We start from the raw sequence: 121,896 nt of genomic DNA on the forward strand, positions 1-121,896 counted from the left end.
CTTCATAGGAAAGGCTCATTGAACAAGATAATTATGATTTTTTCCCTCTTAGTTCCATTTGCCATTTATATTACTTTCTACATGAATTTCTCTCATCTTCCTGCATGTTCATTTATATTTTTTTAGGATTCCCTCTGACCTGTCCTGGCGATGTAGGGGTAGAGCAGCACCCCAATCCCATGTGTCTCCTACACTGAGTGAGCACATCACACTCCACTGATGTGCCCTTTCCGAGGCAAGCCAAACAGTGTATTCCCTGCAGGGTTTCAGCTCTGGCACTCTTGTTGCCCTTTCCCCTGTTTTCTCCCACATTGTCCGGTATCTACCAAAGATTCCTTCCTATCTCTCTCATGCCTTTTATTTTTGTCAAACTCCTCACTGTGTCTTTTAGGTAGAGAAGTTAGAAATTCAGAGGTCAGGGTCTTTTGGACACAAGTAGAGGGGTTTTTTTCCCTATTAAATTTTAATTAAATTGCTCTCTATAAGTTTTATAGCAGATTGCTTTAAAAAATGAAATAAGGGGGACGCCTGGGTGACTCAGTTGGTTGGACGACTGCCTTCGGCTCAGGTCATGATCCCGGAGTCCTGGGATCGAGTCCCGCATAGGGCTCCCAGTTCCACAGGGGGTCTGCTTCTCTCTCTGACCTTCTCCTTGCTCATGTTCTCTCTCACTCTCTCTCTCTCTCAAATAAATAAATAAAATCTTAAAAAAAAAAAATGAAATAAGGGGCGCCTGGGTGGCTCTGTCGGTTAAGCGGGTAAGCAGTTAAGTATCCAATTCTTGATTTCGGCTCAGGTCATGATCTCAGAATTGGGAGATCCAGCCCAGCAGCCCAGCAGCCCATCCTCCCTGTGCTCAGCAGGGAGGCTGCTTGAGATTCTCTTTCTCCCTCTTCCTCTGCCCCTCTCTCTCACTTCTCTTTCTCCCTCCCTTTTTTGCTCCTTAGAATAAGTAAATCTTCTTAAAAAAATTAAATACATGCAGATGCTGACACCTGAAAAGGCCACTGATGACCCTACAAGTTACTATTTGCTCATGAAAAACACTTTTCACTCATTTAGATTGCTTACTATATGTTAGAACTAGAAGAATAGCAAAATAAAGATTTAATTTGTGTGGAAGATAATAAAAATACTGTGAACCAGAAAGGAACGAAATCTGAATTAATTATTAAGTACCAGCCATGGAGATTACCTCATATAATCTTGTTAATAACCTGTACAGTAGGAGTGATTATGAAGACTTTACATATAGATGAGGAAACCTAGAGCAGTTAAGTAACCAACCTGAGAGCCAAGATGGAAGCACTTCTCTCCAGGTTCCAAAGCAGGCAGTGCTTATCTTACCTGGCCTGCCTCACTCTAGAATGGCTATTAGCCAAGCTGCAGGAAGTCCATTATTAATGTTCTTAAGAAACCTGCATTTTCATAACTCCAAAAGAATCTGGGTAGTGAGGCAGAGTAGCAGCTTGACAAACTAGAAAACAATCTTGAGCAAATTTTTTAAAGATTTATTTATTTATTTATTTATTTATTTATTTATTTTTTGGAGAGAGAAAGAGAGCGAGCATGTGTGCAAGCAGCGAGGTGAAGGAGAGAGAATCTTAAGCAGACACCCCACTGAATGAGGAGCATTCAGCAAGGAGCAAGGAGCCCAACACAGGGCTTAAACTCAAGACTCTGAGATCAAGCCCTGAGCTGAGATCAAGAGTTGGATACTTAACCAACTGAACTGTGCAGATACCCCAAGATTTTATTTTTAACTTATCTCTACACACAACATGGGGCTTGAACTCAGAACCCCATGATCAAGAGTTATATGCTCCACCAACTGGGCAGCCAGGCAACCCCTTCCAGGCATTTTAAATACTCGAAATTGGCAAATTCACAGCCCTAACATGCAAGTGACATTTATAAAACAGCTATCAATCTTTGGAGCTAAGAAGGGCTTCACTTTCTCTGAGAACCTGGCATTTTTCTCTTTTCTGATGAGAATTATACAACTAATCCTGTTTCTCTATATGCTCGAGCTGCCAGGAAGCTCAACATTAAAATTAAAGCTCTGATTAAGAAATACTTGTTGAGGGCGCCTGGGTGGCTCAGTGGGTTAAGCCGCTGCCTTCGGCTCGGGTCACGATCCCGGGGTCCTGGGATCGAGTCCCGCATCGGGCTCTCTGCTTAGCAGGGAGCCTGCTTCCTCCTCTCTCTCTGCCTGCCTCTCCGTCTACTTGTGATTTCTGCCTGTCAAATAAATAAATAAAATCTTAAAAAAAAAAAAAAAAAAAAAAAAAAAAAAAAGAAATACTTGTTGACACTGCTGGTTATCATATTTGTTTTCTCTTTTTTATTGACCCTGGTTTTTATTTCAACTTATATTTCACTATTTTATTACATATGACTCAGGTCTTTGTGAAAAGAAAAATGTTATCAATGAAAATAAATAAGGAAATAGAGCGGAATATTATTATTACTAGCTTTTCTTGGGATAGTTGAGAGAATCCATAACCATCATTAAAAATCAATGCTTGCAGCTACCAGAGAGAGTAAATGCTTATAAAATTTGGGGTGCCCTCAGAGATGTACAGATCTCTAACCCTACTCCTGGTGAATTTGATAGCTTGTTTTAATTCAAACCATTCCAGATAGCTTCCAAATTTGGTATAAAACAATTCCAGTTATTTTGCTGTGACAGGGTTACTTTATTTTTACAAACCATGTACTGATACTTCAAAGTTCACTGACTGAATAAATTTGTATTGAATACTTAGGACGATCCAGGCATTATTCTGCACATTTAGGCTTATGTGTACTGGACAGGAAAGGGGTGGGTTGTGGAGGTGTAGAGGGTGGGTGAGGAGATAATAATCCAGTCCTATTCTAGAGGAGAAAACAGCTCTACCTAAATAGTACAAAAGGTATCTTAACCATGTATAAAGAATATTTTAATGAACTAGGAAAAGCAATGACTTAGGTTAGTATTATCCTTTCTGAAATTGGTTATAAATAGATTATACAGACTATATGGCAAAGAACCAAAGACAAATATTAGCAATATAAATGATAAGCAAAGGCTTAAAATTATCATATATATTTAGTTCCTAAAAATTGATAACAGAAAAACAAACAATACCACAAGAAATTAAAGAGGCAAGGGTAGGAATAGAATATTTGCTGCAGTGGGAAATGCACATGGGCACTAAGCAAATGCAAAGAGGCTCAACCTCTCTAGCAGTCAGGTAAATTCACTCTTCACCCATTAGAGGTGTAGTCATTTACAAGGCCGGGAATAATCAGTGCTGAAGAAATTATAGGGAAATGAGTACTCACACTTACCAGGGGCATTTGTGAAATGAAATAACTTTCTGTACAATGATCTTACTGTATGTGTTTTAAATATGCATACACCTAGCGATAGCATTCCCACTGCTGGAAATATTTCTGCTAAAATGAAAATACTAACCTAAAGGACAATCTTTGCAAGTACCAGTACAAGTAAGTTTATTGCAAATTGTTTTATGGTGGGGTGAAAATAGGAAACAACTTGAGAAGTTATCAGTAGGGATATTTTTATTGGATATAATATATTCCTATCATAGAGCAGTAAGATCTATGAAAATAGTGATTTTGATTTCTGTATTTTGAACTGAAGATATGATCATTATATATTAAGATTTAAAAAAGCAAGTTTGTATATGTATATATATCTATATGTCACATCCATACATGAAATTTTACATTAAAAAACACACACTATACATATGTATAATATATGTGTGTAATATAGAAAATTCATGTAAGCCAGATAAAAGTGAGGAAGCGTTTGCCAATTTGTTATTACTGCTTAGTGTTTGGAATGGAGTTAAATGGAAAGAGGGTTTTACTCTGTGTTTGGCTTACTGCAAATAATATCTCTTAGGAATGATATTAATAATGATTATAAAAATACAGCAAACATTTAATGAGAGTTTAAGTTGCGGCAGAGACTGTCCTAAGAGCTTTTAATCTCTTAAAATGGTAATCTTCACCATTTTCTAGACAAAGGAATGAGGCTCTGAGGGGTTGGTCACCTGTCGAAGGCTGCACTTTTAGGAACAGGCAGACCAGAATTTAAATCCAAGTCATTGGGGCGCCTGGGTGGCTCAGTGGGTAAAGCCGCTGCCTTCGGCTCAGGTCATGATCTCAGGGTCCTGGGATCGAGTCCCGCATCGGGCTCTCTGCTCAGCAGGGAGCCTGCTTCCTTCTCTCTCTCTCTGCCTGCCTCTCAGTGTACTTGTAATTTCTCTCTGTCAAATAAATAAATAAAATCTTTAAAAAAAAAAATAAATAAATCCAAGTCATTTTTTTTCCAATGCTTATCTCCTTAAGCCAAAATCCAATGAAAGATTTTTTTATTAATAAAAAATATAAGAAGCACCTGACTGGCTCATGTGACTCTTGATCTTGGGGTTGTGAGTTCAAGCCCTATGTTGGATGTGGAACCTACTGAAAGTAAATAAATAAATAACAATAAAAATATAAGTTGAATATATGAAATTGGCATGCTTTGGAAAGTTACACTTGCAAACACACTGGGCATCTGTGTTTCCATGATGTTTAATCACTAAGTTTATACACAGTCTGAGGAAAATTTATCTATGTCTTAACTACCACACTTACCAAATATCTTTCATTTTGTGGCAACAATGAGCCTCATTATACTCCTTTACACATACAAATTAATATAAAAATTAGATACATGTTTATATTATACCCATTAACTACTAATAGCTATAAGGGAATTATGTTATAGCTATAGGGGAATTATACTATACCCATTAACTACTAATAGCTATAGGGGAATTAATTATGTTCTCATATAAATTAACAATAATTATAACTGGGTTAAAATCACAAATATCACACATTTAAAAATCAAGTTAAATCTGAAGTTTTACCTGAGTAATCCATGAAACAGTTATAAGTGTATATGAGGAACAGCAATGCCATCAACTCTTGCTAGAGAAAACACAATCGGTCTGAAGATCTGTCTTTATTCACTATTTGACAATGTTAGTTACAAATACTGTTATGGCTTTAAAAGGCCTACACATGTATAGTCATCTCTTCAACCCATTCCCCTATAAATGTTCTATATCCAGGTCCCAGATACACTACAATTAAAATTTCCAAAACTTTCTCTGCTTCCTGAAAACAATTATTATTGGTACTTAAGATATTATTTTAAAGGTTTTTTGGTACACTACCAGGGTTTTATTATGGTCTCCTAGATGTACTAACGAAGCTACTTGTTCTCTACAAAATATGCTCATTGCTTCTATGCCTGTTTCATAATTGGCTACCCTCTCAGTTAATACACTTTGAAGCAGAGGTGCATGTTAAACTTTGACCTTTCTCTGATTTGGGGTCTTTTCAGACTTCTGCTTTCTGCTTCCCAAAGACAAAAATGAAGTTGTTTAACAATTATTTCAGTAAGAAGCAGGACATTTGGAATTGGTCTCTTTCATTCAAGTCACCTCTTATGTCTGGCCCTTGGTTTCTTTTCTGGTAAGTATCCTCTGGAGCTGCTTCTATCACATCCATCTATAAGTATATTTATTGAAATTTTACTAAATGTATCCTCTGCGTTGTAGGGGATTAAAGCCTTGGCCTTTGCCCTCAATGAGCTAAGGGCCACACTGGGGGCAGTGAGGGAGGGGGGGAAAGAGGAGGGTGGTGGTTTCATTGTGATGGTGTGAGCATTCATTCAAGGGTTATTGATTGAATGCTCAGTTGAGAAACCCCCAGTCCTAGAAAGCGAGGACCAGGAGATATTTTGTATCTTCTTTTTGTATCTTCTTTGTACATTCTTCCAAATATAGACCAAGAGTTGATTTAGGAATTCAGAGCAATGCACAGGATAGTTACCTAGATTCTAGACTTGTTCTGCAGTATAATTGGAAATACAAACTTTCTGCTCCACAAAGGTGATAGGGAGGGGAAAAAGAAAGTCCATAGGACACTGTTCTTTCAAATTCTGAAATGTTACTAGAATTTTTTTTTAAGGGGCCAGAGTAGGAAGAACTAAGTATTCTTTTTTTCTTGAAGCTGTTTCAGTTAATGTAATTAATTGATATTCAACTAATACATATTAATATGGCTCTAAAAGCTATTGCCCCTGGACAAATGAAAAGTGTCTAAGGTGTCTAAGTCACCTCCCCATGCCCAATCTTGTTTCTCCACTCTCTGAGCACTCTACCCAGCAACTATAGGGGCAAGATCTGGCAAGGGGCCTTGAAGATACTGGTTAGATCATGGAGGCAGTGTTTTATCTCAGTAGTCAGTTCTCAGTGTTGTTAAACACTTTTTTTTTTTTTTAAGATTTTATTTATTTATTTGACAGAGAGAGATCACAAGTAGGCAGAGAGGCAGGCAGAGAGAGAGAGGAGGAAGCAGGCTCCCTGCTGAGCAGAGAGCCCGATGCGGGACTCGATCCCAGGACCCTGAGATCATGACCTGAGCCGAAGGCAGCAGTTTAACCCACTGAGCCACCCAGGCGCCCCTTGTTAAACACTTTTAATAAAAATGTTCATTTTTCTCTATGTGTGTGTGTGTGTGTACACATTGGGTCATGATAAAAAAAAAAGTGTGAAAGCCACTGTTCTCTAGGCAATATGAATGTAGAAAGCAACCTTTTTTTTTTTTTTTTTTTTTTTTTTTAAATCTTTATTTGATAGAGAGAAATCACAAGTAGACTTGGAGAGGCAGACAGAGAGAGAGAGGGGAAGCAGGCTCCCTGCTGAGCAGAGAGCCCGATGCGGGACTCGACCCCAGGACCCTGAGATCATGACCTGAGCCGAAGGCAGCGGCTTAACCCACTGAGCCACCCAGGTGCCCAGAAAGCAACCTTTTTAAACCAACTACTTTTCCAATGAAAAGATGACTCTGACCAGCCTAAGGTGGAAAATTTTGTTGAATTTATATTTATCTTACCTACATAGAGAATGATACTGGCTTTCGATCTACCACGTTGATATCAACTTCTTTAATGACATTAAGACTAAAAGTAAAATGATTTAAAAGAAAACTTAAGTATATCATAGTATAGGTGTTTCATAGCTTTAAATAGAAAGGTGGTATAAGAATAAACTGTACATCTAGCTAAATCTTCAGTTAGATAAAATGATGGTACCTGAGAAGTAATTAATTTCACTCCCTGCCCTAATGGCTTAGCCATGGTCTTATGGCTCAGCCATGGATGAGAAGCTTTGGGTTAACTATTGAAGGGTAGCAGAATATGACATATTGATTATTTTAAGCTGTATGCACTTGAAAAACAGCAAAAGCAGAGAGAGGTTCTCTCAACTCACCTTATCTGCCTAAAGACAGATCCTAAAAGGAACTCAGTTATCATAAATCTCCCAGGGAGTTTCATCAACCATGGAAGACTGACGCATAGGAGACTACAAGTTAAAGCATACCCAGAAAACTTTTTCACAAATTATCATGCCTTCCAACTAACTGGCTACTGGCCAGTTTGTTTGCCCTAAAAGTTACTTGCCTTCCTCCTAAAAGGCCTACATCCCCTTTCCCTAGTGAGATATTTAACACTGAAAAAAAAAAAAAAAAAAAAAAGATTTAACCTTGAATTTTGAATTTTAAGCCATTTTGGGGAGTTAGTCATTTTTTCCTGGGTTTCTCCCATGCATACATGAGGTATACATGTTAATAAAATTCTGGTTTTGTTGTTGTTGCTCTCAGTTGTTACTTAAGTCTCTACTAAGAAACCAGAGGGGTTTTCCTCCTCTATGGTGTGTTTCATGAATACCAGCAATACCACTAATCCATAGGGTACAGAATATTTAAAACACTTCGTAGATCTATACTAAATGGATAAGCATTCTTTTTTAAATCGGTGGTTCAGAGCCAGTGACACTGTCCCTCTGAAGGAGGTTTTGTAAGGTAAGAAAACTGCCAAGGAATGCCCCAATTCATAAGACTGCAAAATGTCTTCCTTCATTTATCATAGTGAATAGAAAAAAAAAAAAAAAGATTCAAGAATAGACGGTTTATCTGTAAACGCAAGAAGCACTTTTGAGCTTCTATTTTGCACATAGTATGGGGGGGGCAGGTTATTTAAGGATCTTAGTCTCATTTTTTAAAGAAGCGGGTAGACAATACTATGTAATTCTTTATTTGAAATGCTTTGTCTTTCTGCACTGCTGGCTTTGTCATCAGCCAATGTTGCAATTACTTTAACAAGCAAAGGAAATGCCAGTCAAGTGCAGCACCTGGGACCTCCTCACCCTTGCAACATATTAAGCCTCACGCAGGAGACAGAAACCACTCAAGGCTGTGTGTGGAGGAGCCCAGGTGAAAAAGGGAGTGGGTGACTGTGAGCCTGGGTGTGTAAGAGCGCCTTGTCCCCAGGGCCAATGTTTATATTAGCAATGCACTTCCACCTTTGGTACACTTAATCAGGCACTTATTGTATTCCATGGTATTATCCTGACTTCAGGACTTTGAAGGACAGCTTTGGAGACTCCTCAAGTGCATTTGACATGAAAATGCTTTGTGCAGCCAGATGTCAATTCCACCTGTCCAGAAGCTTATGCTGAACTGTGACCGGGGCTGACGCAGACGGAGCTGGATTTTACTTCGCCCCCAGAACCTTGTGAGAACGGTAAGAGCCAGAGGTCCGCCAACCACAGGGGCTATTGGGCAAAACACGGTGAGCCTTAGAAGGTGGGTCATTGCTCTGTTCCAGCAGCGAGCCAGAGACAACAAATAAAATGGAAGATCCTTCTCTGTGGCAAAGCAGGCCTCTTATTTGAAACGGAAGGCCTGAAGGAGGGAGGCGAGCAAAGAAAGGAAAGGCAAAGGCACTGCTCCTGGAAACCGGGTTCATTCAAACCCGGAGGACAGCAAACCCCGCCTCCCCACGCCGCCGCCCGCTCAATCGCCAAGCGCTCCGGGTGTGAGCTCGCCCCGCGGGGAGCGGCTTGGAGCCGAGGAGGCGGTGGCAGAGGTGGTTTGGGCAGCCCCGCGCGGCGGATAGGCCCAGACAAACAACACCCATTCCCCCTCCCCCTCGCTTAGTTCAACTCCCACTCGGCCCCGGCCACGCCCTGCCGCCACCGCCCCCTCGGGCAGCTTTCCGCTCCGCAGCCAGGCCTCGGTCGGGGGCGGGAGAGAAGGCGGTGCCTCGGAGGGGCCGCAGCGGCTGGCGGAAACTACAAGGGCCGAGAGGCTTTGCGGCAGCGAGCCGCCCCTTTTCTCCCACCACTCAGCGCGCGTCACCAGGGGCTCAGCCAATGGGGACCAAGCCAGGGAAAAAGGGCGCCCGGGTCCGGATGCGCCTCAGGAAAGCCATGCTCCCTGCGCAGGGGCAGCAGGTAGTTCACCCGGCACGGCGAGTCGTCGGTGGTCCGCACGCCCCCTCATCCGACCCACTCGCTTCCCTTGAGCGACAGCCCTCCTTTTTTCTTTAGTGGCAATTCCGAGGGATGTTGGAGCCGGTTTTTGAGGGGAGGGCGCTGGGAAATGAGTAGGGGGCGGGATATCCTGAGACAACAAGTTTGGCTGTATGGAAGGCCTACCGGCAGCGAGCCGGAGCTAGAACGCCGAGAGAAGGAGCACCGGAGAATCCAAGGGAGGAAAAGAAAAGCGGCTGAAAGGATAACCCCGAGAAAGGGGGTGGAGAGGAGGCGGCCCCAGCGCCCCGGCCCCCGGCAGGTCGGCGGCCAATCCGCTGGGGGAAGGGGTGGAGAGTCGGCGGCTCCGGCGGAGAGAGGCCGAGGGGGGTGGGGAGTCGGCCGGGCTCGCACCGCCCTGGCCCCGCCCCCGGCCCGCGCCGCCGCCCGCGCCGCGCGCCGCCGCTGTCAATCAAGGGCGAGTCAGCCGGGCTCGGGCGGAGAGAGGAGCTGCTACGCCACAGCCCAGCGGCGGCCATTCGCGGAAAAAGAGGCAGAGCCTGTGCCAGCTACAGCCTCCTCCGAGCCACCGCGGGCGGGCGGGACCGGCCTCTCCTCCCGCCTCGCCCCCACCCCCACCCACCTCTATCCCTGTGTCTCCGTCTGAGGGTTTGTCCTGTTAATGCGGGATGAGCGGTACGTATTCTCCACCCCCCTCGGTCTCCTTCACCGCCTCCCTCCCTCCCTCCTTCCCCAGACCCTGCTCGGTTCTCCCCCCTCCCCCGGGGCCGCTGAGATGCTTTAAGGGGAGGAGGAGAGGAAGGGAGGGTATCAGGGGGTGGGAAGGAGGGTTGTGTTTTGTCTTAATGTCTGAGAGAGAACAACCTTCTGGGTGTTGCTCTGGAGCGGATGGGTCGGGTTTCAAACCACGTTTTGTGATATCCCCCTCCTCCCTTCCCTCCTTCTCCCCCACCCCCTGCCGGTGTGCGTGGATCGCGGGTTTATGGAGATTAATGTTCAGGGGGAGGGGGAGAGGGGTGGGGGGGGAAGACGAATAATAATAATCCTAATAACCTGTTGTCGTTGGCCGCGGGGGGGGGGTTTGTTGCAGATCAGAAGAAGGAGGAGGAGGAGGAGGCGGCGGCGGCAGCGGCAGCAGCAGCGGCGATGGCTACAGAAGGAGGGAAAACCTCTGAGCCAGAGAATAACAATAAAAAACCCAAAACCTCAGGCTCTCAGGTAAAAGCAAACATATAAAAAAAATTCATCACGAAACGTTAGGGGAGAGAGGGAGTTATGTCCTTTAATTGCCCAAAACTGAAGAACAGAATACAAATGTTCATCCACTCAAAGCATCTTTCTGAGAGTGAGGAAGTTAAATTGTAAATTCATAAGATTTCACACGTTTGAGGGATAACGTTGATTAAAATTACACCAGGAACTCAGACTAGTAGAAAAGGGTGTGTATTTTCCCAAGGGCATTTTGAATTTATGAGAATATACTTGAAGAAAGTTTGTTAGAAATTTCCTTTTATTTGAACTTTATATTACAGTATCTGCGTCCTTATTCTTGTCTTACTGCTTTTGTTACTATTTCTTTTTGATTTCTGTCACTTCCTAAGTTCTAAAACATAGAGCTGTCAAAATAAATAAATAAATAAACCCCCTTCCAACTACTAGCTCCACTAAATCCGCCCACTTTTTTTTCCCCCCTCTCCTTTACCATCTCATTTTTGGGTAGGACTCTCAGCCCTCTCCTCTGGCTTTACTGGCAGCTACTTGCAGCAAAATAGGGACTCCTGGTGAAAATCAAGCAACTGGACAACAACAAATAATTATAGATCCAAGCCAAGGATTGGTGCAACTTCAAAATCAACCACAACAGCTAGAACTGGTAACAACACAACTTGCTGGAAACACTTGGCAACTTGTTGCCTCCACTCCTCCTGCTTCAAAAGAAAATAACGTTTCTCAACCAGCTTCTAGTTCATCTAGTTCTTCCAGCAGTAATAACGGGAGTGCATCTCCTACAAAAACTAAATCAGGTAATTCTTCCACCCCTGGTCAATTTCAAGTCATACAAGTACAAAATCCAAGCGGTAGTGTGCAGTACCAAGTGATTCCACAACTTCAGACTGTGGAAGGCCAGCAAATTCAAATCAATCCAACTAGTAGTTCATCTCTACAGGATTTGCAGGGTCAAATTCAGCTCATTTCTGCAGGTAATAATCAAGCTATACTCACAGCTGCTAACAGGACAGCTTCTGGGAATATTCTTGCTCAAAACTTGGCAAATCAGACCGTTCCAGTCCAAATTAGACCTGGTGTTTCAATACCACTGCAATTACAGACCCTTCCTGGTACTCAGGCTCAAGTTGTAACAACCCTACCAATTAACATTGGAGGCGTGACGTTGGCGTTGCCAGTGATAAACAACGTGACTGCCGGAGGAGGGACTGGACAGGTTGGCCAGCCTGCTACTACTACTGATAGTGGGACTTCCAATGGGAGTCAGTTAGTTTCCACACCCACCACCACCACTGCTTCTGCCAGTACTATGCCGGAATCTCCCTCCTCCTCCACTACCTGCACAACCACTGCTTCAACATCTCTGACGAGCAGTGACACGTTAGTGAGCTCAGCAGACACGGGCCAGTATGCAAGCACATCAGCCAGTAGTTCTGAACGCACTATTGAAGAATCTCAAACACCTGCTGCTACTGAGTCTGAAGCGCAGAGCTCCAGTCAGCTTCAGTCTAATGGAATACAGAATACACAGGATCAATCAAATTCTCTTCAGCAGGTGCAAATTGTAGGCCAGCCTATCTTACAGCAGATCCAGATCCAACAGCCTCAGCAGCAGATCATTCAGGCTATTCCACCGCAGTCATTTCAACTTCAGTCAGGGCAGACAATTCAGACCATCCAGCAGCAGCCTTTGCAGAATGTTCAACTTCAAGCAGTAAATCCGACTCAGGTGCTTATCAGGGCTCCAACTTTAACACCTTCAGGGCAAATCAGTTGGCAAACTGTACAGGTTCAGAATATTCAGAGTCTTTCAAATTTGCAAGTTCAGAATGCTGGGTTATCCCAACAATTAACCATCACCCCAGTGTCTTCAAGTGGTGGCACAACTCTTGCTCAGATTGCTCCTGTGGCTGTTGCTGGTGCCCCAATAACTTTGAATACTGCCCAGCTTGCATCAGTGCCTAACCTTCAGACAGTGAGTGTTGCCAACCTGGGTGCTGCAGGTGTTCAAGTGCAAGGAGTTCCAGTTACAATCACTAGTGTTGCAGGTAAGCTACTGCTCTTTTATCTATAACATTCTTTCATGCAGTTTTTAATAACAATTAGTTAAACTTTTTCTTTGCTAACTCTTAGGTTTGATATAGACCTCTGAAGTAAACATCGTAAGAAATCTAAAATCACTGGAATATTAATTGCCGTAACTTTTGCCATCAGTGTGACCCATTCACATCTGTACGTTTTAATACGAGGTTTTACGTGTGAAATTTGCTAGACACTTTTTTATAAATTTATTCTTCCATGGAGCAAAACTTCCTAATTAGAGTTATAATTATCTTGTGTAATTTAGAGATTATATTTGAATACACTTGAACTCTTCAGAAAGAACTCTAATAAAAATGACGTTTACATCTTCTTTAAAGGAAAGTAGGTTTAAAGCTGAATTAGTATACAGTTGTAAATCTGTTGAAGTTTTAATTCTACTTGGTAAAAAGGCTAACTTTTTCTTAAATTGGAAGTTCTGCTTCAGTGTCTTGTTGTTCGTGCTTTTGGGTTTTATTATACAGTGTTCTTTAAAAGTAGATGTTGATGCAGTTTTGAGATGCAATTGTTAAGTTACAAATTGATTAATTTTTATGTCTGCTTTTCTGCTAAAACCAGGATTTTCTCAGGATTTTTGAATAATTATTCACATATAAAATTATACTTAAATCTTATGGTGGTTATATTATTTATCGGTATTTTTAGTGTGAAGCTGTTGAAAAGCAATTAAAAATGAAAATAGTAGAATGTGGCTAATTCGAATTAATTGTAGTAAGGTCATTTTAAAACCAATTATAAAGGAGTTATTTGTTATGCATATGAAGTCATTTCTGAAGTATTTGGAAAATTAGTCTTACTAAGTATTTTAAATTTTCTTGATTTGTCTTATTTTACCTAATAATACCTTTTGTTTTCAGTAATTAAACATTTTTTACTGATTTTGGTTCGGTGAAAACTTAGTTGTGGTTTTAGCGCCTTTGATACTGTCAGATATGTTTAATCAAATATTTTTATTTTGATAATCTGAAATGAATAAACACATCACTTTTAATGACCTTTCTTGAAACAAGTTTCAGAAGAATTATGCAAGGGCTTTTGTTTTGTAGTTAATACCTAGAGTAGATGTATATATTTATAATTGGATGTTGCCAGATAGAGTTCTCTGATAATGAAGAACAGAGATTATGTGTTTTATTTAGATGCCCATTGCCTCTAAACTAGTTCTATCCAGTAGACTTTTCTGTGATGTTGAAGTGTTGTATATCTTATCCAGTGTGTTAGCCACTAGCCACGTGCAGCTACTGAGCATTTAAAATGTGGCTCCTGAAACTGAGGAACTGACTTTTAAATTTATTTAATTTTAATTTAAATAGCCGCATGTGATTAGTGGCTTCTGTATTGCTAAAACAGTAACCTAATCAAAGTATTTTGTGTGTGGTACTTTTCCCCCTAAAGCTATTGCAGCACAATTTTAGAAGTATTTCTCTGGATTACAATCCATAGCTTGCTTTGTTCATTCTCTTTTCCTAAAAATTGACAGTATATTAAGTATTAATGAAAAATGTCTGTTTTTGTTTGGTTGGATGACAGTTTGCATTACCAAAAGTTATTTCACTTATATTTTTGATTTGCCCTTTACGCATTTGTGAATTATGATTAAGAGAATTGAATAATTTGTAATTTAGGTTAGGAATAGTTAATTTTTCTGTACTGTAATTGGTATCAGTTACAACCCAGAGTTTCCCCCCTTAACCATTGTGAGGGTAAGTCATTGATAGGAATGTGGTTTTCTGACTACCTAACTCAGATTTACTTGAATGATGCATTGTTAGGAAGGCAGGATCCACTTTCTGGACCTTGTAACTTTTGGGGGTGTGGTCAAGGAATTTGCTTTTCATACAAACTTTCCAGGTCATTCTAAATCTCACTGAAATTTGAGAACCAAGGATCTGGACATCAGTAGTGAACTCTAAAGCAAAATATGGCAGCAGATGGGTGTTGGAGCTAGTTCATGTGTGCCTCATAGAATGGATTTTTGATGGCAAAGAGAACTTAAGAGTTATTATTTCACAAGCATATATTGACTAGCCACATGCTGCGCACTCCCAATAGGTATGTTTAGTCTTCATTTTCAGAGCTAATATTTTTTTATTTTTTTATTTAAGAAGTTTAAATTATTTGGATGTTACTGAGTATTTTAGGAGATTTAAACTTTACCTAGTTGATTTTTTTTTTCTCCTGAAACCAAAGATTTTAAATTTTGTTGATGTTAAAGAGTTTATGTTCTAATAGGTATGCTCAGTCATTTTAAGAAGATAGCCATGTTATAAAGACCAGAATTGTACTAACTTCTACAAGTCAGTGCAATTAATCTGGTCCTAGTTGCTCATAGATTTTTACCTTACTGTTTAGTATAGTAGGTGTTTGACAAATATTTGTTTGCTGAATAAGGTGTAGAAGGTGATGGAGAAGATAGCAGTTTGGAATTGGGAGCAGTGCCCTTGGAGTGGTTTTAATGAAGCTGATTAAATGGCTCTATTTTCATTAATTTCTTTTGGCTTTGAGTTTTTCAGACATTAAGAGTGGGATACCAGGTACTTTACTCTCTCTAGAAGAGGGAGAATGAGCAATAAATGTCCATATATCTCTTTTATAAATGAGCCCTGGAAGTTCTGAGCTTTTACTTTATGTCCCCACCTTTTGGTACTTTTTGATTATTTTATGTGTCTATTCCTTCCCCCAAATGATATTATTTAATTTTGTTTAATGGAAGATTTTTGCTTTAAATAGTTATGACAACCATTAACCAGACTTGAAAAAAAATTATTAATAGCTGACTTTGAGAGAATGTAATGACTAGCTCAATAACAGTGGGCTGTAAGTTATCATGCATCCTCATGTCACTCTTCAAGAGATATGGAAAGGGTCTGGATGATATGGACAGGAAAAACAATTTTATATGGTAATCAAATGAAACCAGTTCTTGAAGCTAAGGAGCTTCATACTTGATTTTATGAAATGAGAAAATGTTAGTGACAACCTAGGGGGAGTCTCTTTCCTTGATAATGAATTCCACATAATGTGTTTTTGTGATTTGGTCTCCTCTCAGAATTCTGACTTCCAGGCTGAGTATCTAGCATTTAATTAGTTGGAATTGTAGTAGGAACTAAGTACATGCTCCCCCTACATACTTAGGGTTTATTCTTTACTGCGATTATGAGTTTGACTGTGACTGAAGGAAAAGCAGAATTCCCTTTTAAAGAACAAAGGTAACATCGTACTGCTGGTTTAAGAACATCCTTTGTTTTAATTGATGAAAGATTTTTGCTCTAAAAGAACTACCTGTTTGCACAGTGTACTCGGGTAGCTAACGAGCCCTAAATAAAACGAACTTAAGGAGTTATATCTCCTTAGTTAAAGAATTAGAACATGGAGGGACCATTGATACCTAAATCTGTAATTAACTTGCACTGACTGAGGATTTGATTTGGTTTTGGCTTTAATTGTCATCTGTCGTGACAGATCATGCTTTTGGTTGATGGATGGATATTTCTTTCTTTTCTTTCTTTTTTTTTTTTTTCCCATTTCAGTGGCAGTTCACATTTTTAGGCTAATTCCTATGCAGAGGAAGTTCAAACTCAAATATGTTGCTGGCCCTTCACAAACTTGACTATCTAACCTTCATTTTGGGGGGATTTAAAGTATGAAACCTGGGGATGTAGCACAATCAGGAAAGGAAAGCCAATTCTTCATAATTAGGGAAAATGGGGGCCAAACAAAAGAAAATGGGGGCCAAAGAAAATAATTGACATTTGTATTTAATTTAGAAACCTAACACTTTAGTAGAATCAGCTTCTTACACCAGACTTTTACAGAGCTACTAAAAGTAGAAATTGGCTAGAATTTTAGTACTAATATGATTTTTCTTAGCTATATATGTTAATTTGGGTTTTCTTAGTAGGCATCTTAAAATAATGTACACGTGTTGTACATATATACAGGTACATAAACATATATGTGTGTTTGTGTTTGTAACAATACAAATACCTCCTTTGTTTGGTTGTTACTTCTGTTTTTAAAAAAAGTCAGGTGTGCTCTTAAATTTTATTTCTTTAAAATCTTATAGCACTGTTTGTTACATATGGAATTTGTTATGGAGAACTTGTATCTTGTACCCTAAGTAATTTAGATTCTGAATTAACAAGTTGGTTTTTACCCATTAGATGATGTAGGGCATGTAACATTTGTTGATGATGTAACAATATCATTACCAATTTTTAAATTTTTCACAGAAGATGAAAACATATCCATTGTAAAGCTACATTAATTTTTAGAATGGCACCTTTGAGAAGGATTTCAGGATAGAGAGAGGTGCAGAGGAAAATAAGAGTTTTAATTATGTTTTTTGAATCTGAATCAGGGAACAATATAATAAGTAATACTTAAGGATATTGGAACGCACATAAAAGCAAGTTGAAGAGGAAAAAGAAGGAAGCTTGATTAAGAAGGACGATGGGGAAAAAAAAAGAAGGAAGATGGGGGAAAGTGCTGTACATTCTTATGTGCATTCTTAAATAACATAGATTTACAGGATGACAGAATTTTAGTTTGAAAGTATCGTTGAGTTTACTGCTCATAAGTTGTAGCCTTTTGGTATCGCTGCTAAAGTCTCTTTATAAAGGAATTTTGTATTTTATTTTTCTCTTATTAAGTAAGAGCAGAAATACGGATCAGAGGTTCTACAGCACTACATGAAGTACTTGGGGATGACATAGTCATAATTGAGGGGGTATGGATGGGCTCTTCTATACTCTTAGTTTTAAGATTGGCTGTTCATAAAGCCTGTCAGTTTGCTACCTAATGAATGAGCAGATGTGGCAAAGGGAAGCCTGTTGAACCACAGATTGCTTATGTATGTATGTGGTGAGATAAGAACTTAATGAAATTGTAGTTAACTAATATAATTTAATGGTAATTGAGTGTCTCTTCCCCTCCCTCATTCCTTAATGGTATTTTAGAAATGAAGAAACTGAAGCCCAGAAAAGTTCAATTTCTTGTACTTTTTGGCAGAGTGACTAGAATCTTGACTGCTACTCCAGTTGTCTTTCTGCTATATTGCTGGCTTTGTTAACCAGTCTTTTGCTAGTAAACAAGTAAATGTAGTTGAAGTTTAGGGACCAGAGAGTATCTTGACTTTGTCTTTTCCAGGTGGACTGTGTCTGTTGTCACTGGATATTCAGCTTTAGTAATTTGGATATAGTGTTGGTAAAGGCACAATTCCCTAGATCTCCTTGTTACTGAGCTTAATGGTGGAGTCTTAGTGGTATTATTTCGTCCTTTCTTGAAAGAGCAAATTCAGAACTAATGAGATTAGTAAATTCTATATGTAGGTAAGCACATCCTCAGGCTCTCCAGATACTGAATCTTGTCCCAAACTATATTTGGAAATGGCTTTTTTTTTTTTTTTTAAACGAGACTCGTGGAGGAAGAAAGCAAACATTTATTATTTACCTTAGAGTGTGTTAGGTGCTAAGATCGGTATTTTATATTATCTCATTAAAAGCCACAATATCTTTGTAAGATGGTCTTACTGTGCCTATTTTACAGATAGCCTCATGAACTTTAATTTCTTTGAGAAAATTTGCCCTCCAGTAAGTGGTAGAACCATGATTTAAAGTCATCTGTGATCCTGAGGTTTTTGTTCAGGAGACATAAGGTAGAAGGATGAGTTCACAGGTAAAAGCTATTTTTTATCCTTTTGTGTCTGATATGTCCTTATATCCCATAAAGGTTAGAAACAGAAATGTTGACTATATGTAGTTAAAGTTTGTTCTAGTCCTAACATTCTGTGGCGCTGACAGACAATTATGACTAAAAGTAGTTAAATGGTGAATAGAAACTGTTGTGGCTGCATGGAGAGCTCTGTGTTAAACTCACATTTTAAAATACTATATGTGGAAGGTAGAAGGAAGGACATAGGATTAAGAATGAAAACAAAGAGCAGCTTGACATTTTAAGAATAATGTCAGGAAAGGGGCACCTGGGTGGCTCAGTGGGTTAAAGCCTCTGCCTTCAGCTCAGGTCATGATCCCAGGGTCCTGGGTTCGAGCCCCACATTGGGCTCCCTGCTCAGCAGGGGGCCTGCTTCCTCCTCTCTCTCTCTCTCCTCTCTGCCTGACTCTCTGCCTACTTGTGATCTCTGTCAAATAAATAAATAAAATCTAAAAAAAAATTAATAATGTCAGGAAAGCAGAAACTATAATAAAGTAGGCTTTTAAAATAAGTAAGGTTTCAGATCACAGCAAAAGACACTGCTTGAGCAAAATGGTGCAATATGAAGAAAAGACAGAGATGCTCCATTATCCTTCTGTTAACCAGTAAGGAAAATGCACTTCCAGCTGAAATGACTAGACTTGTAACTCACTGAGATTATTTGCCCAAGGTAAGTAAGGAGATAAGGGACATTTAGTTGGGTCAGAAGGAACTTTCAAATTCAGTTTCAAGCTGGTATACATAACTTAAAAGCTATGCAACATGGAAAAAATGAGCATGAATTAAATACCTCACTTTTTGAAAACAATCTCTATTGCAGACAGATGAATTTGATTACGTCTTTAACAAAGTCCCTGAGTGGATTATCCAGCAGTTGGTTTCTGAGCATTTAAAAAAGATTTCAGGGATCACTGGGAACTCTTATGGGTTCACTAAGAAAGTATGTTTATATATTCTTCCTCTAGGGTGTCCAGAGGTGTATAGAAAAGAAATAATGGCACCACAGTGTATTTTGATTCCAGCGTTGATAGTCATGATTTCTTTAAAGGCTCATTCATACCTGGTTGCTCAGTTATGTGAAAAATGACTGTCTACTTTAGTAGAAGTCATTGGTGTTACATAAGGTTCTATCATTGATACAGTCCTGTTGAATATTTTTTACAAATACTATAGTGAAAATGGCCTATTTAATGAATTTAAAGATGAGGCAAAGCTGGGAGACTTTGTTAATAATTATGATGGGGATAGACTTGAGATTTGAAGTGATTCTAATACTTTGGAATGCTGGGTCAGAATTAGCAAGATAAATACAATAGATCCTCTGTTTAAAGGGGTAGGGAAAATCATATACCCACAAGATGAAAAACCTAGGTTGGCAGCAGGACATGTGAAGGTGATTTAGGATTTATTGGCTTAATATGAACTAAGTAGAGTAAAGCTCCTCCTTTACTTTGTGTTTGTGAGACTATTTTTGCAATATTGTGTTCATTGCTAGGTGTGGCACATTTTAAGTGAGACACTGACAAACTGGCAAGCATATCAAGAGAGATTCCTGGAATGCAGAGTGTGGAAAACATTTCATTAGCAATAACTTAAGAGTGAGGGGTTTAATTGTTAAAACAAGAGAAAGTGTGACCACTGTCTGCCTTTTTTTTTTTTTTTTAATCTGTTTTGCTTGGCCTGGGAAACCAATAGAATATGTATATTACACACAAGGACTAGTGCTGAAAATAATGAAAGGGTTTGTTTCAGAGAGTAGTGCTTTTCCTGTTTTAGATGCTAGATGTCCATCTATCAGAGACACTGCAGAATATAGAAGAATTTCTTGTATAGAAAGTTTGATTAGGTAAACTGTAAGTCTCCTAATCTAAAATTGAAGATTCCGTGAATATTTGATTATATGGTCCTATTCTGGGTATTTCCATCCAGCATATGGTGAGAGGTCTCTGTCTTAGTTAAACTTACATGACTGGCCAAATATTTAGGGATTGGGGATGGTGTTAAGGGGCACATTTACAATTTTTCTTCCTATAGAGGGAGTATATTTAAGGTGAATTCTATTAAATAATAAGTATAATTTAATTCATAAGAGTAGATTTCCGTTCTTCACTGTTAGACTTAACTGCATTCTTAGATGCTATTTTTCTATGTTACTTTGCACTTTCATTTGGTCGTGCCAGAGTATTAGTATTTTTAAACATACATTTCATTGTCCAACATTGATTTAAGATATTTTATCTCAGTAGGTCTTGAACCATGTTATGTTTCTGATACTGTCAGTTTAGTATGAATGATGTGATTACTTTTTCTTTAGTGAAATTGGAGAGAGTTTGGAAAATCTAGGATCCTTAACAGTGTTCAAACTCTGGAAGCACTCATAGCTTCGAATTTGTTAATTTACCCTATGAAGTTAACAGATCCAGTATCTCTTACTTTTTGGCTCAGAATATCCAGGACGTAGGTGTTTCTTAAAAAATTATGCAGAAAATACTAAACCCATTAGGCACTGTGTGTTGAAGTATTTTCATATCAAAATAAAATCACAGCATTCTACAATCCATTGCTAAAATAAAAAGGAGAAAGGCTTAAAAACAGTCATTTGAGACTTGAGACCTGTTTAAATAGAAAACGTATTAACTGAGTATGAAGGTTCTCCTTTCCTTAGGTATGGTAATAAAGTTAGGAGTAGGGACTGTTTTATCGGAGAGGTATGGTTCAAGTAGTAGGTTTATTCCTACTGCAGGCATCTGTACTGAGAGGCTGCCTAGAAGACAGGTATTTTGTGTTCTAGGTGATAGTTAGGTGTGGCTGAAAGAGGAAACAGGAGAGGCAGAGGAAAAACAAAGTTTATTATACTCACATATGCTAGAGAGACTGTCACTGTACACTGAGAGGGGATCGCATCAGAGGGAGTGCCAAGGGAGCTGGCTCAGCTAAGCAGGTGGGGAGCAGAGAGGGAGGACCCATGGGCATATGCTTTTTTGGGCCGAGGGAGGTCAGGATGGAGTACACAAGAAAAGGCATGAAGGGATTTCATTTAAATGTTACTAGGTCACAGTCAGGGGAAGGTAAGAATGGAAACCATGTGGCAGGAGGCCCCCTTCCCATGCTGGTGCACGTGATTGCCTGGGCTGGGTGCTTACAGCTTGCTTGAGAAGATGTAAATGCTGCAGTAAAACACTTTAAAATTTATAGTACAACAGGACTAGGACTTAGAACTCCTAAATTTTTGCTCAGGTGCTGCTCCCCGTAAGCTTATCCATCCTGGGCAAACATGTTAAAATTGGAGTTTTGTCCTTTTCTCATTTGTAAGTTAGTGGTACTAATTCCCTTTTTACCTCATAGAGTTACAAAGATCATTTGACATAGTATGTACAAAAAAGGTTTGAATATTCTAAAGAAAATTGTACAGTTGACCCTTGAGCAGCGTGGAGATTAAGGGTGATGACCATCACATAGCTGAAAATTAGCATGTAACTTTTGACTCCCCCCAAACTTAACTACTAATAGCCTATTGTTGCCTGGAAGCCTTAGCTATAACATAGAGTCACTTAACACTGTTTTTTATGTCGTATGTATTATGTATACTATATTCTTAAAGTAAACAAAGAAAATTCTTAAAGTAAAAAAGAAAAAATCATAAGGAAGAGAAAATACAGTGGGAGAATGAGTAGTTTTAGATGTGGATATTAGCTTGAGTTAAATATCAGATACAAAAGAGAAGGTTGTATAAATGGACTATCAGAAACCTTTGAAGTTCAGCTAAGGATGGAGAGAAGTGTATCTATAGGTAAAAAAAAATGTGATTCATTGTAGAAGAGCTAAGTGTCTGCTGCATGCTCTGTGTTAGACTCTGAAAGTACTCACTTGTCTTAAAAAGGTGCTCATGTGGGGAGGTGAGGCTTACACGTGTGAAACAATTACAGAGCAGCTACAATTGCATGTGAAAGTTTATACTTAAATACTGGGCTTTGAGATATGGAAAACAAGTTACAAGAATTTGGAGACAGCTGAGATCAGTGGGTTGGAGTCAACAAGGAAGGTTTTCTGTGGTGAAGACTTGAAACATGCCTTGAAAATTGTTGTGGAAAGTGGACATTTGAGACTGACGACTGAGAGGTGAAGAGAGAATGTCTTGAGTTAAGCACCTGAACTTGAGATAAAAAGCATGAAGTCCTCAGGTGGAAGCACTAACCCAGCAAGTGGCGTTTTCTCATCTGTGCTCCTTAGCGTAGGTCTCAGAGAGTAGCTCAGAGTACCCCGAGTGAGCAGCCTGCCACCTCTGCTTCAGGGAAGTTGTGTGTTTATTGGACTGCTTCCTAACGTTTTGTTTGAAGAAATAAAAATAAGTTTGAAAAACAGTCTAGTGGATGGAAGGGTTTTGAATGGAAAGATTGGCAAAGCAAATGATACTATTAAAGTGTTCCTCTATAGATAAAAATGTGGAACAGTTAAAATCAGGAGGTCAGTTAAAAAAAAACACATTTTTGGAGTAATTTAGTTGTTGAATTCACAGTGGCCTTTAGAAACACTGGCAGTGAACTTGCTTAATACAGAAAACAGGTTGTCAAACTTCCCTTTAGTACTGAGAATGTTGACCTGAAATAAGTGGTAAGGGATTAGGCAAAAACATCAGGTTTGCTGGTTCTTTTTTTCTACTCCATACCAAGTATAGTAACAGGCATTCAGGAATTGAAGATGAAGTAAGACATGTTTGCTGCTCTCACAGAATATATTATCTGTTGCAGAGACATACTGTATTTTATTTCTTTGCTTCTAAGACGTACTTTTTTTTTTTTTAACATTTTAACATCTTTGAAATTGAAATGCATCTTATAGTCAAAGACATGTCATAATTTTATTAGCAGAATTTTTTTGTCCTTACAGTCACTTGCATCTAGGACTCAATGGGGTGTGATGAATATATAGTTAATTACAACATAGCATTTGGTTTATAAAGGCTATGAGTGAGGTGTTCTAGAAGACCACAGGGGAAAAAAAATGGTTCTGCTTCTAGAGTTCCAGAAATGTTTTCATGGAGAGGGTTATAACTGAGCAAGGCCTTAATGGGTTATTGAAGTTTTGCCAGGTCAGGATGAAGAAGGCCGTTTTACATGGTTATGTTGGATTTTACATGAAGTTTGGAGGTCTGTTTAAGAAGTTCTCTACAAATGTTACAAAATTCAGACTGGGATCAAGAAATATTAACACACATTAAAGGTCAATTGTAAACCGATGGCCGGGGCTGTGTCTTTTAACAGTATTTTTCAACTTGCACATTGATGAATATTGCTTGGTACCTTATAATCCTGATAATTGAACTAGGGGAAAGGACACAGGTAGAGAACTTTGATTTCCTATGAGAATGAGATCAATAGGTCCTTGAAATAGATTCAAGATACATACTTTAAAAAGGAATGAGAGGGTTTATATTCGTAAAAGGAAAATTGATTAGTAAAATGAAATAGAAGGAACTTATATCTGACTGTTTCATATGTTGTGGTAGATAGTTACAGGTAAGAATCTTAGCAGTGAAGGGAGTTTTAAGGAGAATCCAAAGGTATTTAAAATTTACAGGTTGTTTCTGTCCCTCTGAATTTATTATGTAGGTGCCTCAAAATGTAGCCAGAGAGGTTTTAGAATAGTTCTGTAAATAATGAGTCAAGTCACCATAGCTTTTTGTTCACAGAAGCGGAGCTGCTTTTGCACAGAAGTATAGGAACCAGATAGTGATCTGTGCTGTGGTAAGTGGGTACCTGTCACTGGTTTGGGGGTGGGAGAGGGGGTTGGAACATCCTTGTTTGCTTGTAGTTGAGGGTGCCTAGGCCAGGGAGCTGAGAAAGAAGAGGGAAGAAGAGTAGGTACATATGGTAACAAGTACTAACTGAATTTATATAGGAGAAATGATTATACTTAAAGTGGTTTGTAAGTCCTATACAGTTTCCCATACATTTAAATCTACATGTGAACCTATTTGAGATGTTAACATTTGACGGATATTTTTCAGAAGTGCCACAAATTATGATAATATGCTTGTTGAAGCAGTAATTTGATTATTTTAATTTTATCACAGTTGTGATTTTATTAATACAGTTTTATAAAATTAAAACACATTATATTTTTATTTCTAGAATTTCTCTCGTCCTTTGTTCTCATTGGCAGGATATCAGTACCTAAATTGATTCTTATCGTAGGGCAGATATATGGTTTTTGTAATATCTTGATAAACTTTTATCCATTTCATGAACTCTCAGCTAGGAGACTACATTCATAAATTTAGTAACTGGGTACTCAGCATCTGTATCGTGAGGCTTGATGTGTTCCTTATATGATCAAATAACATGGGGCTGAACTCCCTTTTCCATAATGTTCTAATGGGGAAAGAAATTAGTTCATTTTTCTTTTATGAATGAAACAAGTAAAAGGGTTCTTTAACTCTTACATTTGGCTCATATTTACTGCATATTTGTAGTGTGCCAGATACTGTATGCAGCACTTGATTTATTAACCCATTTACTCTTCAGAACACTGTATATAGTTAAGCATTGTGGTCATATCCAAAAACTAAGGCCTAGAATGGTAAATAACTAGATCACATAATCTAAACTCTTTTTGTCTCTTTATGCACAGTGTACTTTGTCCATTACCGCTTAAATTGTCTCTCACTATATACTCCCCATGTTCTACAGTGTGTGTTTCCTGTGATCATTTGTGGAATTAATTCATTGTTTCTTATATGTCAAACACTGTGCTTAAACATTTTATGCATATTAACCCGTTTAATTTTTGCAATTCTATGAAGAAGGTAATGATGGTGACTTTAGTTTATATAACAGGAAACCAAGGCTATCAGAGGTTAATACCTTGGCCAAGGTTATGCACCCCATATGTTAGATGGCTACTAAGTGAAAGTACTTTTGATAAGGCTGGTCTGGGTGAACAGCACCATCACCTACCTTTACAGCGAAGCAATACTGTTTTAAGTAATTTACTGTAATTCGTGTAGTATATTCAGTAAGGCATTGATTCCTGTATCTTTAGCTGAGCACTCTACTCTTTAGGGGCACAGGGCATAAATGCCACACAGGGGATTAGGGGGGGAAAAAAAGATTTTATTACTTTGTGTGTCCTATATTGATTGGGAATTTGAAGTTAGCAAGAACATTTCCTTTATTAACTATATATGTACCATAAACAATTTTGAATGAGTTTTTTTTTTTAAACATTCTAAGAATATAAACTATAGAGGAGTCTTTTTTTTTTTTTTTTTTTTTAAAGATTTTATTTATTTATTTGACAGAGAGAGATCACAAGTAGGCAGAGAGGCAGACAGAGAGAGGAGGAAGCAGGCTCCCCACTGAGCAGAGAGCCCGATGCGGGACTCGATCCCAGGACCCTGAGATCATGACCTGAGCCGAAGGCAGCGGCTCAATCCACTGAGCCACCCAGGCGCCCCTATAGAGGAGTCTTATATTTCGTTTTCACTAATACTTATGATACAGTAATACTGCAATGTATTAACAATATTTAATATGTAACATCACTATTTATATTAAGCCTTACTAAATACAATTAATATAGAGTAATTATTATATATATTAATTTTATGTTATTTTACTGATAGAAAATTTGATAAAATTATCAGCTATATAAAAAAGTGTATGCTTTATGAGGCCTATATTTTCTGACTTGCTTCCTGATCAGCATGTGACATGTCAGTAGATAGGAATTTAATTTCTGAAGGTAATATTAAGAAATGACTTTAGGAGACCCAAAGACAATAAAAATTTTATGTGTTGAATTTGTGTTCTTCACATAATTCTTTTGTCATTTTTGTGTACCATTAGTTCAATTGACAGGTGCTTTAACTTTATTATTGTTGTCTAGTGGATAAATAATAATAAATAGTTGAATATCTGCTATTGTATACCAGACATTGTTCTAGGTGCTGGGGAAGCAAAACAGACATGTTCTGTAATCATGGGTTCTATTCTTTATTTTAGGTGAATTTTGTTTTATCTCAGTGTTAAATTATTGCTGTTTTTTAATAGATGAGGAAATCACAGCTCGGAAAGGTTAAATGATTTACCCAGTGTTGGAGAATTAGTGCATGGGCATAATTGGGAAAGAACCCAGATTCCATCTGGCTTCAAAACTCTTACTCCAGTTTAATCCTAAATCTTTGCAGCTAGGAAAATTAGTTTTTAGGAAAAGTTTAAAAAAAATTTTTTTCCTCTTTTTTGAAGTAACCACCTGGATGGCTTTGTTGGTTACACTTCTGCTTTCCGCTCAGGTCATGATCCCATGGTCCTGGGATCAAGCCCCCACTCTGGGCCCCCTGCATAGTGGGGAGTCTTGCTTGTCCCTTTCCATCTGCTCCCCCCACCTCCCACTCGTGCTGCTCTCTCTGTCTCTCTTGCAAATAAACGAAATCTTGTTTAAAAACTAAAATGAAGGTGCACCTGGGTGGCTCAGTTGTTAAGCGTCTGCCTTCAGCTCAAGTCATGATCCCAGGGTCCTGGGATTGAGCCCCGCATCGGGCTCCCTGCTTGGCGGGAAGGCTGCTTCTCCCTCTCCTACTCCCCCTGCTTGTGTTCCCTCTCTCACTGTGTTGCTCTTAAATAAAGTCTTAAAAAAAAAATACTAAACTAAAAGTAACTGGCAATGAAAATTAAAGACCAGTTTACGTTTTACAAGAGCTGGATAGATTCGAGTGAACTTATAGTCAATGAGAATGGAGTAAATTTAGTTTAGTCTCTTGATTTTGAAAAGATATGATTGAGTTCATTTTGCCTATCTCTAAGTTTGTGTGTGTGTACACATTTACATATATACATTCACTCGTAAACATTTAGTAAAAACTTCAGGAGATTATATTCTATATTTGTGGGCCTATTCTTCACCTTCCTTGTTCTCCCAACACTGTCTTTTAATTAAAGATACCAACTCATTTTGGGGTAGTTCTAAAAAATTAATGTGTACTTCCTCACACTCCCACCCCTACCCCAAATCACAAAGAAAACTTGATTGTTGAGATCAAATTATTCACAGCTTTCATGTGCTTTTAAAAAGATTCTCTGGTAGTTCTCTGAACAGGTAGTGATAACTATGTATAATTTTCAAACTGGAAGACAAAGGTGTTTCATTCCACAAGCAGTTTGATGAGCAGAGGTAACCATGATATATTTAAGAAAAGAGTTCTCTTGCTGGGAAGCAGATTAACTCTGCCACTAAATAGTTGTGTCTCCTTTGAGAATGGAGGTCTTAGTTTTTTTGTTTGTTTGTTTTGTTACAATGAGATGTTTGTTTATCTATGTATTTTGTAAAATAAGATATTTGAGATATTTTTTAGTGTTAAAATTTAAAAATTTTAAGCACAAGCATGTGAAAACCAAATTGAACTTAGATTTTATTTTATTTCAGTGAGCCAAGAGGAAAAATATCATTTTACTGTGTTTCTAGTTTTTAAGTCAAGTGATTAGTTTTGGGAGTAAAACTGTTAATGAGATAGGTCTGTATTTCTAAATATGTAAGGTTTTGTTTTTGTTGTGGCAGATTTTTGAAGCCAAATGTAATATTGAGTCTAATGTTGTTGTCCTTTAAAAAAAGGTCAGTCATTTAAGTTTGAGTCATTATTAAGGATTTGCAGAATATTTAGAAAATGGTAAGCTACCATCCTTTTTTTTTTTTTTTTTTTTTGTTTTGTTTTGTTTTGTTTTTTTCTTTATTTTAGCTACCATCCTTTTAAACTAAGCACATGCCTAGCCTTCAGCAACAGCAAAAAAGAGGGCCAGGGCTCTATACCCTTGGGCATTCAGATTGCCATCTGGGAGCTCATCTGACTCCTCAAAATGCCCTTGCCAGTGGATATAGACATTAAAGATGCCTGGTCAGAGACCAGCTGCCCTTTAAGCCAGGGAGTATGCTTGCTTAGGACTGCGCTCTTCTGGCCAACAAGCAGAATAGATAGCCCTGTGAGAATAAATGTTGTAGCCACAGTTAACTTCACAGAGAGCTCCCTTGCCCAGTATTACCTCCTAACTTTTCTAAAAGCTAGATCCTTATCTTCAGACCAATGATTTTACTGCAGTCCTTGTTACCTCATGACTTAGACTTTTAGTCAGCCTGCCCCAGGGATAATAGAATCCAATCTAGAAATATAGAAGTAGAATAGTTAGGTGGATCTTTATATCTTAGTTTCAAAGGAGAAAACTTTTTACTGCCTGTTCTGGAAGGTGGAGGATATGACAGCTGATTTCTAGTCCAAAGTTGTCTCATAAGAGCAGAAGTATCTTCATCTGCTGGAACATTAAAATTTTAAGCTTAAAAGTGTTAGAGCAAGAAGAACACCATTCTCAGCCCCATTTTCAGCGCAATTGGCTTTTAATAACAGATTCCAGTTGTTACCTTGTGAAGAAAGTACTTTAAATGCTGGATCATGCTAATGTCAAAATGGATTTGTAGGATGTCTCCTGTGGAGGTTTTTTTTTTTTAAGGGTGGAGGGGCAGAGGCAGAAGGAGAGAGAATCTCAAGCAGACTCTCTGCTGAGCTCAGAGGCTGATGTGGGGCTAGATCTATCTCTTGACCCTGAGACCATGACCTGAGCTGAAATCACGAGTAGGACAGTTAACTGAGTGAGCTACCCAGTGCTTTTTTTTTTAATTAAATAGTGACAATATGGATTTTTCTTAAAAATTAGTTTCAAAGGCACTTATAATATTTGCTTGCTTTCATTTGGTAAGTTCATTTAAATTTTATGGAAACACTCAAAAGTATTTAGTTACTCCTGATTACTAAGAAATAAAAGGTACTTTGGAAATTATGTCTTAGGTTATGTGGGGTCGAGCACTCTACTATCGTACAGAAGTTTAAAACACACACACACACACACACACACACAGTACCCTCAAATACTGTTAAAAATACCCCAGTAAGTTATTTATGTTTTCTTTAGTTATTAAGAATCCTGCATGCTTTTCTGTGTTATTAGAGGCCATCGAGCAGTCAGTTCTCAATGGTTAGGTTAGCATTTTTTTCTACATGATAATACAGTAGCTTTCACTTAAAATTAAGGAGATGTTGTGAGTGCTGGTGAAAATAGCAATGGATAAGAATCAAGACCCGGCTCCGGTCCCCTGGTCTGCCAGTTACTGTCTGTGAGATGGTGATGTCCTTTAGCTCTCTTGAGCAATTAGTAAGCACCTGTAAAATGAAGACTGTGCCTATTGCACAGGGTTTTTCTGAGGATTAAATGGAATAATATGTGAAAATGTTTTTATAAATACCAAAGCACGAAATAGATGTAAAGTATTATTATTATTAAAAATTTACCCTTATTCTTTTCTTCTAAATTAATAGTGTGTGTATTCAGCATTTTGCGGTCTCATTTTCTATTACAAGGTCATTTTTATATTTGTAGCATATAGTACAGTGCTAGTATATATGAGTGTTCAATAAATACCCAAAAGAAATGAGACTTCTCTGTTACCCAGCTTAATTGGATATGTTAACTGTGGTTTTATTTTCTGTATTCTCATGTTTTGACATCTGGGGCCTTGCTGCCTCTGGAAAGGACTGCTCCTTCCAGGATTAATCATTTCATAGAGATAGTAAACAACTACCTCTTGTATGTGCTTTTCAAATACCAACCAACCAATCCCCGATTTATCCTTTTTTGGATCTCAGATTTCAGGCTACCCTCTACCTGCCCAGACCACCAGGACAGCCTCAGTGCCCCAGGGCCCTCTGAAATTATTCAAACTAGCCAATTCTAAACCTGGTTTCCCCTGTCTTATCTTGTCCTTCCTTTGTGAATCACAGTTAAGGCTCTTGTCCACTGGTCCCCCACTCCCTGTCTTGTAAATAATTCTGGTGTTTCCCTATGTGGCCCCCTGTGGCATGGCTTGCCCCCTCCTCTTGGGAATTGAACAACTGACTTTTCAAGGCCTTCTTCTCATCTACCAGCCTTACTATACCCACATTTTCTATTAACACGTTATATTTTAAAACAGTGAGCTCCTGATTTCTTTTATAATGCTTATAGCAAAGAATCTTATTAAGAAAATAGTATTGGGGGAATTGGAAGGGGAGGTGAACCATGAGAGACTATGGACTCTGAAAAACAATCTGAGGGTTTTGAAGGGGCGGGGGGTGGGAGGTTGGGGGAACCAGGTGGTGGGTATTAGGGCACGGATTGCATGGAGCATTGGGTGTGGTGCAAAAACAATGAATACTGTTACACTGAAAAGAAATTTAAAAAAGAAAGAAAGAAAAAAAAATAGTATTGGGGTTCCTGGATGGCTCAGTGGGTTAAGCGTCCGGCTCTTTAGCACAGGTCACGGGGCGCCTGGGTGGCTCAGTGGGTTAAGCCGCTGCCTTCGGCTCGGTCATGATCTCAGGGTCCCGGGATCGAGTCCCACATCGGGCTCTCTGCTCCGCGGGGAGCCTGCTTCCTCCTCTCTCTCTCTCTGCCTGCCTCTCTGCCTGCTTGTGATCTCTCTGTGTCAAATAAATAAATAAAATCTTTAAAAAAAAAAAAAAAGCGCAGGTCACAATCTCAGGATCATGAGATCTAGCCCTCTGTCAGACTTCTTACTCAGTGTGGAGCCTGCTTAAGATTCCCTCTCTCCCTCTCTCCCCTTCTCCCTGCTTAAAAAGAAAGAAAGAAAGAAATAGTATTAAAATGGAAGTTTTCTTTAAAAGTAACTTGAATATTCAGGATGATACTGAACTATATGTGCATGTAGGGAATGTGTGCCTCTGTATATATATATATACACACACACACAAATACGTATGTATGTGTATACAACTATTTTTAACCTCATTGGATGATGACAAATTCTCATTTCCAAGCTACCTTTACAGATCATCTTTGGTTCAGCTCGTATTTGTAAGTGAAAAAAAACCAAGGTCCAAAAGAGATACATAGTTTACCCAAATCATACCTTTAGTTGTTGGCAAACCCCAGGTAACTTAGATCTAACTCTTTAAGGCTTAAATAGACATACAAGTTTTTTTATTAGAAAGAAAATTACAGGCAAATTTTTCTTCCCTTTCTCAGAGGAATAACGCCTTAATTTTGTTTTTCTCTTGTCCCAAGTGGCAATGGTTTGGTTGCTAAGTAATTGTTCCTATTGATACAGTTTTTTTAATCTAGCAAAAGTAAAACTTAAGGGACGCCTGGGTGGCTCAGTTGGTTGGACGACTGCCTTCGGCTCAGTTCATGATCCTGGAGTCCCGGGATCGAGTCCCGCATCAGACTCCCAGCTCCATGGGGAGTCTGCTTCTCTCTCTGACCTTCTCCTCGTTCATGCTCTCTCTCACTGTCTCTCTCTCAAGTAAATAAATAAAATCTTTAAAAAAAAATAAAAAAAGTAAAACTTAATATATTTATTTAAATTTTATTTCATAAACTATTTTAATAGATATTTTATGTCCAGATCCATACGTTTTATGTCCAAAATTCACCGATTTTTCTATCTCTGCTCTTTTCTCCCCCCCTTAATTTTACTTTTGGTATTAGAGTCACAAACTTAGAAATTGTAATGGCCTTTACACTAGTAACTACTTTCTTTCTTTCTTTTTTTTTTTGAAGATTTTATTTATTTATTTATTTGTCAGAGAGAGAGAGAGAGAGAGCGAGCACGTGCGAGTGCACAAGCAGGCAGAGCAGCAGGCAGAGGTGGAGAGAGAAGCAGGCTTCCTGCCGAGCAAGGAGCCCGATTCTGCAGGACTTGATTCTAAGACCTTGCGATCATGATGTGAGCCGAAGACAGCGGCTTAACCAGCTGAGCCACTCAGGCGTCCCTAGTAGCTACTTTTTTGTAAATATTTTCCCATTTTCCAGTATTTGTACTTTTATGATACATTTGATTGGGTCAAATGATCATACTATGAATGAGATAATATGGGGAAGAATTGTTGAGAGTGGTGACTTTAACAAAGAATGGGTTAGGGCTTTTCATGGGTTTTTCTCTTAGCAGGGTTTTTTGTTTGTTTTCTTTCTTTTTTGCTTTTTGGTAAATATAATATTAAGAGGTAAGTCAACAAGATTTGGGATGAAATAGTTTTCTGCTGTGTTCGTTTTGCTGGATCTTTATATAAATACTGTATCAACTTTGGTTTTCCACATCAAAGAAACAGAAAGGATGGAAAGCGTGAGAGGTGACTTTAAATTGGTTCTCCATACAGATACTAGTGATAGTTCTCCATATTCTTAGAAAACTGAACAAAACGTAATGCTACTTCTGATAGCACTGTGATCATCTTGGCTTCCTCCAGTGTGCATGGATAATGCCTTGCATATAGTTGGTATTTGGTAAATATTTATAATTCTTCTAAAAAAATTGCTTTAATAATTTGATTTCATTTTCCCTAAGTATATGGGCATTCTTTAAAATTTTGTCAGTTATTTCAAGGACTGATACTTATTTTTATTTCACTTGTAATGTACAGAAACTTTGAATTTCACCTTTTGGAATGCTTTGCCTTTTTTGTTAGTTGAATAAAAGATAATTATTTGGGGGCGCCTGGGTGGCTTAGTTGTTAAGCGTCTGCCTTCAGTTTGGGTCATGGTCCCAGGGTCCTGGGAGCTAGCCCCGTATCAGGCTCCCTCCTCAGTGGGAAGTCTGCTTCTCCCTCTCCTACTCCCCCTGCTTGTGTTCCCTCTCTTGCTGTGTGTCTCTCTCTCTGTCAAATAAATAAATAAAATCTTTTAAAAAATAATTATTTTATTAATCCTTTGATAGTATTAAAAAATATCAATATTCTGTTACTGTAAAATCCTCTGAATTTATATAATACGTATCAGTTTTAAATTGACCTTGTGTTTTATAACTGCTAATAATAGTTAATGTTAAATAAGTTTTTTCTTGTGTTTTAGCATTATAGTTCCTTTTTGTACTAAGGCATTAGATCCTCAGCTGGACAGCTATACTCCAGATATTGAAATCAGTCAAAATTTACATTTTCTTATTGAGGATTTTAAAATCATTCACAGTTTTTTGTATATTAATTGAAATAAAAAATTTTAATATGGTACAATTCTGGTAGCCTTCAAAAGAACCTAACTTAAGAACTTTTTAGGCTAAGAAATAATTAAATGCTTTTTTCCCCAAGCTGTTCTCTAGAAGTTTATATGGTGTTTACTAGGTCTAGAAATGAATGTGTTCCTTTCCTTTTCAGAATCATCAAGGATTTTTTTTTTTTTTTAAGATTTTATTTATTTGATAGAGAGATAGCAAGAGAGGGAATACAGGCAGGGGGAGTCGGGGAGGGAGAAGCAGGCTTCCCGCAAAGCATGTAGCCCGATGCGGGGCTCGATCCCAGGACCCGGGGATCATGACCTGAGCCAAAGGCAGATAATTATGACTGAGCCACCCAGGCACCCCATCAAGGGTATTCTTTTATAATGGCAGAGTATTTTTTGATAATGACTAGATTATTACCTGTCCAGACTGATAGAGCACATTGAATTCTTCTGGGACAGCCAAATAGAAATATAAAATAATAAACTCCCTAATGTGATAAAGGGGAAAAGGATACAAATGTGATGCAATGTTTCTTCTTTTCAGTAGTTCTTTTATTTTATATAGTTTCTGTCTGTTGCCTTATAGCATTAAGCATTAAGTAAGCATGTATGTGGATAGAATCTTGAGATCTAATAATCTTAAATATGAGCAATTACTGAAATAAACCACTCATTGAAAAAACAGTAGTAGAGATATTATAAATTCATTGTCTTCTGAGCTTTATTGTGATGGAGAAACTGAAAGGACAAAGTAGTTAAACTGAAGAGTTCTTATAATTTTTAAAGATTTATTTATTTATTATAAGAGTGACATTGTGGGGGGTGGGGTGAAGAGCAGAGCAGGAGGAACAAGCAGAGCCTATGTGAAGCTTAGTCTCAGGTCTCTGAGACCATGACCTGAGCTACAACCAAGAGTAACTGACTGAGCGACCCAGGCACCCCTGGGTGTATAAGAGTTCTTATACCTTTTGAAGAGAAAATATAAAGAATATTTGTTAAAAGTATTAGGTTTTGACTGTAATTTTATGGGGAAGTGTATTTTTTCCTTGTCATACATCTTTATTTAAGTTAGTGTCTTCTATCAACTGCACAGTTGTCTTAACTTAAGGTTTATTTCTATAAATGAGGTTTCTTTTAAATCAGATTGTGAATTTATGTAAGTAAATAAAACTTTTTCTTTGTATTCTACCCTCCCCCCAAATGTGCCGAAATTTATACCCAAGAAAGTTAATGTAATTTTAAAAAGTCTTTTCCCTACAAAGATGAACTTCTAGTTTTCTCATCTACATGGAAAGTGAAAAGAGATGACTAGAACTGAATTCCCCCACAACCTTAGATGGGTCTGGATTGCATGGCAGACAATGTATGGTTCTTATATGGTTGGAATGATCTGTCCACGTTTTTAGAGATCTTTGGCTTGTTCATTTGCATTTGAAAGTAGAAAACTAGTATTTCCTGGTTGTTCAGTTTGCTGTTTAGAGATGTAGCTTAAAATAGACGTCTGTGGGGTTAGACTGATCCATGACAGTCTAACAGTATTGGCCCAGTCTCTGTTGGCCCTGAATTGCATAACTATTTTAAGCTGTGACCTTAAGAGCTGACAGGGCATACTATACCCTCATAGCGCTGAGGGCCAGTTCTGTATTTCCAGGGCTGGACAGATCAGCTGTAAATTTCTATGCAATTAAGGCTATCATTCTAATATTTGGGGAATTCTCATACCCACTTATATATACAAACTGCTAGCCTGCCTTGATTTATATGATTTCATTAAAATAAATACCAGTGTAGGAAGAAAAAATAAAACACAAATCCAGTGTTTTACCTATTTATTTTGAGCATTGCTTGTTTGAGTGAAGTGCCTATAAAACAGGAAAACCTGAGTCATTAGATGATGACCATTATAAGATTTTGCTATTTTTAGGTGGTTATTGCCTCATTCTTTGATTGTCTTTGCCCGTGTTCTCGGCTCTTGTGTTAGGTTACTTATTTTCCCTCTTATTTCCCATTTTAGCCATTTAGTAGTTAGTGTCCTTGGTTGCTCATTTTCTTTTTGTCTTATTACTTCAAAACCTCTCAACATCATATCTGTTTTTTGTGATTATTCCTTAATTCCTACTAAGTGTAGGCACAAGGTTAAGTTCCTAGAACAGAAAGGTGGTATAAGACACAGTATTTGCTTCCTAAAAGCTTCTGTTCTAATTGAGGAGAGACTATTCATTAAAATTAAAGATAATCGCGATTCACAGGCCTGTACTCCTGGGGATAAAAATACAATATATGTTTATAAAAAAATTTTAAAAATTTTAAAAAAATCAAAGATAGTGCATAGAAGTAATATGCAGTGGTATATGCTAAAAGCAGACTGAATGGTAAAAGGTAGCAGTGTTGAAATTAGGAGCAGGAAAAACGAGAGCCAGGGCAGAAATTAAAGACTTTGAGACGCTTAGGAGGCATGAACTGATTCTTGAGGGAAAGGAAACCACCCCACCCCCCAAAAAAACTTGAATAAAGGAGGAAGGTAGTATAGGCTCAAGAAACAACAGGTACAAAAGAGGAAGCTGGAATATGCTTTATGTATTTAAGAAAGAGTTGGTAAGCCATTTGAGTTAGTGGAGACTTTGAGGAAAATAATAGAAAATGAAGTTGGCAAGGTTGATAAAATCTGATTTTAGAATGACAGGTGACAAAGACAGGTGACAAAGCATTGAAGGTATGTGTGACTGTGTATTTGTGGAGTGTTAGGGGAAGAGAAGTTTCATGTTTAAAGTGGTATTTTTGTTTTATTACTTAGCAGACATAGGAGATACAGGAAAGCCAGTTTTGGGGCCATAGAGTTACTTCAGATATGAAGATAGGAAGTTTGAACTTGGCTGTAAAGCATGTGACTGAAGACTTCACGAAAACAGTCGACAAGATTTAATTTGTGAATATAGAGAGGAAAAACAACTTAAAGGTAATTCTTAAGAATTTGAGCCTACAGTGAGAGTGATACCACCATTATAAGAAATGACATTGAGAAAAAGAAGGTGATAAACCTGAATTTTTGTTTGTTAAGTTTGACATCCATTAGAGGTGTCCAGTTTGTTTAGAGTGTGAATCTGAGAAGAGGACCCAGACTCAGTATCTGGATTTGGAAGTCTTGTACATATGGGTGGTGTTAGAAATTATGGCAGTATATGAAATTGATGAGGGAGTTAGTTTTGGGTTTGAAGTGCAGAACGGTGTGACCTAGCTTTAGGGTTACACTCAGTCATTTAGGGACAAAAGGAAAATGTTGAGTCAAGAAAAGTGAAAATAGAGATAGGAGGAGTACAGGATGGTATGTCAACAGCTAACAGGAGTCTCCGAGAGTGTTGAATACTGGAAAAATGACTTGGAGAGTGAGCATTGGGAAAAGTTCATGGATTTTGTTTGGATCATTTGATGAGACCCGAGAATAGTGCTGTTCATTATGAAAGCGATCAGCCACGTGTGACTAAGGTAAAATTAATAATAATTAAAAATTCATTTCCTCAGTGGCATTGAGCATCTTTCTTTCTTTCTTTCAATTCTTTCAACACTTTGCTTAACTTTAAGTTAGTTAACATAGAGTGAGTATTCATTTCAGGGGTAAAATTTAGGTTTCATCGCTTGCATGTGACACCCAGTAGTCATTACAGCAAGTGTCCTCATTAATGCCCATCACCCATTTACCCCATCATGCACCCCTGACCCCTCCAGCAACCTTTAGTTTGTTTCTTATAGTTAAGGGTCTCTTACGGTTTACCTCCCTCACTGTTTTTTTTTTTTTTTTTAATCTTATTTTATTTTTCCTTCCCTTCCCCTATATTCATCTGTTTTGTTTCTTAAATTACACATATGAGGGATGCCTGAAGGGTTTGGTTGATTAGGAATCTGCCTTTGGCTCAGGTCCTGATCCCAGGATCCTGCGATTGAGTCCTGTATCAGGCTCCTTGCTCAGTAGGGAGCCTGCTTCTCCCTCTACCTGCTTCTCCCTTTCCTCCACTCATGCTCTCTTTCTCTCTCTCTGCCTCTCTCAAATGATAAAATCTTTTTTAAAAAAATTCCATGTATGAGTGAGATCATATGGTATTTGTCTTTCTCTGACTGACCTACGTATAACACATCTTGACACATTCTTCAGTTGGTGGACATTTGTGCTCTCTCCATATTTTGACTATAGTGGGTAATGCTGCTATAAACATTGGGGTGCATGTGCCCACTGTTTTTGTATCCTTTGGATAAATACCTAGTAGCATAATTACTGCTGGTTCATAGGGTAGTCTGTAGTATTTAACTTTTTTTTTTTTTTTTTTTGTATTTAACTTTTTGAGGAACCTTCATACTGTTTCCCAGAGTGGCTGCACCAGTTTGCATTTCCACCGAAAGTGTGAGAGGGTTTGCCAGCACTGACCACATTTCAATAGCTAATAGCCACATGTGGCTAGTGGCCACAATATTGGACAGTCCTGATTCAGAATATTTTCATTCTTGTAGAAAGTTTTATAGGATAGAACTACTTTATAAAATTTAGGGAATACTACAGCAAAACTGAAAGCATTTATGTGAATGAATGGTGAAAATACTAACCTGGCAAGTATAGGATACATTTGAAAAGATTGATGAAAACAGAAAAAGGATAACTATCATCTTGGGAGCAAATAAAAGCTTTTTAAGAATATGATTTATGTTTATTCATATAATAAGTATTTATTGAGGGCCTATTATTTACCAAGTACTTTGCTAGGTATAGATATCACAAGCTTAAGTTACTAAGGAGTATATGCTCATATAATTGGAACAGGAATTTGGGGGGTTAGAAATCAGATGAGTTATGATATACTGTGATAATGAGCAGGACCCATCTTCTGTGAAAATCAAGTGTTCTGTTTAATCAGATGAGGGAACTTGTGAGGAAGGTTTCCTCGAGGAGGTGATTGATACAGGTTAGCTAAGGTAAGATGACTAGAAATTAGCCTAGTTGGCAGAGAAAGGATATTCCAGACAAAAGGTCAGAGTCACGTAATAGCAAGATGTGATCAGGGAAGGGAACACAGTTTTATGTGTTCAGACCAAGACTTCATGTGTGGTAGTCATGGTGGCAAGCACCACATGGTAGGAGATTCTTCCCTTGCCATGATGAGGAATTCAGATGGTATTCTGAAAGCAATGGGAAACCTTCAAAGGACCTTAAGAAGTAGAATATCATGATCAGATCTACATTTTGGATTGCAGTTTGGACATGGGTGAGAGGAGCCTTATCTAGTTTCAAGGAGGTTGATTAGTTCAGTAGGAACACAGAAGAGAGGGAAGGACTAGAGAGAGAGTGGAGACTCAGAGAACAACTGAGTATGTTTTCTGAAGCAGCAAGTGATAGGAGATGAAATTGTATTGTTTCCTAAGGCATTTCTGAGGAGAATTGCTACTTGATACGACAAAAGTTCAGAGAGGCAAGGGATTAGCAAAGGATGTCAAATGAAGTCAGGAGGGTTGCTGGATTGAGTGTGTGTCCAGTCAAGTGACAGTGGAACGAAGTGAGGATGAAGTTCAAGAGTATTGGAAGAGAAGATGGCAGAAGGTTAAATGATAGTGGTCAGAGAAGAGGCAGTGCTGAACTTGAGTTCTTGGAGGTGGAGTCTAGCTGGTGACGAAGTTTGGTTGGGGTTCTGCTCGTTGGGAGACATTTTGAGCATAGAACCGATTTTCCTTCCCAACCTGCTTTCGCTCCTTAGTTCTTTTTCTCAGTGGAAGTGCTCATCCTCTTTCTTGTGATCCAGATCAGAATTCTTACAGAGCGATTTGATCTTCTTAACAGTGATTTTATTTTATTTTATTTTATTTTATTTTTTTAAAGATTTTATTTATTTATTTGACAGACAGAGATCACAAGCAGGCAGAGAGGCAGGCAGAGAGAGAGGAGGAAGCAGGCTCCCTGCTGAGCAGAGAGCCCGATGTGGGGCTCGATCCCAGGACTCTGAGATCATGACCTGAGCCGAAGGCAGCGGCTTAACCCACTGAGCCACTTAAATGAAATTTTTAGTTTTAGGTCTGAATCCTGCAGTTAGAGTTAGACCTTGATTCAAGTCTTGGTTTTGCCTCTTAAATCTTGATCAGGTGTTTTCTCTAGGTATGAGTGTCATCTGTAAAATGGCAATAATCAGTGTTGCTTCAGTGGGATAATGTATGTAAACACAGTGCTTAGAACAGAGAAAAGTTTATAATAATAATAATAATAACTATTATTATTATTATTTTATCTAGGTCTTTCTCTTGTCAGTGTTCTTTTTCAGGCCCCTATTATCTAGAAGGTAGAATAGCTTCTTACTGGCTTCTCAGCCTCTAGCTTTTCTGTCACATACTTGACCTCCCAGAGTTTTCCTAAAACCCAGATATGATCATGTACTCCTTTTCCCTTCCTCAGAATCTTCCTAGGTTTCCAGCTGTAGACTTTACAAGGTATTAAACTTTTACACATTTCATTTTCAAGAAGTGGAAGAGTTAATGTGGAATAGAGGTTGTGATAGAGGCTATTATATCCGTTCAGGATGATCTGTGGTAACTCAGTTTACCGCTGAAGAACTGAAAAAAGCTTCAGATCTTTAGAAACTATGAAAGTTCCATGTAGAAGTAGGCAGATTTTCCTTTGATTTTTTTTTTTTTCTTTCACTTTCTTAAGTGGGTATGGTTCAATAAAGAATGAATAGGATGCTAGGAAGTTGGATTTTTTCCTTAATTTGCAGTTTTAAAGGAGATCTTCAGATCCTTCTGGTTAATTGTTTGCCTCTTGGGAAGGGTTTCTGTAACTAAACTTTTCCCTGTGTAGACAAAGAGTTGAGAAGAGTTGACCTTTAATTTGGATTAAGACCAGAATAAATAGAAATTGAAATAGAAATAGAAATAAGTAGGAGTTGAAGACAAGTGTATGTCTTTGTTTTGATTGAGCTTTTCTCTCCAACTCCTGTGTTACTCATCTGTGTATTCCTCATCTATGGGAGGCACTCAGTAAACACTTACTGTAGTAAATTGAACTGAATACATGGAGTGCAGTTGCTTTTTATGTTGGATTATTTGTGTGTCAACCTTCTAAATTATGAAGAGGAAAAATACAAATTGAGTCCTTTTGTTTGTTTGCCAGTTATTAATTTGTAGCCCTAAGAACTGCCTAATATTCTATAATCAAGTAGTGTTAGAGGAAACTGTTTTATTTGAAAATGTGAATTTTTATTACAAAGTAACATCAGATTTTTTTTTTAAGGAAGAATTTTTTTTTAAGATTTTATTTATTTATTTATTCGACAGAGATCACAAGTAGGCAGAGAGAGAGGGTGGGGGGTGGGGTGAGGGGGTGAGCAGCTCCCTGCCAAGCAGAGAGCCCAATGCAGGGCTTGATCCTAGGACCCTGGGATCATGACCTGAGCTGAAGGCAGAGGCTTTAACCCACTGAGCCACCCAGGTGCCCCACATCAGATATTTTTATTATTAAAAAATCATTATCGGTGGTAGATCATAGGAACAGTACTGCTACAAGTTAAATATAAGAAAATACATAAGGTGTTCTGTGGAACATGAGCTTTAGGAAATGAGTGGGACACACTTAAATTTATTTAAAAACCAGTGTCATATTTTTAAAATTAGGCATTTAGGGAGGTCTTTTAACTTTCTCATGACACTAGGGTATTAGTAGTTGCTGTGGCATTAATTAGGGGGTCCCTACCATTGTTTTCCCAGAGTTCTTATATAAGTGCATTGAATCCTTATGACTCAAAATGTATTTTGTATGTTTCTGCGTAATTTGAAAACTATTTATACTTGGTCATATAAACTTTTAAAGTTGTCAGCCTGCTTTTAAACTGATTTATTATTATTGCATCATTGAAGAGTGTATGTATGTGAGTGCGTGCATACGCATGTAATTGTTGGTAGTTAAGATGATTAGGTACTTTCCCTCTTTTAGAGTATGGTTTCCTAAAGTGTTCTGTGATAGAGTCAAAATAATCTATGATTTAGTTTTTGCAGCTTTGAAATTTTAAGACTGGTTTTCAGGTTTAGATCCTAGAGAAATCATTTTATAAAATCAAGATTGACAAGAGGCTGACTTATAAAGTAGAATACTGTTTTTTCTTTCTAATATAAGCTAAGAGATAAATCTCTCCAATTACCGGAATGCTGTTAATCTAGTCCTGGTATCAAGGCACCTGAGAGACCAAGTAATAATCAGAATTAATTGGTGAGCATGGAATCAGAGCATTAGGGGGTAGATAGTCTTTTGGAGTAATAACCTGTCTCAGCAGGTTATGTGTGAAATAGTGGAAGTGCTTAACACAGTGCCTGATGTGGTTATGATTTTCCTTGGAATTGAGGCTGTATCCATCTTTCTACATCTAGTAACTAGGATACTGTTTCCTTCCAGTTAGTGTTTTTCCTTAATATGATTGTTAACAATAAATAGTGATAAATTCTTCTTGTTGGGTTTTCCCATATTCTAAACCAGACATTCAAAATGTAATTAGATTCCCTCAAGAAGAACATCTTAAAATTAAACTTTTTAGTAGGGGCGCCTGGGTGGCTCAGTGGGTTAAAGCCTCTGCCTTCGGCTCGGGTCATGATCTCAGGGTTCTGGGATTGAGCCCTACATCGTGCTCTGCTCGGCAGGGAGGCTGCTTCCCCCTCTCTCTCTGCCTACTTGTGATCTCTGTCAAATAAATAAAAATCTTTTAAAAAATTAAACTTCAGTTATAATGCTGCTTATGAAATTCTGTAGGAAAAATTATTTTCTCATTGACTATTTTAATGTTTCTTTTTGTCATAAGCAATTTTACATGCTGATTTTATTTTAGCAATGTCCTCAAATTTTGGTGTGACATCTCTGGGAAATATACAGTCTCCTGTGATGACTGGGCTGCTTTTATTACTTAGGTATTTATTCAGGTGTAGTTGACACATGTGTTATATTAGTTTCAGGTATACAACAAGGTGATTCCTACAGCTCTCTAGATAACTCTATACATTAGGGTTTATGCTCACCACAACTAAAGCTACCGTCTGTCACCATATGACGCTATTACAGCGCCATTGACCATATTCCCTATCCTCTACCTTTCATCACCGTGACTTATTCTATAACTGGAAGCCTGTACCTCCCACTCTCCTTCACCCACTTTGCCAGTGTCTCCATCCCCCTCCCTTCTGGCAGCCATCAGTTTGTTCTCCATATTCATGGATACACTTTTTTTTTTTTTTCCTTAGCATTTTAGATAGATCTCAAAATCAAATCATAACCATCTCAAACCATATCAATACAGTGGGTTTTGAGCAGCCTTAGTGTGAGATTTTAGCAGTTTCCCTGGGTAAACTTTTGCCAGTGTGTGTCTAGTTGGGTTTTATTTGTTTTTTAATACTTCTCTGTTTATATCTTATTCATGTTGTTTGGAAGGACATTGATCTCCAAAACAGGAAGTAGAAAGAAAATATTAGAGTTTATTTTTCTAATCAAATAACTGCAAATGTCTGCTTCTTGTTTTATAGTATAATGTTTGCATAGATACGCACTTACTGTATGCATGTAATTAATAAATAGATTGTAAAATTAGCATATTTTTACTGTTGGGGTTATATAGTAAAGAAAGTTTAGAGTCCACTTGGTGTCTGTTTTCTTAAAATCGGCATTCTGTGTGCTTGCTTCTTAAGTCTGCTTAGATATCCCTCGTAAGTGTATCCATTCTGTTAGGAATATGTTAGTTCTTTAAACTTTCTTGAATTTGATAAGTATCAAAGCACTCATGAAGTTTAGGCTACATTTTCAAAAATGTCCACATCTGCTCTTCATGGACCACATCTGCTCTTCATAAATAATGGCAACTTCTCTGGGACTTGAAATGGGAAGAAAAAAGCTTAAGTACCACCTACCACCCCTCATCAGGAGCAGATTCTAAGTGACTGGAATTGCCTTTCCTTCCTGGTTTGAGGCTCAACAGAGAGCAGTGTCTAAATGAGTCAGAATTGATTTAAGCAGGTTTTGCCCACGTATACCTCTGAGATATTTGCTCTAGAAATGCAGCCTACTGTGTATTAGGCATTGTTGAATTTCTGATCCTTAATTTTAAGAGGTGTTTGGCCTGTAAGTCAAGCTTGACCTAGTCACTTTTTAAATAAAAGATAATGAAAACCCCACATCTTGAATTTATGCATATTTTTGGTCAAAGCAACTTTCCTATCTAATCTAAGATCATATAAGTACACTGATTTAATCATGTCTATAATGTAATGTAGAGGATACAGTAGATCTTCTACAGGTCTTATTTAAAAATGATGAATAGAACTTCATATTCTGTTCCATTCAGAGCAGTTGGCAGTGTTGTATCTATAATGTGGATTTAAATCCATTAATTTCCTACTTAAAACCATTTATAACCCAGTTGCCTCCAAAGCCCAAATAATATCTGTGGTTCCTAGGGAGAATGGTATAGCCTATAGATGAGTAGAGGGCTTGGCTTTGCTACGAGACAGTGAAGTTTATATAATCTCTCAAAGCTTTAGGATAGAGCACTAGATAACAAAGTTAAGTGTAAACTAGTTGAGTACAGTTCTGGCCACTTAGTAAATTCAGTAAACACAAGTGATTATTATATGGCAGGTATTGTCTGAATAGTCTGAAGTGGGAGGGATGGGCATGATACCTTAATAAGAACCCACTCCTCAACTTCCCCCAAAAGTCACTGCTTTAAGAAATTGAATAAGATCCGTCTTGATCTGCCTCCAATTCTGTCTTTAGTGCCTCACTTCTTTGAACTTTAACTCTGCGGGTATGTTGTCTCAAAGTTAAGCCTCTTTTTTTTTTTTTTTTTTTTAATTTATTTATTTACTTAAAATTTATTTGTCAGAGAGAGGGGGGGAGAACACAAACAGGCAGAGCAGCAGGCAGAGGCAGAGAGAGAAGCAGACCCCCTGCTGAGCAAAGAGCCTGATGCAGGACTCGATCCCAGGACCCCGGGATCATGACCTGAGCCAAAGGCAGCGGCTTAACCAACTGAGCCACCCAGGCGTCCCAGAGTTAGGCCTTTAAATATACTCTTCCTGTGGCCTTCCTACTTGCTTTTACTCTCCATAAGTTAGTGGTTTCTTCTCTTCCTTGAAGCCTTCATGTTTCTTCTTGACAGTGAATTGTTTTCTTCTGTACTACTTAAGCATCTTGTGCTTTTTGTTGTTGTTGTACATATTACAATTATTTGCTTGTCTCCCTTACAGGCGAGAGTTTCAGGTCACATCTTATTTACCCAGCAGTGTTAAGCACACAGCAGGTACTCAGGAAATGTTTGTTGAATGAATCAATCTTACTTGTACCCTAAGTTTTCCTTCAAAGATCTAAGACTTATAAAAATCTGAATGGCTCTTATAGTTATTTGTACTTAATAAATTATGTAATTTCAAATGTATTGGAGTTCACATTTCTCTTGAGTGTTCATCTTACTGCAGGCATCGCGATAAGTGTGTTACATACATTATCTCAGTTAATTCCCACTACTCTGAGGTCCTCAAAAAAAGGAACTGTAGAGAGAATTAGAACTCAAAGACAGGCCTGCCTGACTCCAAAGTTTTGTTAAATTTATATGCTTTGCTAAACTGTCTGTTGTGCCTACTCAGAAACTTGATATTAGTTTAAAATGTTTATTTTGATATTGGTTTACATGTTCCATGATGTGTAAATAGTCTCGGAAGTCATTGGGTGATATGGTTCATCTTCATTTAAAGAATACAGACAGCACTAAGTTATTTCTTAATATTCTCAAGTTATAGTTCTTCTGTAGGAAACACTTGTTACAGCTTTTTGAATAAAGAAGTATTTTGTAACTAATGAGCATAATTTCCAAACTTAGGATATTATTTTTTGTATTGACACTGTAATATGCAATCTATCCAAGTCATTTGTCAAAGCTCTCAAAGCCCATTCCCAAATTTATATTACTCTCTTTGTAAAGGCTTTAATTCAGTCATGAAGTTTCTGGGTTTTTTAGTGGACACTCATATGGTTTTTTATAGTTTTTATGGGTATCATACAAATGTGCCATATTTTAATTTTTTGTCATTTCAATTTTGGTTATAGTTGTTTATAAAGATATTAATAATATGAGAGCCACAAACGTTAGCTCTTTGGGAGCTTAGTTTAATTAGAGTTTTTTAATCTCAGCACTATTGACATTTTAGGCCAGATATTCTTTGATTTGGGGGTTTGTCCTGTATATGGTAAAATGTTTAGCAGCATCCCTGGCCTCTACTCACTAAATACCAGTAATGATCCACCAAGTTGCAACAACCAAACATGTCTCCAGACATTCCCAGATATCCCCTAAAAGACAAAATTATCTCCCGTTGAAAACCATTATTTTGAAAAGATTCAGAACCAGAAAAAGTACTTTTTTTTCTAGTTACCCCTGTTTAGAACAATTTTCTTGAGGTTTGATTCTTATAGAGGACAGCCAGTTAAAAATTACATTCACTGGTTTTTAGTGTATTTACAGAGTTGTGCAACCATCCCCACAGTCTAATTTTAGGACATTTTCCTAGCCTCATAAAGAAACCCCAGTCATATTAGCAGTCACTTCCCATTTCTCCCGCCTGTCCTCTACCCCTAGACATACCTGGTTTTCTTTTTATGTTTAGGAATATACACTCTCCTTGTCTTATAAAGCAAACCAGCTGCTGCTGCTTTTTTTTTTTTTTTAAAGATTTTATTTATTTATTTGACAGATAGAGACCAGAAGTGGGCAGAGAGGCAGGCAGGGAAAGAGAGGGGGAAGCAGGCTCCCTGCGTGCGAGCAGAGAGCCCAATGTGGGGCTAAATCCCAGGACTCTGAGATCATGACCTGAGCGGAAGGCTGAGGATTTAACCCACTGAGCCACCAGGTGCCCCTATACAGAGACTTCTGTTTTTTCCTGTTTATAACTTTAAAGGCCCTTAGATTTGTTTAGGTAGACACCAAATTAATCTCTAGAGGAGATAAACCTAAATAGGCTGAGTTGAGAATCATTTTAGTATTATTCAGAAAAGTAAGACGTCTAGGGCACCTGGGTGGCTCAGTGGGTTAAGCCTCTGCCTTTGGCTCGGGTCATGGTCTCAGGGTCCTGGGATCGAGCCCCACATTGGGCTCTCTGCTCAGCAGAGAGCCTGCTTCCCCCTCTCTCTCTGCCTGCCTCTCCGCCTACTTGTGATCTCTGTCTGTCAAATTAAAAAAAAAGAAAGAAAGAAAAAAGTAAGAAGTCTCCCTGGCCCTCTGTGGCAAGTTTTGTTATAGAAATAAACAGTTTTGTTTTTTTCTGATTAGTTCTAGTAGATAAACATGATTTCTAGTCTATGTGTAAAAAACACAACTATGAAACACATATACCTAAAGTAGCATCATGAACCTGTTGCTTCATTATTATTAAGTAGATTATTTTCAGAATAATTTAGAATTATTAGTTGAATTGATAGTTGGCTTAATTTTTTTAAAAAAGATAGATCTTTCTGTTTTTCAAATTTGTGGGTCTATTTTACCTACACAGAAATGTTACCTGGTGCTCACTCTGAGAAAAAAATATGTAAAATGTTTTTTTTTTTTCTTATAAGAAGTAAGTGCCAGTTGGATTATTTTGAGTCTGTTTCTTATCAGTAATGTGGAAATATTAATAACTGCCCTGTTTACTTCAAAGGGTTGGTAGGAAATGCTAAAAGAATTAAATCAGTAATAGTTGAAGGAAGTGGATGGTAAGATTGTACCTTCATTTTGTTATTTCTACTTGCCCCTCATGTTTCTCTTCCTTTTAAATGTTATTATGGAGTCATAATTTCTTTAAATGTCATTTATAGCTGACTTCATAGGGATTGACCAAGCCCTCTTTCCTTTGGTTTTCATGTCTGTGGTTACAAATTATATAAAATATTTTCAACAAATAAGACAAAGTTTCCTTAATAAGTAGAGCTATTCAAAAGGAGAATCCAAGTAGACAAATGGCAAAGGACATGAACACTTAATTCAGAAAGAGTATTCAAATAGCAAGTAAACATTTCAGCTCCATTAGAAATTTTTAAAAATGCAGATAAAAGCAATAATGAAATGCCATATTGGGCTTATGAATTACTCACTTTTTTTTTCTTTTAAGATAAATCTTTAATTATGTTACTAATACATGGAAACATTGTCTTTTTAGTTTTTAAAAATGTACCTAGGGTAAGTAAAGCTAAAAAAGCTCCTGCTGATTAATTCCATTCTTCAGATACCCTTTTGGAAGTAAGCACTCTTAATCAGTTTGTCACATGTCCTTTCAAAACTTTTCCCTTTTATTTATTACGTGTGAATATCATTGTAGGATATCTGTAATGCTTGTAATGTAATCATCAGGAACTTTGATTGTTTAACTCAGTCATATGTTTTAGAGATCTCTCTTAGGTTTGTATGTAAAGATTTTTCGCATTCTTTTTAACTACTACACAACATTGCTGTAGTGTTAACTATTTTACAGTTCCTCAAGTATTCCCCAATTTATAACTATTTAGGTAGTTTCTGATTTTTTTACTGTCCTAAACACAGATACAATGTATTCATATTTTCATAGTCTTTGGAAAAAGAAAAGCTAAGCAGAACAGGATTGCTGGAGAGGGAAGGCCATAACTGTTATAAATAGAGCATTCTGGGTATAGAACACATGGAGAAGATGATACTAGAATAAGGACTTGAAAGAAGTTAGAAGGTTGAACATACATGTGCTGAGGCAAAACTGTTCTAGGCCGAAAGAACAGAGTTCAAGGGCCATAAATTGGGATTATGCCTAGTGTGTTCAAGGAATGATAAGGAGGAGCCAGAGCGTGAGATTGAAGAGGTGATGGGTGTATGTATAGTTTATGTATAGGACTTCGTAGGTGATTATAAGGCCTTTGGCATTTGCTCTGAATACAGTAGGATGCACTGTAGGATTTTAGGTAGAGAAGCAACACTGTTTTTCTGGGAACTATGTTAAGAGTGAATTTATGGAGTAGGGCAGTGGTGGCAGTTAACAATTAGAGTAGTCAAGCAGGAGAAAAGCTTGGATTAACTAGCTTAGAATAAGGTGCAAGTAGTGGAGTGGGGTGGAGAAGTGGTCGGATCCTGGATCTGTTTTGAAGGAGCACTCAACAGGGTAGGGAATAAAGTATGAGAGAAAGACAGGAATCAAGAATAAGGATTATTCAACAGGTTTTGATCTAAGCAAAGGTGAAGATACATAGGTAAAGTTGTATCTTTGTCTTAAAAATTACAGAATTCTGATAATGATCAAGTCTATCAATATTTTTCTTTGTTTTAGAATCTTGCTTAAGAAAACCCTGTAGGTTGGATGGCTCAGTTGGTTAAGTGACTGCCTTTGGCTCAGGTCATGATCCCGGAGTCCTGGAATTGAGTCCTGCATCAGGCTCCCTGCTGGACAGAGAGTCTGCTTCTCCCTCTAACCCTCCCCCTTCCCATGTGCGTGCGCGCGCTCACTCGCTCGCGCTCTCTCTCATTGTTTCTCTCTCTTACTCTCAAATAAATAAATAAAATCTTTTTTTTAAAAAAAGAAAGAAAGTAAACCCTTTAGTTCTTCTGTATTTTCTTTTAATATTTTTTGTTTGTAGTTTTATTTTGCTTCTACTTTCAGTTTTTTTTTTTAAATACCTGTTTGCAGTTTACTTTCGTGAATGGTGTCAGATTGAGATCTGAACTTTCTCACCCCACTCCCATCCGCACAGCACACCAGATAGCCAGTAGTCCCAAGCCAAAATAAATAACTTTCTTCTTTTCCCTCTGATTTAAGACATCATTTTTATCATAAATTGAAATCTCATATGGACATGAATATATTTTAGAACCTGTATTTTAGTTGCTAATTCTCTTTCTAAGCCATTATTGCTTTGTTTTTAATTACTATAGCTTTGTAATACGTTTTTATTCTACTATTTTACTTTTTGAGAATTGTCTTGCCTGATCTTTCACATGTTAAATCAGTTAGTAGTGTTTCTTGGAAAATTTATTATTTTAATTTATTATTGTGTTTGTATGAGTTGATTTTAGAAAAATTAACACATTTATAATAAGGAATCTTCCCTGTAAGAACATACATTTCTTTTATTCAGGGCTTACTTGATGTTTTTTATGTCTTCTTCCCCAAGACTTGCACATTTCTTTTTTTTTTAATTTAAATTCAGTTAATTAACATAAGGTATATTATTAGTTTCAGAGACAGAGTTCAGTGATTCATCAGTTACATATAATACCCAGTGCTCATTACATCCCATGCCCTCCTGTAATGTCCATCACCCAGTTACCTCATCCTGCTAAACCCTCCCCTCCAGCAACCCTCATTTTCTTTCATATGGCCAAGAGTCTCTTACCGTTTGCCTCTGTTATTTTCATCTTATTTTATTTTTCCTTCCTTTCCCCTATGTTCATTTGTTTTGTTTCTTAAATTCCACATGTGAGTGAAATCATATGGTATTTGTCTTTCTCTGATTTACTTCACTTAGCATAATACCCTTTAGTTCCATCCTGGTCATTGCAAGTGACAAGATTCACTCTTTTTAATGGCTGAGTAATATTCCATCTCTCTCTCTCTCTCTCTCTCTCTCTCACACACACACACACACACACACACACACATTCTTTATCCATTCATCTGTTGATGAACATCTGGACTCTATATAAATAGTTTGGCTGTTGTGGACATTGCTGCTATAAACATTGGGGTGCAGGTGCCCCTTTGGATCGCTACATTTTTATCTTTGGGGTAAATACCCAGTAGTACAGTTGCTGGGTAGTACAATTGTTGGGTCATAGGGTAGCTCATTTTTAGCTTTTTGAGGAACCTCCATTCTGTTTTCGAGAGTGGCTGCATTGGCTTGCATTCCCACCAACAGTGTAAGAATGTTCCCCTTTCTCTGCATGAGACTTGCACATTTCTAATTACATTGATTCTTGGGTATTCGTGGTTATTGTTGCTATTACAAATGGAATTTTTTTCTTTTTTTTTAATTGAAAATTGCTGTTATAGAGGAAAGCTGTTGATTTTTTATGTTTATCTTGTATTTGGCAGTCTTGCTGAAATGTCTTATTTGTTCTAATAATTTGTCAATTTTCTAGAGTTCCCTTCCTCATTTATTTATTTTATCTTATTGGATTGACTTGCACCTTCATGATATATAGAATATTAAAGGCAGGAATTGGAATCACTTCTGTTAAGCATAGTGAGATATCAATTTTTTGTCTATTAAAGGTTTTTTTTTGTTTTCATCTTACTGGAATTTCTCTTGTGCATGAGATGCAAAAGTACTCTTGTATACTTCTAGTGGAAATTCAAATGAATGCAGCTCTTTATATATGCTCCTGTGGTTTTTTAATGGGTATGTAAAGTCTTTTAAGAGTGTTTCCATATCCTTTGACCTAGTAATCTCACTTCCAGGCCTTCATCTCTTGGAAGTAATAAGAACGAATATTTTTGTTCAAGTTGCTTATTATTTATATAGCTCTGGGTTACTTGTGTGTTTCAAAATAACCTTAATGTTTAATACCAGGGTAAGGGTTTTGTATGTTCTGGTATATGTGTATGATGGACTATTATACAATCATTATACTATTTTAAAAGGATTTGTAATAACTTGGAAGCATTTACACTATTAAATAAGTAAAAAAGAACAGAATACAACAGATTGTTTATGCAGGAGTGTTGCATCATTATCAAAATGCAGAATAGATTAGACGCAGATACACCAAAATGGTAATAGTAATAATCTCTGGGTAATAAATATATGCATGATTTTATTTTCTCTTTAATATTTTTCTCTGGTAAGTATGCATTGTTAAAATCAGAAGAAAAAACTTAAAGTGTATGTATCTGTAATACTAAACAGTATTTACCCTCTTCGAAATATGTGGAAAGGAAGAAATCTGGGCCCATTTCATTAAATGTCAAGGTTGGTTATAATTATTTTTTAAAATATATTCTATTATACAGCAGGTTTTGCTGAATGTCCTAACACCTGTCACAGGCTAAAGAATGAATGTGAGAGAAAAGAAACACAGTAGTTTCAGTGGCAGGTTCTGACTTACACTTTGGGATGTACACTTAAGTGATCTGAGCTCCATATCGATGAAGCAGGAGATAATTGTGGTATATGTCCACCTAACTCTTTTTCTTACTGTCTTGCCACCCATGTTAACGGGTCTTTTGCAAGCTAGGTATCATCTAGTAGCTTTGTAACCTGCTGCTGGCCTACTTTAATAAGAAATCTTGTTGTGTTTATATGGATTTTAGATTGCCATTCACTTTATTTAAGAAACATTCATCGAGTACTTCCAGTGTGCCGCGAAGTTTGCTAGCCAAAGGACATAAAACCACACAGAGGCCCTCTGTCCTGAGCAGCTTTGGTTAGAAATAACTTGTGATTAATATTGTGATGGCATGAGAGGGTATCTAATAAGAGAAACCAGGAATACTCAGATTCTAATTCAATCCCTAAGGTCTCTTACGGAGCTAAATATACTGAAACTCAAGTCAGAGTAATACATTTATGGCTTAGGTGTAGGCTCCCTGTCTCAAAATTCAGAGAACTAGGTTACAGTTTATGGAACATGCTGTTTTTCTTTACTAGTTAGATCTACATTCCTTTCTTACTTTAAGCTTAAATTCAAGTCTCTTAGTACTGTTTTGAGGCAAAAGACCACTCTTGCTGTTGCTCAAGGAAAATGTGCACGAAACAGAGTTTCTTCTAAATACCCATTCTAGATGTTCCTGAGTATCTAGTGACCTAATATCATGTCACCTACCAAACAACTGGTGCCCGTTACCCTTGGCCCACATTTTGTACTTGGGGGGAAAAAAAAAAAAAGGAGCAGAACAAATAAGGAAAGGAATAGGAAAGATGGCCTGGTTGTTCCAAGCAGCCTTGGAATGTTTTTTTTGTTTGTTTGTTTTTACCTCTGATAGCATGTAAGGAAAAGATAAGAAGGGTCACTCTCCATTCCATCATGATGCATAGTTTGCATAGTTACAGCACCAAGAAATCTCGAGTTATATGTTAAGATTATGTGGTAACAGAAATTTTACAGACTAGAGTTTCAAAAGGGCATTAATTTATTCTTCAGACATTTTAGTAACTATGTATAGTTTGTTTCTGTAATTACTTGTCTTTCCCATTTTCATCAGCACTGTCATTGGCACAGCTTCTTTTATTTTTTAAATCTTTATTATTATTAATTTTTCCTTGACAAATTGAATGCAAAGTCATTGCAACAAACCAACTGCTTTTCCTATGTAACAGCTTTTTTGTGTGCTTACTTTTTTTTGTAGTCCTAACTTTACAGATTGCATTATAAGTAAAATAGTGGTCTTATTGATACAGATTTCATTGTCTAATTTATAAGTCATCCTGTACCCAGCTTACCCTATAAAAAAAAGTGACACTTGAGGAAAAATTTCTGTACTCATAATTTCAACTCAAAACAGTGACAACATCCACTAACACATGGACCAGTCATTTGTTCTTAAGTCTTAGCATTCTCAGGCAATCCATTTTTAGGAATGGAAAAAACGGGAGTTGTATTTTGCTCCTCAGAGACAAGAGTATACGATCTCTTGGGAAGACAAAACAAACATTTACAGTATATGTTTACCATGTAGTTTGCCCATTGATATAATGAAATTTATGCACAGGATGTTATGAAAAAAGAAAGAAGAGGTTTCTGACCTAGATTCAGAAGGACACCTGTCAGGAAGATTTCCCAAAGGGAATGACACATGAACTGAGTTCTGTAAGATGAATTGAGCTTTTGTCAGACCAACAGAGATAGAGATTTGGAATGGGAAAATATGATGGATAATGGCTACATAAGTCAAAGGCCCAGAGACAATTAAGCATGGAACATTAGAAGAAGTAGGAGTTCAGTGTAGCTGGTATTGAGATTGGGGACGGTGGAGGATTCCTGAGATGAAGCTATAAAAGTAAGCAAAAGCTAGATTATAAAGAGCTTTTTTACATCCTGTGCCAAGAAATGTTGACTTTACTGTGAATGTATTGAAGACTCATTGGGGAACTAGATTTGCATCTGCATTATGAAATTGGAAAGGGCAGAACTGGCATAATGGTGATAAGAACCTGTTCTTTTTTTTTTTTTTTTTAAGATTTTATTTATTTATTTGACAGACAGAGATCACAAGTAGGCAGAGAGGCAGGCAGAGAGAGAGGAGGAAGCAGGCTCCCTGCTGAGCAGAGAGCCCGATGTGGGGCTCGATCCCAGGACTCTGAGATCATGACCTGAGCCGAAGGCAGCGGCTTAACCCACTGAGCCACCCAGGCGTCCCAGAACCTGTTCTAATGTATAGGCAATAAGGATGGAGAAAATGGACAAATCTGAGATACCTTGAAGAGGTATACTCAACAAGGACTGCTGGTATTATAAGTAATGCATGCAGGGGAAAGAATAGCTTCTGGAGTTCTCTAGACCTGGATTCAAATCCCAGCTCTGTCACTTACCTGTTTTGTGACCTTGGGTGTTTTATGTACCTCTCGGAACTTGAGTTTTCCTTTTTCTTTTCTTTTTTGAAATTTTGTTTATTTGAGAGAGAGTAAGTGAGAGAGAAAGTACAAGTAGGGGAAGAGGGAAAGGAGAAGCAGGCTCCCCCACTAAGCAGGGAGCCTGATGTTGGGCTTGATCCCAGGACCTCGGGATCATGACCTGAGCCAAAGGCAGACACCCAACCAACTAAGCCACCCAGGTGCCCTCAGAACTTTAGTTTTCTTAACTTAAATAGGGACAGCAGTACTCAATCTACAGGGATGTGAGGAGTAGGTAAAATAACAGATAGGCATCCAGTAGCTAATTATAAAATGATAGCTCCTATTGTGGGGGTAGAAGGAGATGGAGGAGAGTTAAGAATGGCTTCAAGTTTTCAGTTTGGGCAGTGAGAAGGAGCTAGTTTACGAGAGTAGGATAATTGGTCTGATTCCTAGACACATTGCATGTGAGAAATCTGTTGGACACATTCCCTGCCAGATGACAGTAAGAGTATGACACTTGAGAGTGATTTAAGCAGAAGATACAGATTTGAGAGCCATCAGCTCACACATAGTAGTAAAATTTATGAAAGTACATGAGATAACCCAAGGAGAGAGTGAGAATGGGAAGAAAATTCAGAAAACTGGAAAAAAAAAAAATCAGTGTGGGGATGGTTAGAGAAATAGGAGGAACACCAGTGGTGAGTAGTTACCAGTGAAGGACAAAGAGAGCATTTCGAGGAGAGTGTAGCATAAACAGCTTCACATGCTCCAGAGAGCTGAAACAAGATCAAAGAGTATCTTTAGGTTTACAAATTATGAATTGTTAATTCTGATTGTCATGATTTTAGTAGAGTGATGGGTTGGCCATACAGTTTTCGTAGTTTGAGGAGAGAATGGGAAATGAGGAGTAAAGGCAACAAGTGTGGATAAATCTTTTAAATATATGACACAGGTGCCTGGCAAGCTCAGTCAGTGGAGCATGTGACTCTTGATCTGCAGGTTGTGAATTTGAGTTCCATGTTGGGTATATATAGAGGTTACTTTAAAATCTTTTAAAATATTTAAAATGTCATAAAAGCCTAGATTTAAATGCTTATAATGGCTAACAGAGAGAAAGGGGTTTCTCAGAATGTAAGGAGCTAATAGCTCATTCAGTCAAATTTTAAGGAGAACAGAATGGTTGATTATGTCAAATGCAGCAGTGAGAAAATACACATTGGATTTGACTGTTAAGGAGGAAGTCTGCGAGCCAGGAGTTAGGTCTTTGTGGTGGAGTCCTTTGAATGCCAGACTTTGTCTGATGGGAAATGACTAAAAGTTAGTGAGCATGGAAGTGATATGATCAGAATGGCATTATAAGATTTTCTGGGAACAGTTTGAAAGATGAGGTAGGAGGTGTGAGTCTCATGTAGGCTAGTAGAGGCATAAAGTAATACCAACCTGGACCAGGGTGATGGTTCTGGGGACAGAAAGATAAGATGAATGTAAGAGCTATTATTATGCTTTTATGTGCCTTTTAACTTGGCTATCATATGGATGTAATTAATGGGTAAAGGAGAACATTAGTTAAAAGTTGATGTTTTAATGTTTCAAGTATAGGTATTAAGGAGAGTGATAGTTAACATTTACCAAAACAGAATTATTAGTAGAAGCAAGTTTTTGAAGATGTATTCATTTTTAAACATTCCTTTAGTAAGCTTATGTTATTGAGTGGGTACTGTGTGTTGAGTAGTGTTCCATATGCTGGAGACAGCAGTGAACATGACAGGCAAGATCTGTGTTCTCATGGAACTTAACATTCAGAAGTGAGGTGAAGACAAAAAAGTTTAAACAAGGACAAGATAATCTAATCCAAGTAAGATGAAACTTGGTGATGATACAGAAATGGTAGTCCATTTTAGATGATGTGATCAGGAACTTAGAATATTACTAAGGAGTCAGTGGTGCAAAGATTTGGGTGCCTAGGCATTCCCACCCAGACTGGAGAGGATGTGCAGAGGCCCCAAGAAGGGAATGAGCTTGATTTGTTTGAGGGCTAGAAAAAAAGGCCAGTTTGTCAGGAGCAGAGTGAACAGGAGAGAGACTGATAATATGTGATGGGGTTTGAGGGTGTGTAGCATTAAACTTGAGTAACCTGGAAGCTTTGGTAAAGAATTTGGTGATTAGGGTCACCTAGGTGGCTCAGTCGGTTAAGTGGCTACCTTTGCCTCAGGTCATGATTTCAGGGTTCTGGGATTGAGCCCCATGTTGGGCTTCCTGCTCAGCCAAGGGCCTGCTTCTCCCTCTCTCTGCCACTCTCTCTACTTGTGCTGTATCCCTCTGTCAAATAAATAAATTCTTAAAAATAATAAAATAAAATGAAAGAATTTGGTGATTTATACTTGACTGGTAGCAGTGGAAATGAAAGAAACTAATACTGAGCTATGTTGAACTGATTAGTTCAATGTAGGACAGCTAGGTGAAGAAGTCCAGACAGTTGTCAGGCTTAAATATATAAATTCAAATATGACTGGCTTAGTACTATTCATTGGAATAACTTGCCAGGTTGTTTAGGCGTTGAACAAATAAATGCTCATAATATGAAGGGTTGAGAAATAGATCATGGAAATGGTCTAAGGAATGGGATCTAAGGGATCTAAAGATCTATGGAAGGATCTAAGAATGAACAGGCAGTGATCGGGGATTCCTAGCACTTCTTTGATGTTATGAAGGACATTTTAAATACCACTGCAGCCTGAAAGGAATGACCTAGTGTTGTATGAACAGCAGGAAAAATTAAGTATTCAGAAGATACATAGAGATATAAAAATTAAACTTTACATGTGTGTATTGTTTTAAAGTTTACAAAGTCTTTACCCTTTAGGAAATCAACTTGATCTTCATAAAGAACTCTGTGAAGTAGATGGGAGACAGAAATTTTAGAGAGGTCAGCATTATTAAGAAGTGAGGAAGCTTGAGGATATTCAAGTGCATGATCTTTGAATGGCACATGAATTTACGACATCTGACTTTACTTGTGTTGCTTTACCTATCACAGTATGTTAATTCAAAAATGATCAGAAATTTAAGTTTAGTAGAAAAACAAAAAATGTATCCTTACTAAAACAGTACAAAAGACATATATTTTTTATTTGTATTATAGTTATTGGTGCTATCCAAAGGTTTCAGAGTGTTTCGAATACACAGGAGAATGAGACTGACTTTGGCTGAGACAATGAGAGGTTTAATTTTGTTTAGAAAGTGTGTACTCTTTCCTCATGTACTAAATTTTCTTTTCCTGGTTGCTCTGTGTGTTTCAAGTATTACATATGCAGCTTTGAAATAAGCCCTTTTATTTTACACTCAATTCTCACGTGTTTATTTCTGCTACCATATTTTATTCTTGTGTTGCCACCCAATTCACTGGTAACTCAGCAGTAATGCTTAACAAATGAACAGTTCTGTGCCAGGCACTGTGGTAAGGGGTTTGTAAAAATTAACTTGTTCAATTCTTACATCAACTCTCAGAGGTGGGAGCATTAGTTTATAAATTAGGTGTTTCCGGCTATTCCAAACCTAATACAGAGAAAGAACCATGATGAAAGAAGGGATCATTATAAGGCATACTCACTTGTGCTTCAGGGTCAGTTTAAACCATAAAGTAGATGGGGCTTTTTTGGTTATATTATATTATTTATCATAGTTTGTTTTAAGTGAAAAAGCCAAGTTGGTATATGTACTAACCTGAGAAGTAAAGTCCTAAGCTACACGAGCGAATAAAGTAGTAATACCCAAAATGTCTGTTTTATGATTATAGCAATAGTATGTAATAATCATGGATGGTTTTACATTTTAAAAAACTACTTAACTCACTGTGCATAATTAAAAAAAGATTCCTAAATAAAGAGATGTTTGCTTAATTTTAAATTATTGAGGAATGAGAAATATCTATAAAACTTAATCATTTGTTTAGTTAACTTCTCATTCCTATATTTTCTTGGAGTGAATGGGTCTGTTGCTTACTGTGGAAATGGCTACAGCATCTTTCATCTGAGGATCTCAGAGTGCTTTTCAAATAATAACTCATGAATTCCCAGAGCACTTTGGTGAGGTAGGTAGGTGGCAAATATTATTATCTTCATTTTACAGATGGAGAAAGTAAAGCCATCAGGGGGTTAAATGATTTATGTATAGTCCCACCAACCTGATACAGAGGCAGCCTGAGCTACTTAAATGAGAATATTATAATTTAGGAGGATTGGCGTAGTAAAAATCAACCCCTTTGCTGTTGTATTTTACACAGATTAACTATTAGAACAAATATGTTAGCTTAAAAATGTCCACATGAATTTTTTTTTTAATCCTTTCTTTAGAAATAGAAAACATTATAATACTCTTTCCCCCTCCCCCCCAATTTTTAGGTCAGCAGCAAGGACAAGATGGAGTAAAGGTCCAACAAGCCACCATAGCTCCTGTAACTGTAGCAGTTGGAGGAATTGCTAACGCAACGATAGGTGCTGTTAGTCCTGACCAACTCACACAAGTGCATTTGCAGCAAGGCCAGCAAGCTTCTGATCAAGAGGTGCAGCCTGGCAAGAGGCTTCGAAGAGTTGCCTGTTCCTGTCCTAATTGTAGGGAAGGAGAAGGAAGGTAAATGCTCTATTACCAACTTTATCTCTCTGGAAGGCATAAAATAGTTAAAACCAAGCCATTGGCTGTGTACTTTGATCACTAGAATATCACTAATTTTGTACTATGAAGTTGAGATACAGTGTTGTTATGACAGGGATTAAATTGAGCTAGTCTAGGAGTGGAGTACCTGCCATGTACCTTGTACTTCTTAAAATGGTTTTCTTGTTTCATTTATTGTGTAAAAATTTTAATTTTATAGATATAAAATTCACATACCATACAATTCCTCAGTCTACATTTCATTAGTTTTTAGTATGTTCACATAGCTGTGCACCCATCATCACAATTTTAGAACATTTTCATTACCTCAAAAAGAAACCCCTGTATTCCTAAGACCTCACCCCCTCATCTTCCAGTCCTCCCAGCTCTAGGCAACCATTGAACAAATTTCTATCATTATACATTTGCCATTTTGGACATGCATACAAATGGAATCACATAGTATGTGATTTTTTCGTGACTGGTTTCATTTACATAACGTAATATTTTTTAAGTTTTATCCATATTATAGCATGTATTAGATATTGGTACTTCATTCTTTTAAATGAACAAATAACAAATACTCTGTATGGATACACAGTATTTTACTTATCTGTTTATCAGTTGGTAGACACTTGGAATTCTTCCACCTTTTGGCTGCTGTGCTGCTGTAAATACTACAAATTTTGGTGTGGACATAGGCTTTCATTTCTCTTGGGTATATACCTACAAATGGAATTAATGAGCCATATAGTAACTCTAAGTCTAACCATTTGAGGAACTGGCAGGTTGTTTTCCAAAGTAGCTATACTGTTTTTACATTCCCACCAGCAGTGTATGAGAGTTCCAGTTGTTCCCAACACTTGTTCTAATTTGGCTTTTTGATTACAGCTTTCCTAGCGTGTGTGAAATGGTATCTCAGTGTGGTTTTAGTTTGCATTTTTTGATGATGTCGTTTAGTCAAGTATGTTTTCATGTGCTTTGCTCATTGGCCATTTGCATATCTTTGGAGAAATGTCTCTTAAGATCTTTTGCCCATTTTAAGAAAAAAAAAGTGGGACGCCTGCATGGCTCAGTTAGTTGAGTGTCCAACTCTTGTTTCAGCTCAGATCATGATTTCAGGGTCCTGGGATTGAGCCCAGTGAGGAGCTCCACGCTCAGTGGGGAGTTTGCCTGAGGATTTCTCTCCCTCTCCCCCTCCCCCTGCTTGGGTGCTCTTTTTCACTAAAATGAATGAATGAATCTTTATTAGGTTTTTAAAATTAAATTGTAATAGCTCTTTATATATTTTAGATACAAGTCCCTTATCAGTTATATGATTTGCTGATAGTTTCTCCCGTTCTGAGAGTTGTCTTTTTACTTTCTTGATAGCGACAGAGAGAGTTGTAATTTCCCTGTGAATTTTAGAATCAGCTTGTTAGTTTCTACCAAGAAGGCAGATGGAATTCTGACAGGGGGTGGTATGGAAGCTTTAGATCAGCTTGAGGAATATTGCCAGATCAGCAGTATTGTCCTCTGTTTATTTAGATCTCTGATTTCCTTTGACACCGTTTTGTAGTTTACAGTGTATAAGTTCTGTACTTGTTTTGTTAAATTCATTCCTAAGTATTTTATTCTTTTTGAGGCTATTGTAAATGGAACTTTTTTCTTTATTGTTCATTGCAAGTTTATAGAAATACAGTTAATTTTTGTTTACTGATTTGTATCTTACGACCTTACTGAACTCTTTATATTAGTTCTAATAGTTTTTTAGTGGACTCATTAGGGTTTTTCTGTATGTAAGATCATGTCATCTGCAAATAGAAATAGTTTTACCTTATCCTCTCCACTTTGGATGATATTTGTTTCTTTTTCTTACCTAATTGTTTTGTCCAGGCCTATTGTATAATGTTGAAAAGAAGTGGTGAAAATGGACATCTTTGTTTTGTTCCTAATCTTAGGGGGAAAGGGTCCAGTCTTTCACCATTAAGTATGATGTTAGCTCTGAGCTTTCCATATATGCCTTTAATTAAGAAAGTTCCCTTTTATTCTTACTTCATTGTGTTTTTGTCATGAAAGGTTGTTGGATTTTGCCAGATGCTTTTCTGCATCAGTTGAGATGATCGTGTAGTTTCTGTGTTTTATTCTGTCAGTATGGCGTGTTATATTGGTTGTCAGATGTTAAAGTACTTTTGCATTTGTGAAATAAATCCAACTTAGTCATGGTATATAATTTATATATTGCTATTTTCAGTGTGCTAGTATTTTGTTAAGGATTTTTGTGTTCATGTGTTCATGAGGGGTAATCGGTTTGTTGTTTTCTTAAAATGTCTTTGTTTGCTTTTGGTAAGGGTAATAGGGGCTTCATAGAATGAGTTGGGAAGTGTTCCCTCCATTTTTTATTTTATTTTTTTAATTTTGGGAAGAACTGGTAATAATTCTTTAAATATTTTGCAGAATTCACCAGTGAAACTGTCTAGGTCCTGGGCTTTTTTTTATGGGTATTTATTTGACTACTAATTCAGTCTCTTCACTCTTAAGGGTTTTTTCTGATTGACTGATTTTTCTTAAGTCAGTCTTGGTACTTAGTGTCTTTTTGGGAATTTAATCTATCTCATCTAAGTTATTTAAGTAATTGCTATACAGTTATTGGTTATTCTTGGTATTCTTTTATAACTCTTTTTATTTCTGTGAGGTTGATGATGAGTTTTCTTTGATTTTTAGATTCTGATTGTGTCTTCTCTATTTTTCTTGGCCAGTCTACCTAAAGGGTTGTTCAGTTTTGACCTTTTCAAAAAGTCACATCGGCTTTTGGTTTCATTGATTTTTCTCTGTTGTTTCTGCATTCTCAATTTCATTAGTTCCTTCTCTATTCTTTATTATTTCCTTCCTTCCGTTTGCTTTATTTAGATTTAATTTGCTTTTTCCATTGTCTTAAGATGGAAGGTTAGTGATTTAAGATCTTTTTTAATGTAGGCATTTACAGCTAAAAATTTCTCTCTAGGTATTCTTTACATGTATCCCTTGAATTTTGGTATGATGTATCTTCATTCATCTCAAAGTATTTCCTGCTTTCACTATGGATTTCTTTATTGACCATTGGTTATTTAGGAGTGTATTGTTTAATTTCTAGATATCTGGGAATTTTCCAGTTTCCCCAATAGTTGATTTCTACTCTCTTGGCAAAGTGGTCATACTTTGCATTATTTCTGTCTTTTATTGAGATTTCATAGCCTAGTGTATGATTTATCTTGGGAGAACATTTTATGTGCACTTGAAAAGAATGTGTATTTTGCTGCTCTTTGGTGGAGTGCTTTGTGCATGTCTGTTAGGTCCAATTTATCAAGTCTTCTGTTTCCTTACAGCTTTTCTGCCTAATTGATTTACTTTAATCTACCTGTATCTTTCTGTCTTTAAGTGTGAACTGTGTCACATGTAGACAGCATGTAGTTGGATCTTGGTTTTTTTTGTTTTAAGATTGATTTATTAGAGAGCAAGAGCGAGTGAGAGTGAGGGAAGGGGTAGAGGGAGAGACTCTTCAAGCAGACTCCTGGCTGAGTGTGGAGCTGGATGTAGGCTAAATCCAGTGCCCATGAGACCATGACCTGATCCAAAACCAGGAATCTGATGGGCTCTTACATGACTGAACCACTCAGATGCCCCTGTTGATTTTTTGGTGTTTTTTTTTTTTTGTTAATCCAATCTGACCAAATGTGTTTTTTGATTGGATTGTATAATCCATTAGATGTTGTTGATATGGTTGAATTTATGTCTTTCATTTTGCTTTTTGTTTTTTTGTGTCTCATGTCTTTTTCTCTCTTCCTCCTTTACTGCTCTCTTTTGCATTAAGTGAATATAATATAGCACTTTAATTTGTAAAGTAGTATTTTAATTTTGTTAATTTTTTCACTGTATTATTTTAGTTATTTCCACAGTAGTTGCTCTTGACCTCACCATGTATGTCTTGTCATAATCAACTTAAGGTTAATAGTAATTTACTTCCAGTGAATTATAGAAGTTATTTCTTTTAGGTCTATTCCCTTTTGTTTCTTCTTGTGATGTTATTTTTATATATTATATACTATTATGTATATTGTTACAGTATATATTATGTCTATAAGTGTTACCAATTCAATAACAACATTGTTATAAATTGTTACTTAATATAATGTTATGTCTTTAAAAGAAGTTGAGAGGCCAGAGGATTATCAGGATCACCAAGAATAATTTGGAGGTTGCTAAGGACTTTTTTCCAAGTGTTTTCACATTTGACCAAGAACTCTGACATTTGGGTTGGGGGGCAAGAAGTTGAGAGAAGATTAGCAAGTATATATAACTTTTCCTATGTTAGTTTTATCACTAAAATTTTATCACTTTTTCTTTTTTCCTGATGCTTGAGTTCCTTTCTGGCATCATATTCTTAGCCCTCTGCAGTTTTGCTCCCACCTTCCTGCCTTGTGCTGTTACTGGAAAAATATTTAATATATACATTTCTATAATGTTAAGGGTTTGACAATACATTTTACACATATTATTTTATAAAATTACTTTTTAAATCTGCTAAAACAAGAAATAATGCACTTACGCTGTCCTCTGTAATTACATAATTACCCTTGCTGGTGCTCTTTTGTTTCTTTGTGTACATTTGAATTACTCTCTGGGTTCAGTTGCTACAACCTGAAGAACCTTAGTTTCTTGCATAGCAGGTCTGCTCAAACTCTCTGTTTATCTGGGAATATCTTTATTTCACCTTCATTTTTTAAAGGTAGTTTTTGCTGGGTAGAGCCTTCTTGTTTCAGTTTTTCTTTTTTTTTCTCTCTCTCTTGAGTACTTTGCACATGTTTTCACCCTGCTTTTTGACCTCCATTGTTCTGCTGAGAAGTCAGTTCTTTCTTTTACTGCGGTTCCCTTGTAAGTGAGGAGTTATTTTTCCTTTGCTGCTTTCAAGATTTTATCTTTGGGTTTCAGGATTTTTAGCATATAAAGTATCTCTTTGTGGATCTGTGCATTTACACTACTTGGAGTTTGTTGAGCTTCCTGCATGTGTACATCCATGTTTTTCAGTAATAAGTTTTCAGCCATTATTTCTTTGAATATTTTTTTTGCTGCATTCTCTCTCCCCCTCTCTCCCCCCTCTCGCCGCTCCCTCCTCTCTTCACTGCTTCCCTCACTCATTACTTGGTGTCCCACATTTCTTAGGTACCCTGTTCATTTTCCTTTGTTCTTTTTCTCGTCTGTTTTTGGATTGCATAATCTCTATTGATCTATGTGGATTTTTGTTATTTCTTATTTTGAGTTCCTCTAGTAAATTTTTCATTTCACTTGTATTTCTCATCTCCACAGTTTCCCATTTTTTTAATCATTTGTAACTCTTCATTGATATTCTCCATTTGATGTGACATTGTTATTATTCTTTGCTTCTTTAATCATGGTGTCCTTTAGTTCATTATAGCAACTTAGTACTGCTTCCCCTGCCTTTCCTCATCTCTGGCTTATTGTTATTGTTCACTTGCTTATTTAGTGACTGGCTGGGTTATTTTGGTGAAGACCCCTTCGCGCCCCCCCCCCCCCCCCATCAAGCATGTTGCTCCACAGTGGATGCAGAATCAGGTTTGCTTAGTGACCCTTGATGACAGTGGTTTGGGCAAGAATCTTTGACAGTCCTGTCCCTGACCACACCCAGCTATTAAACTCTGCTAATTGTCAACTGATTGCTCTATTGTTTTCAACAGTGCCCTGTAACATATATTACTCTACAGACTGATCTGTTCAGATTCTTTTTTTTTTTTTAATTTATTAACATAATTACATATAATATATTATTTGGTCTGGGATACAGGTCTGTGAATCATCAGTCTCACACAATTCACAGCACTCAACATAGCAAATACCCTTCCCAGTGTCCATAACACAGTTACCCCCTCTCTCCTTCCTTCCCCACCCCCCAGGAACCCTCAGTTTGTTTCCTGAGATTAAGAGTCTCTTATGGTTTCACTCCCACGATTAAGTCTTTTATGGTTTGTCTCCCTCCGTGGTCCCATCTTGTTTCATTTGTTCCCTCCCTACCCCCCATGACCTCCTGCCCTGCCTCTCAAATTCCTCCTATCAGAGAGATCATAGTAATTGTCTTTCTCTGACTGATATATTTCGCTTAGCATAATACCTCTAGTTCCCATCTACTTCATTGCAAATGGCAAGATTTCGTTTTTTTGATGGCTGCCTAGTATTCCATTTTGTGTGTGTGTGTACACCACATCATCTTTATCCATTCATCTGTTGATGGACATCTAGGTTCTTTGCATAGTTTGGCTATTGTGAACATTGCTGCTTGTAAACATTCGGGTATATGTGCCCCTTCGGATTCCTACATTTGCATCTTTAGGGTAAATACCCAGTAGTATGATTGTTGGTCCATAGGCTAGCTCTGTTTTCAACTTTTTGAGGAACCTCCATACTGATCAACAGGTCTGTGTTTGAGATTTATTCTGACTCTAGAGGACTACTCCCAGTTGCCTCTTTTCTCCTTTCTGACAACCTAGCCAGCCTATATAGTTCTGCCTGTTTCTCCAGTGTGTCTATTAGTCTCCTCCCGTTTGTGTTTTGCAACAGTCTCCACTATTTTTAAGAGTGCCCTTAGGCTCAAACTTTTTCACACTTTGTTTGCAAATTAATTCAATTCATTGGGAAGAAATTTGGAGTTCTGTTTTATGCTGTGTTCTCTCTCTGGCTAGGATCTCTTTGTTAAGGCTCCTGAACTTGGGGTTGGGATAGTGGCACATTTTTATCTTGAGAGCCCCTGCTCTAGGAGCTGAGTGTTTGGTGGCAAGGGAGAAGCAGTAGCTTCAGGTTTTCTTGGCTTGCTTCTGTTGATTTCTGTTGATTTCACAGAATATACTAAAAGTATATTTACTATATACTAAAAGTGACCTTGGTCAAGGATGATCTGTACTGCACTACTCTCATTGTGCCCTATCTAAGGCAGAGCCAGGGTCTCAGGAGTTGGGTTTGGGCGGGAGAGGAGAGTTCCCTGTTCCCTACCTGTCAGCCATACTTGCCCAGAACTTAACCTCAGCAACAGGTAACTGGGAGTAGAATGAGAAATTCTGATGTCTTGCCCCTTCCTGGGAGGGAATTCTGATGTCTTGCCCCTTCCAATTGGGAGGTGAGAAGAGGAAACCCTGCTCTTGGTTGTACCAGTCTAGAGTGTTTTATGTCAAAGGAGGTGACAGGGCAGAGGGAGAGAGGGTTGGGTTTTGGTTCAAATACCATAGACCATCACTGTTCTTACTCTTTTTTTCTTGAATATTTATTTGTTTGTGTGCTGTATGCTCATGGAACCATTTCCAGAGACTGTACATGGTATTTGTTTTGTTTTTTATAATTTTCACTGGGGAGTAAGCCCATGGAGCTCTTCATGCTCTCTTGCAGGAAGTGAAACTCTGAACCTTACTTTTTTAAATGGGGATTACCATTCTTTTTGGTATTTAGACAAGAATTTTTAAGTGTCTTGAAAAGCTTACAGATCTCCCCTTCCCCCCGCAAGGGAAGAGCCTATTAGGGAAGGAACATGAATTCCATGGTGAACATGAACTCTGTGGGATAAACATGTTTTCACAGCAGTTTTGGGTTTAGTACATAACTCTTTTTTTAATTGAAAATTTTCTGATTTTTAACTACAGTTGCAGCATCATGATTTGAAAAACACATTCAGATATGCATCATTTAAAAACCTTGATTCCCTTTTATTTTTCCATAATTACAAGGTTGGTGTTTGGGAGTGTAATCAATGTTTGGTTTTTGTTTTGTTAGAGGCAGTAATGAACCAGGAAAAAAGAAACAGCATATCTGTCACATTGAAGGATGTGGAAAAGTTTATGGCAAAACATCTCACCTACGAGCACATCTTCGCTGGCATACTGGAGAAAGACCTTTTGTATGCAATTGGATGTTTTGTGGCAAAAGATTCACAAGGAGCGATGAGCTTCAGAGACATAGAAGAACCCATACAGGTTAGTTGGTTTATTTTAAGGGCATGTACATTTTACTTATTTTTTAGTGTTTAGATGAAAATTGTAGGATAGTTTAGCTGTCAGTTTGGTAATACACAAATTAAAGAATTCACTTTAGTGATTTTATGAAAAATGTCTAAAATCAAGTTTTTTACCTCATTTCTGAGATATATTTTATTCTGCTTTTTTAGGTTTATCAACATAATGATATAACATGAAGTATATTTATTTCCATTTGCTTATCTTGTGTATTAGCAGGTTGAATTCACATATATTATTTTTTATGAGTATTTAAATAACTGAAGAGAATTAAATTATGATGTTATTGGTGACCTTTATTAGTTTTGTGGTTTTTTTTTTTTTTAACAATTTAGAAAAGTAAAGTGTCAAGGATAATATAACAACAAATATATACCTGTCACTTAGAACTGATAGCTGTTAATATATTATTTTTTAATAAGACAAATTATACAAAGTTGACATTATCTTTGTCCCCTCAAAGGCAATAGCTACTATGAATTTATAAGTTTTTAGTACAGTTTTAATACTCTTACATATATTATTGATGGATATATATGTAAAACATTATTTTATGTGTTAAGAAAGTTTACGTAAGTCTTACAGTATCAAAATTTTATTTATCATTATGTTTTAAGATCTGAGTTCATATATGTGTACATATAAATATGTGTATACATGTTTATAGTACTTTCTAACTGCTATATAGTATGCTGTTACGTAACTGTACCATACTGTGTTAATCCATTCCCTCTACTGCTTAAATTGTCATTAGGCTTTTTGCTACCACTTTATTATGTGAACATACAGTGAACATGTATGTGAAGTAGAATTATTGGATCATGGAGAATTTATGTGTTTTGCTACGTAACTGCTAAAGAATCTCTGAAATGGCTGTTTACACCTCTGCCTCACTAGCAGTGACTGAGAGTTTCCCCTTTGCCATGTGTTCATCAGTACTCAGTACTGTTAGCCTTTGAAAATTGATAGTCTGGGGCACCTGGCTGGCTCACTTGGTAGAGTATGCAACTCTTGGGGTAGTGAGTTCAAGCCTCACATTGGGTGTGGAACCTTCTTTAAAAAATAAATAAAACATGCTTACTGCTTAAAAAAAGGAGAAGAAGAAAAGAAAGTTTTTGTTTATCTAAAATGATTTCTCATTTTTTAAGTAGCAGCTTTCTTGGTCATCTATGAGATTAAGTATCTTTTCATGTTTATTGGTCAGTTACATATATGTTTTTGTTGATTATTTTTTGCTCATTTTGGGGGGGGGGGTGTTTCATTTTTCTTTCTGATGTATATGTTGTCATTTCCCCCTGTATTGCTAGTCTTTTATCTTTTTGCTATTTTTTGTTACATGAAAGCTTTACATTTTTGTTTAGTCAAATATATATTTTCTTTTGTCCTTTGTTTTCCTTATTTTTAGTGAAATCTTCTCTTATCCCAAGAACATAAAGTTTTTTTTTTAAGTATTTTATTTATGTATTCAAGAGAGAGAGGGAGTGTTCAAGTGCATGCAAGATGCAAAATTTGTCTCTTTTTCTAAGTCTTACATAGAACAACTACCCTCTCTACTTAGAATGGGTTTGATAGACATTCGAGTTTCAGTATTTAATTATTGAATAAATTAATGCTTTGGATAAATTTTCTAATTAGACCTTAACCTTTAACTAATACCAGGGTACATGTGGGAAAGAAGAGGAACCAGATTTGTTATGTATTGATCAGCTACTAGGCATCACACGTTTCAAATAAATTATCTCCTTTGATTCTAACAGTAACACTGAGATAGATAATAGCTCCATTTTACAGATTAGAAAATGGTCTCAGAGAACAAAAAATAGTTGTTAAATTTAGTAAAAGTTTAGTTTGATATGTACATAAATAAGTAGGCAGATGAGTCTTAGTATACTGGCTGAATCCCTGAGTTTGTATAATACTAAAACTAAGAATTTTAGTTTTTTAAAAAAAAAGTTTTAATAGGCTTCTTATGGCATTGCATTAATAATGCCACCTCACCATTGATATTGGCAGCCATTGATATTGGTGTGATTAATCCCATAACAGTGTTGATGTCTGTTTTTTAAAAAAAAATACTCTGCTGTTTGTGTCGGTATGATAGGATGCAGTATTTCCACTCTGGATTAGCAGTGGGTCAAGTTAGGGAAAACAAGAAAAATTGCCACTTTCTTTGATTTAGAACCTCACATTGTGATTTCATCTTTTTTTTTTTTTGAGAAATAAGTGTCTCTAAAGTCTCTCTTATTGCCTATGCACACTCATAGAGATACACAAAATAAATTTATCCAAGGATTTATATATACATATACTTAAAAACCAAATTATTAATGGTTTGAAGGCATATTTTCCTTTTTTTAATGATTCACACCATTATAATCTTCTGCAAGCCTAAACAATTCAGAATTAAATGTATTTTAAGCTTACTTTCAGTGTTTCAAACATCTTGAATAAATTATACACAAAACTGTGTAAGTAAACATGTTACATTGAAAACAGTTAAGCTTAATATCAGTATACTTAAATTACTTTTAGTGACTAGAATACAGTAACTTCTAAGTATTAAAGTTTTTGAAGAGAATATGAAACAGTATCTTTTGAAACAAATAAGTATCGATTAAGCATATAGTACTTTAGTTGAAAGACTTGGTCATTCATTGCAAGAATGGTGTTTTATTTAAAGGCCAACCACTACACTAAGTAGAAACTCAGTACATACTCTGAATGAATATATGAGTTATTTTTATTCACTGCTGAAAATAATGCCAATATTTTTGCTTTTTAGAAATAAGTGTTTTAATTTCCAAATGATACATGTATATGGTACTTAAAATTCAAATCATAGGGACACCTGGCTGGCTCACTTAGTAGACCACATGACTCTTAATCTCAGGATCGTGAATTCAAGCCCTACATTAAGCTTACTTCAAAAAAAAAGAAAAGTACAAAAAAAATTAAATCATAAAGAGGTTATAGTATTAAGGGTCTTTTTAAAATTAATTTTTATTTGAAGTATAGTGGACATTATATGTTAGTTTCGGGTGTACAACACAGTGATTTGATATTTGTATACATTATGAAATGCTCGCCACAATAAGTAGTTATTGTCTGTCACTTACAAGGTTATGACTATATTCTCTGTGCTGTACTTTACATCCCTGTGACTGACTTACTTTATAACTGTAAGTTTGTGCCTTTTAATCCCCTTCACCTATTTTGCCCGTTTCTACCCTACTTTCGTGTTGCAAATACCAGTATGATCTCTGGATTTATGAGTCTGTTTCTGTTTTGTTTTGTTCTTTTTTTTTTAACATTTTTATTTATTTATTTGTGCGCGAGAGAGAGATCACAAGTAGGCAGGGCAGCAGGCAGAGAGAGAGGGGGAAACAGGCTCCCTGCTGAACAGAGAGCCTGATGCAGGTTTGATCCCAGGACCCTGAGATCATGACCTGAGCCAAAGGCAGAGGCTTAACCCACTGAGCCACCCAGGTGCCCCTTTTTTGTTTGTTCTTTTGTTTTGTTCTTCAGACTGCACCTGCAGGTGAAATCCTATGGTATTCATCTTCTGTCTAACTTAGGACAATTCTCTTCAAATAGTGTTCTCTGGTTCATCCATCTTTTGCAGAAGGCAAGATTTCATTCTTTTTTGGGTTGAGTAATATTCCATTGTCAACCTATACCACATTTTCTTTATTCATTTATCTGTCAGTGAACACTTGGGTCGCTTCCAGATCTTGGCTATTGTAAATAATGCTGTAGTAAATGTAAGGGAGCATATGTCTTTTCAAGTTAGTGTTTCTTTTCTTCCCAGAAGAGGAATTACTAAATTGTATGGTATTTCTATTTTTGTTTGTTAAGGAACCTCCATAGTATATTCCACTGTGGTTATGAAAATTTATATTTCTGCCAGCAGTGCACAAGGATTCCTTTTTTTCTACATCCTCACCAACAATTATTATTATTATTATTATTATTATTATTATTTGATACCAGTCATTCTGACATTTGTGAGGTGATAACTCATTGGAGTTTTGATTTGCATTTCCTTGATGATGGGTGTTATTGAGCATTTTTTCATATATCTGTTGGCCATTTGTATGTTGTCTTTGGAAAAATGTCTATTCTTGTCCTCTGCCCATTTTTTAATCAGATTGTTTGGTTTTTTTGGTATTAAATTGTATGAATTCTTTATATATTTTGAATATGTCATTTACAAATATTTAAGGGGGCGCTTTGCCCCATCCCTTGCTTAATCCACAGGAGAACCATACTTAATTTTGTAACTGTTTTTGCATTTGTGTTCTTCCTGTGATGATTGTTATATATCTAAATATGCTTATATTGTTACTGATCTATCAATAGTAGACACTAGCTCTTGACTTCTTGCATTGAGAGTTAAGAATTTACCTCACTTTAAAAACAATTATCATATGATCTCTCTGATATGAAGAGGCAGGGTTGGGGCGTTTGGGAGGTAGGGAAGGAAAAAGTGAAACAAGATGGGATTGGGAGGGAGACAAACCATAAGAGATTCTTAATCTCACAAAACAAACTAAGGGTTGCTGGGGGTAGTGGGGTGGGGTGAGGATGGTTGGGTTATGGACATTGGGGACAGTATGTGATATGGTGAGTGCTGTAAAAGGCGTAAGCCTGATGATTCACAGACATTACCTCTGGGGCAAATAATACATTTTATATTAATAAAAATAATTAATTTTTTTAAAAAAGAATGTACCTCACTTTACACCATCTGATGATATTCAGACTTTTTACCTGACTGCAGCCTAACACTGTCAAGATCTTGACTCAGCACTCTGTGGTACAGATTGTGGTACAGATACTAGCATATATGTCCTTCATTCCTCATTGTTTCACCTCTTAACTTCTCTTACATAGATTTTATTATCTCTCTTCTCTTTCTCTTGATGTTAAAACATTTTACTTTCTCTCCAATAAGCACTGTTCCTTTTATTTAGTTGTTTTGTTTTTTTAAGACTATTTGAGAGAGAGAGAATGAGCGGGTTTGGGAGGTGGGGTAGGAGGAGAGGAGGGGCAGAGGGAGAGAGAGAAGCAGATTCACTTGCTGAGCAGGGAGCCCTGCCTTGCTTCGGGGCGGGGGGGGCCTTGATCCCAGATCCCCCCAGAGATTATGACCTGAGCAAAGGCAGACCCTTAACCGACTTGCCACCCAGGCACCCCAGTAGCTTAGTTCTTAAAGTGGAAAACCAATAAACAATAGTTACGTTATGACTCTGATGTGATGAGTGTGAATACATATCCTTTGGTCATTTTTCTTGAACTTGCTAATTGCCTATTCCCCCCTTGCATTGGCTAATTTTATTTCTCCCTTTTGCTGTTTTCAAAAATAATATCAGCTCCATCCAATTTTTCCTTTTTTTTGGAAGTTCCAGCTTTCTAATCAGCCTGATTCTTCTCTAAGGCTGCTACATAGGTATAATCTTGAGACTTCTGTTCCTGCTCTATTGGTTTTGATCCAGTGTTCTCAAGATTGGCCTTCATTTTTCTTGGTTTATTTGGTTCCTGGAAAACATTCTGAAATGCTTCCTACAATAAAGTTCTAGGAAATAAATTGGTCTAAAAGTGTCTTTATATTGCTTTCCAACTTAACTTAATAGATGACTAATACAGAATTTTAGGTTGAAAATGATGCTCAGAATATTAGTGGCAGTGTGCTCTCATTTTCTTGCAACTGTTTTACTAACATGAAGTACAGTTCTTCCTTTTTTGTAGGTGACTTAATTTTTTCTCCTCAACTTTTAAGAGCTTATTTACTTACTTGTATTTTTACTTTGAAATAATTTTGTATTTACAGAAATTGTGAAGGTAGTATAGGGAGTTCCCTTCATTCAGTTTCCTCTAATACTACATCTCTTGCATAATCCACATAATTTATGAAAACGAAGAAGCTAACTTTGGTATAATACTATTAATTAAATTATTGACTTTTCCACAAATAATACTTTTTCTGTTCAAGGATTCAGTCCAAAATACCACATTGCATTTATTTATCATGGCTGTTTAGTCTCCTGTAAATCTGAAATTTCCTTACTCTTTTTTTACTTATTCTGTTTGTTGTTGTTATTGTTTTTGTTTTTTCTTACCCTTGGCTGTTTTGAAAGTTAGGTATTTTGTAGAATATCCCCCAGTTTAGGTTTATTTTCTTATAATTAGACTGAGATTATGAATTATGAATTGTTGGTTGGAAGAATATCATAGATATCATTGCCCTTCTTCCTTTCATCATATCAGCAAGTATGTCAGTGTGTCTTATTGCTGGTGAATTGGTTAAGTTAGTGTGTGCCACCTGTCTCTAAGTGAAGTTGTTTTTTTCTTTCCATACACTGTTTTGTAGAAGCAAGTCACTAAGGTCCAGGCTACACTAATGGGGCGGTGAAGTAAGCTCCACTCCTGGAGGAAGGAGTGGCAGAGAATTTATGGATGTACTGTAAAACAACAACTGTAATTAGTAAATGTGTGGGGCGGGGTGGGGAGGGCAAATTCTTTGAGTCTATGCAAATATCCTGTTTCTCTGAAAAGAAAATTCTAACGTTTTCCTTTTAGCATTCCACATTGTTTCTTGCCTATAGCAATTACTTTGTTGTTTTAAAGGTCATCTTCTGTTTCCCTCTTTGCTTGTACAGTTTTAGTTTTGATTCTTGTACAAGGAAGAACTTCTTCCCCAGTTATTTGTTTATGTAATCATTTATTTATAATCTAGTAAAGACCCATGAATATTTTATTTGGGGGGTTATAATTCAATATTGTCATTATTTTCTTGCTCAAATTGTTCTGTCTTTGGCCATTTGGAAGTTGTTTTATTTATTTATTTATTTTTTAAAAGATTTTATTTATTTATTAGAGAGTGCACAAGCAGGGGGAGTGTCAGGCAGAGGAAGAAACAGGCTACCCATCAAGCAAGGAGCCTGATGTGAGACTCCATCGCAGGACCCGGGAATCATGACAGGAGCCAAAGGCAGACTCTTAACCTGCTGAGCCCCCCCAGGGGCCCCGGTTGTTTTAGATTGCCTCCTCTGTCCTTATGACATACTCCTATTCTGTTTTTTGTTTGTTTGTTTTAAGTGAAGAGCTTCTATTAATCTTCATGTTCTCTTAGTTTCATAGATATGTATGTTGCATAGTTTTTCATTTTTTTGTGCAAACTGGTTGGACTCTTCAATTCTGGGTCGGCTCAGGTCATGATCTCAGGATCCTGGGATCGAGTCCCGCATCGGGATCTCTGCTCAGCGGGGAGCCTGCTTCTCTCTCTGCCTGCCTCTCTGTCTACTGTGAACTCTCTCTGTCAAATAAATAAATAAAATCTTTAAAAAAACAAAACAAAAAAAACAAAAAAAAAAAAAAACAATTCTGGGTTCTCTCCCATATTATGTCTACCCTCTCCCATTTTCCCCTTTTTATTCTCTATTCTTTTTTGCAGTCTTACTTTGTGTAAGTTGAACTCCCTATATTGATCTTTTATATTTTATTTTTTGTGAGATTTCTTAACTTTACATAGTCTTATATTTCTTTTGAAATTTCTCTTGATTTCCAAGAGTGCTTTCTATTGTTTTCTTTTTTATAGCATACTCTTTTCATTGTAAAGATCCAGGAGCTCTCTGAAAAATCTCTGAGTTTTCCAATTAGATTTTTTTTTTTTAATGTTTGTTTTTCCTCCAAGGTAAATTTTTCTCTGTACCTTGCTTTTTTCCCAATGTTGTAGGCTTTCCTGAATTATCCAGTGGTCCTTGGCTTTTATTCAAGTTGATAATGATGATTGATAACTATGTTTAAGTAAAGGAAAAAGCTTCATGAACTGGTGACTTTCATTTAAGGCAACTGGGCAGGAATACTGTGAGTTATACTGCAAGATACCTAACTACCAAAATATAGTAATAAACTGTGGGACCACATTTCTCTGGATACAAATCATCAAATATACTGACAAATTTTTTATAGTAGGATAAATAATCCATGCACAGACTTTAATTTACTCTTACATGTTGTACATCTCCCCCTCACCATTTTGAGTCAGACTTCTGCATAATTCTATAGAAGACAGGTCAGCTCTCTTCTAGATATATCCTCTTTCTTAATAATCTCTACTCTAGTCTGCAGAAATTTGATACAGTTAAAACTTATAAAACATTGCATAACATGAGTGAGTTTCACTGGATTTTTTCCTCCTTTGTCTCCCAGCATGACCCTGTGGGCCCTGAATAGTAGTGTAAACACCATATTTATCCAGCCAGAGGACTGAAAAAGAGGCTCCTGTGCTCTAAGGCCAGCTGTCTTCGTATGTTCCACTGTAGTAGTGGCAGCAGGGACACCTAAAAACCCAAGAAAATACCCATATCTCTGACCAAAAGAATCCAGAACCTTCTTTTCCATTGAATGTGAGGGAATCACTATTACTTTTCTCTTGCCATTTTACTCTGAAGGTTGTGGCAGTCGTATGTATATGTGTAGAATTGCATAAGAAGCCTCAAGAATGCTTTATGGCCAGAAAACATGAGGGAGATTCTGCAGAGATCTGTAAAAGGTGATCCCAAATTTCATTAAAGGAACAAAAATTCAGGGCTCACCCCCATGCTGCGTGTAATAGAACAGACCAAACAACAGTAGCAAAGGCTTCAAGAACTCAACTCTCTTATAAACCATCACCTAATTGCTAGCATGTGCTGAGCAAAACAAAGCATAACAGAGTCCTTGAAAATGAATTAATATTGGAACTCATGCCCAAAGAAGACAAGATAGAACTAATCTGAAACTGAATGGGTCAATTACCTGCTAAAACAAAAACTTAACATTTCCCAGAAGATTCTTTAGCAGGACCAGAGTTACCGCAACATAATATCCAGAATGTCTAGGATACAACCCCAAATTATTCAACATAATATGAACCCAAGTAAATCTGACAGTGTCAAGATGATCCACGTGTTGAAATTATCAGACAGTGACTATAAAGCAACTGTTAAAACCACCAGCCATGGAGTAAAGGTAAATATATTTGAAATAAAAAGAAAGACAAATTTTCAGAAGCAAAATTGAAACTCTAAAAATGAACTAAATGATAGTTTTGGAAATGAAAAAAAATGCATTATACAAAGTTAAAAATTCCTTATATGTATTCAAGAGCAAATAGAGGTAATAGAAGGGTCACTGAAGTTGGAGACACATAACTAGAAGTTATACAGTCTGAAGACCAAAGAAGAAAAAGATCAGGGGGAAAACGTTACTTGGGTCTCAGGCAACTGTGGTACTTACAAAATTAGTGACATTTGAGTCCCAGAAGAAAAGGAGGAAAAGATTGATGTAGAAAAATATTTGACAAAATAATAGCTTAGACGTCCTCTATTAGGTGTAAATTATGGATTTAAGAAGCTTACTGAATCCCAAACAGGAATTGACAGGAAGTCATGCCCAGATACATGAAATCAGTCTGCTGAAAATTAAAGAAGAAGAAAAAATCTGGGAAGTAGCCTAAGGATAATGACACATTATGTATAGAGGAATACAAATTTGAATGATGAATCATTTCTTCTCAGAAACTGTGGAGGACAGAAAAGGAAAAGAATTGCCAGCTCAGCATTTTATATCTAGTGCAAGTGTCCTCAGTAAGAAAGGCAAAACAAAGGGTTTTCAGATGAAGAGAAACAGAATTTCTTGTCATCAGATCTACTCCAAACCGGCTTAGGCGGTTAGGTGGCTACCTTCAGCTCAGGTCATGATCCCAGGATCCTGGGATCAAGCCCTGCATCAGGCTCCCCGGTCAGCAGAGAGCCTGCTTCTACCTCTCCCTCTGCCTGCTGCTGTTATGCCTACTTGGAATCTCTCTCTCTCTCTCTGTCAAATAAATAAATAACATCTTAAAAAAAAAAGAAAAAGAAATGCTAAAAAAGTTTTTTAGGCTGAAGGGAAATGATACCAGAGGGAAATTGGGAATTTAATATGGAAGAACAAAATAAATGGCAACTACCTGTGTAAATACAGCAGGCTATTATTGCTGTGCTTAAATTTTTATTTTTATTATTATTATTTTTTAAGATTTTATTTATTTATTTGAGAGAGAGCATGAGCAAGGAGAAGGTCAGAGGGAGAAGTAGACTCCCCATGGAGCTGGGTGCCCCATGCAGGACTCGATCGTGGGACTCCAGGATCATGACCTGAGCTGAAGGCAGTCGTCCAACCAACTGAGCCACCCAAGCGCTTCTGTGCTTAAACTTTTAAAAAATATATTTAAAGTAGCGGTAGATTTTCAATGTTATGCAAATATAATATATTTGGTAAATACAGAGTAAAGGAGGAAGAGTAATGAAACCCGTATGGTTGAAAAGCTTTATTTTAGTGTAAAAATACAGAACACAGTATATATGTACTGTGAAAATATATATTACATATATATTAAAATATAATTACTGTATAATATTGTAATATAATTAAAATATAATTACAATATATATATTGTAATTCCTTTATCAAGTACCAAAAATACAGAGATTCAGGGGGGAAGGGGGAATAAATTAAAACAGAATGCTAAACAATATTCAAATAATCCAAAAGAAAGGAGAGAAGGAAAAAACAAAAATGAAAAACAGGACAGAAATGGAAAACAAAATAATAGACTTAAATCTAATCAAATCAGTAATTATATATAATGTTAGTGGTCTAAACCTAACAATTAGAAGATAGAGGTTGTTGGATTGCATTTAAAAAGAACAAATTATATATTGTGTACCCAAAAAAGCACTTTAAATATTATCATATGGATAAATTTTAAAGGGTAGAAAAAAATACATGACAAAGGCTAATTGAAAGAAAACTGAAGTTACTATGTTACTATAACAGGCAAAATAGACTTCATAAGAACAGTGAAAAGTACTAGCTATGACAAGTCATTCTATAATGGAATGGCTCACTTTACATGAAGCTATAACAATTCTAATTATAATAGGTACCTAACCACAGAGCCCTAAAATATATAAAGCAAGAATTGACAGAACTAAAAGATAAAATAAAACAATCCACATGTATTCTTGCAGAGTTTGATACTCTTTTCTTAGTAATTGATATGACAAGTAGACAGAAAAGTAAAAAGGGTATAGAACAGTATCAGTTTGCCCCATTTGACATTCATGGAGTACTCAAGCCAACTGCAACAAAGTACTCTCAAAGATAAACCATGTTTATGCTATATGTTACATCTTAACAAAAGAAATCATACAAAGTATATTCTCAGATCATAATAGAATTAAACTAGAAGTCAGTGACAAAAATAACTGAGAGTTCCAAATTTTGGAAATTAACCACCACATTTCTGATTTACCTTGTGGGTCAGAAGAGAATATCTTAAGGGAAATTAGAAAATATTTTCAACTAAATGAAGATGTGTCAAAATTTGTGGGCTATAGGTATGACAGTGCTTGGAGGTATTTGTGGCAGTGTTTTTATTAGTAACAAAGGTTTTAGTCAATAATTTTTTTATAAGTTTTATTTATTTATTTGCCAGGGATGGGGAGAGAGAGAGTGCACAAGCAGAGGGAGAAGCAGGCTCCCCACTGAGCATGGAGCCCAGTGCAAGACTCGGGATCATGACCTGAGCCTAAGGCAGACACTTAACCAGCTGAGCCACCCAGGCATCCCTTAGTCAGCAGAAACTTACTCTTAAGTAGAATAAGTTTCTATCTTAAGTACTAGAAAACAAACTAAATGCCAAAAGGAAGTTAGGCAGCTATAAATAAGACAAATAAATAAAATTGAAAATAGAAAAATCTAGTAGAGAAAATCAAATCAAAATCTATTTTTTTTAAAGATTTTATTTATTTTATTTGACAGACAGAGATTACAAGTAGGCAGAGAGGCAGGCAGAGAGAGAGAGAGAGAGAGGAGGAAGCAGGCTCCCTGCTGAGCAGAGAGCCCGATGCAGGACTCGATCCCAGAACCCTGAGATCATGACCCGAGCCGAAGGCAGCGGCTTAACCCACTGAGCCACCCAGGCGCCCCTCAAAATCTATTTTTCTTAGAAAAGATAGAATTAGTCTTTAACTAGACTGTCAAGAAAACTTGTCAATCTCTGCCAGGAATGGAAGAGGGGAATATCACTAGGGTCTTTAGACTATATAATAATACAAGAATGCTATGAATAACTCTACACTCTGAATTAGGGAACTTAGGTGAAATGGACCAACTCCTTCAATGACCAAATTAGCCAATAGTACTATATCTATTAAAGAAACTGACTTTCAGTGAAAAACTTTGGATAAAAAAAACCATAGGCTCAGAATAGTTTTATTGAAAAATTCTTTATTAAGTAATAATGATACCCATTTGCACAATCTTTTTTAGAGAATAAATGAAGGGACACCTGTTAACTATTTTATGAGGCCTCATTACCATGATACCAAAGCCAGACAAAGACATTACTAGGGAAAAAGAAAAAATTGATCAGTATTCTCATAAATACAAATTTCAAAATCCTCCACAGAATAGCAAACCAGGTCCAGTAGTAACAGTAAAAAGTAAATAGTTAAAAAAAAAAAGTAAAAACAGAATAGTAAAAGTAAAATAATAGTTAAAAAAAAGTAATAATAGTTAAAGAATAATGTATCATGACTCAGTTATGTTTATTCCAATAATGAAAGGTTGATTGAAGATTCTAAAATCAGTCAGTTGATGTAATTTATCATATGAACAAGAGAAGGAAAGAAATCACATGATTACTTAAATATATATATATATACAAAAAGTATTTGGGAAAATCTGCATTTAGTTTGATAAAAATTCTCACATACTAAGAATCAAAGATAATAACCTTATAACCAAGTAAAGGGTATTTGTTAAAATACTACAGTTAGCATACTTACTGATGAAGGACCTAATACTTATCCATAGGATCAGGAATAAGGCAAAGATGTCTGATTTTTTTTTTTTAATTTGGCATGGAGCCCAATACAGGGCTTGAACTCAAAACCATGAGATCAAGACCTTAATTGAGATCAAGAGTTGGACACTTAACTGGCTGAACCACCCAGGTCCCGCAAGATGACAGATTTTTATCACTGTCTTAACCCTGGTCCTGGAAGTCCTACCTAGTACAATAAAGCAGAAAAAAGACACAACCTAAATTATAATGAAAGAAATAAGTGTCTTTATTTGCAGACACCTTGGTTGTCTATTTAAGAACACCCTGGCATCTACAAGAAAGCTGTTCATACTAATCAGTGTTTGCAATATTGCAAGAATGCAAAATACAAGGTTATTGTACACAATGAATTGTTTTACTCTATGCTAGCAGTGAGCAACTGGATACGAGTAGCTTAATAGTGTCATTTTTAATAGGATGAAAAGAATCAAACACTTTGCTGGGACTCTAACAAGATATATGTAAGATGTATACTGAAAACTAAATATTGGTGAGAGAATTAAGGATGACTTACATTCATGTAGACATATACCATGTTAGTGGATTCCCAGTATTGTTTTGGTATCCCTTCTCCCAGATACATATATAGAGATCCAGTATAGTAGTCCTTCTCACAATTATAGCAGTATTTTGTAGAATTAGCAAGCCGATAATAAAATTTATATGAAAGGCAAAACAGGATGTCAAAGGAGTTTTGAAGAAATACAAAAAGTTGATTGACCCTCAATGATTTTAAGATTTCCTATAAAGCTACAGTATTAGAACGCTGAGAGGTTTGGGTGAAAAAAAGGACACATGGATAAGACCAAATAGAGAATTCAGAAATTGACTCACATACATATCATGCAAAAGTAATTCTATGGAGAAACAGTAGTCTCTTCAGTAAATGGCTTGGAAGAATTGCCACATGCAGGAAAAGAACTTTGAGCTACATACCTTGTATCTTTTACAAAGGCTGACTCAAAATTACTAGACTAAAACCTGAAAGTATAAAACTTTTTGAATAAAATATAAAAATCTTTGTGACATTGGGTATGCTAGAATTTTTAATACAACGCCAAAAGTGCAGTCCAGAAAAGAAAAACTGATAAATTGGACTCGATAAAAACTACAAATACGTGAACTGTTAAAGATCTGTTAAGAAAATGAAAAAATAAGACACAAACTGAGAATGAAAAAATATATCTGACAGTGTACTTTCATCCAGAATATATAAAATACTCTCAAACTCAGCAATTTGTAAACAACCCAATTTTTAAAAATTGGCAGAGGATATGGACATTTCACTGAAGAGGACAGAAGAGGACATATATCTGACTAGCATGTGAAAAGGTACTTTGTATCACCTTATTTGAGGAATGCAAATTAAAATTGCAATAAAATATCAGTACACATCTATTAAAATGGCCAAAATTAAAAACGACACCAAAATCCTGACAATTAGAAGTACTGGCAAGGGGCACCTGGGTGGTTCAGTGGGTTAAGCCTCTGCCTTTGGTCAGGTCATGATCTCAGGGTCCTAGAATCAAGCCCCACATCGGGCTCTGCTCAGCAAGGAGCCTGTTTTCCCTCTCTCTGTCTTCTTGTGATCTCTTTCTCTCCTCTGTCAAATAAAATCTTTAAGGGGGGAAAAAAAAGTAGTAGTACTGGCAAGAATGCCAAGCTGGTGGGAATGCAAAGTAGCACAGCATTTTTGGAAAACGTTTTGGAATTTTCTTTAAAAAGTTGAACATATACTCAGTTTATGACCTAGCAATCCACTCCTGAGTATTCACCCCAAAGAAACAAAAACTATATTCACACAAAAAGCAATGAATATATATAGCAGATTTTACTTATAATCACCCCAAATTGGAAACAACCCAAATATTCTTCAACTGGTTGAATGGTTAAGAACTGTGGTATGTTGCTGAAAGAGGTAATCCAGCAGACTTGACTGCTGGTTGACCTGCAAGTTGGATCTGGATAATCCGAGGCTTCTCACCCCTTCCTCTGTCCCTGGAATATATTTTCTGCTCACTTTTCCCATAATGGGAGATGTTAGGATGACGCCTTGAGAGAGAAAGATGTTGAAATTGTCTAGACAGTGTATGTGACTGAACCCAGTTAAGACCTCTGTGTAAACTTTTAGATTTGGCAGGTAGGTGTAGAGATATATTCATCTGGTGGCTATTCAAAACAAGCCTCTTAAGTAAGTTTCCTTTCTCGTAAGTTAAAATTCCCTTTCTTACAAGTTAAAATTTCCACCTACCAAAAGAGGTGTTTTCTCCTTTCCCTTTGTGTACAGGGCCAGTTGGTGAACCATCATATATCTATACAACAGAGTACTGCTCTCCAACTTAGAGGAATTAATTATTAGTATCTACAACCACAATGATGAAATTCAGGTGTGTTGGTGAACAATCCCAGCATCAAAAGGTTATCTATTGTATGATTCCATTCATATATGACAGTTTATGGAAAAATAAAAACCATGGGGCACCTGGGTGGCTCAGTGGGTTAAAGCCTCTGCCTTCGGCTCAGGTCCTGATCCCAGGGTTCTGGGATCGAGCCCCGCATCGGGCTCTCTGCTCCTCAGGGAGCCTGCTTCCTCCTCTTTCTCTGCCTGCCTCTCTGTCTACTTGTGATCTCTGTCTGTCAAATAAATAAAATCTTTAAAAAAAAAAAAACCATAGAGACAGAGAATAATTATTATTGTCTAAGGCATAAGGGAAAAAGAATTCAGCCATGAAGAGATACCATGAAGGAATTTTTGGAAGTGATAGCAACTTCCATATTTTTGTTTTGGTGATGACTAAATGATTTAATACATTTGTTAAAATTCATAGAGCCATGTCCCAAAAATAATAATTTTACTTTGTATAAGTTGTTATTTTAAGTGTTAAAACCTGTTTTAAAGTGAGAGACAAACTCATTTTTGAGACATTCTAATGTGAAAAGGGAGAAAGGGGATTGTTTTGTTTTGTTTTTGTTTTTTGTTTTGTTTTGTTTTGTTTGAGAATCCAAAACCAGTTTCTTTCCAACCTTCTGCATATGCCTCAGTATCATACAGCACTTCTCTTAACTCTTCCAAGGGTAATAGTATTTAGAGCCAGAGGAATTCCTAAAAATGATTTTGTGCAACACTATCATTTTATAAATAAAGCCTACACTGAAATCTTAGGAGGCTGATTGATTTTTTTACTAAGGCCCAGACTTAGTTCCTTGAGACAAGTTGAGTTATTAGTGATGAGTAAGAATGAGCCATAGGAGCAGTAGAGTGAACAAATTCAGACAGGCAATAACAGTCACAGCTAACATTTCTGAGTCCTTTCATTGTGTAGGGATTTTTCTAAATGTTTTTTTTTTTTCATTCATTTTCTCATTTAATCCTTTGAACAGTAACACAAAATAAGTATCTCTGTTATTCCTAGTTAAAAATGAAGAAACTGAGAATTGGAAAGAGAAGTTGCCCAAAGTTACATGGCTGGTAGGTAGATCAGAGTCAAAACTTTTATTCTGAGCTAGAATCCAATTCCTACAAAAAGAAGGTATCATATGTCAGGACATGCATGTCCAAACACGTGTTTGGAACCATACATAGTATTTGTGACAATAGATTAAAAAAAAAAAAAAAAAAAAGGTAGGTGGGAGTCAGTTACCATTATATGTTATGAACTATTTAATTTTGTTTTTTCCACAGCCTTAAGAAATGGGGAACCACTGACAGTTTTCAGCAGTTAATCAAATTGGTCATCTTTTTATTTTAGACCATTTGGTACTTGTAGGGAGAATAGATTTATAAGGAATAGTTTTGAGACCATTTAGTAAGGACAACAGTGATTGTTGTCGAGATCCTAACTAGAACAAAAATTGTAAGAATATATGCAACCAGATCAAGAAATGATAATGTTAATAAAATTGACAGGACTGGTGATTTTTTAAACGGGAGAAAAGAAATAGTAGGTGCCAGTGATAACTACTATCAGTTGAAATGGAGATTACAGGAGAAGGATAAGTATATTGTAGAATTGTCTACCTTCCTTCAGTTCTCTCAGTTTTGTTTCTCGTGGTTGTTTTTTGGGTGGCTCTGTTGTTAGGTGCATATATGTTTATAATTGCTATGTTTTCATGATGGAGTGAGTCTTTATCATTGCAAAGTGTTTTTGTCTATAGTAACTATTTTTATCATATTGGTCTGTTATTAATATAACTATTTCAGCTCTTTTTTGCATGGTGTTTCTTTTTTCCATCCTGTTATGCCTATTCTTGATGAGTTTAAAGTGAGCCTCTTTTAGACAATGTATAATTGGATCATATTTTTCTATAATTCATTCTGGTAGCCTCTGCTTTTTAATTGGAACATTCAATACATTCACATTTAATGCAGTTACTGATGAGGACTTACACTATTTTCATATTTGTTTTCTAGGTGTTTTCTTTTTATTCGGTTATTTCTCTGTTACTAGCATTTGGTGTTAAATATTCCTTATGTGTTATTTTAATCCCCTTGTTTTTCTATAATAATAATATAATATTTTCTTACTAGTTGCCTGCTTTGGGGATTACAATTCACATCTTAAAATAATCTAGGTACAAATCTGCTAGCAGTAAATTCTTAACATTTTTATTAATCTGGGAATGTCTGAATTTCTCATCTTTTTAAAAGATTATTTATTTATGAGAGAGAGAGAGAGAGTGCGCGCGCGAGCAGGCACTGGGTGTAGGGGCAAAAGGAGAGAGAGAATCTCCAGCAGACTCCCTGCCAAGTGAGAAGCCCAATAAAGGCTCAATCCCATGACACTGAGATCACAACCTGAGCCAAATCAAGAGTTAAACACACAACTGACTGAACCACTGAGGTACCCCTATTCATTTTTGAAAGATAGTTTTGCTGTATGTAGAATTCTTGGTTGACAAGATTTTCCTTTCATCTTGTATCATCCCACTGCTTCTGGCCTCTATGAGCTCCAGTAAAAAATCAGGTGCTATTCTCTGACAGTCCCTCATAGGTGATGTATCACTTCTCTTGGTGTTTGTAGATTCTCTTTGGTTTTGACTTTAAGCAGTTTATAAGTCTCAGTGTTAATCTCATTGCATTTAACCTACTTGGCGTTTATTGAGCTTCTTAGATGTGTACATTGTTTTTCATCAGTTTGGGATGTATTCAGCTATCCTGTCTGCAAATATTCTTAAATATTCTGCAGATAGTCTTAAATATCTTGGATCAGTAAATCTCTCCCTCTTGCTGAGAGGTTTTGTGTTTATGTTGGAATGCCTGGCAGCACTTGGACAATTGTCAACTCTGCCTTAGCCTTCACTTCCTGCCTATGCACACTCTCAACCGTTAAACACACACGAGAGTTTGAGGCTTCTCAAATCTTTCCTGGGCATGTTCATAGCTTTAAAGCATATATGTGGTCATCTAGATTCCAGGGAGTATGCCAGAACTTTGTAAAGCCACTATGGATATTTTATCTCCCAGTTTTTCCTTTTAAGCTTTTTGTTTAGTCTTTTTATTTTTTTTGTCCCAAATATTATCCATTGCCCTGGGCATCCATGAAGTTAAAACACTTACTACAGTTGTCTTAGACAAACACATATTCCTTTCTGTCCCTGGAAAAAGACTTTCACATTGGGCTGCCTCCAAGTCAGATTCGGTAAAATAGTCTTTTAAGTGAGGTCTTCTGAAGAACCACAAGACAGATCACATAATGATAATTCCTTGGACATGAGGTTTTGAAAGCATTCCAACTCCATTCTGTTATGTTTGGTAGCTGCTAGCCTTCTGGAGAATTTAAAATGGAATTAGGAAAGTTAAAATAGCATAAAATTTGCTGTTCTAATCAAGATTCAGCCATTTTCCTTTAATAAACAGTGATGAATTTTGTTTGTAACATGTTGAATGATGTGTATGGCACACTTAAGGAGTGTGGAATTTGCAGTTGAATTTAGGAATCTGGATCTTGATGCCATTATCCATTTATAGATCATAGTTAAAACTATTAGAGTAGGTGGGGTTGCTTTTTTTTTTTTTTTTTAAGATTATTTATTTATTTATTTATTTGACAGACAGAGATCACAAGTAGGCAGTGAGGCAGGCAGAGAAAGAGGAGAAGCAGGCTCTCTGCTGAGCAGAGAGCCCGATGCGGGGCTCGATCCCAGGACCCTAGGACCATGACCTGAGCTGAAGGCAGAGGCTTTAACCCACTGAGCCACCCAGGTGCCCCGTGAGATTGCTTTTTAAAAAGGCTTCATGATAAAATTGATGAAATGATTTCTATATTCAACTAGATAGTGAAGGAAGGAAATGAAAAATTAGTCATTATGCAAATTGATGTCCTTGTAAAGTCATACTCTCTAATCCAGCCCGTCAATTAGAATAGCATTGTATTCCTATTTTTTTGGTCAAATTCCTCATTATTTTAATAATTATCTAAATCTTTTTTTCCTTCTTTTTTTAAATTTTTTAAAAATTTATTTATTTTCAGCATAACAGTATCATTATTTTTTCACCACACCCAGTGCTCCATGCAATCCGTGCCCTCTATAATACCCATCACCTGGTACCCCAACCTCCCACCCCCCCGCCACTTCAAACCCCTCAGATTGTTTTTCAGAGTCCATAGTCTCTCATGATTCACCTCCCCTTCCAATTTACCTCAACCCCCTTCTCTCTAACTCCCCATGTCCTCCATGTTTTTTGTTATGCTCCACAAATAAGTGAAACCATATCATAATTGACTCTCTCTGCTTGACTTATTTCACTCAGCATAATCTCTTCCAGTCCCGTCCACGTTGCTACAAAAGTTGGGTATTCGTCCTTTCTGATGGAGGCATAATACTCCATAGTGTATATGGACCACATCTTCCTTATCCATTCATCCGTTGAAGGGCATCTTGGTTCTTTCCACAGTTTGGCGACCGTGGCCATTGCTGCTATAAACATTGAGGTACATATGGCCCTTCTTTTCACTACATCTGTATCTTTGGGGTAAATACCCAGGAGTGCAATTGCAGGGTCATAGGGAAGTTCTATTTTTAATTTCTTGAGGAATCTCCACACTGTTCTCCAAAGAGGCTGCACCAACTTGCATTCCTACCAACAGTGTAAGAGGGTTCTCCTTTCTCCACATCCTCTCCAACACATGTTGTTTCCTGTCTTGCTAATTTTGGCCATTCTAACTGGTGTAAGGTGATATCTCAATGTAGTTTTAATTTGAATCTCCCTGATGGCTAGTGATGATGAACATTTTTTCATGTGTCTGATAGCCATTTGTATGTCTTTATTGGAGAAGTGTCTGTCCATATCTTCTGCCCATTTTTTGATATGATTGCCTGTTTTGTGTGTGTTGAGTTTGAGGAGTTCATTATAGATCCTGGATATCAACCTTTTGTCTGTACTGTCATTTGCAAATATCTTCTCCCATTCCGTGGGTTGCCTCTTTGTTTTCTTGACTGTTTCCTTTGCTGTGCAGAAGCTTTTGATTTTGATGAAGTCCCAAAAGTTCATCTTCACCTTTGTTTCCTTTGCCTTTGGAGATCTATCTTGAAAGAAGTTGCTGTGGCTGATATCGAAGAAATTACTGCCTATATTCTCCTCTAGGATTCTGATGGATTCCTGTCTCACACTGAGGTCTTTTATCCATTTTGAGTTTATCTTTGTGTACGGTGTAAGAGAATGGTAGAGTTTCATTCTTCTACATACAGCTGCCCAGTTTTCCCAGCACCATTTATTGAAGAGACTGTCTTTTTTCCACTGTATATTTTTTCCTGTTTTGTCGAAGATTAATTGACCATAGAGTTGAGGGTCCATATCTGGGCTCTCTACTCTGTTCCACTGGTCTATGTGTCTGTTTTTATGCCAGTACCATGCTGTCTTGGTGATCACAGCTTTGTAGTAAAGCTTGAAATCAGGTAACATGATGCCGCCAGTTTTATTTTTGTTTTTCAACATTTCCTTAGCGATTCGGGGTCTCTTCTGATTCCATACAAATTTTAGGATTATTTGCTCCAGCTCTCTGAAGAATACTGGTGGAATTTTGATCGGAATAGCATTAAAAGTATAGATTGCTCTAGGCAGTATAGACATTTTAACAATGTTTATTCTTCCGATCCAAGAGCATGGAATGGTCTTCCATCTTTTTGTGTCTTCTTCAATTTCTTTCATGAGTGTTCTGTAGTTTATTCCCAGCTATCTTAATGGTTCTTGGTGCTATAGTAAATGGAATCGATTCTCTTAATTTCCCTTTCTGTATTTTCATTGTTAGTGTATAAGAAAGCCACTGATTTCTGTACATTGACTTTGTATCCTGCCACGTTGCTGAATTGCTGTATGAATTCTAGTAGTTTGGGGTGGAGTCTTTTGGGTTTTCCATATAAAGAATCATGTCATCTGCAAAGAGAGAGAATTTGACTTCTTCATTACTAATTTGGATACCTTTTATTTCCCTTTGTTTTCTGATTGCTGTTGCTAGGACTTCTAATACTATGTTGAACAAGAGTGGTGAAAGTGGGCATCCTTGTTGTGTTCCTGATCTCAGTGGGAAGGACGCAAGCTTTTTCCCATTGAGGATGATATTTGCTGTGGGTCTTTCATAGATAGATTTGATGAAATTCAGGAATGTTCCCTCTATCCCTATACTTTGAAGCGTTTTATCTTGTTGGGACACCTGGCTAGCTCTGTTGGTGGAATATGTGACTCTTGATCTTGGGGTTCTAAGTTTGAGCCTTGTTTTGGGTAGAGATTATTTAAAAATATTCAACTCTTAATTCCATTGCCCTTCCCACTCAGCCTCCCTTTACTCCCAGTTCTTCCACTTCAAGAAAATTTAAGCCGTGTGACTTCTTGGAAATTATCATTGCTCCCCCTTTTAATTTACTTTTATCCACAGGTAAAGATAGAATTGAGGATACTCATGAAAAGATTCATTTAGATATTCTAAGCTGTGTATGTTAAAACAGGTGTCCATGATGGACTAATAAGTTGAAAGTGTTGGAGGAGAGGGTTTGAGGCACCCAGTAAGTCTCCCAGTTTGAATAACTAGACTTCTCAGAACAAATCAAAAAATTACTCCTTTAATGTGGGTTATGAAAGTTGCTATTGTTACTAAAAATTTGTAAATAGTTGACCCTTGAACGGTACAGGTTTGAACTGTGCAGGTCCATTAATACATGGATTTTTTTTTTTTAAATACTTAAAGTTCTGCAAATGGATTTTCTCTTCCCTTTTTTCTTAGTTATGTTTTCTTTTCTCTAATTTACTTTATTGTCAGAATACTATATATAATATATATAACACAAATATTTGTTAGTTGACTGTGCTGTTGGTAAGAATTCCACTCAACAATAGGCTATTAGTAGCTAAGTTTGGGGGCAGTGAAAAGTTACGCACAAATTTTCAACTGTGCAGATACGAGGGTTCATGCTTCCAACACCTTGTTGTTCCAAGGTCTGCTGTATATGCTACACATGGATATATGGTAAAAGTTATTCATAAGCCAAGGGGTATGTTTTTTACTTAGCTATATCAAATGCTAGACATTTAACAGTATCCCTGTAGAGTTAAATTGTCTCTCTTAGAGATGTTCAAATGCTAATCACTGGTGAATAAGACTTTATTTGGAAATAGGTTTTTTGCAGATTAAATTGAAGATGATGTCATACCATGCCTACTGCTTAAGATTTAGAACCCACTTAAGATTTAGGACCTACTGGGTTCTAAATCCAATGACTGGTATCTTTGTGAGAAGGGAAGAATACACAGAAACATAGGGTGAAAGGCCATGTGAAGACACAGGCAGAGATTGGGGAGATCCAGCTGCAAGCCACTGAATGCCAAGGATTGCCAAAAGTCACCAAAACTAGGACGAGGCATGGAAAGACTCTTTTATATACAGTCTTTGAAGGGAGCATCGTCCTACTGACACCTTCCTTTTGGACATCTAGCATCCAGAACTGTGAGAGAATAAATATCTATTGTTCGAAGCCACACAGTTTGTGTTACTGTCATACAAAAGCCGAGGGAAACTAACATAGTCACTTAGTCTGCTCCTGAAATCAATTTTAAATTGTGAGTTTTGATTTATAAGTATGTTATCATGACAGAAATAACATTAATTCATAAAGTATGTTCTATGCATTTTATTAGCTTGATTTGAGGGCAACATTTTGAAAACAGATTGTGACAGCAAGATAGTTGGCTCTTGATGGTACTTCAAAAAAAAAAAAAGCTTAAAAGATCTGATTTATTGCATTTATTCAGATCTAAGATTCCATTGAAAATCTCAGCAGCTTTTTCTGAGAGAAATTACTCTTACTCTAGGAAATAATTGAATATAATTTCTAAATAGGAATCTTCTACTTAGGTCCTTTTAAAAGACCACTATATTTTAATAGTCATGTAATATAACAAGGCATTCTCTTAATAACCTGGTCAAAGTAGCAATTCTTTTTTTAAAAGATAGGTTTATTTGTTTGTTTCTTTATTATTTAAGAGAGAGAGAGAGCATGTGCATGAGTGGGAAGGGTGGAGGGAGGAGGGAGAGAGAATCTCAAGCGGACTCCATGCTGAGCATGGAGCCTGACTTGGGACTCAGTCCCACAACCCTGAGATCATGACTTGAGCTGAAACCAAGAGTCAGATGTTTAACCGACTGTGCTACCCAGGCACCCCAAGCAGTTCTTTTTTTCTATACTCATTTTGTTAAACCAGAGTTTGGGTTATGTTCTGGATATTTTCTAATAGAAGTAAAATTTGGTATTTTGCTTTGGATACTTGTAATGAAGATACTTCATAGATTTTGGATCATGTAATAAAATCAGTTATCACTTACTATCTTATTAGGCCTTAATTTTTTCAGGATTATAGCTTATATAACATTTAGTTTTCTATTGCTGCCAAAACGAACTATCTCAGATTTAACAGCCTAAAAGAGCACACATTTATTAGATCACAGTTTCTTTAAGTCAAAAGTCTGAGTAGGCTAGCCCTGGGTCCTCCACTTAGCATCTCACAAAGTCAAAATCAAGGTGTCAACTGGCTATCCCTTATCAAAGGCTTTAGGGGAGAATCTGCTTCCAAACTCATCAACTCTGTCAACCAAATTGTTTTTGCTGTTGTAGGACACAGGTCCCTATTTCTGTTCTGGCTTTCTTCTGGGGGCTACTGTTTGTTCCTGGAAACTGTCCGTATTTTTTGTCATATTCTCCATGGGACACCTTCCCAGCAATAGCAGATAAAGTCCCTTCTGATTCTAATCTCTCTGATTTTTCCTGCTGCAACTCTGATTGACTACAGCTGAAGAAAACCCAGCTGTTTGGAGCTCCTGTGATTAGATTGGGCCCACTCAGATAAATCAGAGTAATCTCTCTGTGTTAACATCTGTAATCTTCGTTACATCGCTTTTGCCATGTAATAAAACATATTCTTAAATTCTAAGCATTCAGGCATCAACATCTTTGGGGGCCATTCCTGCTTATCATAAGTAACTAATACCAAGTTTCAATAATTAGTTATACTAATTACAGAAATATTAACCTCCTGAGAATAATTATAAAATAATTAAGATAATTATACAAGGAAGATACTGTAGTCTATTAGCATAAGAATTCTGACCAGTTTGCTAACAGTAAGAAATTTAGAAATTGTCTGACACTACAGAAAACAATACTTCAATATGGAAAAGGGCAGCAAACTGAAATGTCATTTCCCTAATGTTAGTTTAATTGTGCAATGTAATTTACTTAATTTAAGATTCTAGCCAACTTTTATTACTTAAAATTAACTGACACCCATAGCTTAGGAGTAGGCAGACTAAAAGGTCCACATACAAACCATGTCACAATGATATCCCATACAGTTTGTCATTAGATTGGCTGGGACTTGAATATTTTTAAAATTTAATTTAATTTAATTTTGTGTGTGTGTGTTCCAGAATTCGTTGTTTATGCACCACACCCAGTGCTCCATGCAGTATGTGCCCTCCTTAAAACCCACCACCAGGCTCACCCAACCCCCTAGCCTCTCCCCCAAAACCCTCAGTTTGTTTCTTAGAGTCCATAGTCTCTCATGGACTTGAATTTTTTAATTGGTACTGGTAGCTCCGCATGGTTGCAAATGACTATCTCAAGATAATAGAATCTTAAAGTGTCAGACTCTCACTTGTTCATTTTTGTATCACTAGTGACTGGTACATTGTAGATGTTGCAGAAGTATTTGTTCAAAATGATTGAACTCGTGAACATTACAGCTAACGAAGACTTACTTCTATGCTGCTATGTACAGGTTGATCACCCAGTTGATTCAGTGCTTACTAAATGATCTGGTGTCTTCCAGCCATCGCCATCTGAGTTTTTTCTGATTATTCTTGGCTATTGCTGTAATAAAAGAAAAGAGGTCTCTAATTGCACTTTGATGATTAGCATAAAAAGCCTAAACCAAAAGTACAGTGCCTTGAATCCTGCTGTGACATTAATAAGTTGTATGATTCCCAAGAAGATTAATTGATTTCTAAGCTTCAGCTTACTCATTTATAAAATGAAAAATGTAAAATAAGATCTTTAAGATTTCTTTTAGCTTTAAAATTTGTAAGCTGTGAATTTTTCTTTGGAAATAAAATGGGAGACTTGAAAGGTCAGAGGACTTCAAGATCAGTCTTAACCTTAAACCAACATTTAATCGTTTTTTGCCCTTGTCTAAGTATCAGCATTCAGAAAATGCAAACATTTTTGAGAATTTTGCCTAAACCATGTATTTATCCTTCCATTTAATTTTTCAAGACTGAAAGAGAGAAGTTTAATCAAATATTGTCTGTGTAATTTTTTTTTAAATAAAAGCAAACAAAGAAGATGGTGGGTTATCTGATATGGATAGAGTTGAGCCTACAGATTTTCTGCTGATAAGTCGAAAGCAGGGCGAAGTAAAGAAAAGAAGTCAGCCAAACTGAATTTTCTTATGTTTGGAATTCTATTGTCAGACTTGAAAAACATTTCTTTCTCTTAAATAACAAGTTTTAGAGGGAAGGACTAAAGAACATAGTTGATCAGTTGTGCACATGATGGTATACCACTTAACCAAATTTTTGTGCACTCGACCTGTTAAACACAGAAGTGAAATGCATTTTTTTCTTTATAGTTAACATTTAGTTTTTATTCCAGAATAGTTCCAGATAGTTCCAGTGGAACTATCTTACATCTTAAGGAGAGCATATTTAAGGATCACTTTGTATACAAGAACCTAACAGCCTTGTTCAGTGAGACCTCAAAACTCTATTAAATCTGAACTAGAATATTTGCTTCTCAAGAAACTCAGTACACTATTATATTATTAACTGATTTTATTTTAAGTAGTTCTAAGGTAGTTTATGCCTCTAGGCATTATAATTAAAATGGAGACTTAGTTTTTAAGGAAAAGTGGACTTAAACCTTGAACATTATATATTGTTACACCAGGGATCGTCTATTAGAAATCCTCATATTTCATAGATGGGGAAACTGAGTGGTTACTTAACTTTCTCCAGCTTTTACTTGTAGGCCTTAGCAGAATCAGGACTTTAACTCAGGTCATTTATTCCCAATCACATGCTCATTCTCCTTTACCACACTGCTTGTTCGATAATAAACTGCTTGTTTATTTTTTTGAAGATTTATTTATTAGAGAGCGAACAGGGAGCAGAGTGAGGAGAGGGAGAGAGAAACTTAAACAGACTCTACGCTGAGCTCAGGACCAGATCAGGTGCTTGATCTCACAACCTGAGCCAAAACCAAGAGTGGATGCTTAACTGACTGTGCCACCCAAGTGCCCTTTGTTTGATGCCATTTTAAAATAAAAACAGAAAGAAGGTATTTTGCAGTAGTCAAAAGTTAAAAGTATAATATGCTCTGAAGAGATACTATTTAAAATTTTTTCATTTAAGTAAAATGTGTATGACTTCATTTACTATTTTTTTCTTGTTGTTGTTTAGGTGAAAAGAGATTTGAATGCCCAGAATGTTCCAAAAGGTTTATGCGGAGTGATCATCTCTCCAAACATGTCAAAACGCACCAGAATAAGAAAGGTGGTGGGACAGCTCTTGCCATTGTTACCTCGGGAGAACTGGACTCATCTGTTACAGAGGTGCTTGGCTCCCCAAGAATTGTCACAGTTGCAGCCATTTCTCAAGATTCAAATCCAGCAACTCCCAATGTTTCAACCAACATGGAAGAATTCTAAAAAGTTATTTATAACAGAGACCTCTAGTGCTGCACTTAAGTTTACACACCTTTGAAAATCTGGAAATGGGCTGGTCAAGTGGATTACAGAGTAGGAAATCATGTTTTCATTCTTGGCATCTTTAAGTATTCCAGGATTCTGGGTCAACATGTGAAGTGTTGAATTTTTAAAAATACAAAAAGCAAACTGATGTACTGGAAACAGATAGAAAAGTATTTCCTCCATATTATAAGTTGTAGTTACTTGGAAATAGGATCATATAATCCTTAAACTGAATCTTCCCCCTCTTTTAACATCATGTGTTAACATGTTTAAAAAAGACAGACCTCAGTAGTTTGCAGGCTGGACCTTAATTGGACTTGTTTTCTTTGGAAGTACTTTGTTAAAAATTTGGTCAGTGATAATCTTATGTATTTTTTTTTCCCTATAGCACAGAAAACAGATAGCTAACTGATGATAGGGATAATACTTTATTTCCTTAGCTTGTTTTTGGAAAATTAACTGAAAATAGTTTTGGCCGTCTTTTCTAAATGTTAGAAATTCTTCAACAGTTGAATTAGGTAAGTTCCAAAAAGTAATCTGAGATGCAGCTCAGATCTTTATTACCACTACATTATAGTAGTGTGTATGCAGACAATCAGTGAAGTCCAATTACTTTCTCCTTTTGGAGACCCAAGAAGAACATAGAGCTAAACTTTAGGTTAAATTTTAGATTGAAACCTTAGGAAAATACTGGGGTGGGGAGGGTGGTTAAAACAACTCATAATAGCTTCAGAAAAATAAAAGGAGGCAACTTAACATGTAAGGTTTTGAAGTTAGGATTGATTATATTCCTAACCCTAGGTTGAACCACAAAATTCATTTTAAATGTTTATATTGGAAATATTTGCATAGAGTATAAATCATTCTGTAGTTTCATATTCTGTAAATATGAGTTATGTTGACAATGTGCAGAATTCTTTATGCTTTGACTTGGTAGCCAAAGAAGGAATTATCACACCTTTTTTTAAGGCAAGCAGAAAATTATCTTTTAACTACATTACGATTTCCATTTTCCTCTCTACTAAAATTTAGCCAACCTCATTTATTTCTAGAACTGTGTTAGAAGGCTGGTTACTAATTTATAACATAGATATGTATTTATGTTATGCCGATAACTGAGTTCTCCCTAAAAAGACAGCCTAACAAACACATAACAATGTGATATTATGAAGCAAGTTATTTTTTAAAAATCAGAATAATGTTCCAATAAGTGACTAAAGGAAAAAAATGTATTGTTTATGCAAGGGTCTTATAGGAAAGATGGCCAAAAGTCTTATGAAAAAAATTTGGATTATACCAACAGCTTAAGTATTAGTAAAATATCTCTGACTTTAAAAATGTATTTACGTGGAAGCATAATGGAATTGGAATTGACCATTTGAAAACTAAAATTTTTAACTGCCTGGTTTATTAACATTATTAGTTTGGGGACCGTTTGAATAAAGGTACGTGTTTTCTTGTGCATTCTCTATTATTTCAGGAAAAGTACTACTCATGCGAATTTTCTTCCAAAATTGTGATGTTTCTTGTATTTTTGATGAAGGAGAAATACTGTAATGATCACTGTTTACACTATGTACACTTTAGGCCAGCCCTTTGTAGCGTTATATAAAACTGAAGGTCTTTTGTGCTTTCAGTTTGTATAAAAAGCTTTGAGATTAAAGGAAAAAAATTTTTACACTGTGGTTATAAATTTCAAGTTTCTTAAAGCTTTTGTAGACTTGTAACAAAGTCTTTAAATTTTAGTTGGATTTTGTAAATTGTTTTGTATATTTTATTTAATGTACTCTTAACAACTGATGTATCTGGCTTTAAAACATCAGAATCAGTTTGTTGGTTTGTTTGGTACAGAGGAGCATTTGGTAGTGTTAATTTTAATTTTATTATATAGGAGCTGAAACATCAAATATATATTTTATCTATCATTATGCTACACAATCAGTGCTATAAATTTTTTTATGCAAAGAAACTTTCCTAATGTTAGAATCATGTTTCCTCAAAGTGACACTTTCTGTTGTTGTTAATACCAAGTATGAGCTCTCTGCACCATTATTCCAAGAACCAGTTTTAATGCATACCTGTGTATGCTCATCAAAAATGGAAGTTATTTTTTAATCAACAATGAGGCCTATTATAAATTTAACAAACTGAATCTGGATAGCTTTATAGCATATAAAATATATTAATTTGTGTTAGCAGGTGCACATTTCACCACTGAAATTAGAAATATTTTGACAGTCTGTTCTGCATACCATTCTGAATCCACTTTTCTGTCTTATAAGAATCGTAAATTTCAGTGTCCTTTATTTGACTCAGTGGGATATAGCTGTTATAAGTAATAGGGCACAGATGTGCAGTAGAGTCATATTTAATGGCATTTCACTGTTCATTCCCTTTGCCACCATTATAAAACTTTTCTTTATTGTAATTATCAGTGCAAAGCTATGTATTTATCATGGTAGAACTCCAGTGTTAGAATAGTTTTTTCTTACAGTATACTTTCTTTGGTTAGGTTTGTGTATGTGTTGCTGATTACATTAGAACTCGATGTTAAGTCATTATTTATCACACTCTCATGAGAGCAGTAATAAAAGTGTGTAATCTAGGAGAAAAAGTTAATTTGTCAAACTTAGATAAGCATGATGTTTAGGTCCTATTTTTCAATTTTATAACTGTTTTATTGCAACAATATTTGTATTTAAGTCTTCATTTTAATGCCTTGTGGTGTTTTTTTATGCATGTCACTAAGTTGTCATCCCACATAAATTGATGTGCAGCATAGGGTATTAAATCTACATAATGATTTTAAAACAGAAATAGTTGATGGTAAAATGTAAATGTTTTACAAAAATTCCTTATAAAAAGTTTTGTAGTAACATTTCACTTGTAAATTTTTTTTGTAAAAAAAAAAAAAAATGAAAAAAAAAAAAGAAAAAGATGAATCCAGAAAAAACCTGTTTCCCATATCCTAGAATTTAGACAATTATTCTGCCAGCAAAGCCTCTGGGGCTGTAATTGACATTTTTACAGTGCTGATTTGTATAAAATTTGTTTTTTGTGGATTTGGAAATAAAATCATGTACAAGTTGTTGCCTGCAATAACAATTGCAAGTAACTATTAAAAATTCCCTTGAGTTTAACATGTTTCTTCATTTAATTATGTATACTATAAAGCAGCAATAAATTATTTGAAGTATCAATCTTCTTATCACGATGAACACTAGGAAGTAAGTGCTTCTCACTAGAAAACGTATTGGCAACTCTTCATAATTCCTGGTATTAAGATCTGGTCACCATTTCTCTGAACATACTGCCAAAGAACACCAATGCAGATTTCATGTTAATTTGTAGCCATTGCTCTAGACATTTATGGAAATTAAAATTTGATTTAGGGACATTTTTTACTTAAATATTTTTAAGCAATAAATGTTAGGAAATTGTAGGAAGAGCTAAAAATGAAAAGATAATTAAAATATTATTTAGGCTCACAGAAACACTAAGAAGCAGAGTGTACCACATAAATGCCACAAAAATCTGTAAGCAAAAGCTGTTGTCTTTTCCTCAGGGGAGAGCCCAGCAAATCTCATGAAGAACCTTGCTAACATAGTGAATACATTACTATAACAAATTCATTTATCAGATTTCCAAGCCCAGGCCAGATTAGATGATACAGCCACATGAGGGGCTGGGGATATTAGGCAGCAGGGGAAGTACCCCGACTCGCAGAAGACCCCACAAATAATCTTTTTACATTTCTAGTAATTGAGAGCTAAATAGTGTATGGGGAGATTGCCTTGTACAGGAAAGCCCTAAGGTAATGGTATGTTTATGTCACAACTTCGTATAGTGTAGTATGTACTCATAACAATGACTGAATCAACTTAAATGTATGCTGTTCTTCCAAACAATACCAGTAAGAAATTTTTCAAAAAATTTGTATCAAAATGAAAGATGATCGAATTCGCAGAAAAGTTCACATTTGGAAGCTAGGATAATACTACATAAAAGAGGTGATAATGGAGAGAGATAAAATTTTACTGGTTTTTTTTTTTTAATAATATATTACTGGTTTGATTCTTGGGCCTTCTAGGAACTTCAACCATATAACTATGAACAAGACTGAACAGCAGAAAAGACCACGAAGTAATGCTTTTTACTTTCCTAGATTGTGGACATGAAACCATTGGTATAATAAGCTGGGAAAGTGGAAGCAGTGCTAAGAACAAGACTGTACTGTAATATGGTATGGTTCACAGTGCTGTTGGTGAGGATAACCTTAAGGCAGGGAAAAGATAGTATCATTTGCTTAGTATATTTAAAAGTTCAGATTCTTAAGGCGTGCAGGACTTAAGGTGTGTGCAAGAAACACAAAGGAGTTTATTCCTGAATACATGAATCGTGGTAACTGTCTTAATTGCCCAAGCAATAATATCTGTTTAATATACACACAATCAACTTGAAATTGTGTAGCAGGGTTTTTAAGGTATGTATTTTCATTCTTTTCAGATTTGCTAACTAACATCTTCGGCCATGTTCTCCTAGTAGCAGGTGGCAATGAAGTAATTATTTCTGGATACCTGCAAGTAATCTCAAGTACAAATAAAAGGAGAGAGGAAGAGAGCAAAAAAGATAGATCTTGTAAACCTCTATTTTTGTCTAAGGTAATAGTTTGGATAAGGCTTGGATAATTTTTCCTGAAAGAAAAAGTATACTTTGGCCCAGAAAAGCAATTTGTGTATGCATGCACATATAGTCAACTATTTACAATAAGGTTTTGAATTAGCAGTACATGTATTAGACCATACGGGCATAAAAATCTGTTCTTTTTAAACAGAAAAGCTGCCCACAATCAAGTGCAGATACTGAAGCCTTAAGTACATTGTACATTGCTTAGCTAAGTCAACCAGGAAAATTGGGTAACTGTCAACAAAATTTTCACGTAACCTTATATATGAAATATTCTATGAAAAATATAGTAAAAAATTTTATTCAGGGAAACAATAGCTGCATTACCTGCAACTAACAATACTCCCTTTGTATAGCTGGCATTGTTTAAAATTTTTGTTTAATCAATGTAAACATAATTCATAGGGTTTTTTGTTCCCTATATCTATTTTAAGAGATTATTTATTTGAGAGTTGGGGCAGAGGGAGAGGGAGAGAAAAACTTAAGCAGACTTCACACTGAACATGGAGCCCAACCTAGGGTCTAGTCCCACAACCCTGAGGGAATGACCTGAGCCAACTGCTCCACCCAGGTGCCCCGATGTTCCCTATATTTTAATAAAAAATACATTTATATAGATATATATCATAACATTTGGATCGGATTAAGAAGTTAAAACTTAAGGAATGTCTGTGTGGCTTAGTCTGTTACGTATCTGCCTTCAGCTCAAGTCATGAGCCCAAGGTCCTGGGATGGAGTCTGGCATTGGGCTCCCTGCTTAGCAGCAAGCCTGCTTCTCCCTCTGCCTGCTGCTCCCCCTGCTCTGCATACATGCTCACTCACTCTCTGACAAATAAATAAAATCTTTGAGGGAAAAAAAAAAAGTGTTAAAACTTCAAAATACAACTTTTGTTTTTAAGGATGCTTTAGGAAAAACCATAAGAGATTATAGTGAGGCTTAAATGTATACACATTTAATGCTATATGAAGATTTGTACCAATAGTTTCCATGAAACTACCTTTTTTATTTCTGAACATTAATTTGCTGTAGGACTTAACAATAGCAAAGGCTAATAGGTTGAGTTTTGAGTCTCCACTCATCGAACACCTATTACCTACTTTGTGCCAGGCACTAATGCCAGTGGCAGAGAGAGACCAAGAAAGACCAGAAGCCCTATCGCTGACCTCCTAGAGATCATACATATTCCAGAGTGGTAAGGGCGAGGGAGGACAGGAGGAATAAAGGTGAGGAGAGCTAAGGCTGCAGTTGTAATTAGGGTAATCAGGAAAGCCTTCCTGAAGTCATGTCGGAGCAAAATGGAGTGAGGAAGCGAGCCTTGCACAGGAGCATCTGAGAAATTGGAGGAAGAGGACTCCAGCAGGAGGGATGAGCCCTAAGATTGGACTGTGGCTAAAGCATGATATCCAGAGGAGCCAGAAGGCAGCAGGAGATAAGACACAACAGTACAGCAGTGTCCTACACACTGGAGTGTGAAGACCTGTTGGCAATCAAGTGAGTTGATCTCCCTGGTCCTTAGCAAAGCTCTGTGACCCAGAGATCACAAACTAGGAGCCAGAGGAGTGTGGGCTTTGTTCCTGGTTTGGCCGCTTACTAGCCACACCACCTTGGGCAAATTAACCTGTCTACATCCCCTCTTCCTCCTTTGCACAATGGGGATAAATACCTCACAGATCTGTTAAAGGATCAAATAAGATAACTACCGAGCTCCTAAGACCATAGTGTTCAGTAGAAGTTATCGTTAATTATAAATTAATCCAAAAGGGAAGGGAAGGGACATGGAATATTTCTCAGTTGGACCAATGCTGAAAAGCTTTGGAAATGGATGATAATACATTGAAAAGTTAATTCTCAGTATCCCATAAAGGAAAGACGGAAAAAACTCATTGAGAATTTGATTCAATCGTATATTTTTCTCAAACTATCTGCTTATGAGCTAGTTTGGGATGCTCTATCTCAAAATTAGAGGATAGTCATGTTTCCTCAGTGTAAACAAAATTGAAGTTTCAAGTCATTTTTTTCCTGTAATTTTAAGATTGATTGATTGATTTGAGATCAAAGGAGCCGGGTGGTGGGAGGGGCAGAAAGAGAGAGACGCAGACTCCCAGCTGAGCACAGAGCCTGAAGTGAGGCTCCATCCCGTGACCCTGAGACTGTGACCTAAGCCGAATAAGAGTTAGACACCCCTATTTTTTTTTTCCTAACTTTAAAATGTTAATTCTAACTACAATTTGCCTACCCCCAAAGTAATAGCAGACAACCAAACAAGTGAACAGAAGCAGACCAATTAATGAAAAACAGAAACAGCTGCCCATGTATTCAATAACCTTTTTTTTGGACATGTTTGGAAAATGTTCTATATTTGAAATCATTCCCTATATTTATTAAATAGATGAAATGAATCCGAACTTAAAGGGCAAAAGTACTCCTGTGTTTTCAGCTGCCTACCAAATTCCAGCCACAAAAAGAAAATGTGCAATTTTGTGTCCAAAGGTTTTCTTACACTAGACAACTACTTTTCAGACTTTATTCAGAAAAAGAATAATAGGATGCTTTACATTTATGAACTCCAAGCTACTTTCACCTAGCTGTCCAGATTATTTGTGGAATAAGATAGGATATAAATAAACAAATTGTCCAAACTGGCTTAGTGTCCTGCCAGGCTCAAGGGCACCTTGGGCTAGTTCCTGCTCTCCACTTCCCCTGCCTTGTCCTTTTACTCTCTTACCTTGACTTCAGATCCTGTTCTTAATTCTGACTTGCCCCTTCCATTCTCAAGCTGACTTTTGGAGATGCTTTTTCCCATCTGCCAATACTTTATTGAGTAACTCTTGTATGCCAGGTTCAGGCACAAGGGGTGCTATTCCTCTTTTCTGCACTAACCCTGATTCCTTGGATCTGTACCTCAGCTAGATTTCTAGAGCACCTCAAGATCTTCTTGCCACAATCCTAGGGACCTGCTGGCCAGCAGTTGCAGAGATGGGAGTATATTAAAATAGTCTGCGTCTGCAGAGAGGAGCCAAGGCTTAGATCATGTTAGGCTTAGATCATGTTAGGCTTAGATCATGTAAGTTAAGATGAACAGGTTTCATGTCAGAGTCAGCCAAGAAACCAGACCCTGGAAGCAAAGATCAGAAAAACAGCAAATTACAGGGAAGAGGAGGAAATTAAATGTAAGCAGTTGTCTCAATCACCCATTCGTCTTTGAATCATGCATTTCTGGATGGTTGGCTTGGCTCAAATTGTGTTATTTATTATCTTGCTCTGAAATGTGATGTAATAAATATTTTATTGATAGTAGTAGTATTTTTGAGATGTGGGAGCCATAATAAAGGTTATATCTTCTGGTAAAATCATTTCTAGCTTGAATTTTATGCTAGAATTAAATTTTATGCTAGAATTAAATACATCAGTAATTCATTGTGCTATGGAGAGGGTATCATGGCTTCCAAGAGTTTGGTCACCCTAACAAGTTTGGAAAACACTGTTGAGAAAAGTAATTTAAAGGCAAACAATAAGTTAACTGGAAAAAAGATTCCAGCTCAGTTCAGGAGTATTGTGAATGGTTACAACTTTAACTTAACTATTTGACATCTTTGAAGCTCTCTGTATGTCAGCTGCTTCTTTGTCAAATATAGATATGTATATATGAAATGTGTGTGTGTGCATGTTTCTTGAAGCATCATGTCTCTTTCCAAATACAGTCAGAAGTCAAAAGTAAATTTACTAGTTATTGTGGTTTTGTATTATAGTTGCTTCTTCTCACTTTCTATAATTATGTGGACAACAAGATTGTGAGAAAAATAAGCCCTATTCTGATGATAATATCTAACCTTATTTTAATCCTCATTTTTGTGGAATAGATTATGACTAGAAAGGGGTTTGGGGACCTATGGAAAGAGCCTCAGTTCTTTTTTTTTTTTTTTTTAAAGATTTTATTTATTTATTTGACAGAGATCACAAGTAGGCAGAGAGGCAGATAGAGAGAGGGGGAAGAAGCAGGCTCCCTGCTGAGTGGAGAGCCTGATGTGGGGCTCGATCCCAGCACTCTGGGATCATGACCTGAGCCGAAGGCAGAGGCTTTAACCCACTAAGCCACCCAGGCACCCCAAGAGCCTCAGTTCTTGATATGTTTTTTTGTTTGTTTTGTTTTTCAGAACACCTGGGATGCCAGTTTGCATTAAAAGTCTTCGTAAGTATATCCACTAAGTCCTTTCATTTTACTTTTTATTCTTGCATCAAATTGTAAAAGTAGACTTTGACATAAAAAAAAAAAAAAGGAGAAGGGGGGCACCTGGGTGGCTCAGTGGGTTAAGCCTCTACCTTCGGCTCAGGTCATGATCCCAGGGGCCTGGGATCGAGTCCCACATAGGGCTCTCTGCTCAGCAGGGAGCCTGCTTCTCCTCATTACTCTCTCTGTCTGTCTCTCTGCCTATTTGTGATCTCTCTCTCTGTCAAATAAATAAATAAAATCTTTAAAAAAAAAAAAAAAAAAAAAGAAGGGAGCATCTGGCCAACTCATTCAATGGAGTGTGCAACTCTTAATCTTACGATTGTGGGTTCAAGCCCCACATTGGATATAGAGATTACTTAGGGATAAAATCCATTTAAAAGGCAGGGGAGGGCAAACCTACCTAAAGATTTTTTATTAAATTGGTCATTTTGCAGATATAAAATATATTATCTGTATTTTTAGGGGAAATGTTACCTTATTTATAAAATGTTTAGAAAATATTTATTTTCCTTTAAGTATTATCATTATTTAATAAAATCCATGATCTTGAAAAATTCTTGAAGCAATTACTGGTATGAGAAAAGAGCAGAGAATCATCAAAGAATATATTTAAAGAAATTATTTGTCTTCAGTTTATGCTTCACATTCTAAGAGAAACGCTGGTCAGATTTATGATTTAAGTACTTAAGTCTCTTACCTAGAAAAATATGTTTTTTAACTCTGGCTTTGTTCAGAATACTTCCAAAACAATTATGATCTGTAAAAACATCAAGTAACCCTCCTGCTTTAATTTTTTGTAGCTGAGCTATAACGACTTAAAAGACATCCAGCTCATGAATCCTGAGGACAGTGCTTTGTTTTCAGGAATCTACAACATCCAATCAAAATTCAGACATATTTAGATGTCAGACTAAGAGTTGTTTTTTCTTTTTTTTTTTTTTAAGATTTTATTTATTTATTTGCCAGAGAGAGAGAGCGCACAGGCAGGCAGAGTGGCAGCAGAGGCAGAGGGAGAAGCAGGCTCCCCGCCGAGCAAGGAGCCCGATGTGGGACTCGATCCCAGGACGCTGGGATCATGACCTGAGCCGAAGGCAGCCGCTTAACCAACTGAGCCACCCAGGCGTCCCCAGACTAAGAGTTTTTACCATGTTCCAAGTTCAGTACATTCCTCTTAGGCAAAAATATAAAAGTAATTATTGGTTCTCGTTGCCATACATACAGGTTTGATAGTCAAAGTATTAATAACAGTCATGGCACAGCATGCCTCCGTCAGAAAAGATACTAGACATAGTAATGGAGGAAGGTCCCAGAGTCCCTCCTATCCCTCCATCCCCACACACCCCTACCCAACCCCTTGTGCCAGGCAGTACTCTTCAGTTCTGGATCCTAGGGAGGTCATGGGATGGTAAGAGAGGGATTAGGAACCACAGTGCCCATATACTTCTTCGTATGCAATCATCTCAATATCTTAATAACCATTATGCTATACTGCTGAATATAAGCCAGGGACAGTGCATTGATACTCTGACCTATAAAAATATGGATAGAAAAACCCGTCCCAAAGTTATCCATTTAATTGCTGAATTCAAGAAAAAGCTCAGGCAGTTACATAAGCATTTTACTAAGACACACAAAAAACAAAAGAAAAATGCAAGTGGAAAAGCCATTTCACTTAAAGATGAGACTGATTTAAAAACTTGCTGGAATATTCGTGTAAGTCCAGTTTCAGGGGGTTATGATAACTTAAATAATTTAAAAAGCAAGTCAGAGAAAGGTCTTGTTATAGCAACAAAGGTGATTGCTTCCTAAACTTTATTTTCACTGGTTTTTAAAAGCCTGTTAACTATATTTATTGAATCTGAGACACAATTGGTTATTTTACGTATATTAATTTATATATTACAAAAAATGTCTGCCAATAACACTACAATACAATGCTTTAATGTTACTTAGAAGTTTTATTTTACACTTATGAAAGAGCTCTAATAGACTATTTAGACAGATATTTTCTCATATATCACTCCTGTGCATACTTTAAGAATCCCCATGAGGGGCTCCTGGCTGGCTCTGTCTGTGGAGCATGTGACTCTTGCTCTTGGGGTTTTGAGTTTGAGCCTCACATTGGGCATAGAAATTACTTTAAAAAAGAAGATCTTTTAAAAAAATAAAGTATCTAAAGAGAAGTTTCTTCATATGCAGTGACTCACTTTTCAATCATGTTTGTGCCCAAGAGTAGTAGTTTTAAAACTAGAAATTCTTTGATATTCCTTCCTTCAATAAGTGAAGCCTAATTCCCTCCCTTGAGTGTGGGCTTGACTTTGTGACTTGCTTCTAATGAACAGAATAAAGTGGATGTCATGGTGTGGGACTCAAGCCTGGGAATACAGAAAGTCACTGTGGCTTCCTTCTTAGTTCTTCTCTTGGATTATTCTATTCACTTCAGAGGAAACCAGCTGCCATGTTGTAAGCAGCCCTAGGGAGGCGCCCACACGGTAAGGAACCGAGACCTCCGACAGCCGCCACATACGTGAGCTTGAAGTGGATCTTCCAGCCCAGTCAAGCATTCAGATGACTACGGCCCCCAACGTCACTGTGACTACAACTTCATGAGGGACTCTGAGCCACAGCACCCAGCTAAATGCCTTTCAGATTCTTGACCAACAGGAACTGTGTGAGCTAACAAAATGTCTGTTTTTTCAGGCTGCTACATTTGGGGAGTTGTTTTGCAGCAATAGATACCTAAGACACCAGGAGTCATGAATTTTCAACCAATATCACTTTCTGTGACATTAACAGCATTAACGATGCAGCATTTATAAAAGAATGCTTCACTTTTATTCTCCAGGAATTTCTCTGCAAGCTTTGCTGTAGATGTGTGGTGGGGCCACTGATAACAGACACAGTTCTGTCAGTCCTCAAATGTAAGACATACCTCAATCTCAGAGACGTGAAAATATGTGCACCACACAATTGATGAAATATACTTTCAACTATGTTTGTGATTTCCCTTCTGCTCTCATCCACCCTCTTTCTTCTCAAAGCCCTTGTTTTGATCTTGCCAGAGGCAGTTTTATTGACCATTTCAGGAAAAGAGTACTGAGCTTCGCGGTGGGGGGATTGCTGTATTTGCACTGTTGTTTACATGGGAAATGAGAGGCTTGGGTGGCTGAGAAAGGGGCTGCTGGTGTGAACTGAAGAATGCTTTATGAACTCTATCCTGTCCCAGCCCAAGCAACCCTTGGAGAGTCACAGAGGATGTGACTCCTCTTTTTGTAGGAGGCAGGAATTGCTGGGAAAGTGGTAGGGGCTTTTTGTTGTTGGCAGAGTTTGGGCATAAAAAGAGAGCATGACCATTCTTGGAGATTCAGGAATATTCTAGCTTTATGAGGATTTCTATCTCCTGGAACAATTCGCTACCAACCTATTAGGAATGTGAATGTATATTTAGGAAGAAAAGCAAATAATTGCTTACTGGTTTAGAAAAATAACCTTAGCAACATTATAGGGGGCACATCAGCAGTGTAAATATGAAAGGAAAAAAGGAGATTTATCTGACCTAAGCACATTGCTCTCCTCCTTAAATCTCTCTGCACTAATTAGAATATCATATATGAGAGGGCTTTGTAAACTGTTGAGTGCTAAACTTAAGCATAAGGCTTAATTACATACGTGTCTGCTGCCTCCAGGCTGGGAGGGATCACTAATCTTCATTTAATTCCCACCTGCACCCTGAGCTAAGCACTTTCTCTAGGCTTTCTCCTTATTTCTGATCTCAAGGAAAGGTTTAACAAACAGTAATAGAAATAATAATGTTTAAGGTGATTCAGAAGATATTCTAAAATAATTATGTTTATACCCCCTACAACTTGACTACCTTTCATATTCTTTTGATGAATTTATTTAATCTCTAAATCTTCCTCCTCTAGAACTTGTGCTCCTAACTTAAAGCTGCTTTCTTGTTCTGATCACCTGTAATTTAATTAATCTCTTTTTACAGGTTTATTTTTTTCTTCTTCAAAGACTCTGACTTTTTTCTGGCTAAAATTTCTTAGAAAACAGAAGTGCTTCCTTTGCTGACATTTTTTTGAAGGACCTGTTTCAAGTCAACAAATATTTGAACAATAGTAATGCTAGAAGGTCTATCCTAGATGCTGTAGGGGATAAATAAATTAATAAATGGCCCTGTCCCTGATAGTTCCTGTCCTAAAGGGCTTAGTTGCCAATAAGAAAAAAATAAGAAATCTCCACCAGTAACTGTAATGTCGAGAGGAGTGCATGACCACTGGAACAGGAAGAGATTATACCAAGTACAGGGTGAGGATTTCCTCTTCTGAGTCTGATGGTTGTTTGCTTCCTCACTTGCTTTTGTCAGTCATTTCCAGTACAACTCAGTATTTTCTAAGTATTATGAAATTATTCTTTCTGTAAATCCTTTCGTTTTCTACTGTATTTATACCGTTAGCTCTTACATTCAGGCTCATATTCCGGAAAGCTGACTTAAGTTGCTGTTGTTGTTTTAAATCAAACCCAACAGTGGTTAAGAAAACGGAACTAAACTATTGCTTTAGATCTGCTTTGAATGATTTGACCTTAGGAGTTTCCATTCCTGTCTGATTTACATATGTCTCTTCGCTGGTGTTTCCACCCTTCTCGACTGCTATGTTACATATATTAGGGCTGAGACAGCAGCTCCCTGTTACAGTTGTCTTTCTCCAAATTGTTTTAATGTCATGATGTCTCTGAAAATCCAGGTAATAAATTTCCTCAAATCGCATGGTTTTCTCAGTTTTACCCTGTTTTTCTTTTCCTCCAAAATCTTACAATGGCCTCAGTCAAGGGATTCTCTAAGAATAAATAAATTTCCTTAAATGTGTAGCCTCACTTAAAGAAAGAATAAGGTGACAACGTCTTTGTGATTCATGGGAAACTGTGTTAGCGTAGGGTGGTATTTTCGATGATGTTTTAGGTTATCAGTGGCTTCTGAGGAAAAAACACCTTCAATATGTCTCTTGGCTAACAACCAAATGGACACTTACTTGTTCCCATTTTCCTCACCAGCAGAACCCCGATTTTGCTCAGGCTCCTCCTAGTGGTCATGTCTTTAAGAGGAGGCAGGAGGTGGATCTTAATGAGCTAAACAGAGGAGTTCTCGTGTCCTTTGACAAGTACAGCGTTTAGACGTGGGCATGAGATGTAATTCGAGCTGATTTGATGTAAGGGGAAGTAAAGTTTTCTCCAGTCAGAATATTCTGACTGGAGAATTTTCAGGATATCCCAGTCAGGATATTCCCGGGCACCTGGGTAGCTCAGGGGGTTAAGCCTCTGCCTTCAGCCTTCAGCTCAGGGTCTTGGGATTGAGCCTGACATCCTGCTCTCTGTTCAGTGGGGAGCCCGCTTCCCCCCCCCCCCTCTCTGTCTGCCTCTCTGCCTACTTGTGATCTCTGTCAAATAAATAAATAAGATCTTTTTAAAAAGGTGAGAAATGAGGATGTTCTCTTTTCTTCCCTTTGGACATTGTCACCTACATGCAGCACTTAAAAGCACAGTTTCCACTGAGCAGCCATGATACAAAGAATCACTGACCTACTGGAGACCACAGAAAAGAGAGATGAACAGTCTCATCCCGGAGTCACTGAACTAACGAACCAATGACCTCACTACAGTGAGACTTCTGTGAGGTTATAAATGTCCTCATTTGATGCCACTATCAGTTGGGGTTTTGGTGAGCTGCAGTTAGAAGTGAAGCATCCTTAAATGTCCTTTATGATGGGATCGTTAAGTTATTTTTCATTTTCACTGTTGTTCTCCTCCACTCTTCTCCTCAAGGCATTCCTTCCTCCTTCATTTGTTGGGTATCCTCCTGCTGTTTTAAATACTCTATTCATTACACTTGAAAAAAGTTGTGAAATTGGATCACTTCCCCTCACAGAATAATTGTGATTGGAGCAAATGGGTTGAAGGGATTTGGGGCATGTGCAAACAGTAGAGGAGACCTTTTTAGGACACTGAAAACAGCCATATACTATTACTTATGAGGCTGGTCCTGAAGGCTAAGTTTGAATTCATCCTTGGTGGTATTTAGCAGAAATCCCACTTTCCCAGGGGAGAAATTGAGTATTTACACACTCTAGGCAAGTTACCCACCCTTCCCCCTGTCAGAATCCATTGTTTCTATCATGTTTTTACTGCCCCTTCACCCCTCATTTCTCTCCTTACTCGGCGTAGGTACCACAGTAAAGTATTTTTTCCAGCTTTGTTGACAGGTAACATTGCGTAGTTTTAAGACGTACAATGTCATGATGTGATACATGTATAGATTGTAAAATGATTACCGCAACAAGGTTAGTTAACACCTCCATCATCTCACATAAGTACCTTTTTTGTTGTTGTTTGAGGTGTGGTGAGAACATGTAAGATCTCTCTTAGCCACTTCCAGGATTACAGTACAGTTTTGTTAACCATGCTCCTTCCGCCACTCTTCAGAACTCATTCATCCTGTAAGAGTGGGAATTTACACCCTTTGACCACATCTCGTCATTTCTCCCAACCCCCAGCCCTGGTAATCACTATTCTCCTCTTTGTTTCTATGGGTTCAGCATTTTTGGATTCTACATTCAAATGGTATTATACCGTATGTATCTTTCTCTGACTGACTAACTTGCACTCTGCATAATGCCCTCAAGGTCTATTCATGTCTCAGAAGTCGGGATTTCCTTCCCCATATGTGTGTGTATATAAATATACAGATAAATCTCAGATTTTTTTCTATCCACAGATGGACACTGAGATTGTCTCCATGTCTTGGCTACCATGAATAATGCCTCACTGCTCATGGGGGTGCAGATGTCTCTTCAAGATAGTGAGACGATGCTTGCATTTCCTTCAGATACATACCCAGAAGTAGGATTTCAGGATCATATGCTGGTTCTATTTTTAATTTTCTGAGGAACTTCTATACTTTTTCCATAGTGGCTACATCAATTTACATTCCCACCAGCAGTGGCCAAGGATTCTCTTTCCTGCACCTTCTCCCCAATACTTGTTATCTTCTTCCTTTTTTTTTTTCTTTACAATAGACTTTTTAACAGGTATAAGGTGATACTGCGTTTGTAGTAAAATAGTAATGGCTAATTTCTGTATACCCTCAACTCCCCTGCCCCAATCTCCCTTCATCAAACTACCCTGGCAAAAAGCAACCGATTAAGATTAAATCCAGCCAATTTAGCTTCAAAAACCATGTAGCTGAAAACGGCTGAAGAACAACACCCAAATTCATACCAGTTAAACTCAAGTAGGCCTTTAGTGCTGCTCTCCAAACCTACTATTTCTTCTATAGTTTATTCACTTTTCCAGTCTCCCAAGCCACTCTTTCACACATTCATTGATCTCAAACCTTGAACCCCTCCTCCCTATTTGGCATTGTCCAATGACAACTTTGCTCCTACTTCATCAGAAGATAGGCACAATCAATGTCCATCTATAAATTTCCATCCCTATATGTATTAAGCTTCTTCTGCTGTTGATGAAATCTCTGTGTTCCTATTTAAGGCAAACCCCTATTTAAAGCTAGATTCCTTCCTCTTCCTACCTGCACAAAGATGGCAATCCCTTCCCTTTCTCTCCAGTGACAGCAAATTTTCCCTTTCTATTAAACTATTCCTATCAGAAAAAAAAATGCATTGATATATTTAGAAAATAAGAAAATATCTAGAAAAAGAAAACTCTTCCCACACCTACTTCCTACTCCATTTCTCTGCTCCTCCTAAACAGAGTTTTCCATACCCACTGTCCAAATGTTCTTATTCCATTCTCTTTTAAACTCATTCCAACCAGGTTTTGGACTTCACCACTCTTTGACAGGCCTCTTTTCGATGTCGTTAATGACCTTTTTGTGTGACTAAGTCCTACAGCTGATTTTCAGTCTTCACTTCCACCTCTCAGAAGCATTTTGTACAGTTGGCTACACTCCTTTTCTGGAAACATATTCTTTTCTGTCTTGGCTCCTAGAACTCTGCTTCTCCTTGATTTTCCTCCTACATAATTAGATTCTCCTTATTCTTCTTTGCTGATTCCTCCTCAGTCCCAGGGTTTGGTCCTCAGATAACCCCAGGTGAGCTCCTCTAGTCTCATGACTTTATTTCTTTTTCAATGAATTATTTGTTTATTTTAGAGAGAAAGAGAGCAGGAAAGTGAATGGGGGAGGGACAGAGGAAGAGAATCTGAAGCAGATTCCCTGCTGAGCTTGGAGCCCTACCCTGGGGCTCAATCCCATGACCCTGAGATCATGACATAAGCCCGTAAACAAGAGTTGGACACTAAACCGACTGAGCCACCCAGGTTCCTCTAGTCTCATAACTTTAAATATTACCTCTATGCTGATGATTCTAAAGTTTATTTCTCTAGCTTCACCTATCCCCCGAACCTAGACTGTATATCCAACTGACATTTCAGTATCTCAAGCTGGACATTTATTAGATATCTCACATTTAACATGTCTAAAACCAGTCTCTTGATTTCCTTCCTCAAATATTTTTATCTCCATGCTCCTTTATTTCAGCACATCTCAAATCCACCTGTCATCTTATCAGGAGGAAAGAAAATTCTATTAATCTGTAATTATTTTTTATAATTTTTTAATAATTATTTTATTTTTATTTTTCTACATCCAAACTTTCAACAAATCCTGTTGGCTTTACCTTGAAAAAATATTCAAAATCTAACCATTTCTCAGAACTTCTTACCACTTCCACTACTAAATATCACCATCAATATCCTTCATCTGGATTATTGCTATAATCCTTGATTTTTTTAAAAGAGTTTATTTATTTATTTGAGAGAGAGAGAGCTTGAGAAGGGGGAGGGTCTGAGGGAGAAGCAGACTCCCTGCTGAGCAGGGAGCCTGATGGGGGACTTGATGTGGGGACTCCAAGATCATGACCTGAGCTGAAGGCAGTCCCTTAACCAACTGAGCCACCCAGGTGCCCCTATAATCTTTGATTCTTTACAATATCCCTCATCTGGGTTATTGCTATAAGCCTTGATTTCTTACTGTATGGTCACAGCAAACAGCTAGAATCATCCTTTTATTTTTTTTAAGATTTTATTTATTCATCAGAGACACAGAGAGAGGGAGACAGTCAGAGGGAGAAGCAGACTCCCCACTGAGCAAGGAGCCTGATGCAGGACTCGATCCCAGAATCCCGGCATCATGACCTGAGACCAAGGGAGACACTTAACTGATTGAGCCACCCAGGCACCCTAAGATCATCCTTTTATAACTTTAGATCATGTTACTCTTTTGCTTAAAGAGCCCTGACTCTCATCTGCACAAATTAGAATATAGGCTAAAATGTTTTAACAGAGACCCAAAATACAGTTTAAAAAAAAAAAAAAGACTGCCTTTCTTTTTTTTTTTTTTTACCCACTGTTAATATTTATTATTTGAGGAGATTATATTAAATTAGAGTTTTCAGGGTTGGGTATTTTTTTTAATCTTTTTTTTTTAAATTTTTAATTTTTTATAAACATATATTTATATCCCCAGGGGTACAGGTCTGTGAATTGCCAGGTTTACACACTTCACAGCACTCACCAAAGCACATACACTCCCCAATGTCCATAACCCCACTCCCCTTCTCCCAACTCCCCTCCCCCCAGCAACCCTCAGTTTGTTTTGTGAGATTAAGAGTCACTTATGGTTTGACTCCCTCCCAATCCTATCTTGTTTCATTGATTCTTCTCCTACCCACTTAACCCCCCATGTTGCATCACTACTTCCTCATATCAGGGAGATCATATGATAGTTGTCTTTCTCTGCTTGACTTATCTCGCTAAGCATGATACGCTCTAGTTCCATCCATGTTGTCACAAATGGCAAGATTTCATTTCTTTTGATGGCTGCATAGTATTCCATTGTGTATATATACCACATCTTCTTGATCCATTCATCTGCTGATGGACATCTAGGTTCTTTCCATATTGGCTATTGTGGACATTGCTGCTATAAACATTTGGGTGCACGTGTCCCTTCGGATCACTACGTTTGTATCGTTAGGGTAAATACCCAGTAGTGCAATTGCTGGGTCATAGGGCAGTTCTATTTTCAACATTTTGAGGAACCTCCATGCTGTTTTCCAGAGTGGTTGCACCAGCTGGCATTCCCACCAACAGTCTAGGAGGGTTCCCCTTTCTCCGCATCCTCGCCAGCATCTGTCATTTCCTGACTTGTTGATTTTAGCCATTCTGACTGGTGTGAGGTGATATCTCATTGTGGTTTTGATTTGTACTTCCCTGATGCCAAGTGATATGGAGCACTTTTTCATGTGTCTGTTGGCCATCTGGATGTCTTCTTTGCAGAAATGTCTGTTCATGTCCTCTGCCCATTTCTTGATTGGATTATTTGTTCTTTGGGTGTTGAGTTTGCTAAGTTCTTTATAGATTTTGGACACTAGTCCGTTATCTGATATGTAGTTTGCAAATATCTTCTCCCATTCTGTCAGTTGTCTTTTGGTTTTGTTAACTGTTTCCTTTGCTGTGCAAAAGCTTTTGATCTTGATGAAATCCCAATAGTTCATTTTTGCCCTTGCTTCCCTTGCCTTTGGCGTTGTTCCTAGGAAGATGTTGCTGGGCTGAGGTCAAAGAGGTGGCTGCCTGTGTTCTCCTCAAGGATTTTGATGGATTCCTTTCACACATTGAGATCCTTCATCCATTTTGAGTCTATTTTCGTGTGTGGTGTAAGGACATGGTCCAATTTCATTTTTCTGCATGTGGCTGTCCAATTTTCCCAACACTATTGAAGAGGCTGTCTTTTTTCCATTGGACATTCTTTCCTGCTTTGTCGAAGATTAGTTGACCATAGAGTTGAGGGTCTATTTCTGGGCTCTCTATTCTGTTCCATTGATCTATGTGTCTGTTTTTGTGCCAGTACCATGCTGTCTTGATGATGACAGCTTTGTAATAGAGCTTGAAGTCTGGAATTGTGATACCACCAACGTTGGCTTTCTTTTTCAATATCCCTTTGGCTATTCGAGGTCTTTTCTGGTTCTATATAAATTTTAGAATTATTTGTTCCATTTCTTTGAAAAAGATGGATGGTACTTTGATAGGAATTGCATTAAATGTGTAGATTGCTTTAGGTAGCGTAGACATTTTCACAATATTTATTCTTCCAATCCAGGAGCATGGGACATTTTTCCATTTCTTTGTGTCTTCCTCAATTTCTTTCATGAGTACTTTATAGTTTTCTGAGTATAGATTCTGTGCCTCTTTGGTTAGGTTTATTCCTAGGTATCTTATGGTTTGGTGTGCAATTGTAAATGGGATTGACTCCTTCATTTCTCTTTCTTCTGTCTTGTTGTTGGTGTAGAGAAATGCAACTGATTTCTGTGCATTGTTTTTATATCCTGACACTTTGCTGAATTCCTGTACAAGTTCTAGCAGTTTTGGAGTGGAGTTTTGGAGTTTTCCACATACAGTATCATATCATCTGCGAAGAGTGATAATTGGACTTCTTCTTTGCCGATTTGGATGCCTTTAATTTCCTTTTGTTGTCTGATTGCTGAGGCTAGGACTTCTAGTACTATGTTGAATAGCAGTGGTGATAATGGACATCCCTGCCGTGTTCCTGACCTTAGCGGAAAAGCTTTCAGTTTTTCTCCATTGAGAATGATATTTGCGGTGGGTTTTTCATAGATGGCCCTCTATCCCTACACTTTGAAGAGTTTTGATCAGAAAGGGATGCTGTACTTTGTCAAATGCTTATTCAGCATCCATTGAGAGTATCATATGGTTCTTGTTCTTTCTTTTATTGATGTGTTGTATCACATTGACTGATTTGCAGATGTTGAACCAACCTTGCAGCCCTGGAATAAATCCCACTTGGTCGTGGTGAATAATCCTTTTAATGTACTGTTGAATCGTATTGGCTAGTATTTTGGTGAGAATTTTTGCATCTGTGTTCATCAAGGATATTGGTCTATAGCTCTCTTTTTTGATGGGATCCTTGTCTGGTTTTGGGATCAAGGTGATGCTGGCCTCATAAAATGAGTTTGGAAGTTTTCCTTCCATTTCTATTTTCTGGAACAGTTTCAGAATAGGAATTAGTTCTTCTTTAAATGTTTGGTAGAATTCCCCCGGGAAGCCGTCTGGCCCTGGGATTTTCTTTGTTTGGAGATTTTTAATGACTGTTTCAATCTCCTTACTGGTTATGGGTCTGTTCAGGCTTTCTATTTCTTCCTGGTTCAGTTGTGGTAGTTTATATGTTTCTAGGAATGCATCCATTTCTTCCAGATTGTCAAATTTGTTGGTGTAGAGTTGCTCATAGTATGTTCTTATAATAGTTTGTATTTCTTTGGTGTTAGTTTTGATCTCTCCTCTTTCATTCATGATTTTATTTATTTGGGTCCTTTCTCTTTTCTTTTTGGTAAGTCTGGCCAGGGGTTTATCAATTTTATTAATTCTTTCAAAGAACCAGCTCCTAGTTTCATTGATTTGCTCTATTGTTTTTTGGTTTCTATTTCATTGATTTCTGCTCTGATCTTTATGATTTCTCTTCTCCTGCAGGGCTTAGGGTTTCTTTCTTGTTCTTTCACCAGCTCCTTTAGGTGTAGGGTTAGGTTGTGTACCTGAGACCTTTCTTGTTTCTTGAGAAAGGCTTGTACCGCTATATATTTTCCTCTCAGGACTGCCTTTGTTGTGTCCCACAGATTTTGAACCATTGTATTTTCACTATCATTTGTTTCCATGATTTTTTTCAATTCTTCTTTAATTTCCTGGTTGACCCATTCATTCTTTAGAAGGATGCGGTTTAGTCTCCATGTATTTGGGTTCTTTCCAAACTTCATCTTGTGGTTGAGTTCTAGCTTCAGAGCATTGTGGTCTGAAAATATGCAGGGAATGATCCCAATCTTTTGATACCGGTTGAGTCCTGATTTAGGACCGAGGATGTGATCTATTCTGGAGAATGTTCCATGTGCACTAGAGAAGAATGTGTATTCTGTTGCTTTGGGATGAAATGTTCTGAATATATCTGTGATGTCCATCTGGTCCAGTGTGTCGTTTAAGGCCTTTATTTCCTTGCTGATCTTTTGCTTGGATGATCTGTTCATTTCAGTGAGGGGAGTGTTAAAGTCCCGTACTATTATTGTATTATTGTTGATGTGTTTCTTTGATTTTGTTATTAATTGGTTTATATAGTTGGCTGCTCCCACGTTGGGCATAGATATTTAAAATTGTTAGATCTTCTTGTTGGACAGACCCTTTGAGTATGATATAGTGTCCTTCCTCATCTCTTATTATGGTCTTTGGCTTAAAATCTAATTGATCTGATATAAGGATTGCCACTCCTGCTTTCTTCTGATGTCCATTAGCATGGTAAATTCTTTTCCACCCCCTCACTTTAAATCTGGAGGTGCCTTCGGGCTTAAAATGAGTTTCTTGTAGGCAACATATAGATGGGTTTTGGTTTTTTATCCATTCTGATACCCTGTGTCTTTTGATTGGGGCATTTATTTAGCCCATTAACATTCAGGGTAACTATTGAGAGATATGAATTTAGTGCCATTGTATTGCCTATAAGGTGACTGTTACTATATATTGTCTCTGTTCCTTACTGATCTACCACTTGTAGGCTCTCTCTTTGCTTAGAGGACCCCTTTCAATATTTCCTGTAGAGCTGGTTTGGTGTTTGCAAATTCTTTCAGTTTTTGTTTGTCCTGGAAGCTTTTAATCTCTCCTTCTATTTCCAGTGATAGCCTAGCTGGATATAGTATTCTTGGCTGCATGTTTTTCTCGTTTAGTGCTCTGAAAATATCATGCCAGCTCTTTCTGGCCTGCCAGGTCTCTGTGGATAAGTCTGCTGCCAATCTAATATTTTTACCATTGTATGTTACAGACTTCTTTTCCCCGGGCTGCTTTCAGGATTTTCTCTTTGTCACTAAGACTTGTAAATTTTACTATTAGATGACATGGTGTGGGCCTATTCTTATTGATTTTTAGGGGCGTTCTCTGAACCTCCTGAATTTTGATGCTCGTTCCCTTTGCCATATTGGGGAGATTCTGCCCAATAATTCTCTCCAGTATACCTCCTGCTCCCCTCTCTCTTTCTTCTTCTTCTGGAATCCCAATTATTCTAATGTTGTTTCATCTTATGGTGTCACTTATCTCTCAAATTCTCCCCTCGTGGTCCAGTAGCTGTTTGTCCCTCTTTTGCTCAGCTTCTTTATTCTCTGTCATTTGGTCTTCTATATCACTAATTCTTTCTTCTGCATCATTTATCCTAGCAGTGAAAGCCTCCATTTTTGATTGCACCTCATTAATAGCTTTTTTAATTTCAACTTTAGTTCTTTTACTTCTCCAGAAAGGGCTTTTATATCTCCCGAGAGGGTTTCTCTAATATCTTCCATGCCTTTTTCGAGCCTGGCTAGAACCTTGAGAATTGTCATTCTGAACTCTAGATCTGACATATTACCAATGTCTGTATTGATTAGGCCCCTAGCCTTCGGTACTGCCTCTTGTTCTTTTTTTTGTGGTGAATTTTTCTGCCTTGTCATTTTGTCCAGATAAGAGTATATGAAGGAGCAGTAAAATACGAAATGGGTGGCAACAACCCCAGGAAAATATGCTTTAACCAAATCAGAAGAGATCCCAAATCGTGAGGGGGGAGAAAGGGGATAAAAAGAGGTTCAAAAAGAAAGAAAGAAAAAAATTTAAAAAAAAAATAAAAGAAAAGAATTAAAAAAAAGAAAACGAATAAAGAAAAATATAAAAAAGAAAAAAATATATATATATTAGATAAACTAGTTAAAAAACGTTAAAAAAGAAAAGGGTAAAAGTTTAAAAAAAATTTTAGCAGAAGAAGAGGAAAAAAAATGAAAAAGAAAAAAATTAAATTAACTGCAAGTCTAAAAAAATCACAGGGAGAAAGCCATGAGTTCCGTGCTTTGCTTTCTCCTCCTCTGGAATTCTGCTGCTCTCCTTGGTATTGAAACCACACTCCTTGGTAGGTGAACTTGGTCTTGGCTGGATTTCTTGTTGTTCTTCTGGGGGAGGGGCCTGGTGTAGTGATTCTCAAGTCTCTTTGCCCCAGGCGGAATTGTACTGCCCTTACCAGGGGCCGGGCTGAGTAATCCACTCGGGTTTGCTTTCAGAAGCTTTTGTTCCCTGAGCGCTTTCTGTAGAGTTCCAGAGGACGGGAATACAAATGGCGGCCTCCTGGTCTCCGGCCCGGAGGAGCCGAGAGCCCGGGCCCCACTACTCAGTGCGCCCTCAGAGAACAGCGCCCAGTTGCTCCCGTCTGCCTGACCTCCGGCCGCGCTCCAAGCTCATGGAGCCTGTGACCAGTTCAAGGTAACCCCGAGCTGTGAGCTTACTGTCGGCTCTGTCTCTGTAGCCGGTTTTCCCGTTCCAATACCCGTCAGCTCTGCGACACTCAGACACCCCCAATCCTTCTGTGACCCTGCGGGACCTGAGGCCACGCTGACCCTGCGTGGGCTTCACCCCGGTTTAGCCTCTGGAGCGATGACCCTCAGTGGAACAGACTTTTAAAAGTCCTGATTTAGTGCTCCGTTGCTCCACCGCTTGCTGGGAGCCAGCCCCTCCCCCCGGGGTCTATCTTCCCTTCGCTTTGGATTCACTTCTCCACCAGTCCTACCTTTCAAAAAGTGGTTGTTTTTCTGTTTCCCGAATTGCTGTTCTTCTTCTCTTCGATCTGCCAATGGATTTGCAGGTGTTTGCAATCGTTAGATAAGCTATCTAGCTGATCTCCTGCTAGCTGATGTAGTCTCAGCCTGCTACTTCTCCGCCATCTTGACTCCTCCCCTGCCCTTCCTTTTTTATGTAGGAGTCAAAGTAATGAGGGAAGTTCAGAAGGATGTGCAGTGCTACTCTATCAGTTGGTCCTGAAAGCCACGTTTTGTGTGTCTTATTGTGCCAGCTTCCTGTAGTGCAAGTCTGCTAACAATGAGTTCTCTTGGTTTTTATCAGAGAAAGTTTTTTTTTATTTCTTCTTCATTTTAGAAAGATATTGTTACCAGCTATAGAATTCTGATTTAACTCTTTTTTCTCCCTTGTCCTTTAAAGCTGTCACTCCACTGTCTTATGGCCTGAAAATTAATCTGTTGTTCTTTCCTTTACACCACTTTTGTTTTTTCCCCTTCTGGTTGCCTCTGAGATTTCTCTTTTTATCTTTTGTTTAAAACAGTTTGAATAGAATATGTCTATATGTATATGTGGGATTTTGTTTGTTTCATTTTGCTTGCTTGGTATCTATCCTGCTTGGTGTTCTCTGAGTTCCCTACCACTATGGTTGGTGGTATTCATTAGTTCTGAAAAATAAGTCTCAGCCATGATTTAAAATGTATTTATTTGATCTTATTCTCTCTGAGATTCCAGCCACATGTTTGAGACTGTTTGGTAATGGCCCACAGCTTTTGGATGATCTATCCTGTTTTTGTAGGAGTTGAGATTTATTTATTTGAGATAGAGACAGCGTGCACATGCATGAGAGTAAGAGGGGAAGAGGGAGAGAATCCTTAAGCAGACTCCAGCTGAGTGTGAGGCGTAACGTGGGGCTCGATCGCAGGATCCTGAGATCATGACCTGCACCAAAATCAAGAGCTGGGCGCTTAATCGGCTAAGCCACCCAGGGGCCCAGTGCTCCTTTCTATACTCTTTTCTCTTCGTATCTCATTTTGGGTAATTTATATTAACCTGGTTCACTTCAGGTTCACCGATGCTTTGCTCGGATGTGTTGTTTCTTCTGATGCACTTACAAGCCTTCTTCGTCTCTGTTATGGTTTGTGTGATTGACCTAGTTTGAGATTTATTGTTGCTATGGTTACACTTAGGGCACCCCAAGTTTCAAATTCTTATAACATTAGTTTGTTTTTAGAGTGGAGCTGATTTCCCAGAAAGTATTTTTTAGTGTCTTGTTCACCTTTAGGTCTTTCTACCACATTCTGTTCAATAGAAGAGTCACTAAATCTAGTCTAACCTTCAAGAAAGGGGGAATTAGGTTACATCTTTTAGACAGAAGGGATGTTAATTGATCAGTTAATTAGTTAATTAATTGTGGGGTCCACAGAGAGCACTTATTTATTTACTTATTTATTCCATTTATAAAAATCAAAATGTAATTCATGTATAACACTGGGTAAATTTTAAGTGTATGATGATTTATATATTTATATTTAATTATGTATTTGTATATTATAATATGATTTTCTTTTGGGGGAGGAGTCTGGTGGAAACTCCAGAAGAGAAGAGACAGAAGAGACAGAAGAGAAGGGTTCAGGTGGGGTCTTACTCCCATTCCCCAGGCCTGATCTGCAAAGGAACTTCTCTCAGGGCTCTCACCAAATTTCTTTAGTAAGAATTCTGCTATGTCCATGGAAGAAAGCCAATGAGTGGGTGGGTACACGTTCTCCTTGTATTTGTGGCCCCAGCTGTCTCTATATCTCTAAAAAGACCACACACATTATTAATAGTAATTTGTGAAATAAATTGTTTCTCTTTTTTTAAAGATTTATTTATTTTAGAGAAGAGAGAGTGCATACACATGTGTGTGACTGGAGGGGGCGGCAGAGGGAGAGAATCTCAAGAAGACTCCTTGCTGAGCATGGAGCCCAATGTGGGGCTCTATCTTATGACCCATGAGATCTTGATCTGAGCCAAAATTACATGTTGGATGGTCAATTGACTAAGCCATCAGGCCTCTCAGCTAAGTGTTTTCTTACCAATGTCTAGAGGTATCACCTCTAAGTAATCAAGGGCTCAAGACCCATCTCTTCAAAGTCTTCAGAGTCCTTCAGATTGCTTTGCCATCTGCAATCTCAGATCTCTGATGAATGCAAGTGAAGTTGTGATTTTGCAGATTTCTCAACATATTTTGTTATTGTAATAATGGGGGGAGCAAAGCTCTTCTCAAATTTCTATATCAATAGCAGAAGCTGAAAACATACTTCCATCACACATTCATAGACTGCCATATGCTTGAAGTATTTCAAGCTATTGTAGCTTTTATTTTTATTAGGGCTCAAATTTAAGGTGGTGGAAGCCTCTTTAAGGTGGCTCCTAAATGTTTTTTTCACAGTCTCCTAAGTATTTGATAGCTTTTCTGATTTTTGCATGTTCCAAGACCACCCTGTACTTTTTCTGCCTCTCAGCTGGAATCAGCCATTTCTCAAAGTTTCTCTGTTTGTACGAGAGGAAAATGGTGTTTAGAAACCAACATCTAAGCACTAGGGGTGCTCATTGCAAAGGGTTACTTCTTGTTTCAGACTCTTAAGCGAGCAAATATTTATTAAAGACAAAGGAGATCATTACTATAATTGAAACTTTAATTTCAAAATCAGATGTAAAGGATTTTTACTTAATCTCATCTATCTTATATCTGTTTCTCTTTTTCACTGGTTTCCAAGGACACCAGCACAATCATTCATTTGCTTAAAGTGCATGTTGCCTAGATCTTTCTCCTCAAGAATAGGGAACCCATTGCCCCCTCTGCTGGAAATATTTCCTGTTGAGGCATCATGCTGAGACTTTCCCCAGGAATTGTCCTCAGCCAGAGGATGATGACTTGGCCAAGACTATATCTCTTCTACCAGTGCAATATGGAGCTACAATGGTTTAGTACTCTTGCCTCAATTTGGAACATATTTAAAGGGCCATCACAGTTTAAGAGTCCCCCAAGGTGGTGGGCCCTGGGTGGCTCTGTTGGTTAAGTGTCTGCCTTCAGCTTAAATCATGATCTCGGGGTCCTGGGATCGAGCCCTGTGTTGGGCTCCCTGCTCAGTGGGGAGTCTGCATCTCCCTCTGCCACTCCCTGCCTCCATTCATGTGCTCTCTCTCACACACACAAATAAATAAAATCTTTAAAAAAAAAAAAAGTCTCCCTATAGGGGGTAACTGGGTGGCTCAGTTGTTTAAGTGTCCAACTCAGTTTTGGCTTAGGTCATGATCTTAGACTCATGGGAATGAGCTGCACATTGTGTTCTGCATTCATCAGGGAGTTTGCTTCACTCCCTCTCTCTAAGCCCCCACTCCCTGCTCTCTCTCTCTTTCAAATAAATAAATAAATCTTTAAAAAAGAAAAAAAGAGCTCCCCATGGGATCAACT

At 37.2% G+C, this 121,896-nt stretch overlaps 1 protein-coding gene across 3 annotated transcripts; it reads left to right on the forward strand.

Moving 5' to 3' along the window:
• The first annotated feature begins 9,888 nt into the window (after positions 1-9,888).
• On the forward strand, positions 9,889-97,004 carry SP4 (Sp4 transcription factor). Of its 3 annotated transcripts, none has more exons than XM_059171325.1 (6): positions 9,891-10,085; positions 10,501-10,628; positions 11,131-12,685; positions 58,421-58,649; positions 66,459-66,658; positions 93,575-97,004. In XM_059171325.1, the coding sequence occupies exons 1-6, from the start codon at positions 10,079-10,081 to the stop codon at positions 93,820-93,822; spliced, it is 2,367 nt and encodes a 788-aa protein (XP_059027308.1). In that variant the 5' UTR covers positions 9,891-10,078; the 3' UTR covers positions 93,823-97,004. The 3 variants fall into 3 exon arrangements, with proteins under 3 accessions (XP_059027310.1, XP_059027308.1, XP_059027309.1); XM_059171326.1 differs by having other exon boundaries at positions 10,506-10,628; XM_059171327.1 differs by lacking the exon at positions 58,421-58,649 and having other exon boundaries at positions 9,889-10,085.
• Positions 97,005-121,896: the final 24,892 nt, after the last annotated feature.

The sequence above is a fragment of the Mustela lutreola genome, chromosome 4, assembly GCF_030435805.1.
Source record: "Mustela lutreola isolate mMusLut2 chromosome 4, mMusLut2.pri, whole genome shotgun sequence".
In the NCBI taxonomy this organism is placed as follows: Eukaryota; Metazoa; Chordata; class Mammalia; order Carnivora; family Mustelidae; genus Mustela; species Mustela lutreola.

What these genes read in the sequence shown, in the direction of transcription:
- SP4 (XM_059171325.1), top strand. An exon ending in CCAAAACCTCAGGCTCTCAG is followed by an intron (nt 10,629 to 11,130) that starts GTAAAAGCAAAC and finishes ATTTTTGGGTAG; the next exon opens with GACTCTCAGCCCTCTCCTCT. An exon ending in TACAATCACTAGTGTTGCAG is followed by an intron (nt 12,686 to 58,420) that starts GTAAGCTACTGC and finishes CCCAATTTTTAG; the next exon opens with GTCAGCAGCAAGGACAAGAT.